At 47.4% G+C, this 135258-nt stretch overlaps 2 protein-coding genes and 1 non-coding gene across 11 annotated transcripts; 1 reads left to right on the forward strand and 2 right to left on the reverse strand.

The window, feature by feature from the left end:
* The first annotated feature begins 8670 nt into the window (after nucleotides 1-8670).
* On the forward strand, nucleotides 8671-14219 carry CCDC74B (coiled-coil domain containing 74B). Its single transcript, XM_010598885.3, has 8 exons — nucleotides 8671-8929; nucleotides 10461-10505; nucleotides 11477-11536; nucleotides 12558-12708; nucleotides 13437-13617; nucleotides 13685-13764; nucleotides 13839-13895; nucleotides 14010-14219. Exons 1-8 carry the CDS (start codon nucleotides 8671-8673, stop codon nucleotides 14146-14148), a joined length of 972 nt encoding a protein of 323 aa, XP_010597187.1. The 3' UTR covers nucleotides 14149-14219.
* An 870-nt stretch (nucleotides 14220-15089) lies between these two features.
* On the reverse strand, nucleotides 15090-88973 carry MED15 (mediator complex subunit 15). 9 transcript variants are annotated; one of them, XM_064272380.1, is made up of 18 exons: nucleotides 88802-88972; nucleotides 65702-65789; nucleotides 49748-49799; nucleotides 48046-48075; nucleotides 47026-47217; nucleotides 36132-36361; nucleotides 34304-34618; nucleotides 32626-32745; nucleotides 26989-27108; nucleotides 21814-21950; nucleotides 21610-21737; nucleotides 21294-21428; nucleotides 21155-21218; nucleotides 19985-20051; nucleotides 19556-19716; nucleotides 19322-19488; nucleotides 16672-16770; nucleotides 15090-16109 (listed from the first exon to the last, which is right to left on the reverse strand). In XM_064272380.1, exons 1-18 carry the CDS (start codon nucleotides 88867-88869, stop codon nucleotides 15973-15975), a joined length of 2310 nt encoding a protein of 769 aa, XP_064128450.1. In that variant the 5' UTR covers nucleotides 88870-88972; the 3' UTR covers nucleotides 15090-15972. The 9 variants fall into 9 exon arrangements, with proteins under 9 accessions (XP_064128450.1, XP_064128449.1, XP_064128451.1 ...); XM_064272379.1 differs by having other exon boundaries at nucleotides 16672-16785; XM_064272381.1 differs by lacking the exon at nucleotides 88802-88972 and adding an exon at nucleotides 88364-88735 and having other exon boundaries at nucleotides 16672-16785.
* Nucleotides 88974-102295: 13322 nt separating this feature from the next.
* On the reverse strand, nucleotides 102296-102402 carry LOC111753156 (U6 spliceosomal RNA). Its single transcript, XR_002788019.1, has one exon. It is a non-coding gene; the product is annotated as a U6 spliceosomal RNA (small nuclear RNA).
* Nucleotides 102403-135258: the final 32856 nt, after the last annotated feature.

Raw genomic sequence — 135258 nt, forward strand, 5'->3', positions numbered from 1 at the left:
CATCTTACATCTGGTTCTTGGGACTTGAGCTAGTGGCTAGGCTGCTGATCTTGGGATTCATCACTCCACAGCCTGTGAGCCAGAGGCCTGCTGTCTGACCTGCTGATCTTGGGTTCATCAGCCCCTCCAGCTACGTGAGTTAGGAGAAGCCTCCAGCCTGACTCACAGAGTTGGGACTTTCCAGCCTCTACAAATGCATAAGCCATTTCTTTGATACAAATCTCTCTTTGTATACATTTATATGCTTCACTGATTTTGCTTCTCCAGAGAATCCAGCCTAAGACCACAGCCCAGACCACACCAGCATCATTTTCAGCTAAGCAATGTTAGTGACTTGTGTTGGATGAGAAAATGCAACAAAGGACAACTTTTGAGAAGGTTGTGATGTGGCTTAACACTCATGGCATTTATGCTGGGGAAAAGGCCTCTATGTGTGTGTCAGGGAAAGAGGAGAGTGGTTTAATACATTTTTTAGCTGAATGATAAACAGTCTGTCACCTGAAATTACCAGAAGAGAAGAAATAACAGATCAGAGCAGAAATAAATCAGAAACAGAATAAGAACAAAACCAGAAGTTGGTTCTTTGAAAAGATCAATAAAATCAGCAAACTTTTAGCTAGACTGACAAAGAGAAAAAAAAATGCAAATAGCCAAAATAAGAAATGAAAGGGGACATTACAACTGACCTGATGGAAATAATTATGACAGACTATTGTAAATAACTGTATGGCAACAAACTGGATAACCTAGATAAAATCAACAAATTCTTAGAAGGACACAAGCTACCTAAACTGACTCAAAAGGAAATAGAAAATCTCGACAGACCCATAATAAGTGAAGAAGTTGAGTCAGTGATCAAAAACCTCCAAACAACAACAACAAAATATCCTGGACCAGATAGATGGCTTCACAGAATTATTCTACCAAACATTTAGAGAAGAATTGACACCAGTCCTGTTTAAACTCTTCCGAAAGATAGATAAGGAATAGTCCCTAATTCATTCTATGAAGCAAACATAACCCTTATACCTAATTTATTTTATGAAGCAAACATACCCTTATGCCAAAACCAGACAAAGACACAGGAAAGAAAACTACAAGCCAATATTATCAATATAGATGCAAAAATTCTCAACAAAAAATACTAGGTAACATAATCCAATGGCATATTAAAAGTCATACACCATGACCAAGTGAGATTAATTCCAGGAATGGAGGGACAGTTCAACATTAGAAAATCAATCATGTAATACACCACACGACTAGAACAAAGAAAAAGAACCATATGATCATCTCTGTGGATGCACAAAAAAGCAATAAAATCCAACACCCTTGCTTAATTAAAACTTTCAAGAAGACTGGAACAGAAGGGACGTTCCTTGATACAATTTAGGGCATATATGAAAAGCTGACAGTCAACATTATGTATTAATGGAGAAAGATTGAGAGCTTTTCCCTTGAAATCAGGAACAAGACAAGGGTACCCACTCTTACCTAGCCAGAGCAATAAAGAGAAGAAAAAGAAATAAAAGGTATTCAGATTGGAAAAGAAGTAAATTTATCTCTATTCACCAATGACATGATCCTATACATAGCAAATCCCAAAAAGCCCACAAGAAAGCTAGAGCTAATTGAGGAATTCAGCAAAGTTGCTGAGTACAAGGTCAACAAATGAAAATCAGTTGAGTTTCTATACACCAGCAATGAGAAATATGAAAAGGAAATTAGGGAAACAATTCCATTTACAATAGCATCTAAGAGAATAAATTAACTAGGAATAAATTTAACCAGGGATGTGAAAAACACAATGAAAATTATGTAAGACTTGAAAGATGTTCTGTGTTCTTGGAGTGCAAGTCAATATTGTTACTATGTCAGTACTACCCAAAGTGATCTGTAGATTCAATGACATCCTGATAAAAATTCCAACAACCTTCTTTACAAAATGGAAAAACCGATCCTCAACTTTATATGGAATGGCAAGAGGCCCTGAATAACTAAAGCAGTGTTGAAAAGAAGAATAAAATATGAGGACTCACTTCCTGGTTTTAAAACATACAGGTACAGTAATCCAAACAGCCTGGTATTGGTATGAGAATTGACACATAGATCAATGGAATAGAATTGGGGGTCCAGAAATAAACCCATATATATGGTCAACTGATTTTTTGACAAGGGTGCTAAGGCCATCCAATGGGGAAAGAAGAGTCTCTTCAAAAAGCAATCTATCGGACCATAACAATTTTCTGTGGTAATGTGTTCAAATTACATTAAAGAAGAAGGATCTCAAATCAGTAACTTTATACCATAAGAACTGGAAAAAGAAGAGCCAACTAAACTCAAAACTAGGAGAAAGAAGAAACAGATCAGAAAAGAGATAAATAGAGAAGAGAGAAATCAATGGAACCAAAAGCTGACTCTTTGAAAACTTCAACAAAGATGACAAACCTTTCCCTGAACCAAGAAGACTCAAATTGCTAAAATCAGAATTGAGTGTGGGGACATTACTACCAACCTCAAGAAAATTAATAATAGAAAAAGATTATAAAGGAATACTATGAACGTTATAAGCCAACAAAGTAGGCAACCTACATAAAATGGACAAATTCCTAGAAACACACAAATTACCGAAACTGATAAAAGAACAAATAATCTGAGCAGATCTACAACAGACTGAATCAGTAATCAGAAACCTCCCAACAAAAGTATAGCACCATATGACTTTCTTGGTGTATTCTACCAAACATTTAAAGAATTAACACCAATTTTTCTTGAATTCTTTCAAAAAATTGAGGAAACACTCTCTCTCATTCTATGAAGCCAGCATTACTCTGGTATCAAAGACACACCACAAGAAAACTACAGAGCAATATCCCTTATGAATATAGATGCAAAAATCCTCAACAGAATGCTAGCAGATGAAAACCAACACCATAGTAAAAGGATTATTTCTATACCATGACCAAGTGGGATTTATCCCAGGAATGCAAGGATGGTTCAACATAAGAAAATCAACATAATACACCAAGGTAATAGGTTGAAAACCAAAAACCAAACCCACTGCCGTCGAGTTGATTCCGACGCATAGCGACCCTATAGGACAGAGTAGAACTGCCTGATAGAGTTTCCAGGGAGCGCCTGGCGAATTCGAACTGCCGACCTCTTGGTTAGCAGCCATAGCACTTAACCACTACACCACCAGGGTTTCCTAATAGATTGGAGGATTTAAAAAAACACACGATCACCTCAATGGATACAGAAAAAGGATTTGACAAAATCCAACACCCTTTCATCAATGATGCCCACTTTCACTGCTATTCTATATTGTATGAGAAGCTCTAGCCAGAGCAGTCAGGCAAGAAAGAGAAATAAAAGGTATTGGATTGGAATGGAAGAAGTAAAACTATTCACAGATGACATGATCCTACATGTAGAAAAACCCAGAGAATCCACCAAAAAAACTACTTACAACTCCTAAATGCGCCTACTAAAAGGCGCAGGGAACAAGATCATCATACAGAAATCAGTTGGGTTTCTATCCACCAGTAATGAACAATGCAAAAAGAAAATTAAGAAAACAATTCCATTTACAGTAGCATCTAAAATAATAAAATACCTAGGAATAAATTTAACCGAGGATGTGAAAGAATTAAACACTCAAAACTACAAAATATTGCAAAAAGAAATCAGAGAAGACTTAAATAAATGGAAAGACATCTCATGTTCATAGACTGGAAGATTTAATATCGCTAAGATGGCAGAGCTACCCAAAGTGATCTATAGGCTCAACATAATCTCTCAAAATTCCAGTGACCAACAGCTCTGCCCCTCAAGCCACGTGAAACAGTATGTGTGTATGTGTTTGGAGGTTGCAGTCTCAGCCCTGGGAAGATGGTGGTGGTGACTGAGGCGGCACCAGGACTGGGATGTGACTTGGGCTGGGAGGCCAGTTCTGGGGACTGGGCTGTGCCTCCCGAGGCAACTGTTGCTGCCTCAGCTGCTTTGGCTCTTGCTCCCACCGCTGCTGCTGCTGCTGCCGCCCTGGGCAGCTGAGGCCTCAGCAAAGGCCAAGGCACGTGACCAGCCGTGTGTCAACAGCAGTTGCTGCAACCCTGGCACTGGCCAGAGCATCACTCCCCTGCTCCCCGAGCTGAGTGGGTGAACAATGCCAGTACTTCCGGACTGCTTCAGACTAACTGGATCTTCAAGGCTTGTAACAAACGGACCTGGAAATTATGAGTGCACATGGCTCACTGAAGGACAGCCAAACAGAATAATGATACTTCGTTTCAATCATTGTGCTACAGAAGGTTGTTGTTAGGTGTCCTCGAACTGGTTTTGACTCCTAGCGACCCCATGTACAACAACAACACTTCCTGGTCCTGCGCCATCCTCACAATCGTTATGCTTGAGTCCATTGTTGCAGCCACGGTATCAGTCCATCTTGTTGAGGGTCTTCCTGTCTTTCACTGACCCTCTACTTTACCAAGCATGATGTCCCTCTCCAGGAACTGGTCCCTCCTGATAACATGTCCAAAGTATGTGAGACGTAGTCTTGCCATCCTTGCTTCTAAAGAGTGTTCTGGCTGTGCTTCTTCCAAGATAGATTTGTTATTGGAGTGTAATTGGAATCATTTGTACATTTATCACGGGGACTCAACCTATGCACTATTGCTGCCTTTAGTGGCCTCATCGTTCTTGAGAGAGATGGCAATAAGACTGTCCCCAAGGTTGTTGCCACATCAGGTTATGCCCTGATGCATTTTCTTAGTGATACAGCTTATAATTTCACTGGATTTAATACCACTTACAATTTGACCATGTGTCCAAATAATTGCTCAGGCCAAGGAGAATGTAAAATCAGTAACAGTGGCAACATGGTTCAGTATGAATGTTATGAAAACCGGAAAGGTGAAGCATGTGATGCTCCTCCCTGTACAAATAACTGGGTTTCCTCACCGAGACATCTGCAATTCAAGTGGTGTCAGAGGGTGCTCTTGCCTGTCGGAGTGGCAGGGTCCTGCGTGTTCATTTCCTGTACCAGCTAACCAGTCATTTTGGACTCCAGAGGAATATGCTAACCTAAAGCGCCCCGGAGCATCTCACAAGCTGTGGTCAATGGAAACATAATGCGGGTTGTTAGAGAATATCTGGTCAACCACTCAGATTACAACATGGTTCTAGCATAAATTGTTTCACTTTTTTTTAAGAGAAGCTTAGTTCTCCATTTTGAAAATTCACAAAGTACAGGTAAACAAAAAGAAGTAATCACCTGCCATTCCACCACCTGAGGGAAATGCCCGTTAATATATTAGTTTTCATGTTCCAGATTTTTTATGACATTTGCTTAGCTATTAAAACGGAACCTCGAAGAATGCATTGTGATGGTGAGCAAAAATTTATCCTTTCCATGTATTGTCTCTGATGTTTTGATTTAGGTATGTATAGAGACCAAAAAAACCCAAACCCACTGCCGTCGAGTCAATTCTGACTCATAGCGACCCTATAGGACAGAGTAGAACTGCCCCACAGGGTTTCCAAGGAGCGCCTGGTGGATTCGAACTGCTGATCTTTTGGTTAGCAGCCATAGCACTTAACCACTATGCTACCAGGGTTTCCAATTTGAATCTACAGTTTCAGTATTGATCACCGTCACAGCTATGAATAGACTGTGCTAGTGGAGATTATGCCAGTGTCTACTCCTTCCCAGGATCAAGGGTCATTGCTGATCTCATGCTGCCCATGTTGAAGGGAGAATATACATTGTTACTGTGGAATTATCTATGGAAATTTAACTTTTAACAAAATTGCTGTTGAGACTATACACAGGAGAACATTCTCCAACTCAAGATTTTCTGCAGGTACAATTCATTGGCATTGATTACATTCTTCAAGTTGTACAACCGTTCTCACCCTCCTTTTCTGAGTGGTTCCTCTTCCATTAACATAAACTTACTGAATTTCCTACCTAATCTTTTGAGTTGCTGTTGTTAATTTAATCCCATATAGATAGCTTTTAAAAAGCATAATGCTTAAGGCAGATTTTTTTTTTTTTTACTAGTTAAGCTAAATTATGGTTTTAAGAAGACTTCAGGGTATATTTTTGGCTTAAGGTTTAAGGATTATCTCATGGCAGTAGTTTCAGGGGTTCATCCAGCCTTCATGGCTCCAGAAAGTCTGGATTCTATGAGAATTTGAAATTCTGTTCTGTATTTTCTCCCTTTTGATCAAGATTCTTCTATAGAATCTTTAAGCAAAATATTCAGTAATGGTAGCCGAGCACCATCCAGTTCTGGTCTCATGGCAAAGGAGGAGGTTGTTCTTGGAGGCAATGAGTCACACATTCCATTTCCTCTTCCTATTCCTGACTCTCCTTCCTCTGTTGCTCTGGTAGAATAACCAAAACCAAACCCACTGCCATCGAGTCGATTCCAACTCACAGCGACCCTATAGGACAGAGTAGAACTGCCCGATAGAGTTTCCAAGGAGTGCCTGGAAGATTCGAACTGCCAACCTCTTGGTTAGCAGCCATAGCACTTAACCACTATCCACCAGGGTTTCCTCTGGTAGAATAGAGACCGATTATTTGTGACTTGGACAGCCAGTTGCAAGCTTTTGAGACTGCAGGCACTATGCAATGAACTAGGAGGTAAGAACAGAAGCACTAAAAACGTTATTAGTCCAATTAACTGGGATATCTCATGAAACATGACCCTAAACCTCCAATTCAAGGAACCAAATCCCATGAAGTTGTATATAAGCAGCCTCAGTAGCCACTTTTTATTGCTGTTATTGTTGTAACTATATCACACAACTTTTGCCAATTCAACTTTTTACAGGTGTATAACTAATTGACAGCAATTACATTAATCAGCTCTGCTACTGTCTTAGGCTGGGTTCTCTAGAGAAGCAAAACCAGTAATGTGTATAAATACAGAGAGATTTGTGTTAAGGAAACAGCTCACGCGATTGTAGGGGATGGAACGTCCCAAGTCCTGGAATCACGATAGAGCCCTTTCCTAATTCATGGAGTCGCAGAAGCTGTTGAACTTAAGATGAGCAGGTTGGAGAGCAGGGATCTGGCTCACAGGTTGTGACGGCAGAGGAATCCCCAAGGTGGGCAGGCAAGACCACAAGGTTTCTCCTGAGTCACTTAGTTGCAGGGGCTGGCGAACCCAAGATAGGCAGATCGGCGAATCCCAGGATGGACAGGTAAGCTGCTAGCTCAAGTCCTGAGAGCCAGCAGTCAGACAAGAGACAGCTGCTGGATCCAGAATAAGCCAACAACCTTTGAATGGAGAGCAGGAAGGAAGTAGGTGGTGGAAGGCGGAGAGATGAAGGCTAAGGGGGTGGTGAGCTGCCACAGGCCCCCCCCCCCCGCCAGTACCACTCAGCAGATTCCATCATGGGGGTGATCACATATCACATTTCAACACAACTTTATACAGCTGCCAAAACACAGAATCACGGCCTAGCCAAGTTGACACACAATCTTAACCATCACAGCTATCCCACTGTTAATGTAATTTTTCCGTCACTGTAAACTAAAACTCGGTACTCCATAAGCAGTAAGCCCCTTTTTCCTCCTCCCTCCCGCCTCTAGTAACCACTAATAAACTTTGGTCTCAGGAGAAGTAGATGGTGCCTGGCTACCACCACGACTGTTCTGACAGGGGTCACAATAGTTGGTCCCAGATGGAATGGGAGAAAACTATGGAGCAGAACTCAAATTCTTAATTAAAAAAAAAAAAAAAAAAGTGAGACAAACTGGAACAGTAAAGGACAGAGGACTCCCTGCGACTATTGCCCTGAGACATTCTCTAAACCTAGAACTGAGCCTGCCCCGTGAGGTCACCTTCTAGCAAAATAGAGTGGCACACAAAATAAAGGATATTACCCATAAGATCGGTGCCCTGCAAAAAACCGTCAGTATGAGACCAAAAGGTCAACAACTACTCAAAAGCAAAGATGAGAAGGTAAGAGGGCAGGGAAACTAGAGCACTGGAGGGGGAAAAACCTGAAAATGATTAAAGAGAATGCTGACACATTGTAATAATTGTAACTAATGTCACTGAACAATTTGTGCAAAAATTCTCAAGTGGGAACCTAACTTGCTGTGTAAACTTTCACTTTAAACAAGGTAAAATATTATTAAAAAAAAAAAAAAAGACCTACTGGAAAGGTAGATGGCTCTCTGACCTTTAAGTTGGATGCATTATGTCAATGGGTGCTCACTCGGTTGGCTGAGAGGTGCGGGGCGCCTCTCGGCCCAGGTTAGGCAGGTCACGCCCCCCATATCCCAGCTCTGCTTTCTGTTGCTAACCCCGCCCCCGAACGCCAAGGCCCGCCCCCAGCTGCTAACCCCGCCCCCCGAACGCCAAGGCCCCGCCCCCAGCCGCTAACCCCGCCCCCGAACGCCAAGGCCCCCGCCCCTGTCGCTAACCCCACCCCTCGGTCACCAAGGCCTCGCCCCCACCGCCCGCCCCGCCTCTCAAGCCCTCGGGCCCAGGCCCCAGCCGTCAACCCGCCCCTGGAGCTCCCACGCCCCGCCCGCTCCGCCCCCGAACGCCCAGGCCCCGCCCCCAGCCTGCCGGTTTCCATGGGGATCAGGCGCCAGGCCTGGGCGGCCCGGCGACGGAGCGGGCGTGCTGCGGCGGAGGCGGCGGCGACATGAACGGGACGGGGGCGACGGCCGGGCCGCGGCCCACCAGCTCGGCGGCCCCGGGCTCCCGGGGCGCGATGCGCCCGCGCCAGCGCCTGCCCCCGGGCCTTGCGCACCCGGCGCCGCACAGCCAGCAGCTGGGGCTCAGCGAGGCGCAGAAGCGGGTCTTGGACCTTGAGAAGAGCCTGCAGTTCCTGCAGCAGCAGCACTCGGAGACGCTGGTCAAGCTCCACGAGGAGATCGACCACCTGAAGCGGGAGAACAAGGGTGGGTGAGTGGGTGCGGCTGCGGCCGGGCGGCGCCCTCTGGGGCTCGGCATGGAGGCGGCCCTGACCTCCCGGTGCTGGGGCTGGGGCGCCGGGGACATGAAACGCTCTGGGTCTTCGCCATGACAACACAACGCATGAACCCTCCAAAACGGCCAGGGCTTAGTTAGGGTGGATACAGGGCGGCAAACCTACCCTGGTCCTGTCACACGGGCTCTAGAAACCCCTCATGGTGGGCAGTGCCCTCTGCCCCATTGCCCACCCGCCGGGCCGGGTCTCCTGAGGGCTTCATCGGCGGGAAAACTCTCCGCCAGCCTCCCCTCGAGGCCAGGGCCAGGTCCACCTACTGTTTTACAACTTTTTGTAAAGTAAAACATACCAGAAAGTGTGGAGTGTACAGCTTGCTGAGTTGTCACAAACGGAACACGGGCAGCCATGGCCGGCCCAGGGATGCCTGCCCAGCTCACGGCCTGCACCCAGGGTGCACCTTCTGGACTTTACAGAGGGCTCTTGCCTGGCCGAAGAGAGGGGAGCTCACCTGACGTCCCATGCCTCAGCCTCTTAGCCTCCTTGGTGCTTCACTTTTCTACTACCTCATCTGCCCATTTAACTGGGTGCCAAGTAGCTGATCACTGGGTATCCATTACATCAGGACCCCATCCTGCCTTCTCCAGTGTCCTTCAGGCCTTGGGTCCAACAAGCAGTGAGCAGCCCCTGATGCTCAGGGACGCCTCGGGTGTCAGTTGATGCACTGCCTACATTGGCTCATCCAGGGGCTCCTGGCTGTCTGGGTCATCCTGACTTACCTCTGTGTTCCTGTCCTCTGTGTCACCTGGCAGGTGGGCCACCTGTAGACATCTGTTGAAGGGGTGGACAGAGAGCAAGGTTTCTACCAAAGGCGTCTGTCTCAGGGAACAGTCAAGGCATTGCTGGCCTAGGCCACTGTCTTAGTTACCTAGTGCTGCTATAACAGAAGGATGGCTTTGACAAACTGAATTTTATTTTCTCACGGTTTATGAGGCCAGAAGTCTGAATTTAGGGTGCTGGCTCTAGGGGTAGGCTTTCTTTCTCTCTTGGCTCTGGAGGAAGGTCCTTGACTCTTTGAGCTTCTGCTTCTGGGCCATCTTCATGTGAGTTGGCATCTCTCTCCCCCCATCTCTGCTTCTTTTGATTGCTTGTTTAATCTCTTTTTCTATCTCAAAAGAGATTTAAGACCCACCTTACACTCATCCTGTCTCACTAACATAGCAAAGACAACCCATTCCCAAATGAGATTATAACCACAGGAATAGAGGTTAGGATTCACAACACATTTTTTTGGGACACAATTCAACACATAACAGGTGCCCAAGGCAAAGGCTTGTTGTGGGGAGCTGCTGGGGCAGGTCCATTCAGCCCAGAATGTGAGCCAGGACAGGAGGGCTCTGGGGTGGGGGTGGAGGGGTCGGGGGGTGCAGGCAGAGCAAGCCAGGCTTCTCCTCTCAAAGTGGCCATAGCTTAAAAAAATGACAGGAACATGTGCTTGGTTTCAGATCTTCACTACAAGCTGATCATGAATCAGAAGCCGCCAAAGAAAGGTAAGACCGGGGTTCTTAGTGCCTGCTGGAGAGAGCAGCCCCTACAGACCTCTCTGCCCAGCCAGCCGCACTGGCTTTGCACACTGCCCCCAGACACCCAGGTGACATCTGTGCACTAGGGACAGTGGGCAGAGCAGTGGGAAGTCTCTGCTCAGGCCTCCTCCACCTTCGCAGAGGCTCCCAAAATGGAGGGGCCTTGGGGCCAGCCCCTGCCCTGCCAGCCTCACCATGCTGGTGGGTCCTTCACAGCAGCTTGGTGATGTGTGGGCTGAGCTCCCAGGAGGCCCGGTCCCCGGCCTCTGGCCCCACACCCTGGAGTGGCAGCTCTTGGGACAGTCCTCTGTGGAACTGTCCTGCCTGCCATTCTGGAGCAACCATGGGTGCTGGGTGGGGAAGGAAGCTGAAACTCAGCCCTGAACTGCTGGGTGGGCCCCAGCCTGAGCCCTGTGCTCCCTTGTGTGACGGTGGCCCCCTACCTTGCCTGTCCCACAGCCCAGCTCAGGGCTTGCCTGCCATCTGCATGGTGAATAGTGCCAGCCTGGAAATGCCTCCCACTAGCTGGGTAGGGGCAGAGACAACCCCTTTCTGTTGATCACAGGGAGAGCAGGTGGTGGGAGGGCACCCCCTGGTGAGCTGTTCTCAGAAGGGCCTGAGGACCTTGACAGGACATCAGGAGGGGCTGTCCTCGTGTCCAGTACCTGCTGCTTTGCTGCTCCCAGACCCCTGCTTTCTGGCCAAACCCTCAGGAAACAACCTTCCGGTGGCCATCTCCCCACCCCCCAACTCCCGCACTGGGGTGGGGCCGGGTCAGAGGGAAGGGGGTCCGTTAGATGGGGTGGCCGAGCCCTGCGATGGCAAGAAAGGCCAGAAGGTGGGCAAAAGTGGGTCGGCCCTGGCCGCGACCCGATGGGGGCGCTGGGGTGGAAGCCAAGCTGCTGCCATCTGGGGCTCACACCTGCGTTCTACCCCAGGCAGCTTCTCAACGTCCAGCATCCAGTCCAACAAGTCCGTATCCAATTCGACAGTGTCGGGTAGGGAGCCCCAGCGGAGTCTGGAGCCCTGATGGCTCTGTGCGGGGCAGACCTCGGGGAGCCCCCCTCTGTGCTGGCCCGTGGGTCGGGGCGAAGGAGCCTTTGAAAGAACCGAGGCGGGGGGCACCGACAGGCCCTGTGCGCTGGACCCACCTGGGGGGGTGCGGGAGGGGAGGGACAGGCCCGGACAGGCGGGGGAGGCCTTGAGGTGGGTGGGGCTGCGGGCGCGGGCGGGCGGGTTTCGAAGGCCTGAGTGCAGTCCGGGAAGCCCGGGATTCAGAGCAGGGCTAGCTCGCGGGTCACTAGCAGGAGACACGTGGGGCGGGGCGGGGCCGGCCGTGGGCGGGGCGGGGGGGGCCGGCCGTGGGCGAGATGGGCGGAGCCGACCGTGGGCGGGGCCGGCGGGGCGTGGCCCGTCGCCCTGTGCTCCCTATGCCCCAGGACGCAGGCAGACAGCAGAGCGAGGGCTGCGCAGCTAGCGGAGCGCACCTTCTCTCCGCTGCCTCCTCGGAGAAGGCGCCCCGCCCTTCCACGCAGGGCAGGCAGGCCGTGGGGCTCGCCCGAGGTCCCCGCGGGCTTTCTGGGTCTGGCAGTAAACCTACAGGCGGGGCACCCAGACCTCTCGTTCAGTTGCATTTTGACCAGAGTGGGGAACAGCATGCGCGGCAGCTCCCTCTCTCCACGTCCTTCGCCTGGGGGCTCGTGGAGATTGGCTGGTGGTACTTGAGGGTTGCGGGCCGCCAGCACCCTCAGACCCCGCCCGCACCCTCAGGCCCCGCCCCCGATCCCGCCCCCCCCCAGACCCCGCGCTTCCCAGCAGTCCACCGAGGAAGGCACTGCTACCTACAACCTCTCCTTACGGAGGCGGCCTTGCCCTCTGACCCGGCCCCACCCCAGCTTCGAGCCCCATCTGAGCAGGGGCAGGCACTCGGGCACACAGCCAGTCCCGGAGGGCGTGGCCGCAGCCGACCACTCACTCAGTGACGCTTCTGTCGGGTCTGACCCGCAGCCATCTCTCAAGGCAAGGCCAGGACCCAGGCCAGCTCCTCCAGGAAGCAGGACTCGAAAGCAGACGTCCCCCACAAGGCGGACTTGGACGAGGAGCCCTTGAGCCCGGGCCACAGCGGAAAGCCGGACAAAGTCCCTGGGGCAGGGGCGCAGGGCCAGGCCAGGTAAACGCCGGCACACAGGGCACAGGCCCCACTCTTGGGTTCAGCCCTGGAATCAGTACATGGCTCTGCCCCCTTGTTTGTGGGCTACTCTCAGCACTGAGGGCGGCCTGACAGCCAGCTGGTCTGCCTGCCTTTCCCTCCCCTGCTGCGCCAGAGCCCAGAAGCGGTCCAGCAGTAGCCCTGAAACCATTTTCTTAGAGAAAGAAACAGAGTAATTTGACCTCCAAATTAGTTTGCTTTTCCCCAAGAGAACAGAGTCATTTGTGAGAAGCCCTCTGGGAACCCATGTTTGGCCTGATTAGAACAGGGCAGGTTAAACAGCGGTGGTGCCGCTGCTCTCTGCCCCAGCCTGCCCCCTGGAAGGCCCTGACCCAGCAGGACAGAGCCAGCGGGCACACTAGCATTTCTGAACTTGTCTGGAAGGCAATGAGCTCTGGACTTTGCATTTCAAAAGGGGACCTTGTTCCCTAGGTATCACAACCAGCAGTACTGGCTCCTGCATAGCCCTGATTCCCCACTAGGCTGGTCACTGACTGCACACTCCCCGAGCCACATCTGACCTGGAGAGGGAGGAAGGGCCAGGGCCAGGTCACAGCTGGCCCCAGAGCACCCTGGTTGGCTGCAGAAGGGAGGCTATGTGGACACCGTCCTTCCCTACTGTCCCCACACGGGGGCGGGCACGGCCCTGGCTGTTAGACCGACTGAGGCTGCTGCAATGACTGTTTCAGAGAGGAAGATGCAGAGGCCTTTAGTGTGGGGGCTGCCCCCGGGGCAGGCAGCCAGTCTAAGGGGAGGCCGGCAGCCCCCTTGGTGAGCCTGCCCCCGCACCTGCGAAAGCCCACCACGCTGCAGCAATGTGAGGTGGTCATCCGCCAACTGTGGAACGCCAACCTCCTGCAGGCCCAAGAGGTGAGGCCTGGGGCGTGAGGGCGGGCTCCTGCCACCGCAGGCCCCATACATCCCTCCTGCCTTTCAGCTGCAGCACCTCAAGTCCCTGCTGGACAGGAACCAGCGGCCCAGGGCGGCCCTCGAGGAGCCAGGGCCCAGCTCACCCAAGTGAGTGTCCCTTGCCCACCACCCCTCACCGCTGGGCCTGGCTGTGGCTCATGGCCGACTCTCCCCTCCCCCAGGGACCAGGAGGCCACACAGTTCCCCAAGGTTGCCACCAAGGGCCTCTCTAAGAAATGGTGAGTCTCTGGCACCAGGAGGTCCTGGCAGGCAGAGGCAGATCAGGCCATCGCCAGTGGCAGAGGCTCGGTCAGGGCTGACCTGGCCCTGTGGTGACCCTCCTCTGCCCCCAGCCTGATCCTGAGCTCTGTACCTGTCGCGGAGAGGGCCATTCTGCCCGCCCTGAAGCAGAGCCTGAAGAGCAATTTCGCTGAGCGGCAGAAGCGGCTCCAGGTGGTACAGAGCCGGCGCCTGCACCGGTCAGTGCTTTGACCCCGGCCACCACTGAGGACCCAGCAGCGAGAAACCAGCCCCCCATAGTGCTCCAGAGAACCCCGATACTTTAAGGCAAGCTGAATTCTGAGATAAAACCCCTGACAGATAAAGTACTTGACCTCAGAGTTGAGAAACCGTTTATTTTCTTGCTCAGATTTTACTTATCTGCATTTACACAAGAGCTCACTATGAAATAACTTTGACCCAACCTGTTGGAGACAGAAAATAAACCTTGTTTCTTTAAATCACTTGTCTCATTCCTCACCGTCCTGGGTCTGCTCTCGGGAATTCATAAAGAGCCTGCTGGCGAGTTCAGTCCTGGCCTCATCCCGACTTCAGCCGACTCCAATGGCCCTGGAAGAGTGGTGCTCAGGCAAAGCCACTCTGTCCTCTGGGAGCCAGAAGCAGCCACATGGGACTGGAGTGCTGGGGGCTGCCTTCCAGGCCTTCCCTCTGGACTTCTGGCCTCTTGCTGTCCTGCTTTGGCCGGGAAGTGCTACTCAATGGCTCACCTGGCTGAGCCCCAACTGTCCCTTTGGAGGACCACTGTGCCAAGGGAGGCCCGTCCTCTCCAGGACCTGGGCTTTTCTGAAGCTGGGCTCTCCCACCCTGGGCATGTGTCCAAGGCTCACACCACCCCTCTCACTTGCCAGAATAGCCATCTTGGACAGCAGCTCCTTCTGCTCCCTGGGGCCAGCCAGTTTTGTACTGACCCTGCCCTGGCTGCTCCTCTCCACGCTGCCCACCACTCCTCAGTGTCCACTTCAGTGTCTCCTTCAAGGCAGGAGCTCTGCCTGGAAAGCAGGGTGTGATACCAGCATCAGATGGGCAGGAACTGGGGGCTGGGCGGCCAGGACCACACAGCATCCCCAACACTGATGCAACAGAACAGGAAGCCCAGACGTGTGGAGGGAGCATAGTAACGGATTCATGACAAGCACAGGAGTAATAAATTTATTATAAGAACCACAGATGACATAATAGTGCACATACAAAAGGACTCTTGTCCTGAGGCCGGCTGGCTGGCCAACACCCAGGGTGGCCCGGCAGCACGTGGAGGCGGTACACGGAAACGGTGTGCAGATCTGGGGCGGGTCCAGAGCACAGCGCCCGCCCAGCCCCAGCATGGCTTCATCCTGGAACAGGCTCTGGTGGGCGGCTGTGTCATGGTTGCCAGGCTGGTCACGCTCCATCCTTCACAGCTGGGCCTTGACGCCTGGACAGGGATGTGTGGGGACGGTGGTGTGGAGGGGAGTGCCCAGAGGTGAGGACAGGCCTTTCCTCCAAGGTGGAGCCTAGCCCCAGGATCCTCACTGCCCCTGTGATGTGTCCCACATCCCATATCCGATGTTGTCGGTCTAAATGCAGAGCTTTGAGCAGAGAACTCCGTGTGTGTTAAGGGTTTCCTATGCTCTCCGTGTTCTCCTGTAGAAGCAGGTGGAACCGTATCCTAGGATGCACACAACATTCAAACGAGATCCTGAGTTCTGCGCTCATGCGCTGAGTGGATATAGCACTGGTGAGGACCGGGGTGCGTGCCAGCTGAGCGCAGGAGGGGCAGCGTAGGGTGTGGTGGGTGCGAGGAGTGCTGGACCCCAGACGAAGTCTATGTGGAGAGCCTTCTTTAGGAAGACAGCCAGCCCTCCCTGGTTCAGTCAGCTCCACAGCCACCTGTCCAAGGACTGTCCGAGTGTGGGAGAAGGTCTGGCAGGTCCCAAGGCAGAAGATAAAAGCAGGAAAGCTAACTCAACCCAGGCTTTCTGAGGAACCAACAACACCTAGAAACGTCCAACACAAGGCCGCGTCTCCAGCAGGGTGTTGCTACGCGTCCGAGAGGCAGGCCTGGTGGACGCTCTGTGCCCAGGTGTTGAGCAGGGCCGTGACTGAGTGCTTGTCAGGGAGCTGCAGCAGCCGTGAGGTCATGCACCGGTGCACCGACTGCAGGAAGGGGTTGGCGTCTGCAAGAGAGCAGGGGGCTGTGAGCACAGCGCCCTCCTCAGGGCACCCAGCCTCTGCTCCTTGCCCCCAGAACCAGGATGTTGACTGCCCCACACTGAGGGGGTGGTGGTGAGGGGTGCCTATCGGCAGCCAGGCCAGGACCATGCCAGCAGTTTGGATCCCGTTCTGGAGCCCAGGGCTTTCCCTTAAACACCCTTGGGGTCTTTATCCTGGTCCCCAGTGTCCTGGCTCTGAGCCTCAAGGGAACCATCCCCCACCAATGGGATCCCTCCTCTGGCTGGGGGCCACATCACTCACTGGGGTCCCCATGAACCCAAGCTCCTGCAGCCAGAGGCCTCGTGTGTGCCTCACGTTGGCCTTGCAGAGGTCACAGCTACCCCCACACCCTTTGCTCGGTAGGGGGCAAAGGGACACTCTGGGGCAGAGCCACCCTCTCCACGCAGCTGCAGAGCAGCCACACCTCTGTGTGGGGGGTGTGGGGGATATGCAGGCCCGGCCCTGTGCACAGGAGACTCTGGCTCCTGAAGCTGTATGCCCGCCCTCGCCATGCACCCACCGTACCATACTGCCACTGCTGGTCGACCCAGAGCGGGCTCTGGGCAGGGTAGTCGGCGGGTACGCTGAGCTCCAGCGGTGGCACGCTCGGGAGGTCCTTGTCGTCTATAACACATGAGGCTGCACCTGTGATTGGCCCTCACCCACCTTCCCCAAGTCCCCCAACTGAGGTGCTGCGATCTCAGGTCTCCAAACACAGAGCTGGGGGTGCCCTACAGGGCCTGCTCCTGCCCCCGAGGCCAGCAGGACCACATCATTTCTGCCAGGTTAAGAATGTGTGTCAGCAGTAGTCAAAACAGCCTGGTACTGGGACAACAACGGATACACAGACCAATGGAACAGAACTGAGAATCCAGACATGAATCCATCTACAATGAGCAGCTGATATTTGACAAAGCCCCGAAGTCAGTTAAATGGGGAAAAGACAGTCTGTTTAGCAAATGGTGCTGGCATTGCTGGATATCCATCTGCAAAAAAATGAAACAAGACCCATACCTCACACCATGCACAAAAACTAACTCAAAATGGATCAAAGACCTAAATATTAAATCTAAAATGATAAAAATCATGGGAGAAAAAATAGGGACAATGCTAGGAGCCCTAATACATGGCATAAACAGTATACAAAACATTACTAACAATGTACGAACACCAGAAGAGAAACTAGGTAACTGGGAGCTCCTAAAAATCAAACGCCTACACTCATCCAAAGACTTCACAAAAAGAGTAAAAAGATTATCTACAGGCTGGGAAAAAGGTTTTAGCTATGACATTTCCGATCAGCATCTGATCTCTAAAATCTACATGATACTGCAAAAACTCAACTACAGAAAGACAAATAACCCTGTTAAAAAATGGGCAAAGGATATGAACAGGCACATCACTAAAGAAGACATTCAGGTAGCTAACAGATACATGAGGAAATGCTCACTATCATTAGCCATTAGAGAAATGCAAATCAAAACTACAATGAGATTCCATCCTACTGCAACAAGGCTGGCATTAATCCAAAAAACACAGAGTAATAAATGTTGAAGAGGTTGTGGAGAGACTGGAAACTTATACACTGCTGGTGGAAATGAAAAATGGTACAACCACTTTGGAAATAGATTTGGTGCTTCCTTAAAAAGCTAGAAATAGAACTACCATACGATCCAGCAATCCCACTGCTTGGAATATATCCTCGAGAAATAAGAGCCTTTACACGAACAGATATATGCACACCCATGTTCACTGCAGCACTGTTTACAATAGCAAAAAGATGGAAGCAACCAAGGTGCCCATCAACAGATGAATGGATAAATTATGGTATATTCACAGAATAGAATACTATGCACCGATAAAGAACGATGAATCTGTGAAACATTTCACAACATGGAGGAATCTGGAAGGCTGAGTGAAATCAGCAGTCGCAAAAGGACAAATATTGTATGAGACGACTGTTATAAGAACTCGAGAAACAGTTTAAACAGAGAAGAAAATATTCCTTGATGGTTACGAGGGGGGAGGGAGGGAGAGGGGGAGAGGGATATTCACTAGATAGTAGACAAGAACTACTTTAGGTGAAGGAGGAGACAACACACAATATAGGAGAGGTCAGCACAACTGGACTAAACCAAAAGCAAAGAAGTTTCCTGAATAAGCCGAATGCTTTGGAGGCCAGCGTAGCAGAGGTGGGGGTTTGGGAACCATGGTTCAGGAGACATCTAAGTCAACTGGCATAATAAAATCTATTAAGAAGACATCCTGAATCCTATTTTGGAGAGTAGCATCTGGGGTCTTAAATGGGTAGCAAGTGGCCATCTAAGATGTATCAATTTGTCTGATGGAGCAAAGGAAAATGAAGGACACCAGACACACAAGGTTATTATAAGCCCAAGAGACAGAAAGGGCCACATAAACCAGAGACTACATCAGCCTGAGACTAGAAGAACTAGATGGTACCCAGCTACAACAGATGACTGCCATGACAGGGAACACAACAGAGAATCCCTGAAGGAGCAGGAGAACAGTGGGAAGCAGACTTCAAATTCTCATAGAAAGACCAGACTTAATGGTCTGACTGAGACTAGAAGGACCCCAGAGATCATGGTCCCCAGACCTTCTGTAAGCCCAAGACAGGAACCATTCCCAAAGACAACTCTTCAGACAGGGATTGGACTGGAGTATAAGATAGAAAATGATACTGGTGAGGAGGGGGCCTCCTGGATCAAGTACACACATGAGACTATGTGGTCAGCTCCTGTCTAGAGGGGAGATGTGAAGTCCGAGGGGGAAAGAAGCTGGTTGAATGGACACAGAAATACAGGGTGGAGAGGAGTGTGCTGCCTCATTAGGGGGAGAGCAACTAGGAGTATATAGCAGGGTAGATATAACTTTTTGTATGAGAGACTGACTTGATTTGTAAGCTTTCACTTAAAGCACAATAAAAACAAACAAACAAAGTGTGCGTGTCAGGAACAAGGAGTCAGGGCAGAGCCAGGGCAGGGCGCCCTGAGTGCAGGGAGGCTCCTGGGAAGCATGCAGGTCTGGGGCCGGGCTGTAGAGTGCTGCATGAGTGCGGGGCCTGTGGGGGTGGGTGTCTGAGGGTGGCTAGCATGTGCTAGGCAGTGTGTGTGAGCAGCAGACTCCCGTGCCAGTCCCAGGCAATCCTCACCCAACTTGCAGATCAAGTGAACAGTGCCATTGTTGCTGCAGTGAGATGGGTCCAAGTTCACCAGGAACTTGGAGTCCAATCGGGCCACCTCCCCCTGGAGCACATTGGGGATGCTCTGTCGCTCGTCCTCCTCAAATTTACGCTTCCGGGTGCATACCGCAGGGACCCTGGAAGGAGGTACGTGGTGAGCAGAGGCCAAGCCAGGACCACCCCCTGAAGGCCAGGTCTACATACGTGATGGGTGGTCCATGGATGGCCGCCATGGGTGGCATGAACGTGCGGTACAGGGAGTGGTTGAAGACAGGTGAACGGATGTTTGCCAGGACAGCGTCCAGGAGGGGCTGGCACAAGTACTGCTGCTTGGTTGGCGGCACTGGGGGTGGCGGGGGTGTGGGCTGAGGACAGGGCAGGCGTGTCAGCTGGGGCTCATGGCCCCCCAGGAATGCTGTCCAGGCCCCAGGTCTCATCTTCCTCGCCCACAGAGCTTGGATCATGGGCCCCCTCCTCCTCACTGCCAATGTACTCCCCTGTCCACATCAGACCTGACCTGGGCTGAGGCCACCTCACCTACCCCTGACTGAAGGTCCCTCACAACTTCTGGTTCTGAGCCCTGCTGACCTCCCGATGGCGATGGCCCTGGCCCTCACAGGGTGTGCCACTCACCACGGCCATGTCATTCTTGAGCTTCTCCAGGGCGATCTCACACTTTTGCAGAGTTTTCAGGGGACACCTACAAGGGGAGGGCATGGCCATCTCTCAGTATGGGAGGGCTGGAGGGAGCTGGTTAGCAGGTACCTCCATAGGAAACACTCAGGAGTGGTCCATGCTAACCCCAGGCCCCCCAAGTCTGGGTGAGGCAGCCCTGCCTCCAAAAGCTGACCCTTTCTGGTCAGCAAAACCAGGCAGTGGAGTGGATCCAGGGAAGGGCAGAGGCCCTGGCCAGGGCCAGAACAACTGCTCTCATGTAGGCTGACCCTGGCCGTCCCTTGGCCCAATGGGTCAAATGAAGATCAACCCCAGAGATCCTGGAGGTCGTCCAGCTCTGAGGGTCCCAGTTTAGCACTGGCTTTCTGCTCAGAACAGTAGAAAAGGGAGAACCTTCTAGAAGGGGCACCCAGCCTGAGCCAAGTAATACAAAGGCTCACTCCATGCCCTGGGGCCAGCAGGGTGGGCCCCCACCCTATTTCCACAGAAAAGGAAATACTTAAGGTGGGGGGTGGGTGGAGGGGACTGAGCATGTGGTATCAAGAACCCGGCACTTCCCTGCGTTCCAAGTGTTTCATTTCACACTCAGCACGTGGGGGCTCCAGCTTTTGCTTTGCAGACAAGGTGACTGAGGCTCAGAAACATTGAGTCACTTGCCCAATGTCATTAGTAAGTCAAGGCAGAGCTAAAGGTCAGACAGACTCACCACAGGGACGGGTAAAATGGCACCAGCCAGACCTGGTGAGGGCCGTGGTGAGGGGCTGTGGGGTCCACAGCAGTGATCCAGAGGAGTGTGGAGGTGGGCACCAGTAAAGGTGCAGTCCAGGCTTTCAAAGGGGGTGGTGCTGCAGCCCCAGCAGATACACCCGTGGGAGCCAGAGGCAGGGGCCCAAGGAGCTGCCCTGGCCCCTTCTGTAAACCCGCGTTGAACCATGCACCTGTCCGAGGCTAAGGCCGCTGCCCTGTGGGTATCACTGCCTGACCACTGCAGGCATGCCCCACCTGAACAGGGCTGGTCATCCATGGAATACACGGCCAAGCCTGTGGTCCTGCCTGCAGCAGCCCCGCCCCATGGGCTGACCTCATCCCACACTCAGGGGCCCTCCGCAATGGTATGTGCAAGCTCACCGCTTGGAGGGGTCTGTCAGGATGTCCAGAAGACTCTTCATCTTACTCAGGTCCTTTTTTCTGTCTGGGACGAAGAGGGGACACTCAGACCCTACCCTGGGGCTTATGGCCCACACCCCTGACCCCACCCGGCCCGCACCTTCATTCTTGTCGATCTTGTTGATCATGCGGCGCAGGGGCTCGATGTACTTGGACAGCTGCTTCAGCTTGTCTAGGTACTGCTGTTCCTCGGCCTGGCTGGAGCCGGCGGGACTCATGACCGAGCTGGGGTTCACTGCGCGGACACAGCTGTGAGGGGAGGCTGGCCACCCGCCCGGCTCTGCAAACACTCAACGTCACGTGCTTGGGCGGTGAGAGGCTTGGCTTGGCACCTGCGACTTCATGCAGGGATGTGTATGGGGACGGCCCTCCCAGCCCTCAGAACTGGCTCCCTGTATGCCCCTGACCCTACTTACCTGGGGTGTTCAGAGGTCCAGGTGAAGGGACGCTGAAGTTCTGAGGGGTGCGTGCAGTGACTGGGCTCTGAGAAGGCTGAGGTGAGGGGCTAGGCAGGAAGCTACTGGGAGATGGGGCAGGGCCGGAGCTGTGGCAAAGAAGGAGGCGTGTCAGAGGGAGGGTGGAGGGCAGAGCACCCTGTGGGTGGGCGGCACCTGGCCTACCTGACGTTGGAGTTGGGCTGTGAGCTGGGCTGGCCGGGCTGTGGAGACGGCTGGGGAGGTGGGGGCATTGACTGGGGGGTTGGCACCTGCTGGCCCGGTGATGGCGAGGACAGCATGGGGAGGCTGCTCTGGCTGACCTGGGAGCAGAGGGCAGACTCAGCCACTCTGCTGATGCTTGCACCCACCCCACCCACCCACCTCAGCGTGTCCATCATTCAGGCTCGTTGCCCCACCCCCACTGCCCCCAGCCCACTCACGTGCTCACCCACACATTGTCGTCTCGAAAATACAAACGTATACACACTCCTCACAACACCGCTTTCCCTCTACCCCCACATGCAGATGCACACATACACACACACGGAGTGCACACACGCAGTGTGTGGCTCCTCACTGTCTACCCCTCCACCGCCATACCAGCCACTGGTCCCTCGCTGCCCCGGCACAAACCCTGCAGCTCACGCCAATCACCGCCCGAGGAAGGGCGCAGAGAAACCCCCCTGCTTCAACCAACCAAGGCAATGGCAGAAAGACCAGACCAGGCAGTCCTTGCTCCTCAGCGCCATCTGTCCCGTGTGGAGGAGGAGGAAGCCAGGGAATGCTCAGAGCCCCTGCTCTGTGGGCCAGGGGGGCCTGGCCTCATAAGGAAGTGGCCACCTCCTCCTCTTGTGCTGGCGGGCGGGCCCATCTTCCTGTATGGTTCCAGGAGCCCAGCCCACCCTACCTCTGAGCCACAGCTGCCCCGGTTCTGACTGCACCAAGGAGACACCCAGCTGGAAGGCCCGTCTGCCCGGCCTGACACCTGCAGGGGGCCCTGCCCCTGCTGACCAGATGCAGGGAAGTGGGGCCCCATCTTCACTGGGTCTCTGAGGGGCTGTGTGCACACTCGCCGGCAGCGCCAGCCCCAGGCTCTTCCAGCCACCCCCCTGCCCGTCTCGGGCTGGACTCTAGTCAGACACTGGACTCCGATCATGGTCCTGCCACTCATGATTCTCAACCTGAACTCTCTCAATGCCGTTTCCCTGTCTGGAAAACAGGGGCTGCTCTCTGTCCCCACAGTGCTTGTAGGTGCTGCACACCTAGTCACCTACACACCTGTCATCACCAGGGACACCACCACTCCTCATCCGTGAGCTCTATGGATGAAACCACACCACCCAAGAGTCAGGAACAAGTCTCTCTGAAATAACTGTGTCTCCCAAGTGCAGGCTGATGGTCCTGAGGGTCAGAACCGAGGACTGAGATCTGCCAGCCCTCCCACGGCCCTCTCCTAAGACAACCCACAGAACGCCATCTGCCCCCTCACCCACGTCCCTCCCCTGGCCGCCTAGGTTCTGCAGGCCGACTGAGGCGTGCATCCTCAGTGCTCTGACACTGCTCCCTCTGGGGAACACGCCTCCCGCCTCCCCACTCCCCCGACACAGCTTCTAGAGCACTGGGTCAGACTCGCTTTCGAGTGGTGCTGCTTTCTTGCCTTGGGAACCAGGGGACAGGAAGGGACATCCAGAAACAAGAGGCGCATCCTTGTGCCCACTCCCAGCCCACCAGCCCTTCTCAGAACCACCTTGCCCAAGCTCACAGATGACTTCTGCTCCTGCGCTTCTGTTCCACTCCCATCCCCTGCCACCCCCAATCCTGAATCTCCAGATGGAGCTGAAGAGCATGCTGGGGTGGGGGCTGCCAGGGGGTCACTCCCTGTGGAGGTGGCACCAATGCCTCCCACCATCAGGATGCTTCTCTCTGGGTAGCCCCTCCCTGCTGAGGTGGCCCTCCGGACATGGTCCAGGAGGCCCCATCTGCTGCTCTGACTTTGATCAGCACCTCATGGGGCTGACTGACCCAGAGGGAGCTCCAGCCCCTCCCAGTCTGATGGTAGTGCCCAGTGGTTCTCAGATACACCTCAGCACATGGGTCCACCTCGGCTCCCGGCTGTCCCAGCCATATGCCGAGAAGGCAGAGTAGGGCGCTGCGGCCAGCAGACCCCCAGAGGCTGGGAGGGAGGTTAGAGATTTCCAGTGGGAAAAAAAACAAACCAAGGCTTCCCTTTCATCTCCCAGAGGAGGAAACCATAACCCAGAAGGGCCGCACGGGCTCAGTACTGGGTGCCTGAAGCCATCGGGCCCCCCATTCCAAGTTGCTAAGACATGCTACAGGTCAGGAGGCAGCCACCAAAGGCCCATCTCAGGAAACAACTGGCCTAGCCAGGTGGGTCGAACAAGAAAAGCCTCCCATTCTTCCTTCAGGTGGACAGAAGATCTGGCCGGGCTTCTGCAGCACGGAAGAGCAAAGGTTTAATGGTTTCTTCAGCCTGTGAGAGTCTGCTGAGGGGCAGCTGTTCACAAGCACAAAGCACCTAATTAACACTGCTCCTCCTCCCGGGAGGGGCGTCCTGCCACCGGTCAGCACCGTCATCACACTTTGGAGGGGTAGACAGGAGCTCAGTGCGGGAGGGAGCTTATTCAAGGACACAAGGTTGTGGGGGAATGCCAGGTGGGCTCAATGCGAACTTCTCAGCAACTCCATCAACACTTGCTTTTCCTAGAAGCAAGGAGACTCCGCACCACAGCCCAGTGGGCCTTCCGAAGATCCCTGTATGGGCTGAGCCTGTGGGGAGGCTGCGGCAGCTGTGCAGAGGGTGGACTGAAGGTTCTACGAGGGCCCTGGGGAAGAGCAACTACACAAGGAGACAAAGTGAACGCAGACAACAAGCGGAAGGGCAGCAGGGGAGGGGAGATGGGACACTGGGGCCAGACTTGGCAGAAGGCCAGAGGCTGGTCTCAGGAGCACTTGTCTAAGCAGAAACCTCGTGGCACCACACACCCTGGCCCTCCCTGGGCCATCCGCCAGCCCAACACATCAGGAGCTACCCTGCACTTGTCCCCACCGCCACCCCGAGTCCAGCACCCTTGTGCCCCTGGCCCCTAGCTCCCCATGTCTCCTGCCTCCACTCGAGACCTCTGGTGCCCACCTCCAAAGTGCAGCACACACGGACCCACCTGCTTACACCCTCCAGGGAGTGCAGCCCACGCCATGCGCAAAGCCATGCAGCCCGGCCTGTGCTGACTCGGGCCATCTGTCTCACCACCCTCAACAGAGCACTCCCCTGTCACCTTGGCGCACTGCCCACACCCACCCAGGGCATCCGTGCTCTAGCGCAGTTGTCCCACCTCCCACAGCAGTGCCGGCTCCGAAGTGCGCACTGTGTAGTCTTGCTCCCCCAGCAGCCCTGCCCACCCACAGGAAGTGGGAACTTGATGCCACTCTGAGGTGGGCAATGAGATCATGGTGTTGGTGCGCAGCACCGAAGGTTCTTTCTGAGCACCCGTGTTTCTGGTCCAACATTAAGTCGGTAGACATGGGGCCCACCGGGTAAGCAAGACCTCTTGGCTCCAGCACCAGAGCGGGGACCCCAGGGTGTGAGGCAGGTGCAGAACATGAACAGGGAGCACGTGTTGATTTGGGAAGAGGGTGGGCCTGGGGTTCAAGGCCGGAGGAGAAAATGTCTGAGTCTGGCCAGGCCTTTGCCTGTGCGTGTGGGCGTGTGTATGTGTGCAGAGGTGGATAGGGGCAGAGAATGGAGCTCAGGTCCCAAACCTAAGACGGAAAAAACACTTGGTTTGTTCTGTTTTCTCATGAACTGAAATGTTGAGAAAAGCAAATTTAAAAAAATACATCACTGGTGAGCAGTATTGTGTAAAAACCACCCACACTGATGAGGAGGCAACTCTTACTGCTTCTCAGGGCCCATCTGACAGCCTCTTCCCTCATCACCCCTGTGCTGTGCACCTTTGGTCACGTCGGCGGGTCCGTGAGAGCCACCACCTCATGAAGGGGCAGCTGAGTGATGAGATACAGGAATCAAGGTTGAAGGAGCGGAGCAGGAGACCTTGGGGTGCAGGGGCCCCCCAGGGGCCTGGTGTGAGGAGGGAAGGGTACCAGGGCAGGGCCACAGTGGGAAGGTAGGGGCAGACCAGGGCTGCAGAGCGATGCCGCAAGCAGCAGAGCCCTCCACTCCAGAGCCCCTTTCCACCTGCTTTCTTCCTTCTCTGAACACTGTCTGGGTCTCCTCTCTCCTCAGCCAGCAAGCACGACTGAGCCTGCTTTAAAAAACAAATCTGGACAAAACCAGGGTCTCGCCCGAGTGCTGTCTGTCTTTGCAGAAATCCTCTGGCTTCAGTCTCCTGCTGGGACAAGGAAGAGTTCCCAAATGCTGCCACACTGTCCTGCACGTACCAGGCCTAAGCTCCAGGTGTACCTGGCACTGACAGTGGAATGTAGGGAACAAGCCCTTGCGCAGGGGGCTGGGCGCTTCTAGTGATGTTTCTGTCATACACCGCACAAAACGTGACTCTGGGTGACCCAATTTTCCGTAGCACGTATTTCAGCCACTAGCTTCACCTCACTTCCCCTCCCTCTACCTCCCTGGCTTGTACTTTTGTTACCATGGAGAGTAAGTAACACCTGTTTAGTCAGCACAGTCCACACAGCCTGGGCCGACTGGATGTGCAGGTGATGGGAGGCAGGAAGGAGAGGATGAGTGGTGGTGCTGGGTGTTTTCCCATCTCAGTCTGAGATGCCTGGGAGAACCCCAGGGGGGTGTGGGGGAAGGGAAGGGCACAGGAGAGTTGAGCAGCATAAGGCCCAGAACAGAGGCTGGGCGCCACGGGGGGGTGGGGAGGGGAACAGATACTGTGCCTGGTGGGCCACCAAGGAGTAGGGAGGGTTGGCCAGGAGGAAGAACAAGGTCATCAACACTGCAGGGAGAGTGAGTTTCCAAAAGGGCCCTGGGACTCAGGACCCTGCTGAGAGGCCAAGGTGGGGAGCAGAGATGGATGACCCTGGGTGAGGTTTGGGTGTAACTATCCAAAACACTAAAGTACTCGAAAAGATACGGAGCTCCCATCTTCTGCAGAAAATGGTAACATTAGAACTCTCCAAAATATTAAGCTGAAAAATAAAAAACATATTTTGCTTATATCCCCCCAAAAAACATACACTGGGTTTTGCCTCATGAGATAAAAGAAAGGTGAAGCCTGGCTGGCACCCTGCCGGCAGTTGTAAACGCATGTTCCTGTGATGACAGCGGTGTGTGGGAAGGAGGGTAAGTTACCCTTTGCTTCCTGGGGGCCTCGGTGTGTGCTGCCTGCAGGGGTGCAGTGTGCTGATGGTAAATACCTGAGCCGGGGGCTGTCCGCCCGTGGGAAGGGCGCCTGGTGGTGCGGCCGACACAGCGGTGGAGGGCGGGAACCGGGCTCTTACTTGCATCCCGCCTTGGGCCATGGCTGCGGTGATCATCTTTGGGGACAGAGGGACAACAGACAAAGTAATCGCAACACAGAAACGCAGTGCACGGGCAGGGTGAGGCGCAGCGCGTGCACTTTTGGGACCGAGTGCCCACAGCGAGGTGCCTCTGAAGGTGGCGGGATGTAGGCAGATGGGGGGAGGAAGTGAGGTGTGCCGCCTACATGTCCAAACCCTCAGCATCCACAGGCCTGTCTAGGCATCAGGAATGTAGAAGAGCCCCAAGAACGCTGCCTCCAGGCTGTTCTAGGGGCTCATGCCTTCGTGTGTCACCCTGAACAACCTCTGATCTGCTGGTGAGCCCACAGGAGCAGTGGTCAGAATCAAAGGTGGGTTTGTGGGAGAGCAGGCTACTGGGGTCAGACCTCAAAAACATGATGACATTTCACCAAATCTGCTACAAGGACAGTTCTCTGTGACTAACAGCCCACCTTCAGCGGCCCCTTGCAACACTGTTTCCTCTCCTCAGTCAGCCACCGGAGAACAGTTTTGGGGACCTGCACTCAGCCTGTCCCTCATCACCTCCGGGCCTCTCTCAGGCTCCTAGTTCTGGAATACACTCAGGAAATGGGTCTTTAAAAGCCAAACCAAGGGGGAAAGGTGGGAGGGAGAAGCATGGGACCTGCCTGGAGGATGTGGAGAGGGGTTTATGTGAAAGCTCCCTCCGAAAGAATGGGCAGATTTGTTCTTAAACACCCCAGATGATTGCAGGTTCCAGGCTCCACTGCGGGCTGGAACTGTGCTCCTACGAATGTGTGCTTCTTGAACTATAAAGGCAACGTGGTAAGCCTGGTGCAGCCATGGCTCCTGGCCTGGCTTGCACTCATAGGAACTCAAGCGGGGGGCTCCCAAGGCCCCACCACCCTCACTGTGGGCCCTGGGTCAGGGGGATGGAGGCCTCGTCTGGTCCCTTGAGGGCAGGGCCTGCACGCGCTCAGCACTAGTAACACGGCCAAGCTCGGAAGAAAAGCAGGACGGTGCCACAGAATAGCACACCAGCTCCGGGAGGCTGTAGCTGGTCTGCAGAGAATGGAGCCACTGGAGGAGAGCAGCCTGTGGGCAGTGCCCGCATCGCATGTGCCCCAATGCACACTGTGGGCCGCATGCAGCAGGCCCTACGAGCCAGGAGGCGTGAGCACAAGCAGGGGCCAGCCAGAGCTGCATGGCAGCAGCTGCGGGAGTGGGACTTTGGAGGGGACATTCCTGCAGCCAGCCCTGGACAAATGAACTTCCCTGGGGTGGGGGGCAGGGGCTGAGGAAGTTACCCCCCACCCCGGCTGTGTGCCAAAATGAGGGAATGATCCTGCTGGGCCCACCGTCCACTCCCCCGCATATCAGACACAGAAGTGGGATGGGGACTGGGGGTGCTCAAAGGCTCAGTGTCCTCAGGGCTTGAGGAGGGTCTATTCCTGCCAGAGGCCCTGCCCTGATGGTGCGGCCAGATATAGCTCTCCCGATCTCGGCTACAGAGCATGGGGGGCGTGCAGGCACTGGAGTAATGGTGCCACGCCATTTACAACTGGCCAGCTGCCCTCAGCGGAAGCCACCTGAGAGGGTGGTAGCAGCAACAGCACCCCTTCCAGAGAAGGAGAAGAGGCCTTGAAGTAAGGTTGGTGGCATGAGAAACGCACAAACTCTTTTCCCAGGAAAAAAAAAAGTACCATGGGAAGAAAAGCTTGAATCTAATTTGCTACTGACTGTTTCTCTTGTAACTGAGAAATCCTAATAAGGAAGCCTTATTTTCTTTGAACAGCGAGTTGCAATGAAAACACACCAGTCACATTACTGAGCTGGATGAGCAGGCCGCCAACCAACAGAATCTTCTTCTGAAGAGATGCTAGCTACACTGTACAACCTGCCAGCAGTTGTCCACCCAGAGAAAACATCATGCACCTGCCCACAGGTCGTGGGTCTGCCCTTCCCCTATGCAGCGGGCGCCGGCCTTGGAGGGCCTCTCTGCACCACCCAAGCTCCACCAGAGAGCAGCTGTACCACAGCTACATGAGCCCACCCATGACGGATGTCTGTCTGTGAAGACAATTCTCTATAACTCGTGCATTATAGTTTTCATACTGCCAAATATCATAGTTACTGAACAAAAAAAAAAAGTTAAAAAAACCCTCCAAAGCCCAGAGGGATTGTTTGCAAATGGAAATGTTCCTCTCAGCTTCTGTCCTGTGTGTGTGGTCACAGAGAGTTCAGGGAGGAACTGGAAGTCAGTGCAGCTAAGCTGGAGCTAAGGGCAGATCCCTGGAGCCCTGGTGGTGCAGTGGTTAAGAGCTTAGCTGCTAACCAAAAGGCTGGCAGTTCAAAGCCACCAGCCACTCCTCGGAAACCCTATGGGGCAGTTCTATGCTGTCCTATAGGGTCACTGTGAGTCAGAGCCAACTCAGAGGCACCAAACAACAACAAAGACCCTCCTCCCAGGGTGGTGTGGTTGTCCTCAGCCACCTGAGAAGCATCAGCTAGGAGACAGCCACGCACACACGCTGCAGGGCTGCCTGAGTTTCCTGGAGTACAAGACGCCTTGTGGCTACAGTCCCAGCTGAGGGCTCCCCAGTTCCCTCTAGCATGATCCAAAAGGGCGGCTGGTCAACGTTCTTGGACCAAGGCCACCGGAGGACCCCAAACCCAGTATGTGTTCGATGAAACAAGAAGCCTGCTCTGCAGGGTTCCTGTGACAGCTGGGTGGTCTCTGTGGAGCTGCAACAGGTGGTCACTGTGAACAAATGTCCACTGTGGACACCTCATAGGAAGCGCTGCATCTCTGGACCCTGGTTAAAATACTGGCTAACAGCATTCAAGGGCTCCAAACATGTTTTTGCCGTTTGACCCAGTAATTCACTTCAGGAGACAACCCAGAAGTCAGCCAAACGTCAAAATAGGAATCACGGTGTCACTTGTAGTAGAAAGAACTCAAGATTCTAGAACAAGAGAGTAATGAGGGACAGTGGCATATGTTCACAGGAGAAAAATCACTGCCATTCAAGTAACGTTTACCAGCAGGTCTTAATTCATGAGTATTTTACTTCCACATGTGAAAAAACCTGAATATAAAATCCTACATGCAGCATGGCTTCAAAATGGAAGAGAACTAGGAAGAAAAGACACCAAAACATTTCTCCTTTGCTTATTTATACTTTCTCAAGGAGCCCTGGTGGCGCAGTGTTTAAAGCACTTGGCTGCTAACCGAAAGGCTGGTGGTCCGAAACCACCAGCGACTCCGTGGAAGAAAGATCTTCCATGAAGATTTGTAGCCTTGGAAACCCTATGGGGCAGTTTTACTCTGTCCTACAGGGCTGCTATGAGTTGGAACTGACAACAGTGGGTTTTTTTTTTTTTTTTTTAAAGGCATCCTGGAGGCACAATGGTTAATGGTCTTAGCTGCTAACCGAAAGGTCAGTGACTTGCACCCACCAGTGGCTCTGCGGGAGAAAAGCTCTGGTGATCTCCTTTTGTAAAGGTTATAGCCTAAATCTTATGGGGTAGTTCTACTCTGTCCTATAGAAAGTCTATGAATTGGAACTGACTCAATGGCACACAACAGTAATACACATATTAATTTACACATCTCTCACTTTTCTAATCTTACACAGTCGCCGCATAAGAACTTCTGAATCACAGCATCTGCAGCCTTGTTTTGCCCACCGTTATCAACCCAGCTCTCCAAAGAAGGCTGTGAATCCAAAGATCCTGCCTCAGGAAGGTTGGCCACACCCAAGTCACTCGCGGGGACCCTGCTGTTGCTAGAACACTGAAGAGAGGTTGGCCACCCTCCACGAAGCTGCACTGGCTACGGAGGCAAGACCCAGAGCAGCAGCCAGAACCAGCAAAGCAAAAGATAAAGAAGCTTGAAGCGATGCGTCTGGTCTAAAAGCACACCACAGCTGCGAACTGCGCGTCCGCAGTCTTCTGCTCCTCCTTCCGCTGAGTGAACGCCATCCCTGTCTCTCCCACTGGAGCGCGTGCACAGGTGGCCCCGGTGATAGTTGAGGGGGCTCGAGAGTAGCCAAGGGCAATGGTTCCTGCCGGTGGCCAGTCACCCTGTGCCGCCCTGTGTGACTCTGAACATGCACCACCTCCTCTTAGGGCCTGAGAGGAGGGCCTTGCCATGAGACGGAGGACCCGGAGGGAGAGCCTGAGTGAGCAACTTGCCTCAGAGTACGCAGCTGGTGGCGGCAGAGACGGACTCCAACCTCGGCACACAGGGCTGCAGCCTCCCCCAACTACAAGCACAGAGTCTGCAGTACAGTTCCCGCAAGACCATGTTTGAGCCAGTGGGGATGAGGGGGCCCTGGGCTCCAGTTACTTAGTCCAGTGATGACGGCGGCTGCTTGATGGGCTCAGCAGTCAGTACCCAGACACTTTCGATTCCCTCAGATGGCATTCTCCTCCTCAGGCAGCTGCTCAGGGACTTGGACAATGTAGCTGGGACCAGAAGGGCTGTCACAGGTTGCCCCCCACACTGGGAACCGGTGTCTGATACAAACGTGAACACACCACCCCCCAGGCATACAACCTGAGGCGCCGAGCCACTGACACTGTAGCAGATACATGGTGAACAAGGGGGGCACAGGAATGGCACTGACACTGCTTGTCAGGCTGGGCCCAAAAACCTCGTCACACAAGCAAACACAGTCTGACTCCAAAACCAAGGCTCTGCTTCTGAATTGGGACTATCAGTGCTTCCACCACTGGATGGAGACAGGAAGAACAAGGAAGGTCCCAGTCTGGAAGATTCTCCCCTCACCACCAGCACAAGGGTGATGGGGACCTTCCAAGAAACCACATGGCCTGGCTCTCCAACCTCTAGACAGGAATGAGGATCAGGCCTCCTCATAAGCAGTCCCTATTCTGTCCCATCTATGCCTGATGCGACCCAGTAGAGCTGGCGTGCATACTCCTTGTCTCGCAAGGCCTATGGACCACACGCAGGCCAGGTCCTACGTGCAGGGCAAGCCTATTGACTGCGGGGAAGAATGGAGGCAGAGGCGCTCTTCCTGTACTCGCCAGAGCCAGCAAAGGTGAAGGCAGCCCTCTGGCCCACTGCGCAGCATCTCTGGGGCTGGCCCAGTCTCCAGGAGACACGGCTGCCCTCAGCCTCTCCCCGGCTTCTAGAACTGCTCTCCACCTCACGCATAGCCCTGACCTCGGAGACTGAGACCGAAGCTGAGGGTCAGATGGAATGCGCTGAACTCTCCCCTCTCAAATGCACGTTCTGTCACTCTGTGGGAAGGGAAGGGAAGATGAAGGAAGAAGCAAAAGAAAGGAGGAAATGCCTGTGCACGACACAGCTGCTGTGGATCAGGCCCTGCGTGAGGAGAGCTGGCCGGTCCAGGACCAGGGCCAGTTCCTGGAGGAGCTCTCGCCCTGAAGAGTACAAGAGGGGAGAGAGGCCTCAAAATCCGTCCAGGACCCCAGGCTGCAGTGCCACCTGCAATTCTACTCCGTGCGTGTGTGGGCATGCACCTGCTGGGGAACTACGAGACCCCGTGGCTCTAGGGCCCTCACCTGGACTCCGGAAGCTACCATCTGGGTGGCTTGAGGTGTCTGTACTGTTGTCTGCTGCTGTACCTGCGGCTGCACCTGCGGCTGTACCTGTGGCTGCTGTACCACCATCGGCGCTCGGACCTTGAGTGGGGGAAGAGGACTCATTGAGGAGCCACCCAGGGCAGAGGGCAGAGCACCCACTATCTCTGTGGAAGCTTTTAACTTCAAAGCTTTTCCGGAGATGGAGGACAGGATTCTCACGACATCACTGGCTATGATGTGGCTTCCTCTCTGACCCACAGCCCACAGGTTCATCAGAACATCCCACCCCAGCCTGCTTGAGATCACATGGCCCAGCCCCACTGCTCCCCACTGTGGCGAGAAGTAGCGCTGCTCCTGCTGGGACACCTGCATATGCCCATCACCACTGGTGACCACCGCAAGAAGCAAAAACTTCCCCAGTGGACAGCACAGCCCAGCTCGCTCAGCTCTGGACCAGCACAATGATAGCCACAAGCAACCGTACTGAGCCCCGGACTCCTGGAAGAAAGGTGAGCCTGGGCCACAGAGCCCAGAGGACAAGCAGGGCAGCTGTGGAACCAGTGGGTAGGCAAGCTGCAAAAAGTGTGGCTCCCTCCTTGGAAGTTTCCATCCATGCCACCAGATCCAACTGCAGCAGGGTGCATGGAGCTCAGGTCCTACAATTCCCAGAGGTCTGGGCGGTGGGCTGGCTTGTAGGTGACAGCTGTGTGATGGGACCTTCCCTAGCCTCCTGGCCTTCCTGTATGAGGCCTCTATCTACCCTACCAGTGTGGCCTCATCCACTCCACTCCACTCAATGAGTGGGAAACAGGAAAGGTCACGAGAACCAAGAAAGTAAACCAAAAATCAGGTAAAAGCGGCCCCTCAGCCAGGCTATCCCCACTCCGCTGGCTCTGCTTTTTGTTGTCTGTGTGTCACTGCTGTGATTTGTTTTGTACAGAGGATGCAACATGTACAGAAAACGGTATTTTATATAATAAAAACCACACACACACGAAAACAAACCCAGTTGCTGCTGAGTCTCCACAGGCTCACGGCGACCCCAGGTGTGCCAGAGTAAGACTGTGCTCCACAGGGTTCTCAGTGGCTGATTGGTCAGAAGTAGACCACCAGGCCTTTCTTCCGAGATGCCTCTGGGTAGACTCGAACCTCCAACCTTTCAGTTAGCAGACGAGTGAGTGTTCACTATTTGCACCACCCAGGGACTCTTTCATAGAATACCTCCCTCCGGGCTAAGAGATCTGTGCTCAGGCTGTAACTGCGCAGTTAGCAAACCATGGGTGACACCAAACGAAGGAGGCACACCCACCCCAAAAGCAAGAATATGCGCGGTGCCTTGTGGCTCTGATTACCCAAGATCTCAAGTTGTCCCTGGACACCGTTAAGGTCATCCACAAAGCTTGGAAAATAAGCAGCCGCCCCCAGAAGCAGTGAGCAGCACCGTGAACAGCAGCGTTCAGGCTGCAACACTCTCGGCCGAGCTGCGCTGGGGAATCAGCCTTAGGGTGGGTGTGGGAAAGGCTTGCTTGAGCTCCAATGCTTGAAAGAGGAGGAAGTGCCATGTGCACTTGAAAATCCTCAGGCACAGCTGCCAACAGAGTCAGTGGCCAACGCCCTTGCCCAGAGCTGTGCCCTGCCCTGCACTGTGGGTACTCACAAGTTTCAGCTGCTGCTGCGTGTACAGCATCTGTCCCGACAGGGCTGGCGCCTGGGATGGCACAGACTGTGGCGGCAGCTGCAGTGGTTGGTTCTGAGCAACTGGCGGCTGCTGGGGTGGCGGCGGCGGCGGCTGGTGGTGCTGCGGGTGATGCATCTGCTGCAGCTGCTGCGGTAGCGCCTGGGCGGACGGAGGCTGCGGCTGCTGCATTGGTGACTGCTGCATTGGGGGGGCCTGCAGAGCCTGCTGCTGCTGCTGCTGCTGTAGTTGCAGCTGTGCCATCCGCTGCAGCTGCTGCTGCTGCTGCTGCTGTATCTAGGGACAGAACAAGCAACGGTCAGCCCCCTCACCCCCGGGGGTGCCAGCTGCCCTGTGCTGGCCGTGCTCTCAGGAAGCCCGCGTGGGCAGTGGCACAACCTGCAATGATGGCTGCCTGGGCTGACTTCTCTAATGAGAAGGGAACGGGCTGCTCACAGAGGGGCTCTGGGCCCCTGAGGTCAACACTGCGGACACACAGTGTGCCTCTGTGCTCTGCCACCGAGCCCCTCCACCTCTGTGCCTGGAGAACATGAAAGAAGGGTAAAGGGAAGTATCTAGATGGTTAGGCATAGGGTACTAGAGGATAGGTGCAGCCCCCCAAGCAAGGACAAGTGCTGGGGTGACTGCTGATTCCTGAAGCCTTCTCCAGCGATGCCTGTCTGTGCCTCAGCAGTCAGCAGTACAAGCCTCACGAGGACAGTCGACGTCTGCTTTCCGGAAGTGACGGAAAGGTGGGGCCTGAAGGTCCACCATCAGTTCTGGGAGTCAAGACCTCCAAGACGCACAGGAGGGTGGCAGCTGGGGAGGGGGGACCGGCAAGCTAAGGCCTGGAGAAGCCGGGGGATGGAGGGGCCGTGTGACCTGACAGTAGGTGCTGAACGTGTCTGGACTGTGACTGCAAACCGTGTTCCTACAGAGCTTCCAAGGTGACACGCCACCCCCTGCAAACACCAGCTGGGAGTCGATGACACCGTGGCCAGCCGCCCGAGCGCTCAGAGGCCGAGCGGAGGCGCGCAGGTCCTCAGGAGGAGTGCCACCCCCGGCTGGGACCAGCATTCCGCACCTCGGAGTGTGTGGGCTTCTCACGTTTTGCGTTGGCTAACTCTCCCCTGAGTCTCTTCCGCCCAGAAGCCTCCGCTGACCCAGCACCTCAGCGCCTAGTAGGCCCGCGCCAGACACTGCGCCTGACCGAGGCCCCCCTCCGCACCCTGCCCCTAAGTCTCCTCCTCACCGTCCCCAGGCCACGAGGAGCCAAAGGAGGGGGCTGGCGGCGGGTGGGCTCTGGGCCCCCGCAGCCAGCACCGAGGCAGCGCGCCCAGGGCCCCCGCGGTCAGCACCGAGGCAGCGCGCCCAGGGCCCCCGCAGGCAGCACCGCGGCAGCGCGCCCAGGGCCCCCGCGGCCAGCACCGAGGCAGCGCGCCCAGGGCCCCCGCAGGCAGCACCGAGACAGCGCGCCCAGGGCCCCCGCGGCCAGCACCGCGGCAGCGCGCCCAGGGCCCCCGCAGGCAGCACCGAGGCAGCGCGCCCAGGGCCCCCGCGGCCAGCACCGAGGCAGCGCGCCCAGGGCCCCCGCAGGCAGCACCGCGGCAGCGCGCCCAGGGCCCCCGCGGCCAGCACCGAGGCAGCGCGCCCAGGGCCCCCGCGGCCAGCACCGCGGCAGCGCGCCCAGGGCCCCCGCGGCCAGCACCGCGGCAGCGCGCCCAGGGCCCCCGCGGCCAGCACCGAGGCAGCGCGCCCAGGGCTCGCGGGCGACAGGAGAACGCGGAGGGCGGGAAGGGGAGCCTGGTACCTGCTGCTGGTTCTGATGGTGCAGCTTGATCAGGTGCTGCTGCTGCTGCTGCTGCTGCTGCTGCTGCTGCTGGAGCTGCTGCTGCTGCTGCTGCACCGCCGCCTGGAACTGCTGCTGCATGGCGCTCTGCTGCGCCTGGAACTGCTGCTGCTGCTGCTGCAGCGCCGCCTGCTGCTGCTGGAACTGCTGCTGCTGCTGCTGCAGCGCCACCTGCTGGAGCTGCAGCTGGGCTGGAGATGGAGACCCGAAGTCAGCCACGGCGTTCTCCAGACCCCACAGGGCCGCACAGCAATAGATACGACAAGCAGCAAAGGGCCACGGCCATCACAGGCAGGAAGGACATTCAGACGGAGCCCACTGCCTGGACGACTGCAGGCCACAGGTTACGTTCACTAGTTTGAACACATCATTTACTACGGAGACACAGGTATGGTGGGAAGTAGCATTTGGGTTTATTATGGGACCTACTACGATGAATTACTCTGTAACAGCCAATGGGTAAAGAAAAATGTCAATTAATTGCGCTGGATGGACAAGAGGCCTGGTCGTAGGCTGTAAGTTTCCCAGTTACAGACACATCCTATGAATGGAATTATATACTATATGGTCCTTTGTGACTGGCTTCTTTCACTCAGCATGGTATCTTCAAGGTTCATCCACGTTGTAGCATGTATCGGTATTTCATTCCTTTCTACTGCTGATTAATAGTCTACTGTATGGATATACCACAACTGGATGGACACTTGGGTCATGGGTTTTGGTTTGGATGGACACTCGGGTCATTTCTATTTTTTGGTATTAAGAGTGCACAGTCATGTACAAGTTTTTGTGCAGTGGAGCTTCTTTCTGGGGTGATGAAATGTTCTATGATTGAGGCAATGACTGCACAACACTGAATATATTAAAAATCATGAATCGTGTACTTCTAAACGGGTGAATTGTATGGTATGCAAATTATATTCAATAAAGTGGTTTGAAATAGCCAAAACAATCTTGAAAAAGAACAAAGTAGGAGGACTTATACTTTCAATTTGAAAATGTACTTTAAACAGGATACAAACATAGAGACTAATAGAACAGAACTGAGAATCCTGAAATAAACCCATACATCTATGGACAAAAAGACTGTTCAATGGGGAAAGAACAGACTCTTCAGTAAATGGTTCTGGGACAACTACATCTCTACATGCAAAAGAATGAACCCGAACTCCTACCTCACACCGTATATGAAAATGAACTCAAAATGGATCAGTGACCTAAATATAAGGACTAAAACAAACTTTCAAAAGAAAACACAGGGGTAAAGCTTCAAGACCTTGCTTTTGACAACAGATTCTTAGATATGACACCAAGAACACAAGCAACAAAAGAAAACATATATTGGAAAAGATAAACTGAACTTCATCAAAACTAAAAAAGTTTTGTGCATCAAATGACAGTATCAAGAAAGTGAATGGGAGAAAGTATTTGGCAATCGTAACCTGATAAGGGTTTAATATCTACAACATATAAGGAACTCTTAAAATTCAATAACAAAAGGCATCCCAATTAAGAAATGAGCAAAGGACTTGCTTGGCTAGGACTTAATATATAAATGGCCAATAAGCCAAAAACCTGTTGCTGTTGGGTTGATTCTGACTCATAGTGACCCTACAGGACAGAGTAGAACTGCTCCATGGGGTCCCAAGGAGTGGCTGGTAGATTCTAACTGCCAACCTTTTGGTTAACAGTCCTAGCTTGCTGTAGCTCTTAACCACTGTGCTACCAGGGCTCCATTTAGGAAATGGACAAAGGACTTGGATAAGACTTAATATACAAATGGCCAATAAGCACATGAAAAGATGCTCAACATTATCATGAAAATGCAAATCAAAACAACGAGATACTACTTCATACCCACTAGGATGGATATTATCAGAAAAACAGAAAATAACAAGTACTGGAGGGGATGATGAAAAACTGGAACCCTCATCCACTGCTGGCGGAACTGTAAAATGGGGCAGCTGATGGAACTGTAAAACAGTTCAGTGATTCCTCAAAAAGTTAACCACGTTACCATGTGACCCAGCAATTCAACTCCAAGGTATACATCCCCAAGACACAAGCAGGGACACAAACGGATATGCATACACTAATGTTCACTGCAGCATTATTCACAATAGCCAAAAGGTGAAAACAACCCAAGTGTCTATCAACAGGATGGATAAACAAAACGTGGTATATCCACACAATGGAATTCTTTTTAAAAACAAAACAAAACCCATTGCTATCCAGTCGATTCTGACTCAGGGTGACTCTATGGGACGTAGTAGAACTGCTCCATAAGGTTTCCAAGGAGCGGCTGGTGGATTCGAACTGCTGACCTTTTCATTAGCAGCCAAGCTCTTAGCCACTGTGCCACCAGGGCTCCAAAAGAATACTACTCAACTATAAAGAGAAGAAAGTCCTGATACATGCCAAGACATGAGTCTTGACAACATTACACTGATTAAGTCAGACATAAAGGACAAATATTGTATAATCTCACTTCCATGAAATATCTAGAATAGGCAAATGCATAGACACAAAGTTTACAGTGGTTCCCAGGCACTGGGAGTTAGGGAGAATGGGGAGTGATTGCTTAAAGAGTACCGTTTCTGTTTGTGTTGATAAAAACTTCTGAAGATAGTGGTAATAGTTGCACACGTTGAATGGAATTAATGTCACTGAATAGTACTCTTAAAAATGCTTAAAATGGCAACTTTTTTGCCACATATATTCACAGTAAAATAATGCTCTTAAAAAAAATAAAGGAGAAATAATACAGAGATCCCTGTACACTTTGCTCAGTGTCCCCTAATGGTAACATTTTGTAAAATCATAGTATAAAATCACAGTTAGGATGTGTGCTCATGTGTGCATGCATTTATTTCTGCACGATTAGATCATCAGGGTATGACAGCATATCCCCCACAACATCAAGCCACTGAACAGTTCCCACGACACAAGGTGCTGCCGCCTCTCTACAGCAACGCCACCCCGCACCCCCGGCAACCACTCGTGTGTCCTCCATTTCTCAAATTTTGTCATTTCAAAAATGTAATGTAAGTGGAACCATACGAGATGCAAGTTTTTGGAATTAGCTTTTTTCACTCAGTATAGTTCTTTGGAGATGCATCCCGGTTGTATTGTATCGCAGCCTGTTCCTTTTTACTGCCAAGTATTTCACAGCACGGACATACCACTTTAACCAGTCACCTGTTGAAAGGTATCTAGTGTGGCCTCCAGTTCTGGGCTATTACAAACAAAGCTGTTACAAACATTCATGTACAGGTTTCTGTGTGAACAGTTTGCATTTCTCTGGGATGAACAGCCCAGAATGCAACACTGGGTCATATGGTAGTTGCATGCCCGGTTTTTAAAGAAACCGCTTAACTGTTTTCTAGAATGTACCATTTTACGTTCCCATCAGCAATGTATGAGAGATCCGGTTTCCCTGCATCCTCGCCAGCATTTGGTGTGGTCATTTTTTAGCCATTCTGATGGGCGTGAGAAAAAATTTCAATCTTCTTGTTACTTCTATAGTCAGAGAACACTGTATGACAATAATACGTTGAATGTTGTTGAGACTTGCTTTACGGTTTATTTTTATAAATGCATTTGTTCTATCTACATCCTTAGATTAAGCTTGCCCATTACGTTATTCAAATCTTCTCTATCAATAAATGAAAAAGGTAGCTGAAATAACGGCCAGATAAATTTTGTTCATCTTTTATTTTCAAAGTTTTCTAACATTTTATGTGTGTTTCCTGTATATAGCTGTATTGTTTTCTTTTATTTACATTCAATCCCACATTTCCTGTCTTTTAGTAAAAAAAAAAAAAAAAAAGCTTTTACTAGGAAAGCTTAATCCATTCACATTTATTGTGATTACTTGTATTTTTCCACTTGTTTCTATTTGCTTTCCTTTTTCTAAGCTTCTTCTTTTTAAATTGCATTTTTGCTGGATGGTTGAAATCAATTTTGTATATTGGCTGGATTTTTGTCTTTTTTTCCTCTTCCTCATTCCATTTTTTCCTGTTGGTTTGAAATTTACAAATCATTTCTATTGTTTCAGCAAATACTTTTTCAATTTTATCAAGCATATTTAACTTAACACAGTGTAAAGTTGATCACTATTTTAACCTCTTTCTCAAACAGTACAAGGACCTTAGAGCACTAATTACTTTTTAAATTAGGTTTACTATCTTTTTTTTTACTTTAATATTCGTGTCTTCAGTGAAGGTTCACAAAGCAGTTTAGGTTCCCGTTCAACAATTTTTGCACAAGTTGTTCAGCACCATTTGTTACATTCTTCACCAACCGCGAACATTCTCATTATTTCTGTTCTGGTTGTTCAGTTTCCATTAACCTAGTTTCCCTGCCCCTTACATTCTCACCTTTGTTTTAAATTAATTGTTGACCATTCGGTCTCATATATATATATATATATTTTTAGTGGTTTAAACAAATGGGTTCATTTTTTTCACATAATATGAAGTCTATGGGTAGGCCATTGCTGACATTGGTTCAGCTGCTCATCAGAGTCACTCTCCAAATCGGGTTTCATCCTCATGGTCACAACATGATGCCTAAAACACCATGCATCATGTCTTCCTTCAAAGGAAGAAGTAAGGCAAGTGGGAAGGGGTTCTGCCTCGCCAACTCTGTCTCTTTTAATTAAGAAAGCAGAACATATAGGTGATTTTTAAAATGAGCACAGTACTCACAGGTGATACTATTTTTTTTTTGAGCCAATTTGTTATTTAGCTACAAGATGACCCCAGGTTAGTCTGGGATCTGAAAAGTCTGAAGAATATCTCAGGGCAATAGTCTCAGGGATTCCTCCAGTCTCAACCAGTCCAGTAAGTCTGGTTTATTTTTAGGAACCTGAGGTTCTCTTCCACATTTTTCTCCCATTCTATCAAGGTCCCATCTATTACGGCCCTGATTAAAACGGTTGGTAGTGGTAGCTGGGCACCGTCTAGTTTTTCTGGTCTCACGGTAGATGAGGCCGTGGTTCATGTAAATTATTTGTCCTGTAGGCTAGTTTCTTCTTTGAGTCTTTGGTTTCCTTATTTGTTTTTTGTTCCAGATACTAATTAGTTTTTAAAGAGAATTTTTACATGAACACAATGTCCCTGGTATACATGCTATACCCCCTCCTGACTTAATGGTACCTACGTCATACACTGGTCGTTGTTGATGTTGTTGTGCGCCGAGTCGACTGTGACTCACAGTGACCCTATAGGATAGAAGAGAATGGCTCTGCACGGTTTCCTAGGTTGTCATCTTTATGGCAGCAGATTGCCAAGTCTTTTCTCCCATGGAGTGGCTGGTAGATTTGAACCACCCACCTTTCAGTTAGCAGCCAAGTGCTCAGCCATTGCGCCACCAGGACTCCTCACACACTGGAGTAGGAATTAAATAACGTTATAGATAAAACACTCAAGAGAGTGTTTGGAAGTCCATATGGAGGTTCGCTCTGAGCATGATGATTTTACGACCCACCACCTGTCTGTCATTCTGTGGTGGCTTGTAAGTTGCTGTGATGCTGGAAGCTATACCACTGGTATTTCAAATACCAGCAGGTTTTCAGTGGAACTTCCAGACTCAGATACAGTAGGAAGAAGAACCTAGAGATCTACTCCCCCGCCACAAAAAAAATTAGCCAGTAAAATTCTTATGGATAGCAGCAGAACACTGTCTGATACACTGCTGGAAAATGAGCCCCTCAGGTTAAAAAGCACTCAAACTATGACTTGGGAAGAGCTGCCTCCTCAAAGCGGAGTTGACTTTAATGGCATGGATGAAGCAAAGCTTTGGAGACTTTCATTTGTCGACATGGCACGACTCAAAATGAGGAGAAACAGCTGCAAACATCCATTAGTAACCAAAATGTGGAACATTTGGAGTATTGATCAAGGAAACCTGAAAGTTGTAAAAAATGAAATAGAATGCTTGAAGATTGATATCCTAGGCATTTGTGAGTGGAAATGGACTGGTATTAGCCCCTCTGAATCGAACAATCATATGGTCTACTACAATGGGAATGACAAATTGAAGAGGGAAGATGTCACATACACTGTCAAAATGAACATTGCAAGATCTATTCTGAAGTACAACACTGTCAGTGATAATATCCACACACCTACAAGGAAGATCAGTTAATACGACTATTGCTCAAATTAACACACTGATCAATAATGCCAAAGATGACGAAAATGAAGATTTTTACCAATGCCTGCAGTCTGAAATTGATCCAATATGCAATCAAGATGCATTGATAATTACTGGCGATTTGAATGCAAAAGCTAAAAACAAAGGATCAGCAGTTGGAAAATATGGTCTTGGCGACAGAAACGATGCCAGAGATCTCATGATAGAATTTTGCCAAGACCAACGACTTATTCATTGGAAATACCTTTTTCAACAACATAAACAACAACTATACACGTGGGCCTCACAGGATGGAATACACAGGAATCAATCGATTACATCTGTGGAAAGAGACGATGGAGAAGCTCCATGTCATCAGTCAGAACAAGGCCAGGAGCCAACTGTGGAACAGGCCATCAACTGTTCATATGCAAGTTCAAGACAAAGCTGAAGAAAATTAAAACAAGTCCAACAGAACCAAAGTACAACCCTGAATATATCCTGCTGAATTTAGAGAGTATCTAAAGCACAGACCTGACACACTGAACACTGATGACCAAAGACCAGATGAGCTGTGAGGTGACATCGACGTCACACATGAGGAAAACAAAAGGTTGTTAAAAAGACAGGAAAGAAAGAAAAGACCAAAATGGATTTCGGAAGAGACTCTGAAATTGCAGAGTAGCTAAAATGAATGGAAGAAATGATTAAATAAAAGAGTTGAACAGAAAATTACAAAGGGTGGCTTGAGAAGACAAAGTATTACAATGAAATGTGCAAAGACCTGGAGTTAGAAAACTGAAAGGGAAGAACACGCTTGGCAGTTCTCAAGCTGAAAGAACTGAAGGAAAAATTGAAGCCTCCAGTTGCAATACTGAAGAATTCTATGGGCAAACTACTGAACAACACAGGAAGCATCAAAAGAAGATGCAAGACTGTAACCAATGTCACAGAACAATTTGTATAAAAATGGTTAAATGGAAACCTAATTTGCTGTGCAAGTTTTCACCCAAAAAAAAAAAAAGATGGAAGAAATACAATCATTGTACAAAAAGAATTGGTCGCCGTTCAACCATTTCAGTAGGTAGCCTATAAGCAAGAACCTATGGTATTCGAGGAAGACACTGGTGAAAAACAAGGCTCCAGGAATTGACGAAATACCAATTGAGATGCTTTAACAATGGATGCAACAATGGAAGCACTCACTCGTCTATGCCAAGAAATTTGAGAGACAGTTACCTGGCCAACCAACTGCAAGAGATCCATATTCTTGCTCGTTCCAAAGAAACAGTAAAGCCAAGATGACTTCTGGAAACTGACCAGATCAGACGGACACCTGCAGCACATCTGAGTAGCTGGTACCTTACTAACCTTACCCTGAGGAGTTTTTGCATTACCGAAGGATATATATATTTTTACTGAGCTTTAGATGAAGGTTTTTTTTGAAGGTTTACAGAACCAGCTTCTCATTAAAACAATTAATACACATACTGTTTTGTGACACTGGTTGCCAACCCCATGACGTGTTAACACACTTCCTCTCTCAAACCTGGGCTCCTGATCTCCATTCATCCAGCTTTCCCATCCTCTCCCACCTTTTGTCCTTGCCCCTGGGCTGGTGTGCCCATTTAGTCTCATATACGCGGCTCAGCTACATTTATTACTGTTTGTTTTATGGGCCTGTCTAATCTTTGGCTAAAGGGTGAACCTGCGGAGTAACTTCAGCACTGAGTCAAAAGGGTATCTGGTGGCCATACTTTCAGGGTTGAAGGACTAATTGTTAATGATTTCGATAGGTAAAATGTATATGGAGAGGGCAGTAACCCTGCAAATGTCAAATATGTAGAATTCATAGCTAAAAAAACAAAACAAAACTGGGGTGGTCTGCAGGGCAATAGGTTTCTTGTGTTTATGACCATGGGTTTATAATTTTGCCAAAAATAATTGGTTGGGTGGCAGCCTGCCCTGCGATTAGTCTATTTTATGCACCTTGTAGGTCGGTCGTGGTCAGTCTATTATGCAAATAAGATACCTAAAACCATTGAACAGGATTGAGTGACGTGCTCATACAGTCAAACCTGCGAAACTCAGAATCTGTGGAAGGCAGAAACCTGTCAGAGAAGGAAAACTCAAATGAACAAACTATCGATATAAAAATGGTAAGATTGTATCCTGTCATAGGCTGAAAGCTTCTGCCACCCAAAAAAACAAGGCAGTCCCATTGAGTCTGGTTCTCACAGGTTTCACTATTTAAGCAGCCAACCTGACAGAGATTTTCAGAGAGAGACACAGAGAGTGAGAAGAAGCTGTAACACTGAAGACAGCAAGAAATGGCATGAGATGGTGAAAAGCAGCCAAGAGATGGCAGAGCCTGGTAGCAGCAACCCTGAGTGAATGGCCTGCCTGCAGGCATGGCTGAGGAGCTGAGAGCTGTCTTGGTTGGAAGCTGTCCTGACTGAAGAACCGTATCTTGTCTTCTGAGTTGTATCCAGTTATTTCCAAGGTGATTCTGATCCCGAGTTGTAGTCTGTTACCTCCCTAATAAACCACTTAGCTGTAAGTACAGTTGGTGAGTTCTGTAAGACACTGCAGTGAATTACTGAGCCCAAAGAAGGGAGGAATACTACTGAAGGGAGGGGAAGTAGTTGTGGTTAGAGATGGTGGAGTGGTACATCGGCTTGGAGAAATTGGAAATCTGGGGCATTTCTAACTTCTGCCTCATAGGAACCAGCTTGGCGCTGCTTCTTATTGAAGAACTTATTTGTTCATTTGCACATCCTTCCACAAACTGTCCCTGTGTCCATATCAGGCATGTTTATGAGAGAAGGGAGAAATGGGAGCTTGGGATGTGGAACCAAGCGAAGATTGTTTTAGAACGGAGAAGCTAGAATGTGCTATGAGACAGATGGCAAGAACTCAATAAGTGGAAGAGACTGAAGACATGAGAAGGGAGGAGATGGCTGGTGACGGGAGAAGGTCCCAGAGCAGGAGCGCATGGGAATGAGTGTATGCCAGCCTGGGAAGAGTGAGGCGACGCTCATACAGGAAGCCCGGCCCTGAATGGAGTGGGAGGGTTAAAAGCGGGTGTTCGGGGCAGATAGCCTGGGTTGGAGCCCAGCTCAGCAGGCCTGGCTGTGTGGCCCCACAGTTCTAGGCCTCAGCTGCCTCACTAGCAAAGTAGAGAGGGCAATGCTGCCTCTCTCAAAGGGATATCGTGGGGTACACACGGCAAAAATATACCAAAACACAAAATCCTGTACAAAACGTTCACAACAGCTTTATTTGTAATGCCCCAAACTGGAAGCAACCCAAATGTCCTTCTAGGGTGAAGGAATAAGCAAACTGTGGTGCATTCATACCATAAACACCACTGGGCACAGGAAGGCATAATTACTGATACAGCCACTAGGATGATCTCAAGGGCATCATCCTGAGGAAAAACAGCCAATCTCAAAACATCACATACTGCATGATTCTATTTATATGGAACTCACAAAGTGATGTAACCACAGAGCCGAGTCCAGGTCAGCAGTTGCTAGGGCTCTGGCTGAGGGAGGGCGTGTCATTAACGGGTAGTGTGAGACAGCTCCTTGTGGTGATAGAGCAGTTCTGTATGCTGTCTCGGATGGTGGTTACATGATTCTACATGTGATAAAATTTCACAGACACACACACACACACAAACATACACAAGAATGTACGAAAAAACCAGTGTGGTCTGAGTAAGGTCTCCACCTGAGTTAACACTACTGCCCCAATGTCCATTTCTTGGTTCTGACACTGTGCTAAGGATGATATTCTCATGGAAGAAGTGGAGTGAAGGGCGTGTGGGAACTCTCTGTACTATTCTGCAACTTCCTGTGAGTCTTAAGCTATTCCAAAAATTAAAAGTTACAAAAAGGAAAAGAAACATCACAGCACACTTAGGAGAATCTGAGGGTACATCAAGACAGGCCCTGGAGAAGAGGGAGATGGTTCTCTGCTTCCCCTTGAGAGAAGCTACGGGCCACCTGGAACACCAGCATTGCAGCCCTGCTCCTGGCCAGAGCAGCCATGTAGCTGGGACAAGGGGCCACCTACTGCAGGGAAGCGAACAAGAGGACAAAGCTCTTTCTCCAGGGAAGGGGAAGCTCCATGGAGATGTGGCTAAGCCACAAACTAGGGCTGACCAAAGGGCAAGAACAGTACTAGAAGGGATGGCTCCCAAGACCTGGGACAAATAAGGGGTCTTATAGCACTACTTCATGGCTGAGAACACCATGAACATAATTGTCTCTATCGTAGTTACAAAACACAACCCGGATAGAGTCTCAGGCCACCCCCAGCCTCCCACAAGTCTTCCTCTCTTGCCTAGGAGTAGAAGGGCCTTGATGTTACTTCACCCTTCTGGTAGCTCAATGAAGGCTTCAAACTTTGCTCTTTCTACACGCCAAAAACACCCGAAACCAAACCCGTTGCTGTCAAGTCGATTCTGACTCAAAGTGACCCTACACTACAGAGCAGAACAGCCCCCATAGGGTTTCTAAGGAGCGGCTGGTGGATTTGAACTGCTGACCTTTTGGTTAGCAGCCGAGCTCTTAAGTACCATGCCACAAAGTAAAAAATACAGAGCTATTCGGAACTTCTCCCTGATTTTCTCGACACCATTGGAAGCAAAGGAATACGACACGTTATCACTGCAAAGACAGTTGCAAGCTCTGTGGATCACGGTACTCACTCTGCGGAGTTGCTGTAGACACCACAGCCATGCCATGTGGGGTTATCCCGGAGGTTCCTGGAGGTGGCTGCCCCATGGCGCCCAGGCTGCCCATCCCGCCCATGGACTGCCCCGGGCCTCGAGCAGCCATGCTGATTCCAGTGGCTCCTGCGGCAGGGGTGCCAGTCAGGTTCTGCAGGGCATTCATAGGATCTGTGGGATACAAGGTATCTCAGAAAAACCCACTGACTGGGTGGGGCTCGAGGGTATAAGGCCTCAGGAGCATCAACCCCCTCTTCTTACAGGCTCCACTCCTCAAAGGTCCCAAGTGGTGGGGGCCCACAGAGTCCCAGGAGCCTCCCCAGGCCTAGGTCTGGCAACTCGCACACCAGGGGCCAGGACACAGGGTGTATACATCACCTGAGCCCCCAAAAGTAGGGAGGAAGCCCCATATCCCTTGCCTGGTCTGTGCCAGGGTCCTAATGTGAAGGGGCCTTGAGGGCTGGAGGCAGCACCCTGCCAGCATCCCCCTCTTGCTGTGGGCACACAGCTGGGAGGTCCCAAGACTCAACAAGGTATAATGGCATTACACCTTTCACAAAAAATGGCATACTTTTACTCACAAAGAAACTGTGTAACTAAAGAATGCGAATTTCTGCTGTTCTCTAAGAAATACTACCACAAGTAATTACATGGACCATGCTACAATAGTTCTCGCCCACAGAGCCCAAATTGTAGAAGATGTGGACAATTTTGTGGATTTGGATACTCCTTTTGCTGAGTGTTCAGTGAAGCTAGACAGGTGTGTCACCTGCCCTCACAGTCTGAGAGAAGGAAGGGAGGGAGGAAAGGCCAAGACCCTGCTCAGCAGTGTTCACACGGATGTCGGATGCTGGAGCTACCTGCTGGAGGTGTTCTTTTTGCAAATGTTCTCCTCTATTAACAGGTGAGGCTCAAGCATATACAGCACCCATTATCTCCTTCCTGTCACCCCAAACCTAAAGCTGGGAAAACTTTAATTTAAAAAGGAAAAACTCTTACCGCCCACAGAAGCTTGAGATTTCTTGTTATCTATACAGAAAAACAAAAACAAAAAAACACCAAAGTAAACAAAGTTTTACACAACCACAGCCCCCTGGGGTCAGTCAGTTTGGGAAGTCATTTGCTAAAGCTGAGCTGTCCTGCCTAGAAACTAGACAGAACACATGCAGAGCCTGGCAGCCTGAACCTCCAAGGAGCTCCCAAAGAGCTGGGAAACCTCCAGGGGATGGAACTGGCTCAGGGTCAGCCTGGGGCCCTGGAGAACTGCTCCAACGCTGGGGCCCGATGAGGGTGGTAGCGTCTCCCCTCTGGGTTCCCTTTCTTCTCAGGTCAAGGTCTCAGCCCAGGCCCCGAGAAACAAGAAGAGAGCTAAGGAGTCCATGATGGGCCTAGATGGTGCTGGGAACGCCACGTCACCTCCCGCCCAGTCTCCTCTGTCCTCAAGGTTCAGAAAGTACCTGTTCAGGGCTGGCTCAAAGCTCCATGCCTCCCTGTGAGCCCGAGGGACAGGGCCACGGGCCCAGCTGACTACCAACACCCCACCTCCCAGCAGCCTTGCCCTGATCCAGGCTCATGGTTCCTTCTCTCCTGCATCTCAGAGGACTTCCCCAGACATCGTAAGGAAGTGAAATCAAGCGGAGTTTACCTTGCCAGCTGCTGGGCTACAAAGTGTGGACAGAAGTCAAACCCGCTGGCCCCCCTGGAACTCCTAAGTTGTCAATGGTTCCCTTCACCCTGGGATCCTGGTTCTGTCAGCCAACAGGCGGCAGCCCTGGCTTTTCAGAAGTGAAGGGTGTCGCTGCACCCCGAGGTCCAGGGACCTTGGTGGTCTTCTGTGCGTTCAGTGTAAGTGTGTAGTTCTACTCCTGAACGGAAGCTGTCGTTGCCTCTACAACCAATATCCTGACTGTAGCCAGACCATGGGGGAGAGGCAGCAGGACCTGTCTGTGGGCACGCTCCCAGGATGGCAAGCATCAGGAGGCACCCCAGTCTCCAGTGATGAGACAACCGCGCTGGCAGGAAGTACTGCAGGCTGAGACCACAGAGCGCCCCGCCACCGCACTTTCCTTTGGGGAGACCATGACCATTCAGGAATGCTCAGTGTCTACCTGTGTTCCACACACTTACACAGAACACACGAAAGACCACCAAGATCCCAAGACCCCAGGGTGCAATACCACCATTCACTCCTGAAAAGCCAGGGCTGCTGTCTGGTCACTGACAGAACCAGAAGGATCCCCAAGCTGGAGGAGGTGGCATGTGGCAGGGGTCACCCAGCCTCCCTCCCAGGCGGTGACCCAATGGCAGAGAACTAGAGGAGAGGACTTTAGGAAGGCAACCTCAGAAGCTTGCTCCCCCAGCAAGAACACATATTTAGGTCAGGCCCCTGTGGGTTAATGAAACCTGGGAAAGGGAAGCTTCCGTTCCAGGGCAAACATTGTTTCTTTAAGAATTTGACAAGTAAAAACAGCAGTGCTTTAAAAAAGGAGATTAAACTGACCGCTCTGAGATCTACCTTCCCATTAAGCCAAAACGCACGTTTTTGAGGCTTAGACTTGGGGAGGTGGGGATACTGAATTGAATGAAGTGCAGTGAAGAGCTTTCTTAAAAGCAAGCCTGCTGGCAGTCAGGCGTGTTCAGACGCCACGACTCCTGCAGAGGCTGCAACCACAACAACACAGAAACAAACAACTTTACTCACGAATGTCTCGAAAGTGAATAATGAGCCTGGCCACAAGAGAGAGGTATTCGTCCTAAAAATAGAAACAGGAAGCAGATTAATCCCAGATAGAGCTGTGAAACCAATGACCTCTTCCCCCGTTGCTGGCACTGCTCCTGTCATGGAGCCGAATGAAACAGACAGTGATGACGCTGACGCGCCACCCAGGCTCTGGCCTCTCTGGAATCCATTGCTCAGAGGAGAGCTGTCAGCGTTCAGCTGTGCCGGCCAATAAACAACACAGAAACAAAAACAAGACTGTGCTGGGCCCTCTGGAGCTGAGCGAGCCAGAGACCCCTAAGCAGCACCTCCTCAGAGGAGACACCATCTGGCTGGTGAGGTCAGGCTAGTCTGTTAGGGCTTCTCTGAAGTGGATGAGGGTGGGCATTTTTTTGGGCAGCATTTGTATTGAAATGCTTTCACTTTTAATACCCCGCCTGCTCTTTTCCCTAGGGATGCAAATCTGGACTGGCTGCAGGCGGTGCTTTCCAGAGATGTGAGTCCGAATACCATGTCTCTGGCAGTGCTTAGCAGGGTGGCCTGCCCTGGAGTGTCATCTCTGCACCCACGGACACTCATTCCCAGGGATCCGGGTAAATCACTGCTCTGAGTTTGTCTGTTGTCCACAAAAGAACATCTCAGTTAAACTGCCACCAGAATGCAGAGCAAAGCCCCCATCCTCTGCCCCGTGCTGCTGCGATCCGAGTCTGTGCCCCAGAGAGCATGCCAACAAGGCAGCATCCATCCAGCCCCATCCTCAGCCCCAGCACTGGGGAGGTACATTCCAGGCACACACGCCTGTGAGCTCAGGGACAACCAGGAAAATGAATGTCACAAGACAACCCCTAGAGAAACGAGAAGTAAAATCAAAGTGGTTTTGGATGAATATAAAAAGATAAGGACATTTTCTGAATCTTTAATTTTCCTCATCTATCTCCAAACTCCACCCCACCGCCTTTTTCCAGCTGAGGAAATGAGCAGAGGATAACCCAAGGGGAAGGTGGCCCCAGGAAGGGAGGTGAAGCAGGGACGATGGCTGTAGGCAGAGGGGGCGGCACAGGAAGGGCAGTGAGATGCTGCTCAGCAGAGGGCACTCAGGAGGTCTCGGTGACACTCTCAGCTGCCGACACCCCCACCAATTCCTGGCGGGAAAGACAACGTCCTGGGGTGACAGCCCCACTCCATCGCCTGCCACAGGGCTGGTCCTTACGGGACAGCAGTTGGTGACTGGGGAGCAATGAAGGTATGGGGCCAAGGAAGTGCAGAACAGAAATGAGGTGGCCAAGCGCAAGAGGACAAGGCCCCAGGGAGAGCCAGACCAGTGGCTGACACAGCATTAGGACCCTGGGCCATCCTTCTCCATTTCCATAAAAGGCAGAACAAGAGGAGGTAGGTTTAGAAAGCAGCAACGTAGTACTTCCGCTCAGACATCTTATACGTGAAATGAGGCCCAGGAACATGTCCTCAGGCCCTCTCTGCACAGAACCAGGACTGAGTGAGACACACCTCCCGCCGACCACTGGAGTTGGGGACAGAGGTGCCCACGCTGCAGGGCCCAGTGCCACTCCTGCTCAGTCTGTGCTCGCCTGAAGCTGATTTACTACCATGGGGGAAAGGCTCAGGAGACCAGTGTGGGGGAGGAGAGGAGGAACAGGATTACCCGACAGGTGACACAGGGCACCTGGAGCAGTTATGTCACATTTCCAGCTGAGCAACTTTTCTGTGGGTTAAACCAAATAAAAAAACCAAATCCATTGCCGTTGAGTTGATTCTGACTCATAGCAACCCTAGACAGAGTAGAACTGTCCCACAGGGTTTCCAAGGAGCACCTGGTGGATTTGAACTGCCAGCCTTTTGGTTAGCAGTTGTAGCTCTTCACCACTACAGCACCAGGGTTTCCACATGTTTCCTAAATTCTTCTAAAGGCTGGGTCATCCTGGAACATCTTGGGGCTGAATGCTGGGAGTCAACTGCAAGAGTACCCCCACGTTCCTTCTCAACAGGAGAAAAACCCAGAATCTGAAATTGTGCCTCTGGGCCTCAACCACCCCCTCCCCCGGGGCCTGTGGTGTCACTGCTCCCCACACTTCCTCCCTTTGCAATGCTGGTGCCCAAACTGACCCTTCCCAGGCATGAGAACTTCTGTCCAGACAGACTGGTTATGGTACTCTCCTTTATACCAAAGCACCCCAAGCTTCCTGAGACAGTTCCAGGGAAATGAGCTGAAGAGGAGCACGTAACCTTCCCCTCAGTCAGTACCAGCTCCCCTGCTCGCTATGAAAACATCAAATGTCCAGATTGCTTGTTAGGCTGGTGTTACCAGGCCATAAACAGTAACCACCGGGACCAATAACAGCTCACACCTGAGCACGATGAAGGGCTGGGGCAGTTCTAACCACTTTACGTGCACTACTGCATTTTTATACAGATAACACATGCCTTCTATGTTTGTTTGCCAGCCGTGTCCTGCCGCCATGACGCAGTTAAGCATTCTGACCCATGGATCCAGAGAGCAGAGTGCCTTCGGGCAGGAGGCTTGCTGGCAGGGGTAGGGTGCCTCCAGGTACTTGCTGGCCAGGTTAAAGAGCTGTTAACACTTGTCCAAGCAGGGTAGGAAGGAGGTCAGAGGCCAGGCCCAAGTGGAGGCCAGGGGCTGAGGGCCAAGAAAGAGGCCTGTCCTGAGGGAGCTGGGAGGAGCCTGTCCTTCAGGGGCTGAGGGGAGGCCTGCAAGGTCAAGAGGAGCTGAGAAAACTGTCCTGCACTGAACAAGGCAGGGATGTGCTCCTCTCTTTGGGGGAAGTCTTCCAGACTCTGCCTACGTGCTTCCTGATCCCGATCCTCAATTGTAACTGTTACTTCCCTAACAAACCCCTAAATATGGTCTGTAGCTTCTGCGTGGCCACTTCAATTAATTATAGAACCCAGTAGGGAAGTAGAGAGTGCTGTGGGAGTGATGGCTGGTGTCACAATTGGTAAAAAGGGTTGGAGGAGGTATGTTTGACCTCTGCCTTACAGGAATCAGCTTTGGGCTGATCCTGATTCTCCCTTCTCCCGAAGTCAGAGGAGGTCTGACATCACATCTTTTTGACATAGACAGAAACAAATGAGCTGGATATCAAATTGGTGGGAGAATCATACAGGGAAAAGAATTCTTCTGAGTGACTTTAAAAAAGCTACCACTCACTAGTGACTATCCTATGGTATGATGGATTGCTTTTTATGTTTTTTTTTACTATGATCTTGTAACTCCCACCAAATGACAGGGTGGAACTATGCACATAAGGTGCTTGTGGCCGATTGAGGGACTGGACAACTTGCTAATAATGCAAATAAGGTACATGGCACCTTCGTGGAGGTGGGACCATGCAAATAAGATCTATAGAACCCTAACGAGGGGATTGGTTGGTTTTGCCATCCTGCTAGGCTTACTGGAGGTGACGGGGTGGGAGTGGTGAGAACCTCACCATCACTGAGATGGGAGCGGAGCACGTCCTTTGGACCTGGGATCCCTGCGCTGGGAAATTCCTGGACCCAGGAGACGGAGAACTGTAAAACTGGAGATGGCAAGAAGTAGAAGCAGCAGAGCAGGAGACTGGCAGGAGACAGTGTGGCAGGCTTCCTGACCCATGGAGTGAAGAGTGCTGAGTGCCTTCGGGCAGGAGGTTTTTGGGCAGAGTGCGGTGCCTCTGGGTACTTGGCAGAGGAGGCAGGCTCACTGACCCACGGACTGAGAAAGCTGAGCACCTTGGGCTGAGGCTTGGTAGTGGGGAAGGCAGAGCTTATTGGTAGAGCTCAAAAAGCTTTGTAACATTTGCCCGAGTAAGGCAGAGGCTGGGCCGGCCCAAGAGGCCCAAAGGGCTGAGGACCAGAGAGAATCCTGCCTCTGGGCATGGCTGGAAGGCTATCCTGACCAAGAACTGTATTCTGAATCATTTCTGCTCCTGAATTTATAACCAGTTACTTCTGTAATAAACCCCATCCTGAGTGTTGTCTGTGAGTTCCGTGCAGCCACTGCAACAAATTGTTGAATCCAGCAGAGAAGTGGAGAGTGCTATGGGAAGGACAGTTAGTGTCAAATTGGTAGAAAGATTGAAGAGAGGAGATGCGTCTCGCCTCTGTATTGTGGGAGTCAGCCTTGGTTCATTGATCTTGGTTCTCCTTCCCCCTTGTGAAGTTGGAGAAGGTCAGTGACCCCCGTCATGCCACTTGAACAGTTCTCATCAAGGCCACAACAGCTGGCTCCTCATACAATGGAAGAAAAATGTGGAATAGAACTCAAAGCTGAGACTAGAGGACTCCCCAAGACTACTGCCCTGAGTTACTCCAAAAACCCTGAACCAAAACTACCCCTTGATCAATTTAACTACAAAAAGACAAACAACCCAACCATAAAATGGATGAAGGATTTGAACAGACATCTTACCAAAGAACGTTCAAATAGTCACCAAACACATGAAAAAACGCTCAGGGTCATTAGCCATCAGAGAGATGCAAATCAAAACCACAATGAGATGCCATTTCACTTCCACTGGGCTGGCTAAGATAGAAAACAAAAAAACAAAACAGAAAACAACAAATCTTGGTGAGGATGTGGGGAAGTTGAAATCCTTACCCATTGCTTGGGAGAAAGATGTGGTGGTGTGCTCCTATGAAGATTACAGCCTTGGAAACCTTATCTAGCAGTTCTACTCTGCCCTGCAGGGCTGCTATTAGTTGGAACTGACTCAACAGCAACAGGTTTGGTTTGGGTTTTGTATACCCATTGCTGGTGGGAATCCAAAATAGTACAGTCGTTGTGGAAAAAAAGTGTGGCAGTTCCTCAAAAAATTAAAAATAGAACTACCACCAAAAAACCCAAACCCTTTGCTGTCGAGTCGATTCCGACTCATGGTGACCCTATAGGACAGAGTAGAACTGCCCCATTGGGTTTCCAAAGAGCAGCTGGTGGATTCAAACTGCCAACCTTTTGGTCAGCAGCCACAGCTCTTAACCAACTACCACATGGCCCAGCAATTCCACTCCTAGGTATATACCCCAAAAAACTTGAAAGCAGAGACTTGTACACCAATATTCACTGCAGTACTATTCACGACAACCAAAATGTGGAAACAACCTAAATGTCCATCAGTGGATGAATGGATAAACAAAATGGGGTACATGCATGCAATGGACTACTACTCAGCCAGTAGAAGAAATGAAGTCTTGATACATGCTACAATATGGATGAAGCTAGAATGCTGAGTGGAATAAGTCAATCACAAAAGGACAAATACGGTATGACTTCACTTGTACTGGAAACCTTGGTTATGCAAGGGGTTAACAGCTACCTACAGCTGCTAACTGAAAGGTCGGCAGTTAGAATCCAACAGGCACTCCTTGGAAACTCCATGGGGCAGTTCTACTCTGTCCTACAGGGTTGCTATGAGTCGGAATCAACTCAACAGCAACGGGTTTTCATTTATATCAAAGGACAAGAAAAGACAAATGCGCAGAGAAACAAAGTTTATTAGTGGTTAACCAGGGGCAGGAGGCAGGGGGGAGGGGGAGGGTTAATGGTGACGGAAGAAATCACATTGATTACGGGTAGGGTTGCACAGCTGATTACTGCAACTGCTGTAAAAAGTTGAATTGGCAAAAGTTGTGTGATAGATATACTTACAATGGGGAAAAAAAAGTTACAACTACCCCTTAGGTCACCTTTTAGCTAAATAACAGACTGGCTCATAAAGTAAAGACTATTACCAGTTAGTACTATGCAACTTCTAAAAAATCATCTATATGAGCCAAATGGTCAATAATTACTTTAAAACAAAGATGGAAGGGCAAGGGGACAGAGAAACCAGATTAATGAAATGTCCAAAATGGAACGAATGAAACCGTTAACACATTGTGAAAAATGTAACCAATGTCACTGAATAATATGTGGTATTGTTAGGTGCAGTTGAGTCAATTCTGACTCACGGCAACCCTATGTACAACAGAAGGAAACACTGCCCAGTCTTGTGTCATCCTCTCAATTGTTGTTTTGCTTGAGCCCATTGTTGTAGCCACTGTGTAGTAATTTTTAAATGGGAACCTAACTTGCTGCATAAACTTTCACAGAAAACTCAATGAAATATTACTACTTAAAAAAATACATATCCTTATTGGTTTGAACATATTGTAAAGACAAAGGTAACTGCAAAGAAATCTTAAACTTCATTCCACATTTTCTTATGAATGGTAATATTAGTCTAATTATTCTGAGATCGCTTTAGAGTATAAGTCATCATGCTAGTTGTATTAGAAATCAAGATATGCACAGTAACTGAAAAGATACACGTTTAAAATGAAAGGTGTTAAAAACTATGTAAGGTTAAATTTCAATCGGAAATTTCAGTGTGAAATTATGTGGGTTTGTTGTTGTTGTCATTGTTGTTCTTTCAAAAGCACCTATTTCTTAGCTCTGTTCATGGAAAGGCCCAGAAGCAACGAGAAGCCTGGCACTCATGCTGCACCCTCTAAATACCATTTGATCCTAGAAAAGGACCCAAACTCCTCAGAGGAAAGGACAATATTGGGTCGAAGAGCAAGCCAGCTGTGAGACTGAAGGGTCACGATGAGGGGTCCAAGAGGACACGAGGGTGCTTGGGAGCTTCCACAGAGCAAGGACGGGGCCAAGTGAGCATCCAAATGAACCACTGTACCTGACTGAACACACCAGTCACATAGTCGTCCCTTGGAGGCACGACCAAGGGTAGCAACTCCTTGTGTTAAAAGGTGCCATCCGCAGGAGAGCATTCTCCTGGCCATCCTAAATAAGCTGTTTGAAGTAACCAAGTAGCCCTAGTTGATGAGGGAAACCCTTCTTTATAGAAAAATTCCATCCAATAAATTTGGAAGAAAAGGCAGAATCAAGAACAATTGCCACTTTGCAATCCCTAATTAAATGATGGCACCATCATATGGAAGGTAGATGGGGAACTGTAAAAACGAAGAACCAAGCCATCACTCTGACCCCCTAACTGTGGACTCATAAGAAAAGCAAGACATTCAGAGAATACCCTCATAAATAAGGCACCACTGTGTCTACACTGTACACCAGAGACCCGTATTTTTGTGCAAAACATTTATGAACTATATTAAGTACAAAAGAAGGGGTTTAATATATATAATTTTCAAAAGATCCAGTAAGGTTAGTCTGCCCCAACTTCCAGCTGCTGCTGAAGACTGCTGACTGAGGCCTGCTGTGTGCTAGGAAGCAAGCATCTTGAGTAGACGCTGCACTCACAGCCAAAAATTTATGCGGGGGATGAGGGCGTGAGGGTGGGCGGGATAGCTCTGATAGCAATAAGGCAAACCTCCACGGGGATATGACTGGAGCTTGACACCCCTTCTCCCACCTGGTAACTGCTGGTTGCCAGGCTGTTTCAAACTGCTACAGAAGGCCCCTGTATGGAGTCTGCTCCCACAGTTAGCACTCTACCTGCCTTCCTGTATACCCCATAGCTCAGGTCTCTGAAAATCACAGGACAGATCTCCCCTGGGCTCAGTTTGGGTCTGTCTGCTGCTTCTTCCAGTCAGCACTGAGGACTACTGACTGGCGCTGCTGTGTGCTAGGAAAGGAGCAGCCTGAGTGGAGGCTGCATTCACAGACATCAATCTACCAGGGGGAAGGACTCTGAAAGCAACAAGGTGGGCCTTCCTGATGGTCTGTTCTGAGAGTGACAGGCCCTCCCCCACCCAGTAATTGTGGGCTGCCGCTCTGAGACAAACTTCTACTGAAGGTTCCCTACAGTGGAGCCAAGAGGTGGGTCACTTGAGCGATTTAAGTGGAATCTGTTTCTCCAACCACCACAGGGCCACTGGGGCTCTGAAAACAGTAAGACAGATCTCTCCAAGGTCCTTCTGGGGAATGCCAGCTTCTCATCCTCCTAAAATGGAGGCAAGTCTGCCTGTGTTTCCCTGTTAGCTCAGATATAAGCAGCTCCCACTGAGCAGGGAAAGAAGCCTCCGGCAAAACTGGAAGGCAACACCCGGCTCCAAAGGGGCCTCCCTGGGTAGGGGTTTTCCAACTGAAAATGTGGTTGCTGAAACAGAAGGGATGGTAGTAATAGCCAGAGAGAGAGGACTACATCGCCTGGTGGACAGATTGATTAGTGCACAGTATCTCGCCTGAGTGGCAGTGCCTGCTGGTAGACAGACTGACCCAGTGTGTTCTCTGGTGTTTCTGGGAGACACCGCAAGTTGATTATTGAGATCTGGAACTTTTGAATCCTAATTAAACCAAGGAGGGAGAAGGAACTATCACAAAGAGAGAGAGGAAATGTTACGTTCATTGTGTGGTGCCTAGGGTCTTGGGGACCTCCAGGCAGCCATCCAAGGCACAACAATTGGTCTCCATTCACCTGGGGTAACAGAGGAAGGAAAGTTAGGAATAGGAGGAAGAAATGGAATGTGTAGTAGCTAATTGCCTCCATGAAAAACTGCCTCCTTTGCCATGAAACCGGAAGAACTGGATGGTGCCCGGCTGCCATTACTGAACGTTTTGACCTAAGATTCTATAGAAGAATCTTGATCAAAAGAGGGAAAATGCAGAACGGAATTTCAAATTCTCATGGATTCCAGACTTTCTGGAGCCATGGAGACTGAACGAACCCCCGAAACTATTCCCCTGAGATAATCTTTAAGCCTTAAACCGAAAAATATCCCCTGAAGTCTTCTTAAAACCAAATAATAATCTAACTTAATTAGTAAAAAATGTCTGCCTTCAGCGTTATATTCTTTCAAGATCTATCTATATGGGACCAAAGTGACACCAGCAACTTGAAAGATTAGATAGGAACCCTAGGGGGCAGTGAGTTTATGTCAATGGGGGAACAACAGCTTAGAAAAGGAGATTAAGAATGGTTGTACAACTCAAAGAATGTAATCAATGTCACTGAAATGTACATGTAGAAAATGCTAAATTGGTGTAACTTTTGCTGTATATATTGTCAACAACTTAAAAAATAAAAATAAAAAAGACCTAGTAAGCCCAAGACAGGAACCATTCCCAAAGCCAACTCTTCAGACAGGGATTGGACTGGACTACAGGGTAGAAAGTGGTACTGGTGAAGAGTGAGCTTCTTGGGTCAAGCAGACACATAAGACTATGTGGGCATCTCCTGTCTGGAGGGGAAACGAGAAGGCAGAGGGGGTCAGAAGCTGGCCAAATAGACAGGAAAATAGAGAGTGGCGGGAAGGAATGCGTGGTCTCATTAGGGGGAGAGCAACTAGGAGTATACAGCAAGGTGTATATAAATTTTTGTATGAGAGACTAACTTGATTTGTAAACTTTCACTTAAATACAATAAAAATTAAGAAAGAAAAATAAAAAGACCCAGTAAGCACATGTTCAGAAATGCATCCAGTTCTAACAGCATCTCCTAGGACCCTGGCTGTGCTCTCACTGTGGATGCCAAGTCTTCCGGAGCCTTCAGAAAGCTGGTTCCAACGTCTGGAACTACCATTATTACGATCATCCACCCCGTTCCAGGCACAGTTCTTTTCGCTTCCCTCAGCCTCTTTTAGGCTGAGATTATCCCACCCTTAGGAATTAAGGTCTGGTGGTTTTGGGTGTCTTCTGCTTTGATAGATGGGAGGCAGTAGTGAGAAGTGGTGTGGGCTCTGGTACCAGGTGACCTGGGTTCAAGCCCCAGCTTTGCCTTTAACAAGCTGTGTAACATCCTCGGCAAGTTAAAGCACACTGTGGGACTAGGTTTCCTGTGTGTCAACTGGGAGGTGTGTACTGCACCCACTTCACAGGGTGATGTGGGGACAATAAATTCACACACATGAAGCATGTATACAGGGCCTTGCAAGGATATATCAGTTTAGGGCGAGCAGGTGAGGTCTGGCTGTTAGACCTGGAGCCTGCCAAAAGACAGAAGAAGGAGGGTTTTAGTTGGGAGGCTAACACATACACTGGCAGCCTGAGCCAACTCCAAGCAATCTGAGGAATTTCTTTAGACAAGAGCACCCAGAATGTTTCTTGCCTAGGTGTCCACTAGACAGTGCGAGGTGTCCACTAGTGTTCTGGGTTTTCTGCAGGGTAGGTGCCTCTGGACCTGCAGGACTGCCAGGATTTCTGAGGACAGCCCTTCTCCACAGCCTCCCAGCGCCTCCTGGAGTCCAGAAACAGAAATACTCACCCCCAAGGCCACACCTTTTAAATTCATCCACAATTGTTCTGACGGGTCTCAGGAGGGAGGGGCAGGTAACAAGTGCCCCTCCCTTAGGAAGGTCTTCACTATAGTCACGGGCATCTGCCTCCATGTAGAGTTTGTGCAGGAAGTAAAAGATGGACATCAGACAATAGTGCCCAAGTCAGGCTGTTTCTGGAAAAACCTCATAGACAGTTTCCAAGCATCTCTTCCAGTTAGTCAAGGCCTCCTCGTGGAGTCAGGAATTTAGAACACTTGATCAAAGGAAATGGTATAGGAGCTGTTTAGGCCCAGCCTGAGGTCAGCAGCATCACAGAAGCAGAGCGGACAGGAGGAGACTGCTGTGCTGTCAGATGCCTCCTTTGCGAGGAAAGCGTATTCCCCAGCTGCTGGGAGTTGTCTCTGTGGGAGCTAGTCTCCAAGATGCCCAAAAGTCACTGCCCACCCTATACACACAGGCTGCTGCTCATATCAAAAGGTGGAGACCACTTCCCCTTCCCTGAATCTGCACCGGACTCAAGGCTTGCCTTATTCAAGTGATGGCATAGGACTCCCAAGGACTGACAGCTCCCAATTCCTCCTTCTCGGGAGCCAGTCGCCATGCTGTGAGGCAGTCTGCGAAAGGCTGCTGGAGACACCACAAGGAAATCAATGCACAGACATGCAAGGGACACCCTACGGACGTTCCAGCCCAGCCTCCAACTACATGCAGCCACACGAGATCCCTAGTGAGACCAGCAGAAGAGCAGCCTAGCCAGGCAATTTCCATTGCCCCACTTCCTGACCCACAGACTCAGGAGAAAGGATAAATCATTGTTGCTTTAGGCTACTAAGTTTTGAGATGCTTTGCTACTAAGCAATAGATAACCATACCAAACCAGCATTCTACATTTCAAAAAGCTGAGATAGTTCGGTAAGCCCTCATCAAAGTTCTTTTAATTATTTTTTAAAATCCCAGTACTATGAGACGATTCTGACTCATGGTGACGCTATGTGTGTCAGAGTAGAACTTTGCTCCATAGGGTTTTCAGTGGCTTCTTTGTCAAAAGCAGAACACCAAGCCTTTCTTCCAAGGTGCCTCTGGGTGGATCTGAACCACTAACCCTTTAGTTAGCACCCAAGTGTGTTAACTGCATGACCCAGGGACTCCATAAAAATAGCCTCGTATTAGAACATAAGTAGTATGTTATAGAAAATACAAACTAACAAAATACAGTAACATTCAATCCTTGAAAATATTTGCAAATCATATACCTGACAAGAGACTTGTATCCAGAATACACAAAGAACTCCTACAATTCAACAATAAAAAATAAACTACCCAACTAAAAAATGGGCAAAGGATCTGAACAGACATTTCTGCCGAGAAGATGTACAAGAAGCACATGAAAAGATGATCCACGTCCATGGCCATCAGGGAATGCAAATCAAAAACACAATGAGATACCACCTCACGCCCAGTAGGATGGCTAGAATCACAAAGACAGATTATAACAAGTGCTGGTGAAAACCTGAAGAGATCACGGCCCACAGACACTGCTGCTAAGAACGTGCAATGGTGCAACTGCTTTGGAAAATAGGCTGGCAGTTCCTTAAAAGGCTAACTATTGCTACCATATGAACCAGCAACATCCACACAAAACCTTGTAGCCTATGTTCACAGCAGCAATACATGTAATAGCCAAAAAGTGAGCACAATCCAAATGATGAATGGATAAACAAGATGTGGTATATCCATATAATGGAACATTATTTAACAATAAAAAGGAATAATGTACTGAAAATGTCTTCAACAGGATTCACGGATGAACCTTAAAAGTATTCTGTTAAGTGAAAGGAGCCAGTCACAAAACCCCACATATTATATGATTTCCTTTATATGAAAAGTCTAGAACAGGCAAACCCATAGGGACAGAAAGTAGGTTAAGTGGATGCCTAGGGCTGGAGGAAATGGGGATGACTGCTAATGGATTTTGTCTACTTCTCTCCTTGCCTCTGAAAAGCCTCTGTGGGGTTGGCTGCTTATATGGACAAACTCCTTGTCAATTTCAAGGCATGGCCCTCCCAGGAAGACCACGAGCTGACAAAGGTTAACTTCTCAAAGTTCAGGGGAAAAATCTCCTAAGGCATTTTCCCAAAGAACCAAGATAAAAGGCCACACAAAGGAATGCATTTCACAACATATCTCCATAAAGCTGTTAATTTCTTTTTCTTAGTATTAAAAAATGTTTTACTTAAATATGTAATATAGGGAAACACGTTTTATACACTGGAACTGTAGAATATGTCATGTAAAGTTAAGGCTATTAAACTAATAAACAGACAAATGCTATACAGCATCTTCTGTGCAATAAGGTGACTTGTAGACGAGAATTACAGAAAAATTTTTAGAGCCTGATGACATTAGATAAGAAATGTGTAGATAGAAAGAAATTAGAAGGAAATACTAAGCTAATATTTTTAAAAGTCTTTGATGGTACACTCCAGTTGGATCTTCTTTCTCTTATATTTTGTTTTAAACAGTGCAAAGACAAGGCAGGCAGCTCTTGAAGGTATTAAAAATGCAATGTCTTCAAAAATGCTTTATGAATTTCTTGTGGAAAGAAGAATGACTTTAACTGATAGCATTAAACGCTGCCTGAAAAAAGGCAATGCCCTTGTTTTTGAGTCACAGGCACAGAACTTAAAAGGAATTTGCTACCTTCCCTGCAGTAACATTTGTTAATGCCACTACAGCACTGGCCTGCTCTTCTCTTTCAATTTTTATTGTGCTTTAAGTCAAAGTTTACAAATCAAGTCAGTCTCTCATACAAAATCTTATATATACCTTGCTACATACTCCTCATTGCTCTCCCCCTAATGAGACAGCATACTCTTCCTCTCCACTCTATTTTCGTGTCCATTCAGCCAGCTTCTGACCCCCTCTGCCCTCTCATCTCCCCTCCAGACAGGGGCTGCCCACATAGTCTCATGTGTCTGCTTGATCCAAGAAGCTCACTCCTCACCAGTATCATTTTCTACCCTATAGTCTAGTCCAATCCCTGTATGAAGAGTTGGCTTTGGGAAGAGTTCCTATCTTGGGCTAACAGAAGGTCTGGGGACCATGACCTCCAGGGTCCTTCTAGTCTCAGTCAGACCGTTAAGTCTGGTCTTTTTACGAGAATTTGAGGTCTGCATCCCACTGCTCTCCTGCTCCCACAGGAGTTCTCTGTTGTGTTCCCTGTCAGGGCAGTCTTCGGTTATAGCCAGGCACCATCTAGTTTTTCTGGTCTCAGGCTGAGGTAGTCCCTGGTTTATGTGGCCCTTTCTGTCTCTTGGAAACACTGGTGGTGTAGTGGTTAAGTGCTACAGCTGCTAACCAAGAGGTCAGCAGTTCGAATCCGCCAGGCGCTCCTTGGAAACTCTATCAGTCAGTTTTACTCTGTCCTATAGGGTCGCTATGAGTCGGAATCAACTCGATGGCAGTGGGTTTGGTTTGTTTTTTTCTGTCTCTTGGGCTCATAATTACCTTGTGTCTTTGGTGTTCTTCATTTTCCTTTGCTCCAGGTGGGTTGAGACCAATTAGATGGCAGCTTGCTAGCATTTAAGACCCCAGACACCACTCTCCAACGTGGGATACAGGATATTTTCTTAATAGATTTTATTATGCCAATTGACTTAGATGTCCCCTGAAACCATGGTCCCCAAACCCCTGCCCCTGCTACGCTGGTCTTTGAACTGTTCAGTTTATTCAGGAAACTTCTTTGCTTTTGGTTTAGTCCAGTTGTGCTGACCTCTCCTGTATTGTGTGTTGTCTTCCCCTTCACCTAAAATAGTTCTCGTCTACTATTTAATTAGTGAATGCCCCTCTCTCTCCCTCCCTACTCTAATAACCATCAAAGAATATTTTCTTCTCTCTTTAAACTATTTCTCAAGTTCTTATAATAGTGGTCTCATACAATATTTGTCCTTTTGCAGCTGACTAATTTCACTCAGCATAATGCCTTCCAGATTCCTCCATGTTATGAGATGTTTCACAGATTCATCACTGTACTTTATCATTGCGTAGTATTCCATTGTGTGAATATACCATAACTTATTTACCCATTCATCCACTGATGGGCACCTTGGTTGCTTCCATCTTTTTTGCTATTGTAAACAATGCTGCAATGAACATGGGTGTGCATATATCTGTTCATGTAAAGGCTCTTATTTCTCTAGGATATACTCCAAGAAGTGGCATTGCTGGATCATATGGTAGTTCTATTTCTAAAAGCTTTAAAGATTAATTCCTATCACATATATTCACTTAATTAAGAAAACCATTCCCCCTGCAGTGCAGAGCCCACTGCTGCCTGCGTCAGCTCAGTGCTCTCGAGCTCTTCCCTGTACATATATGTGCTTACTCACTCACACACTCACACACACACACACACACGTGCACTCCAGCCTCTAAGATTAGGCTGAGCAGACTATTTGCTGTCTTATAATCTGCCTGCTCTGGCCAATGACCTTTAGCTTTCCCTTTCAAAACAGTTTCGCCCATCTAAACACCCAGTCCACATTCACATTTCCCCAGCTGGCCCCTCTGTGACTTGACAGCTTGTCCAAACCAGTACTCAATCAGGGACCATAAACAGCATTTGCTTTGAATGCCAGACGCATGGCATGTCTTAGGGCTCTGACACCACCCTCAGGCATGAGGAGCTCAGAGCAGAGTTGATGCTATGAGGGCCCACGAGGCCTGCACGGCCCAGGACCTGGGGTGGGCAGCTCAGATGTAGTGCAGAACAAGAGGTTCACACTAGCGACCCCACTGAGAGCTGGGAACTTCAGGCAAGATGCTTAGCTTCTTGGTTCCTCATTTCTAATGAAACCCCCCCTGCCCCCACGCCCATGAGAGTCAAGGATGAGAGGGGCTGATGCACAGAGCATGTGGTTTGCTGCCAGCTGGTCGGAGCTCAGGAAGCCCTGTTCCTCCACCCACTTTGACTGTCCTACTCCCAGGCCTTTCTCATTGAGCATCATACTCCTTGTTTAACAATTGTTTTGTTGTGTATATGTTTTGCTGTATATATTTTTACCACAATTAAAAAAAAAGAAATACATCTTAAAAACACACTTGTGAAGCCATAAACCTATGAACGATCAGAGATGGAACCCTCACACAGGTTCTCCATCACAGTAATGCCCCGCTGTGATAAAGACCCACGCAGGAGCTAAGCCCGAGCTCCCTCTGAACTGCAGCACCCTGCTGCCAGGCTGTGCTCCCCAGAGACCGCTGCCCTGGTCTGTGCACACCCCACCTTGTTTAACAAAAGGAGATCCAGTCCCTTCTCAGTCCCCATGTCAGGCCTGTGGGGTTAGAGGGGAGAGGACCCCAGGGGGCTCATGCAGAAGGCAGGTTTAGTCTCAAAGTCGCTGAGGAAGAGGCCTTGAGCACTTCCCCTCTAGAAGAACAGCTAAATGGCCAAAGGAGGCCCCACAGGGCACACAGAAGTGACCATGGATAAATGGGGCCAGCAGTGAGTTATGGGGCAAGGCTGGGCCTGCATCCTGAGGTCTTTGTGGCACCAGGCTCCTCCTGTAACATGGACACACCAGAAGATACACAGGGTACTGCAGGTAAAGCCGATAAAGCTAGGTATCAAACAGTGAGTGGCCACCCCACCCCCTCCCAGCCGCCAACCAGGGTCCCGTCAGAGTCCAAATTGTACCACTCCCACCCCGCCAGGCCTCTCTGCCAAATGGCTCCATCCCTGCCAGGCCTTACCCGCGTCTTGGCCTTCAGGAACACATGGCTCTCCATGTCTTTGCTGGATTTACTGTGGGCCACACCAGCCTTCCTCATGGCATCCTCACTGAAACACAAAAGGGGGAGAGATGTTTACACACCTAGCACGTTCCTCCTGCAGGGGCCTCGCCAGCAGGCCCCACCTGGAAGCTGCCCTTGGGTAGCCATAGTGCTGCATAACAAGGGGTCCTCCAGTTTCCAACATACCTGCCCTGCCAAGTATAGGAGCCAGGCATTAAGGTGGACACTCAGCTGAGCAATGAGAGGCAGCTGGGTAGGGAAGAGGACATTCCTGGCAACAGCAGCCATGTACAACCAGCACAACATCAGAGCGTGCACCAGACTGCTGTGGAGCTGGCCAGCCTCCACTGCCTGCCTGGAGTGGCCTGGCCCCCACCAACTCTGCCAGACCCCTCCTCTGTAAAATGAAAGGGTCACACGAAGTTATATCTCAGTTCCTTCCAAGGCAAGAGACCCTATGGTGAATATGCAGGTTCTCCAAGTGAGATCAAACCCCAACTTCAACACCTTCTAGCTAGGGAACAGGAGGAGACACAGCATACATATGTAAAAAACAGCTTACAACATGGATGAACCTTGAAAACATTGTGCTGAATAAGTCAGTCACAAAAGGAAAAATACTGTATGACCTTACTTACATGAAACAGGTAAATACATGTTGCTGTTAGTTGCTGTCCAGCTTGGTCCCTGACTCATGGCAACCCCATGTGTTAGAACAGACTGTTCCACAGGGTTCTTTACAGAAGTGGAGCACCAGGCCTTTCTTCCACAGAGTCGCTGGTGGGTGGGTTCAAACTCACAACCTTTAGGTTAGTAGTCAATCTCACGCTGCTTGCACCATCTAGGCTCCTTAAGCAAATATATTGTTTTTGTTGTTAGCTGCTGTCAAATAGGTTCTGACTCATGGCAACCCCATGTGTGTAAGAGTAGAAAAGCTCCACAGGGCTTTCAAGGCGGTGATCTTTTGGAAACACATCACCAGGCCTGTCTTCTGAGGTGCCTCTGGATGGGTGCTAACCGCCAACCTTTCGGCTAGTAGTCGAACACTTGTTTGCACCACCCAGAGAGTTCTAAGCAAATATATAGAGACGAAAATTATTAGTGGTTACCTGGGGTGGAAGGGAGGGGAAAGGGGAAGTTTTTGCTTAGGGGGCACTGAGTTGACACTAACGATGGTAGAATAATTTGGGAGAGGATAGAGAATGGTGGTCAATTCCAAGAACGTAATCAATGTCAATGAATGATACATGCAGAAATTGTTTTGTTGTGTATATGTTTTGCTGTATATATTTTTACCACAATTAAAAAAAAAGAAATACATCTTAAAAACACACTTGTGAAGCCATAAACCTATGAACGATCAGAGATGGAACCCTCACACAGGTTCTCCATCACAGTAATGCCCCGCTGTGATAAAGACCCACGCAGGAGCTAAGCCCGAGCTCCCTCTGAACTGCAGCACCCTGCTGCCAGGCTGTGCTCTCCAGAGACCGCTGCCCTGGTCTGTGCACAGCCCACCTTCTCCCATAAAACCAGTTCCACCTGTGCCTGTCTCCCCAGCACCAGACTAGCTGAGAAACAAAGGAACGAGCAAGGAGTAAACTTACACAGGCCCAATCCAGCTGGTCCAAGAAAGCCAGCCTACAGCTGCCTGAAATTTTATGATTCCAACCCACCCTTGGCAATGAGGTGTCACCTGATAGGCTCTAGGAAGTCATTGAGCATTCTGGTTTCAGCAGACACCTCACCTGCACCCCCGCCAGGACCACAAATGTTCTCTTCACATCTTTTGACAAGAGCATTAAAATGAGACTGTGAGGCAAATCCTCCAAAACAGGAGACCTGCCAGGACAAACGGGGGGACCCAAAACGAGGGCAGCGGCTGGAGGGCCAGCAATGGCCAGCTGAGACAGCCTGGAGGCCAGCTGGGTGGGGAGAGGGGAAGCCACTGAGGGGAGGCAGAGGGAGACAGGAGCCAAGGCTTGAAAACAGAGCAAAGTGCCTTTGGGGCAGGGGGCAGGGGGAGTCTGAGGCTCAGATGGGTGGGTGCACAGGCCTCTGTGCTTTGAGAGCAGAGGTCACCGAGGGCTCAGCCAGGCTCCAGGGCCACAGACCCTGAGCCGGTGGCACACAGTTTCTGGCAGGATGCCCGTCATACCAGGCCCTGAGCATCCTCACCGCAGCAGAGCCCCTGGTGCATCGTAGGCAAGGCTATGAAGAAAATGGCTTAGTGTGAGGGCAGCCAGGCCCAAAGAAATGTGCTTGACAAGTCAATGGCAAAGTGTCACTGGAGGTCAGGGGATCTGCTGGGGAATGAGCCAGCCCACCCTGGTCATTATAACCTCACAGATGACTTGGACAAGTGTGGGCACCAACCGTTAGTGACACAAAGCCTAGAGAGCTGACGGCATTGGAGGCCAGAAAGAGGTATATCTTGACAGGCTACAAACACCCACCTGAACAACACAAAACTGAACTGGGCAAGTGTTCTATGCTATGAGAATCAGCTGAGACACCCCTCCTGCATGCCCCCGCCCCAGCCTGCATACCCACCAGCCTAAAAAAGCAGGCCTTCGCTTGTTTGCTGGCTGAGATATGAACAAAGCTAGTCTGAGCATGGTTTTCAGGTCTGTGAACAATATCTTTAAAAAATGTCTTTGTTTCTGTTTCTAGTCTGAAGATGAAAAAAAAAAAAAAAACTAGATGACGCTCCATAAAATAAAAAATGAGACAGAAACCATGCAGTTCCACTTTCTGTTGACAGCCTACATTTTCCCCTGTGAAGAGGCCTTGCCCTTTCCCTTTGTGTGGTCTCAATGAGCTTCCCATCCAGGCTAGTTATGGCCGCTGTGCTTCCTACCTGGGATCTGACAGCGCACCCCCGCGTGAGATCAAGGCCAGCATGCAACAAGGTCACCTGTGTGCCACGGTTAGAACAAGACCTCCACAAAACACACGACCAAGGCCAGGCGCTTGGGCCGGCGGTCCTCTGAAACCCACTGCCCATTCTCCCTGAGCTGAGCTTTGCTGGCTTACCCCACTCCCCGCCCCAGGATGACTTCCTGAGTGGCCTCCATCCACTGAGAACAAACTCGTCCAACGAACTGCCCTGTAAGGAGGGAGAGCTCAACATGGCATGAAGGTGAGAGCCTAGAGACAACCAGAGAACCAACGCAGTCGGGGGAGCTGCCTGTGTGGAGACAGAGTGCCCATCAGGGAGGCCAGGGGACAAAACCGACATCAGCTAATGAGAACGGCCCCTACTTGCCCCCCAGTCCCAGTCCCACTCATAGATGTTACAAGAAAGAGGGGACCACCACAGAACCCAAGCTGCGGGGGCATAAGTTATCAGCTAGTGCAAGGGCCTGGGCTGCTCCCTAGTGAGAAGACGGCTGTGGGGTGACACTGGTACAGAGCACACAGCTCCCTTCTGGCCACGACCTAGCTGCCTCCTGGTCACCAGAGTTCCTGGTATCTAGGGTAGACCGGTGCTGGGGCAGGGCGCAGGGAGGTGTGTGGAGAGGGGAGTGGGTGCTGCCACAGACCTGATCCATTTTTCTGGGTGTCTGAGCTTACCCACTAGGGTTTCTGAGGGTAAGTTTACTGTAGGCTCTCAGAGTCCAGGGCCAGACCCTAGAATGTGTCTTAAAGGCATTGCTCACGCTCTGCTTGAGCAGCCACCAGGTGATAAACCAAGAACGCATCTTTTCATCACCTCTCTGTACCATTAGTTCTGATGCTCACAATCACCCACCCCAGAAACCTGGGAATCATTCCAGAAATCACTTCCTGATTTCCATCTCACTCCCTAAAGTGCAACTCCTCACCCCATGTCTCATTGCAGCTGTGGCAATCGCTCCCAACAGGGATCCACAAGGGAAGGCCAGTTCCCGCCATGGCTCCCACGCTCTCCCCTGCATCCTGCTGCCTAGGACATGGCCCCATTGTCCCCCCAGCCGACTTGTCTGTTGGTGCCTCTGACCTTGCTCCCACCTGGCACCCCTACTCTACCTCCTGGAAACCCTATGGCCACAGCCCCAGGCACCTCCTGTCTCTCACTGACTGTGCTCTGAGCACCTTGAGAGCAGACTGTGTCATCCTCCTCTGCTCGCAGCACCAAATACCTGAATACTTTTCAAACCAGGAGTGGTAACAATGTGCCTTTTGGATGGGACTCAGTGTGCAGAGCTGGGAACTCGGGTGGCCACACAGAGGGGAACGAAAACCCGAGGAAGCAGTGCAGGCGGTGGAGGAGGACAGGGTGGCAGGAAAGGCAGTGCAGGGTTGGGCGGTGACAGCGGCAGCTGGGTCCAACAGGAAGGACAACAGAGGCAGGAGGGCCTGAGCTCCAGGGTCACATAGACCTGGGTGCAAACTCCACCCTGGCCACCTGCCAGCTCAGTCTTGGGAGAAGCACTCCACCTCTCTAAGTGCATTGTCCTTCCTAAGGGAGAGCTCAGAGGGGGTGTGGCCAGGATGACCTGAGAGGAGAACTCTCTGTGCTCTATGGACCTGGTCATCTGGACCAACCATATGGGTACAAGACAGGCCTTGCCTGCCCTTCCTCACCTCCTCCCTGTGCCAGCCGAAATGGGAAACACAGCTTGTCAACCAGAATCCAGTCCCAGTCCCCGTGAGTGGAATCAGTATAGACAAAGCAAAAAAGAAGGCAAACCGTGCGTCCTTGGGAAGTTACAGCTGGGCGTGAGCTAAGAGTGTGCCAAGACAGGGCGACGTGCAGTGGGTGAGCGAGTGCTGGGGGACCCTGGCAGTGCTCTGCCTCACATGCTTCATGTCCTCACCTGCAGGAGGAGGCCGAGTGACCTCACAGGGCTGTGCTGAGGGTTCCATTAGTCAGTATCATGAAGTACTCAGTCCTTGGGTGGTACGAACAGTTAAGTGCTCAGCTACTAACAAAAGGCTGGAAGTTTGAGTCTACCCTCATAAAAAAGTCCTGGCAATCTGCTTCTGAAAAACCAGCCATTTAAAACCCCATGGAGCACAGTTCTACTTTGACACAGAATTATCTAGAATAAGCACTTAGACACAGAAACACCAAGTGTATGTTAAACAAATTCAGTCAGAGAAGCAGTCTCCCTAACTCAGCAACAAGCAGCCCAGATGCCTTCCCTGGGCTTTGACGTTTGTGCACCTCCTTTCAAGGAGACAACAGAGCAACGAGCATGTGTGGCTCCCTTGGACAGAGCTGTCCACCTGGAACTCTGGGTTACCTGGACATGCCCCTCACCCAGCCCAGATCCAGTGGCCGCACAGTTCTCAGGAAGGGAGGTAACGCGGTGTGCTTGTGATAAGCATTAGTCAGCCTGCCTCGTCCTCCAGGCCACCCACTTCCTCCCTGCTCCCTTCCAAAGAGTCCTGGTTCACCGCCCAGTGCCACTCACCTCACTCAGGCCTCTCCCTTGTCAATTCTGCCACCCAGGCACTGCCAGGCCCCCCACCCTGGTCTAACCTTCTCTGATCGCTGAACAACACATGGAATCACAGGGGAGTGATTGCCCCTGGTCTTCTGCTGGTGTCTGAAGCTGGAAGGTTCCTTCCTCCCGGGGTCACACACTTACCCTCCTAACTTCAGGTGGAGAGGACACCACCCTCCCATCCATTTGTGTGACAGACTTAAGTTCTACCTAAAGGAAACCTCATGGCTTTCTCCTCCTAATTTTGAGAACCAAAATATCCATCAATCAACTGACCTCCTGTAGAGTGGGACCCAAACAAAGAATTGTACACCATGTTCATTGCAACACCATTCACAACAGTCAAAAGGTAGAAACAACCCAAACGTCCACTGACAGGTGACTGGATAAACAAAATGTGGTACATGCATACAATGGAATATTATTCAGTCATAAAGAGAAATGAAGTCTCGTTACATGCTATGAGGATGAACCTTGAAAACATGCTGACTGCAATAAGTCAGACACAAAAGGACAATCATTGTATGACCGCACTTAAATGAAATATCTGGAATAGGAAAATGCAGAAAGACAAAGTTTATCAGTGGTTACAGGGAGCTGGGAGAGGGAGAAATGGGGAGTTATTGCTTACGAGGTACTGAGTTTCTGTTTAGGGTCATGGAAAACTTACGGAAATAGTGGCGATGGTAGCACTACATGGTGAATGTAATGAACGTCACTGAGTTGTGCACCTAAAAACAGTTAAAATGGCAAATGTTTTGTTACATATATATTTTACCACATGTACACACATACATACACACTGCATCCATTTAACAGGAATAGGATGCATAAAAAGGGAAGAGTCAGATTTTTAAAAAAAGTTCTCAGAAATACAAACATGCTCACAGTGAAACATCAGAGAAAACAGAAAATCTTCCAGGAACGGAGCTAAAAGACAGGTGACAAAAGAAGACAAAAGATCCAGAACTGGAGAAGGCATGTATGTATACGGATCTGTGTGACTGTATGTACATATTCTCCTACATACCATACAGCACAGAGGGGGCACAGTTACGGGTTCTTCTTAGACAGAACCAAACACCTCTCGGGATTGGATTTCCGGGTTTGAAGGATTAGGACCATAGTCTCATGGATCATCTCGGTCAACTGGCAGAATATTGTTCATAAAGTTATGTTCTATATCCCAGTTTGGTGAGTAGCGTCTGGGGTCTTCAAAGCTTACGAGCAGTCATCTAAGATACAACTGTTGGTCTTTACTTGTCCGGAGAAAAAAGGAAAAAAAGAAACCAATGACTCAGACAAGAAACTAGTCTACAAAACCACGGCCTCATCTGCCCTGAGACCAGAAGAACTACGTCAAGCCCGGGTACTACTGACCATGCTAATCAGGGCCACGATAGAACGAGAGAAAAATGTGGAACAGAATCTCAAGTTCCTTAAAAACAAACAAAAAACCACAGACTTACTGGATTAGCTGAGACTGGAGGAATCCCAAGACTTGCCTTGAGATACTCATCAAACCTTGAACCAAAACTAACCCCCGAGGTTGCCTTGTAGCTAAATAACAGAGTGGCTCACAAAATAAAGAATATTACTGATAAGTACTGTGTTTCTTTAAAACAACAAAAAAAATCACCTATGAGGCCAACAATTATTTTAAATTATTTTAAAACAAAAATGAGAACATAAAGGGGCAGGGAAGCTAGATTAATGGAAACGGAACAACTAGAATTAAAATAGAGAATGTTCATACATAGTGAAGAACGTAACCAACGTCACTGAACAACTTGTATGGAAATTGCTGAATAGGAATCTAAGCTGCTATGTAAACCTTCACCGAAAACACAATATTACTAAAAAAGAACCAATGAAGAAGGCCCCAAAGGCCAACATGCATGAGCATGAAATTCCCAGGAAACATCTCCAAGGAACTTCCCCGAGCTGCAGGACATGAGTGTGGGGGGCAGAAGTGCTCCCACACAGTAGCACATGGGGTGAGACTCCGAGCCACGGTGCCAGAGCAGTGGAGGAGCAGGAGGCCATGACAGCAGCAACCTGAGGCCAAAAAATCAGCGGGGCCCACCTTCAAAATCCTTGAGAAAAACACTGCCAACCCGGAATGCTGCACGCATCCAAACTGACATGGTCTTCAAAAATGTACCCCCACTAGCCATTTCTCAGGAAGCTAGCGCAATGAGGAAGTGAATCAAAAAGAATGAGACGAGGATACAGAATGACAACCAGTCCTGAGACAAGCACTTGTGGGACAAGCATGCCAAGGGCTGTCACCACCATGCCTCAGGCCACCGCAACATGGGGGCTCCAGGAGGGAGAGGTCCAAGGAAAAAATCAGAACCCAAAGACAGCCTGAGAGCATTGAGCTCGGGGATAGCTGTGCCAAGAGGCAACTGGAAGGTATGGGAAGAATTAGCAACAGGGACCCAGGACACAGAGTACATTTTTAAAAGGCAGTTATTAAACTGCTAGGAAAAAAACAGGAAACCATCTCAGTAAGTGCCTATGCACAGCTGGAAATATCATGGATAGGCATTAAGCATTCATTACTGATTTACCCGAAAAGCAAAATACTGGAAAGATGGGAAGCAGGAATGATGGCAGTGTAAGGAGGCTATAAACCAAAACAAACTTCGTTGCTGTTAAGTTGGTTCTGACTCATGGTGATCCCATGTGCTTCAGAGTAGAACCTTCCATGGCATAATTTCATGGCTGTAAATTTTACGGCAGTGGACTGCCAAGCCTTTCTTCCCTGTTGCCACTGTCACCAACCTTTAAGTTAGTAGTCCAGTGCAAATCATTTCCAGCACCCAGGGAGCCAGGGGCGAGAAAGTCACTAGATGGTTCCTAAGACTGATGAATGGGGATGGCAGCGTGGGCACATTATTCAGACTCACAGGCACACGTCTGAGAAACTGCAGAATCAAAGTGGTCACCTCCAGGGAGGTGTGGATTGGCAGGAAGGGCAGGGTAGGGTGCCACGATATGTTCTTCAAGCCTTCGTTATTCCTTGACTTTTAAAGTTGTGTGCATGTAGTACTGTGGTAACATAAAAAGCGACCTAAAAATTAAACGATAAATGCACATAAAGAGAATGCCACAGAATCTGCCACAGAGAAACTCAGTAAATGCTGGATATTATTTTTTTTGAGGGTATACACAGTGTATTGTTTTATATAGATTTTTTTTTTTACATCATCAAATTACCTATGATGTGAAGGTTATTTTATTTTTATGTTTGGGGCAGTTCCCTGTCTTTCCTTCCCAAGCAGGCTTAATACCTCTAGGTTAAAAGGACAGCATGCTTTCCAAATAGTTCAAAAAAAAAGAGAAGGAAAAAATGTGGTTTCCTGCTGCCCTCTGGAGCGGCCCAGTGCTCACAGGCTCTGGGAAGTTGAGATTTGTCGTTCAATGGGTTTCACTCATTCATTCCACTCACAAGCACTGACTGAGCACCAGTGGGTGTCAGGGACCACTCTTAGCACTGAGGTTACAGCAGGGAGCAAAGCAGACCAAACCCCCACCCTCAGGAATGGGATTTCACATTAGTCCATTGGTCAGTCAGTCAAGAAATATAGTCACTGAGCACCTCTCTCTCTCTTTCTTAAATCCGATTTCAGATGATAAGGCTTATAGAACTTTTTTTTTTCTTTCTTTTAAAGGAATAGCTACCCATTCTCCTTTCCCCAGCTGCTGGCAATCACTCATCTACTTTGTCTCTACACACTTGCCTGTTTTGGATATTTCATATATATGGAATCATACAGTATTTGTCCTTTTGTGACTTATTTCACTCAGCATAATGTTTTCAAGGTCCACTCATTGTCATAGCATGGATTGGAACTTCACTTTTCTTTACGACTGAGTAACATTTCATTGCACAGGCTATACCACATTTTATCCGTTCATCTGTTGATGGACACTTGGGTTGTTTCTACCTTTTGTCCATTGTGAATAATGCTGCAATGAATACTGGAGTACACCTATCTGAGTCCCTACTTTTAAGTCTTTTGGGTCTATACCTAGGAGTGGAATTGCTGGGTCATATGGTAGTTTCCATGTTTAACTTTGTGAGGAATGTGCTAGCTATTATCTTAAAGCTTGTTTCCCTTTCTAAACCAGTCAACATCGAAACATGAAGCTTCCATCTCATCGGCAATTATGACCCTCAAGAGTGCCTACATGTCCCAAAAACCTGATGGAATGGCCCCATGGTCACAGAGTATGGGGTGGGGGGTGGTGAAGCCAACCTCCACTCGGCAAAGCAGCCCCTCAGAGCTGGCTTCCAGCAGCGGCTGAAGTGCCTCCCTATACCCCCTTTCCCTGGAGACTGTGCCCTCAAATAGTGCAGGCCTAGCTCTAATATAGTCTTCTAGCCTTTCCTAGGTTTCAGATAGCTAGACAGCAGCACCACAGAGCGCCTCCCTGGCCTCCTCTGTCCTTCCCATTCTTCAGCACTGGCTTACTTCCCCCATCCCCCAGGCTGTTTCACCTCTGTGTCAGGAAATGATGAGACCCCACTGCTTAATCACCAACAGAAACCAAAGCAAACACCTGGCCCAACAGAATGGAACCATCTGGACCCGACAAGTAACTGGAAGCACGTTGCCCTATGTTACCTAAAGCAGACTGCTGCTGCTTCTTCTTCTTTGTTAGCAAACGTCTGCATTCTGGCCTTTGGACTTTTTAAAGACACACACAAAAGTAGTTTTTAACAAGATAAAAATTGGTATTTCAGAATTTGGCCATCCACCTACTTGCAGGTGGATAGTCCTGCAGAAAAAAAAAACACACAAAACTTAAATACAAGAAACATTAAAAAAAAACAACCAACCAAGGAACCATCTTCACGTTTCCCTCTGCTTGCTTGATCAACCTTTACTACTGCTCTCACCATTTCTCAGTTCCCAAGGTACTCGATCAATGAAAGAACTACATCTAAAGACAATGCCACTGTGGCAGGTTGTTATTTGAGCTATTTCAGAAGAGCTTCCGTAATTGACTCCAATCTGTTAGTTTGAGCTCAGAAGAGCTGGGGGGAGCTGGAGAGGCTCAGAATCCCTGTCTAGACAGGAGGCAGCGGCTGGCCTCCCCAGGCTCCAGATCCCCAGGCTCCAGCCTGAGTGCTGCCTACACCCCACACAGGTAGCCCTGTGGTAAGGATGCCCTGTGCCACCCCAGGCCTCCATTAAAATGCTTCTCGCACATGACTTTGTGGTATTTGGGGAAAAAAGCCTTATCTTTTACAGCTCTGTACTCAAGTGCTCACAGTTGAAATCATATGATGTCTGCAATGTAATTTAAAATAATCAGGGGTAGCTGGGTAAAACATTGGCCATATGTTGCTAACACTTGAAATACCTGTGAGACCATTTTTCTATTATCTCTACTTCTGTCAGAGTTGGGAAAAGTCCACAATGAAACTTAATAAAAAATAATGAAGTACTTATCTCAAGAACATCGGATGCCTGGGCACAGGGCCTGGAGGAGGCTTATTCCCCGGGTAGCACACAGCAGGGACAACATACGCTAAGTCATCCCAGCTGCAGGGTCCCCTGGGCCTGGAGGATCTCGGGCCTCTGCAAGGCATTAACCTACGAAAATCTTAAATACCACCTGCTCCCACAACCAGAAGTTGGCCCAGCTTTTCACAGCGACACCACAGCTACCCAGACAGAGCATAACTCTCTGGAAGAGTCCCATATGTCAAAACACCTGCTGGGTGTGGTCTGCACATTCCCAGAACCTGGGCTGTGGGCAGAGAGCTGCTGGGTTCCAGATTCCAGCCAGAGCCCCCACAGAGTGACAGTGAAAAACACTGAATGCCAAACTGAACTCACAGAGCCTAATCTGACTTAAAAAATGCATGTGTGTGTAAACGTACATATATGGGTATGTGTGCACACAGATGTTGTTGTTGTTACGTGCCGTCGAGGTGTTTCCAACTCACAGCAACCACACATACAACAGAATGAAACACTGCCTGGTCCTGTGCCATCCTCACAATCGTTGCTATGTTTGAGCCCATCGCTGCAGACACCGTGTCAATCCATTTTGTTGAAGGTTTTCCTCTTGTGCACTGACCCTCTAATTTACCAAGTATGATGCCCTTCTCCAGGGACTGGTAACTCCTGATAACATGTCCAAAGTATGTGAGACAAAGTCTCGCCATCCTTGCTTTCAAGATGCATTCCACCTGTACTTCCAAGACAGGTTTGTTTGTCTGGCAGTCCATGGTAAACTCAATATTCTTAACCAACATCATAATTCAAAGGCATCAATTCTTCTCCGGTCTTCCTTATTCTTATTCGCTGTCCAGTTTTCACATGCAAAATGAGGTGACTGAAGATACCATGGCTTGGGTCAGGCACACCTTAGTCCTTAAAGTGACATCTTTGCTTTGTAATACTTTAAGGAGGTCTTTTGCAGCCGATATGTCTGATGCAATATGTTGTCTGATTTCTTGACTGCTGCATCCACGGGGCATAACTGCAGATCTAAGTCATTGACAGCTTCAGTCTCTTCACCATTTATCATGATCTTGTTTACTGGTCCAGTTGTGAGGATTTTTATTTTATGTTAAGGTGTTATCCATACTGAAGGCTGTAGTCTTTGATTTTCATCAGTAAGTGCTTCAAGTCTTCTTTGCTTTCAGCAAGCAATGTTATGTCATCTGCATACTGCAGGTTGTTAATGAGTCTTCCTCAATCCTGATGCCACATTCTTCTTCATATAGTCCAGCTTCTCGGATTATTTGCTCAGCGTACAGGCTGAATAAGTATGGTGAAAGGATACAACCCTCATGCACACCGGTCCTGACTTTAAACCATGTAGCATCCTCTTGTTCTGTTCCAACGACTGCCTCCTGGTCTATGTAGAGGTTTCACATGAGCACAATTAAAAAAACAAACAAAAACCATAAAAACAAACCCAAAATTAAAAAAAAAAAAAATTTTTGAAATTGGAAGTTAATTTACAAACCTAAAAAAAAAAAAAAAAACAAACCCATTGCCAATGAGATGATTCTGACTCACAGCGACCTACAAGATAGGGAAGAAATGCCCCATAGGGTTTCCAAAGAGCACGGCTGGTGGATTTGAACTGCTGACCTTTTGGTTAGCAGCGTAGCTCTTAACCACTATACCACCAGCGTTTCTGAGCACAATTAAGTGTTCTGGAATTCCCATTCTTCACAGTGTTAGCCATAATTTGTTACGATCCACACAGTCCAATGCACAGTCAATAAAACACAGGTAAACATCCTTCTGGTATTCTCTGCTTCCAGCCATGAGCCATCTGACATCAGCAATGATATCTCTCGTTTCACATCCTCTTCTGAAATTGGCCTGAACTGTGGCAGTTCCCTGTCAATGTACTGCTGCAACGGCCTTTGAATGATTTTCAGCATAGTTTTACTTGTGTGTGATATTAATGATACTGTTTGATAATTTCTGCATTCTGTTGGATTACTTTCTTTGGAATGGGCACAAATATGGATCTCTTCCAGTTGGTTGGCCAGCCAGCTGCCCTCCAAATTTCATGTACAAAGCTGTGCACGCATATACTTTTTTTTTTAAATAAATTATACATATATATTTGAAATACATATGTATAAAGTTACTCACAGAACAGGACTGGTGGAACTACATCAAGGTGTCAGTACTGACAACCTCTGGACAGAGAGACTGGGGAAAACACCTTCCTGTTTTTAAATTCTCTACGATGTCATCTGGAAAGGAATAAAGCACTACACCCACAAGGACTGAACACACTGACCAAAACAGGCACTGGAGACGGGGCAGAGGTGGCTGTGACTTTGTTGAGTAACTTCTTAGGAGCTGATGACCTGGCACTGCTGTGCCTGCATCCTCATCCCGAGGTTCTCCACATCTGCTCTGCCCTCCTCACTCATAGAAATGGGGAACCGGCGCTGCACCCCAGCCCAGAGGCCCCACGGGTGCATCACTGGGATGGCCCACCCACCTCACTCCTGCTGCTGATGCCTCTTCCAGATTTGCTTCCCACAGCACTTCTCCTTGGATGGTTTGACACGCCCACCAACTCCAGCCCCCACTTTGTTATTTGCAGTAGGCAAAAAGTGGAAACAACCCAAAGTGTCCACCCACAGATGAATGGATAAACAAAACATAGTATATCCTATACAATGGAACGTTAGTCAGTCATAGAAAAGAATGAAGTTCTGATACATGCTACACGCACAGTCACCAGATGCCCCAGCTGCTTTCCTTACATGCCCTCTCCCACCTAAATCACCCTTTCCACTCTGTCACTGGACCCAGTGGGTCTCAACTGTGGGAGTGCACTCAAAATCACCAAGTGTGCTTGTTAGAAATGCAGGCTCCTTTGCAACACCAAGTGTGGGCACGGATGTCTAGCAAGTGGAACTCTCCCACTTTGCTAGTGGGAGTATACATGGGTGCCACCGCTTAGGAAAACTGGCAGAATCTGCAAAGCTGAACTCCATGCCCCCTGGCCCAGCATCCCACTCCACTCCTGGGTGCCCACTCCAGAGACGAAGTACGTGTACCCCCCCTCCAGAAGACACTACCAAAACCACTGCTAGCAGCTGTATTCATAGAGCCAACTGGAACAAACCCAGGTGTCCACTGAGCATTGAACAGAACAGTAACGTGTGGCAGAGTCACACCATGGTGTAACACACAGTATACGTAACAACACCTGGCGCCCACAAGGGTGAACTTCACAGACACGAAGCTGAACGAAGGCACCAGGCACAAGGCTGCAGTGTGGGATTCCAATGATAGGGAGTTCAAAATTGTTAACCGTCTCTACATGTGCTGTGTCGTTTACCGTACTAGGTTTGTTATACTTCAGTATAAATATAAACACCCCATGGAGGAAACAGTGAGAAGGCCAGACCATCTTCCTCAATCATCCTCTCTGGAGAGAAGGACTGACAGACAGGAAGTTGCATTGGGAAGCAGGGAGAGCAGGACAGAGGGCACTGGGAACATGATGTCAGCCCTGTCTTTAACACTGCCTCCCCATCTACTGCTGCCCCAGGAGCACAAAGTTAGACCTGCAACCAGGCCACACCTCATCCTGTTCCCTTCCGGCACCCACTGCTCCAGCAGATTCCCAGGCAGAGAACTAGACAGGCTGAGGGGTCAAGGCCAATGCGGAATGAAGTTCTAAAGGATGAGGCCTCTCAGGAGCAGGACAGCAACCGGCTGCTGCCCATCAAGCCCGATGGTAACTCAGTAGATGAGAACCAGCATAAAGCTGATTCCCAGAAGGTGGAGATCAATCATATACCCGCTTTCCCACTTCGCCATCATTTCCAACACCAGCCACCAACGTGGCACATTCTCTCTGTCCCTAGCCACCTGGGACTAGATTAGACCTTACAAGTCAAGGGGACACTGTGCTTGGGTTTGTTAATTCACTAGAACTCACAGGAGATATTGTACGTACAGCTGCCAGTTTCACTATAGAAAAATGGTATAAATCAGGAGATCATCATAGGGATGAGATGCACCGGCGAGGTCTGGGAAAGTTCCCAATGTGGAGCTGCTGCTTCAGAGAGGACATCCTTGCTTTGCTGATCAGGAACCTCTCTGAGCCTTAGGGTTCCAGGCTTTTATCAGCCAGTCCTGCGTGGTTGGCTAAATCATGCCTCCTGAGCTAGCTGCTATTGGTCTGGCCAGCCCCCACCTGCCAGCACAAACCCTCAGGTGTGGTTTGGAAGTCCCAGACCAAGGCAGCCCAACTGACTCCAAGGGTTATTTCTCTAGAGCCAAGGACAAAGGCCGGCTTACTTGGGGTAAAAAGAGGTCCTTTACCCCACAATGCACATAGCCGTAAGTGGGCCAGTGTCAGCAAGCTGGGACCCCGGGGAGGGCATGTTGAGTGCTCTGGGTGCTCCTTGCAACTTCTCTGCACATGCAAAACATTCTCAATATGAAAAAGCTCAGAAAAAGAAGTGATTCAGCGTTTAAGAACCACCACCAGAGAAAGCCCTGCTAGGCTGTGAGCAGAGAAGCAACTGCCACTTTCTAGCATCCTATGTGTGCTTGTTAAGCACCTCATCTGTGCCAGAGAGCTGTGCTGGGAGCTAAACAAGACGCAGAGGTCTAAGGCCAGGTCCCACACTCAAGGAATTTATAATACTATTGGCGAGGCCATTACTTCTCAGTTAAAGATTAAAGGGTGGTTTGCTGTGGTGATTCAGCAAGCATTTATTTGCAACATGCAAAGTAACTATAAGCAACAGTGGCCTCTTCCTCTATGCCTCAGTTTTCTCATCTTAAAAATGGGCGTAATAACACACCCACTGACAGGCAAAGGTGATGAGTGAACACATGTCAACTCCCATGACAGGGCCTGGCACAAGCACACGCTCACACATTAGCACTGCTGTGCTGCAACTAGAAGCCCCAGATTCCGGAGCAGATGGCTGGGGTTCACATCCCCTCAGGTCACTGTCACTGCTGGTCTGCAGGGAGCAGGCCGTGGCTTAATACTTGGAAGTCAGTGGCTCAACAAACACTTCCTGGCTGCCCAGCAGGGGCAGGCACCACTGTGGGCACCGGGGACATGGCAGCAAGCAGACAAGACGAGCTCTGGTCTCAAGGAGCAGGCGTGCTAGCTTTAGGTTACACAGAAATCCCTGGCTCAGTGTGGCAATCACCAGGCTGAAGACGGCAGTGGGGCTCAGCAGCTTCCCGGCTGGAAACTGAGGGCACAAACAGCACCAGAAGAGCAGGGGATTCACAATTTACCACAGAAAACGCCCGGCCAGGAGCCTAGCACTATGTGAGCACTCCCTATCTCTCATCACCCACTCTCCTCGCCAATAACAAAGGAGAGGGGTCATGAGAATGAAACTGGTGAGGACTCACTGACCTCTGTCAGCCTGCGGGAGGGACCATGACACATGGGCAGCATGCAGACCTGCAGGTTTAAAGACACCTCCCTTTCAGATCCTTGGAAGTTCTGTGTTTTTGTTTCTTTGTGTTTGTTTTGTTCTATTTTGTTTCTGGCTAAAGGGCACTCTCCTTGCTCCTTCCAGACCAGGCTGAACTCTCTACCTCTTACTTCCCTACAGGGAATGAGTCTTAACCAGAAGAGGAACTGGCCAGTCCTCCACAGGTGACTTCCCTCCAAGCTCCCCACTGAGCTCCTCCTACGGGCAGGGGTGCCTTTCCCCACCTGGCCCCCCCCCCCGTCTTCCATTCAGTCCAATAAACCTGCTGCCGTTGAGTCGATTCCGACTCATAGTGACTATAGGACAGGATAAAACTGCCCCGTACAGTTTCCAAGGAGTGCCTGGTGGATTTGAACTGCCGACCTTTTGGTTAGCAGCTGTAGCTCTTAACCACTATGCCACCAGGGTTTCTACTCAATCCAACAGACATTTTATTTCATGCTCCTACGTGCAATATTTTGTACCGCGGAGCAGGAGGGATAAAAGCCTCAAGAATAAGGTGGCAGAAAAGTTAAAAAGAACTGCCAAGGAACAATCGACAAAGTGTTCCACTGATTAAAAATGTTACACGAACCTATTTTATGTCAGGCGCAGCGCTCATCAGTAATGACTCAGGCATGTTCCTGGGAGATGCAGACCAGTGGGCGTGCTCAACAGGGATAATCCAACAATCCCACAAGGAGACAGGCCCAGGGGCTCTCAGGGAGCCTTCTCCTGGGGTCTCTGTAGGAGAGTGGGGGCTCAATGACGGGCCAATCGGTACCTACCAACTGTCTCACTACTGACCCCCACCCCAGCTCCTTTAGGTCTGTCCCAAGGTCATTAATTCCCCACCCAGGCCTACAGGCATCATCCCCACCAGCCAGGGCTACAAGATCTCCTACTCCGTCAAGGAGCACAGGGAGGAGGCGTCAGGTGTGTGCAGTCTCCTCATTTCCCTCCCACCATCCCCCTGACACAGACCAAACTCCTGCCATTTCCTAGATGAGGGGTTAAGTGTCCTGCCGGTAGTCACTTAGCTAACACGTGGCGAAAGCAGAAGTTCCAGAGCTTTACACTACACATTAGCTCAGGCCACTGTGCCACGAGGGGGTCGCTCGCACAGACCCCCGGGGAAAACACTTCCTGTTGCATTCTTCACCAGGTGCTTCACATGTCAGGTACCCTGTTGCAAGGCCTGAGGTCTGACGAAGGAACTCAAAAGGGCTGAGGGAAGGCCTATCAGAGGGAGGACCTAGCTAGGCAGGGAAGGACCCTCTGACTGACTGATACATAAGCTGACAGCAAAACAAAAAGAGAAGGAGCTGGTTGTATAAATAGTAGGGGGAGTCTACTCATTTTTTAACACCTTAAATACTCGACCAAAAAAAAAAAAAATGTTTAAAAAGAGAGCAATCCAGACAGAGGGGCCAAGAGATACCCTCAAAATTGCTTGAAATGTTCAAGAAGCCGAGAGGCCAGAGAGGCTAGGCCAGGCTACGGAGAGGGCCTGGGAGGGTGGGCACTGGAGCTGCAGTCTGAGTGCTGATGGGCTGCAGCAGGGCAGCTGTGGACGCCCATCATGCCGGCTGCTGGAGCGGGGGAAGGCTGGGATGTGGAGGGGAGGCCACTACCCAGGACAGGTGGGAGGAGGGAGAGACAGTGCAGGACTAAGAGGCAGGACTAGAGTCCCACAAGGGCTAATCCTGGCTCTACTAACCAGCTCCATCACGAACGTGCTTCTTCTCAGTGGGGTGGCCTATGCTCCGAGCCACTGGCCTTTAGGCGCCTGATACACACTCAAGACCTGGGCGAAGAGAGTGAACTGTCAGGTGCCCCCCCACCAGGAGCACCCCAGTTCTTCTTTGCCACACTTCCTTTGTTTCCTCACTCAACTACAAATTCCACCCAAACCCACTGCCATCAAGTCAATTCTTTTCATTTTTATTGTGCTTTAAGTGAAAGTTTACAAATCAAGTCAGTCTCTCATACAAAAATTTATATATACCTTGCTATGTACTCCTAGTTGCTCTCCCCCTAATGAGACAGCACAGTCCTTCTCTCCACCCTGTATTCCCCATGTCCACTCATCCAGCTTCTGTCCCTCTCTGCCTTCTCATCTCCCCTCCAGACAGGAGCTGCCCACATAATCTCATGTGTCTACTTGAGCCAAGAAGCTCACTCCGTTGAGTCAATTATGACTCATAGCAACACTACACGACAGAATATAACTGCCCCTTATGGTTTCCAAGGCTGTAATCTTAAAAAAAAAAAAAGTTTTATTGTGCTTTAGGTGAAAGCTTACAGCTCAAGTTAGTTTCTCAATCCAGTCTGTATTCTTTTACGGAAGCAGCTTACCACATCTTTCTCCCTCAGAGTGGCTGGTGGGTGTGAACCGCTGACCTTTCGGTTAGCGGCCAAATGCTTAACTCCTCCTTAACTATAAACTAAAAAAAAAAAATAAACTACTCAGGTTCAAAACATTTCCCAAAATGGCTGACTTTAAGCAACAGCACAAACACCACAGGAAGTTAGAATCAAAGGTGTGTCAACTATCCTAAGGCAAATTCTCCTTCTAACCCTATGAACACAATAAATCAAGCCATCGAGAACTACAATTTTCTTTTAAAGTGAGATATGGAGAGGAAACAGATACATCTGAGAACTGAGAACACCAAAACCAAGCTAGGAAGACAACTTTTAAAACCATGTTAGGCGAAAGGAACCCGCCCCCAAATATCCATGCCCTAATCTCTGGAGGAATCCCTCGGTGGTGCAAACAGTTAATGCGCTCAGCTTCTAAGCGAAAGGTTGGAAGTTTGAGTCTACCCAGAGGTAGCTTGGAAGAAAGTCCTGGAGATCTACCGCCCCCAAATCAGCCATTAAAACCCCTATGGAGTCCCCCCACCCCAGCTTTGCACTCTCTAAATCCCACTGTCCTGAGTTAGCTGCTACAAATAAAAAATTTACTGTTAACATCTACCACGGTCTCTACCAGACTGAGTCCAGTACAACGAGATGGTGCCCAGCTACCACCACTGAGTGCCCCGACAGGGAGCACAACAGAGGGTCCCGGACAGAGCTAGAGAAAAATGTAGAACAAAATTCTAACTCACAAAAAAGGACCAGACTTGCTCGCCTGAGAGACAGTAGAAACCCAAGAGTATGGCCGCTGGACACCCTTTTAGCTCCATAATGAAGTCACTCTTGAGGTTCACCCTTCAGCCAAAGACTAGACTTAGACAAGCGCATAAAACAAAACGAGACTAAAGGGGCTCAAGAGCCCAGGGGCAAGGACTAGGAGGCCAGAAGGGATAGGAAGGCTGGTAATAGAAAATCTAAGGTCAAAAAGGGAGAGTGTTGACATGTTGTGGGGTTGTTAACCAACTCATAAAATATGTGTACTGTTTAATGAGAAACTACTTTGTTCTGTACACCTTCATCTAAAGTACAATAAAAAAAAAAATTAGTGTTAAATAAATGAAAAAAAAAATCCTATGAAGCACAGTTTTACTCTGACACACGTGGGGTCGCCATGAGTCAGAATCGACTCCACAGCAACTGGTTTTAGTCCTCGGAACCTCTGAATAGGCTACTTTATATGGCAAAAAAGACTGCAGATGTAACTAAGACTGCAGACTTTAACAGGGAGACTATCCTGGCTGTGCTAAGGAGGCCCAACCTGATCTGAGTCCTTAGACACAGAATTTTCTCTGGCTGGAGTTGGAGACATGCAGCAGCTCAGTCAGATTCTAAACCTGAGAGGAACTCTACCCGCCCTCCTGGAGGGGCCCCTAGAAAGCAGGAAAGAGAACGCAGGCAGCCTCTAGGAAGGAAATGACCCCCGGCTAGCAGCCAGCCAGGAAAGAGGATCTCAGTCCTACAACGGCGAGGAGCTGACCTTGGCCAACATCCTGAAGGAGCGTGGAAGCAGACCTTCCCCAGAGCCTCCACAAGGGAAAGCTGTGCGCCACACCTCGATGTGGGCCATTTAAAACCTTAAGCAGAGGACTCAGCTGAGCCTACCTGGAACTCTGACCTACAGAAACTATCAGATAAGAAATCTGTGTTGTTTTAAACCTGCAAGTTTATGGCAATTTGCTACAGCACCAATGTTGTCGTTGTCGTTGTTAGGTGCTGTCAACTTGGTTCCGACTCACAGCAACCCTATATACAACAGAACGACCTTGCAAAAAAACAGAAAGAGCCCAGTTTCCCTGGAAGCAAAACAAAGCTGAATTATGAATTATCTAGACAGCCTCAACATCCAGCAACTCTTCACCCTCCTAGCCCTCTGACCCTCCCCCACCCTCTCTTTGACGACAACTCCTCTTTCCTGTCTTTAAATTCTAGGCTTCCCCAAAGAGGAATCCTTGCCCCAGCTGCTTCTCTTGCAGAAGACAAAGTTTCACCCATAGACAACTTCCCAATCTACAAATGCTACTTTGAGTGTGGAGTCTCTGGGTGGTACAAAAAGGTTAAGCATGTGGCTGCTAACCAAAAGGTTGGTGGTTCAAGTCCACCCAGATGCACCTTGGAAGAAAGGTCTGGAGATCTACATCTGCAAAACCAGCCACTGAAAACCCTATAAAACACAGTTCTACTCTGACATTTACATGGGGGTGGAATGAGTTGGTGTCAACTCACTGAGAGCAGCAAAACACTGTTCACTGTTTCTGCAAGGCCTGCAGAACTGTCGGAGGCTGTTCCATGGCAATGCCCACATGGTCCATGCTCCTTCCACTGCACCAAGACGAGTCCCAGCCTTCAACCCACTTCCTTCCTTCCCCACTGATACACAGTCCCTGCCCCCCACCCCGCCCTCCACATCCAGTTAGTCATCAAGCACTGTTAAAGCCTCCCCTCTCTGGAATCTGTCTTCCTCTTTCAGTTTCTACCACTGTAGAACGCAGGCCTTTATCACCTGCTTAGGTCATTTCATAACCTTTTCATGTATCGCATTTTACACAACACACAATGATCTAGGATTGGGAATACACGGATGAAAAAGGACAGGTTCCCAGCCCTGAGTGCCCAAAACTCCTCACGATGGCCTCCTAACTGGGTTCTCTGAGTCATCTTCTCTCTGCCCTTGATCCGCCTCCAGGTACTTGGGGGGAACTTCCCAACTCTGGTATTTCACTCAGGACTTTGAACGAGTTCATTCCAGTTCAATCCCCTGATGAAATTTTCACTTCCACCCCAGATACACTGAATCAGAACCTACATTTTAATAAGATCTCCAGGTGATTCTTATGTATACATAAGAATTTCTGTATAAGAATCACCTGGGGACCTTGTTAACTCTTAAGTATACATAAAAAATCACTTGGGGGATCTTGTTAAAATGTAGATTCTGATTCAGTATATCTGGGTGGAAAGGCAAATTCTCAGCAGGGGGTTGACCAGGAATGAACCTCTTTGAAGCCCTGGTTCCACTACCACAAAGCAGGCTGTATGCCAAATACAGACTCAACTCCTTGGCAGGACTAACATGCCAGTGCCTGCTCACCCTCATTCCATTACCCTCTCCCAACTGCAGAACTCTAAGCCTGAAGGAAAGTCCTGCATACAGTGAATGACTGTCAGGCCTGTCAGTCTAGTGCTCACTTACTCATTATCCACTCCACAGGCTGCGTTGGGCCTAACCAAGCTACTTGCCCCAGCAGTGCCCCTAGTATTTTGGAGCAATATTAAAACCAAAAAGCCCCTTGCTGTCGAGTTGATTCCAACTCATAGCGACCCTACAGGACAGAGAAGAACTGCCCCATAGAGTTTCCAAGGAGCGCCTGTTGGATCTGAACTGCCGACCCTTTGGGTAGCAGCTGTAGCACTTAACCACGACGCCACCAGGGTTTCTGCAATGGTAAGAGCGCACAGTAATTGTCCCTTTACTGGCTGTGTGTTCCCTGAGGGCAGGGGCTGTGTCTCATGCAAATCTGAGGCTAGCACAACAGCTGGTAAGCTTGATAACAGACAGTCTCACAAATGTAAGGCGCAGACGGTGTGAGGGGCTGGATTTCACTGAGAGGCGCGGCCTGGGGACTCGCAGCCCCAGCATCAAGGAGTTGCAGCGGTAGAGACCGTGCGGAGGAGGCTCTAACCTAGCTCCTCACTCCGTCCTCCAGAACCGACAGAGGCTTCCTGCCACACCTCGTCACAGGGTCCCCACCGCCCACAGCCCAAACATCCACCCTCCCAACTGCATATTTCACTCACTCTTCTCCAATGCCTCTCTCTCTCCCTGATGCGCTTTTCTAGAAGAGGAGCCACGAAGCACTGAGACCTGTGAAACCCACTACGGGCTGCCTCCTTCCCTTTTCCTATTCACCGTGAAGAAAGCGGGGGAAGGCTGCATCCAAGGCACACCAGTGACGACAAATGAGCAAGCTCAGGACGATGACTCATAGCCGGGGCTCGCTGGTTTACAGAGTTCAGCCCCAGGAAACCCCAACAAGCAGACCATGTCGGCCAAGAGTGGAGGCGGGAGCCGGCGGTGGGCCGCGCGCTGGGACCCAGGCGAGTCCTGTGCGCCTTCGGTCTCCCGGTGCCCTCGTCTCCCGCAGGTCCGGCCCGGCCTCGCCCGCCGTGCCAGGGACACCTGAGGGGGAAAGGTCCCGGATCCCGCCTCTTCCCCCACCCCTCGCCCCTACTCACATTTGACTGACCAGCTTCTGCCGGAAGGCGGCGCTCCGCCAGTCGGTCTCCTGCCCCGAAACGTCCATGCTGGACCCTCGCTCCGCTCCGCTCCGCTCCGCTCCGCTCCGCTCTGCTCCCCCGCTGCTGCCGCCGCCTCAATCGCAGCGCCAGGCCTAAACCCGGAAGCCGTCGGGGGTACGGCGGCCGCTCCGGAAGTAGCAGGGGAATTGTGGGAAACGGAGTCGTGCCCGGAGGCTTGTGGGGAATGGAGTCCCCGACCTCTGGCTTCGCGCTGGGCCTCCTAGGCGATTCCCGGTTGCTGGAGTCTGGAGGTCCTCTCCCAGCTCGGCTGGTGGATACGCTTCGCTTAACCATATGACCCTCCCATTCAAAGCTTGCAATTCAATGTTTTTTCGTATACTCACATGTTCATGATGTGTGCAAGCATCACTTCTCTCTTGCACATTTTTAAGTTGACATCTAAAACTTTTCTCTGAAAATTGTTGGAAGGGTGCGATTGCTGGGACATCCTATATTGTGTATGGGCTTCAGATGCCTTTTGTTAGATCCTTAGCCTTGCAGATTCCGTTCATTGATTTGTGGAAAACACCAGCCTCATAACCTCATTGGCAAACCCAATCCTCACTATCAAACCCACCAGCAAATTCAGACTCCCCCAGGGCTTTTGAAAGAAAAGGGTGGACTTCACGTTCAACTTAAGTCAGCACATTAATAGGGTTCCGGAACAAGCCTCCGCCCTCTGCAGACTGATTGTATGGAAGGAGGATAGAGCAATAGACACATCGCCCAGTGTCGTCCAGTTGATTCCGACTCATAGCGACCCTATAGATAAAATTAAGTACTACTTCCTTCATTCTTTGGTCTGGAGCTCTTTTCCTTCCTTTGGGGCCCTGAGATGGTACCCAGGGCAGTGGTCTCTGCCTGGAGTCTGGATGGATGACTAGAGAAGGAGAGGTGGAGACGGGCACCAATCTCCTGGCCTCAGGGAGAGAGGGAGGCCACGGGAAGGCCGATTCTGAAACGGACCTGCACCATCCTGACACCTGAAGATGCCACGGTGGTCCCCAGTCTGAAAGCAGGGGATTTAGACCCTGAGGAGGAAATGATGGAGCAGTCCTGCATCCTACAAATCGCTATGGGGATGTCCACCCGAGGTGGGCCCAAGCTGGCCAAGTCTCCCAGCTGGTTCCTGCAGACTGTGGTGCTGTGACTAGCTAGAACTTTTGCAAGAACATCTATTGCTGTACTTAATTGCTACAACCATCTGTCACCCATACCCTTCTGTTTCCTCAGGTCAAGGATCCCAGGCCCTGAATTAAGGTTACACAGGAATTGGTTGCAGATCAAAAGTACAGGTTGTTTCATGATTTTTTATTTATTGTGGTAATATATAGAGAGAACATTTTACCATTTTAACTATTTTTGAAACCTTTTTTAATGTGTACAATTCTGTGACATTCATTATATTCACCATGTTGATTAACCATGAGAACTGTTTAAAATTTTTTCCATCACCATCAACAGAAACTAAGTGCCACCCTTAGGCCATGACTCTCCCTTTCCTGTCCCTCCTGCCACTGGTTACCATTAATAAACTTTGGTCTGTATGTATTTACCTGTTCTAGATATTTCATATATGTGGGATCATACAAGATTTGTCCTTTTGTGTCTGCCTTATTTCACTCAGCATAATGTTTTCAAGGTTCACCATGTGGTAGCATGAATCAGGACTTCATTTGTCTTTCTGGCTGAATAATATTCCATTGTTTATCCATTCATCTCTTAGTGGACATTGGGTTGACTCTACCTTTTGACTATTGTGAATAGTGTTGCAATGAACAGTGGTGTATAAATATCTGTTTAGGTCCCTGCTTTCAATTCTGTTAGGAATATACCTAAGAGTGGAATTGCTGCATCATATGGTAATTGTATGTTTAACTTTTTAAGGAAGTGCTAAAACTGTTTTCCACAGCAGCTGCACTATTTTACAATCCCACCAACAATGGATGAGAGTTCCGATTTTTCCATATCCCCAAAACACTTGTTGTTTTCCATTTTTCTAATCATAGTCATCCTACTGCGGATGAAGAGGTATCTCACTATGGTTTTGATTTGCATTCCCCTAATGACCCAGTGGCTCTGTGGGAGAAAGACCTGGTGATCTGCTCCTATAAAGATTATAGCCTAGAAACCCCTATGGGGCAATTCTACTCTGTCACGTTGGGCCACTATGAGTCGAAGTAGACTTGGCCATGCCAAACAACAATGACTAATGACATTGAGCATCTTTTCATGTGTTTGTTGGCCATTTGTATATCTTCCTTGGAAAAATATCTAGTCAAGTCCTCTGCCCGTTTTTGACTGAGTTGTCTATTTTATTTTGAGTTGTAGGAGTTCTTCATATATTATTGATATTAAACCCTTATCAGATATATGGTTTGCAAATATTTTCTCCCATTCTGTAAATTGACTCTTCACTTTGTTGATAATGTCCTTTGATGCACGAGAATTTTTAATTTTCATGAAGTTCAATTTATCTATTTTGTCTTAAGCTGTCTGTATTTTTCATGTCACATCTAAGAATCCATTACCACTATGTTTTGTTCTAAGAGTTTCATGGTTTTAATTCTTATATTTAGGTAGTTAAATCATGTTGAGTTAGTTTTCATATATGCTGTGAGTTATGGATCCAACGTCATTCTTTTGCATATGGAAATTTAGTTGTCCTAGGACCATGTACTAAAGAGATTATTCTTGTCCCCATTGGTTATGCCTAGCACTCCTGTAAAAAAAAATTCATTGCAAAAATTAATTGACCACAAGGTAATTATGAGCCCAAGAGACAGAAAGGGCCACATGAACTAGAAACTTACATCATCCTGTGACCAGAAGAACTAGATGGTCCCCAGCCACAACCAGTGACTGCCCTGACAGAGAGCACAACAGAGAACCCCTGAGGGAGCAGGAGGACAGTGGGATGCAGACTCCAAATTCTCATAAAAAGACCAGACTTAATGGTCTGACTGAGACTAGAAGAATCCCGGCGGTCATGGTCCCCAAACCTTCTGTTGGCACAGGACAGGAACCATTTCCAAAGACAACTGATCAGACATGGATTGGTCTGGACATTGGGTTGGAGAGAGATGCTGATGAGGAGTGAGCGATTTGTATCAGGTGGACACTTGAGACTATGTTGGCGTCTCCTGTCTAGAGGGGAGATAGGAGGGTAGAGGGGGTTAGAAACTGGCAAAACAGTCATGAAAGGAGAGACTGGAAGGAGGGAGCGGGCTGACTCATCAGGGGGAGAGTAAGTGGGAGTATGTACTAAGGTGTATATAAATTTATATGTGAGAGACTGACTTGATTTGTAAACTTTCACTTAAAGCACAATAAAAATTAAAAAAAAAATTAATTGACTGAAGATGTATGGGTTTATTTCTGGACTCTAAATTCTATCCCTTTGGTCTATATGTCTATCCTTAACCTGTACCAGTCTATTTTGATTACCATTGTTTTTTTTTTTTAATAATATTTTATTTTGTTTTTGGTGAAAGTTCACACAGCAAATTAGGTTTCCATTTGACAAATTCTATACATATTGTTCAGAGACATTGGTTACATTTTTCACATTGTGTCAACATTCTCATTATTTCTATTCTGATTGTTCTGTTTCCATTAATCAGCTTCCCTGTCCTCTCTTATCTTCTCATCTTTGCTTTAATGTAAATATTGACTGTTTGGTCTCACACAGGTGGTTTTTTAAAGGAGCACAGTACTCATGGATGATACCATACATTTTATGAGCCAATCTGTTACTTAGCTGAAAGGTGATCTCTGGGAGTGGTTTCAGTTCAAAGTTTAAAGGGTATCTCAGGGCAATAGTCCCAGGGATTCCTCTAGTCTTTACCAGTTCAGTAAGTCTGGCCTTCTTTAAGAATTTGAGTTTTGTTCTATATTTTTCTCCCATTTTGGAAAGGACCAGAGATTGTGTTACCTGTCAGAACAGGTGGTAGCGGTAACTGGACTTCATCTAGTTCTTCTGGTCTCAGGATAGATGAGACCGTGGTTTGTGTAGGTTATTAGTCTTGTAGACTAATTTCTTCTTTGAAGCTTCGGTTTCCTTATTTCTCTTTTGCTCCAGATATGTAAAGACCAAAGGTTGTATCTTAGATGGCCACTCATAAACTTTTGAGACCTCAGACACTAACCAAACTAGGATGTAGAACATAAACTTTATGGACTATATTGTGTTAATTGACTCAGTTGTCCCACAAGACTATGATCCTAAGCCTTCAAACCCAGTAAATCAATCCTGGGAGGTGTTTGGTTAAGTCCAGGAAGTATCTGTGACTGTGCCCCTTATGTGCATTATTATATATAAGAATACATATGCAGCACACACCAACATGTATATACACATGTTGTTGTTGTTAGGTACCATCGAGTCAGTTCCGACTCATAGCGACCCTATGCACAACAGAACGAAACACTGCTCTGTCCTGTGCCATCCTTATAATCCTTGTTATGCTTGAGCTCATTTTTGCACCCACTGTGTCAATCCACCTCGTTGAGGGTCTTCCTCTTTTCTGCTGACCCTGTACTTTGCCAAGCATGATGTCATTCTCCAGGGACTGATCCCTCCTGACAACATGTCCAAAGTATGTAAGACCCAGTCTCGCCATCCTTGCTTCTAAGGAGCATTCTGGTTGTACTTCTTCTAAGACAGATTTCTTCATTCTTTTGGCACTCCATGGTATAGTCAATATTCTTTGCCAACACCACAATTGAAAGGCGTCAACTCTTCTTCGGTCTTCCTCATTCATTGTCCAGCTTTCACATGCATATGATGTGATTGAAAATACTATGGCTTGGATCAGGCGCACCTTAGTCTTCAAGGTGACATCTTTGCTCTTCAACACTTTGAAGAGGTCCTTTGCAGCAGATTTGCCCAATGCAATGCGTCTTCTGATTTCTTGACTGCTGCTTCCATGGCTGTTGATTGTGGATCCAAGGAAAATGAAATCCTTGACAACTTCAATCTTTTCTCCGTTTATCATGATGTTGCTCACTGGTCCAGTTGTGAGGATTTTTGTTTTCTTTATGTTGAGGTGTAATCCATACTGAAGGCTGTGGTCTTTGATCTTCATTAGTAAGTGCTTCAAGTCCTTTTCACTTTCAGCAAGCAAGGTTGTGTCATGTGCATAACACAGGCTGTTAATGAGTCTTCCTCCAATCCTGATGACCCGTCCTTCTTCATATAGTCCAGCTTCTCAGATTATTTGCTAAGCATACAGATTAAATAGGTATGGTGAAAGAATACAACCTTGACACACACCTTTCCTGACTTTAAACCAATCAGTATCCGCTTGTTCTGTCCCAACAACTGCCTCTTGATCTATGTAAAGTTTCCTCATGAGCACAATTAAGTGTTCTGGAATTCCCATTCTGCACAATATTATCCATAATTTGTTATGATCCACACAGTCAAATGCCTTTGCATAGTCAATAAAACACAGGTAAACATCCTTCTGGTATTCTCAGCTTTCAGCCAGGATCCATCTGACATCAGCAATGATATTCCTGGTTCCAAGTCCTCTCCTGAAACCAGCTGAATTTCTGGCAGTTCCCTGTCGATATACTGCTGCAGCCGTTTTTGAATGATCTTCAGCAAAATTTTCCTTGCATGTGATATTAACGATATTGTTCTAGAATTTCCACATTCGGTTGGATCACCTTTCTTGGGAATAGGCATAAATATGGATCTCTTCCAGTCAGTTGACCAGGAAGCTCTCTTCCATATTTCTTGGCATAGACGAGTGAGCACCTCCAGCACTGCATGTTTGTTGAAACATCTCAATTGATATTCCATCAATTCCTGGAGCCTTGTTTTTCACCAATGCCTTCAGAGCAGCTTGGACTTCTTCCTTCAGTACCATCGGTTCCCGATCATATGCCACCTCTTGAAATGGTTGAATATCGACTAATTCTTTTTGGTATAATGACTCTGTGTATTCCTTCCATCTTCTTTTGATTCTTCCTGCATCGTTTAATATTTTCCCCATGGAATCCTTCACTATTGCAACTCGAGGGTTGAATCTTTTCTTCAGTTCTTTCAGCTTGTGAAACACTGAGCATGTTCTTCCCTCTTGGTTTTCCATCTCCAGGTCTTTGCACGTGTCACTATAATACTTTACTTTGTCTTCTCAAGCTGCCCTTTGAAATCTTCTGTTCAGTTCTTTTACTTCATCAATTCCTCCTTTTGCTTTAGCTGCTTGACGCTCAACAGCAAGTTTCAGAGTCTCCTCTGACATCCATCTTGGTCTTTTCTTTCTTTTCTGTGACCTCTTGCTTCCTTCATGTATGATGTCCTTGATGTCATTCCACAACTTGTCTGGTCTTCGGTCACTAGTGTTCAATGCGTCAAATCTATTCCTGAGTTGGTCTCTAAATTCAGGTGGGATATACTCAAGGTCATATTTTGGCTCTCGTGGACTTGCTCTGATTTTCTTCAGTTTCAGCTTGAACTTGTATATGAGCAATTGATGGTCTTTTCCATAGTCGGCTCCTGGCCTTGTTCTTACTGATGATATTGAGCTTTTCCACTGTCTCTTTCCACAGATGTAGTCAATTTGATTTCTGTGGGTTCCATCTGGTGAGGTCCATGTGTATAGTCGCCGTTTATGTTGGTGAAAGAAGGTATTTGCAATGAAGAAGTCGTTGGTCTTGCAAAATGCTATCATTTGATCTCCGGCATTGTTTCTATCACCAAGGCCATATTTTCCAACTACTGAGCCTTCTTCTTTGTTTCCAACTTTCGCATTCCTATCACCAGTAATTATCAATGCATCTTCATCAATTTCAGACTGTAGCAGCTGATAAAAATCTTCTATTTCTTCATCTTTGGCCCTAGTAGTTGGTGCATAAATTTGAATAATAGTCGTATTAACTGGTCTGCCTTGTAGGCATATGGACATTATCCTATCACTGACAGCATTGGACTTCAGGATAAATCTTGAAACGTTCTTTCTGACGATGAATGCAACACCATTCCTCTTCGAGTTGTCATTCCTAGCATAGTAGACTATATGATTGTCTGATTCAAAATGGCCAATACCAGTCCATTTCAGCTCACTAATGCCTAGGATATCGATGTTTATGCGTTCCATTTCATTTTTGATGATTTCCAATTTTCCTAGATTCATACTTCATACATTCCAGGTTCCAATTATAAATGGATATTTGCAGCTGTTTCTTCTCATTTTGAGTCGTGCCACATCAGCAAATGAAGGTCCTGAAAGCTTTACCCCATCCATGTCATTAAGGTCGACTCTACTTTGAGGAAGCATCTCTTCCCCAGTCATCTTTTGAGTACCTTCCAACCAGGGGAGCTCATCTTCCAGCACCATATCGGATAATGTTCCACTGCTATTCATAAGGTTTTCACTGGCTAATGTTTTTCAGCAGTAGACTGCCAGGTCCTTCTTCCTAGTCCGTCTTAGTCTAGAAGCTCAGCTGAAACCTGTCCTCCTTGGGTGACCCTGCTGGTATCTGAATACGGGTGGCATAGCTTCCAGCATCACAGCAACACACAAGCCCCTACAGCACGACAAACTGACAGACACGTATACATATGCCTACACATATACCTTCCCATACACGTATTTGTCTACTTACCTACCTATGTAAGCACTCACATATTTTTGGTTGTTATCACTGTTATTGCAGACTGACTACTGTAGCTTTATAGTATGTTTTCAAATCGGGAAGTATAATTCCTTCTACTTTGTTGTTCTTCTAAGATGGCTTTGACAAGGCACCCTTGCAATTTGATATAAATTGGAAGATGGGCTTTTCCTTTTCTGCAAAGAAGGTTGTTGGAATTTTGACAGGAATTGCGTTGAATCTGTAGATCACTTTGGGTAGTACTGGCATTTTAACAATAGTGAGTCTTCTAAACCGTGAACACAGAATATCCTTCCATTCATTTAGGTCTTCTTTATTTTCTTTCAGTAATGTTTTATAGTATTCAGTATACAAGTCTTTCACCTCCCTAGTTAGGTGAAGGCTAAATTTATTTCTAGGCATTTTATTCTTTTAGATGCTTTTGGAAATGGAATTGCATTTTAAAATTTCCTCTCAGCTTGCTCATTTCTGCTGTATAGAAACTCAACAGATTTTCGTGTGTTTACCTTGTACTATGCCACTCTCCTGAATTCATTTAATAACTCTCGTAGATTTCTAGTGGATTCTTTGAAATTTTCTATACACAAGGTTGTTTCATCTGTGAAAAGGGATAGTTTACTTCTTCCTTCCCAGTTTGGATACTTTTTATTTCTTTTTCTCGTCCAGTTGGTCTGGCTATGACTTCCAGTACAATATTGAGTAGCAGTGGTGAAATTAGGTATCCTTGTCTTTTTTTGGTCTTGTTCCTCTGCTTATGGAGAAGTTCTCAGTCTTTCTCCACTGAGTATGATGTTAGCTGTGGCATTTTCATAACTATCCTTTATCACATTAAGGAATTTCCCTTCAATTCCTCATTTGTTGAGTGTTTTTATGATGAAAGGCTGTTGGGTGTTATCAAATGCCTTTTTTGAGTCCATTGAGATGATAATGTGTTCTCTTCATTTGTTCTGTTAATATGGCGGATTATATTGATTGATTTTCTAATGTTGAACAATCTTTGCATTTCTGGGACAAATTTCACATGATCATGTATAATCCTTTAACATGGTGTTGAATTCTGTTTGTTAGCGTTTTGTCGAGGATTTTGCTTCATAATTTTTTTTGTTATCTGAAAATTTTTATTTGTTATTAATATTTTATTTTTGATGAAAATATACATAGCAAAACCCACTCCCATTCAACAGTTTCTAGGCATAATGATCATTGACATTGATTACATTCTTCACATTTTGTCAACATTTTTGGTATTTCTGTTCTAGTTGTTTCACTCCATTTGTTTTAAACTCTCTGCCCTCCAACCCTCTCGTCTATGCTTTAAAATAGCTGTTGTTCATTTGGTCTTATATAATTTTTTTAAAAGAATGCAATGTTCAAGGGTGACAATCTTTACTTTTTGAGCTAGACTGCTACTTAGTTTAAAGGTGACTTTAAGGGGTAGTTTTGACTCTAGATTTGAAGAGAAACTCAGGGCACTAGTCCCTGGGACACCTCTAGCCTCAATAGGTTCAGTAAGTCTAGATTCTTTAAGAACTTGAAGATCTGTTTCACATTTTTCTTCCTTTCTATCAGGATAAATCTATTGATCAGAACATTTGGTAGTAGTCATATTACAGTAAAGCACAGATTTGAGCCGCCTGCCGCAGAATCCAATAGTTAAACAGGGATGAGGTGAGCAGCAGGAGGGCCTTTATTGTATACCTGTATACAAGAGACAAAGGGGAATGGTCCTCCAAAATCTGTTTGTCTGCTGGAGCCCGACCAGAGGGTTTTATAGGGATGGGTTTTGGGTCTAAAGAACTCAAGGAATTTGTTAGTTGCCCCTTGAGGTGGGCATGATGACTGCATTCCAGACGTATTGACCTGCAAGTATTCTCAAAGATCTTCCGATGCCATCCTGGTTCCAGTCACAAGATTGCCCTTTTGTTTAGTCTTTCTCTCTTCTAGATTTATCACTTGTTGTTCTACCTCCGGAAGTGGAACAGAGGTTAATTTCAAACTTTATAGGATCATGGAAAAGACAAGTGTGGGGTGGCGGGGGGGAGGAGAAGGAAACAGCAAAATCACAAAATCACTGGGGTATGCAAAAGTTAACTATTCAAGCTAGGTAAAAACAACACCATAATGACCAGGATGTTAGCCATATATGCCCTATACACCCTCTTTCCCATGCTGCCCCTTTCTGGGTGCCATCTAGTTCTTCTGGTCTCAAGGTAGAGAAGGCCGTAGTTCATGGAGACAATTAGTCCTGTAGTTTAGTTCCTTCTCTGATTTTTAGGTTTTCTTCTCTCTGTTTTGTTCTAGATGTATAAACCAAAAAACCAAACCCATTGCCATTGGGTTGATTTCTACTCATAGTGACACTACAGGACAGAGTAGAACTGCCCCATATGATTTCCAAGGCTGTAAATCTTTACAGAAATAGAATGCCACATCTTTCTCTCAGGGAGCAACTGGTGAGTTCAAACTATCAATCTTTTGGTTAGCAGCCAAGTGCTTAACCACTGTACCACCAGGGCTCCTTCTAGACAGAAAGAGACCTAGAATTGTATCTTAGATGGCCTCTCATAAGCTTTCAAGACCTCACATACCACTCACCATACTGGGAGGTAGAACATAAACTTTAAGAACTGTATTATGTTAATTGACTGGACAGTCCCATAAGACCATGACCCTAAGCCTTCAAACCAAGAAAATTAATCCCATATGATGACTGGTTATGTCTAATTTGTATCAGCATCTGTAGCCCCCTTTTATGGTTGTTGTTATTGTTGCAAAATTATATATGACTTAGTATTTGTCAATTCATCCTTTTTCCTTAGTACAGCTTATTGACATGAAGCTCCATGACTTTGTAATTATTATTCAAGTAATACCTTTAGTCACAAAATTATATAAAAATGTGTTGTTGGGCGCTACCAAGTTAGTTCTGACTCATAGTGACCCTATGCACAACAGAATGAAACACTGCCCAGTCCTGGGCCATCCTCACACTGATTGCTATGTTTGAGCCCATTGTTGCAGCCACTGTATGAATCGATCTCATTGAGGGTCTTCCTCGTTTTCATAGACCCTCTACTTTACCAAGCATGATGTCCTTCTCCAAGGACCAGTCCCTGTTGATAACATGACCAAAGTACATGAGACCAGCTCTCACTATCCTTGCTTCTAAGGAGCATTCTGGTTGTACTTCTTCCAAGACAGATTTGTTCATTCTTTTTGCAGTCCATGGTATACTCAATATTCTTTGCCAACACTAAAATTCAAATGCATCAATTCTTATTTGGTCTTCCTTATTCATTGTAGAAAAATACAGAAAATTACAAATCAAGTAAGCTTATTATTCATAAAAAGCACCAATAACATTTTAGTGTACTGTGATCGTGTAAAAAATCTATAAAAAATTATAAAACATTTTTAATGTGTATTCGCAAATACATTAATTTTTAAAGTGACCGTAGACTTCTGATTGGACCAAGATGTGGTAGTCCGTATACATCTTATCTCTCTTGGGACAGAGCTTGCACTTAAGACTCTGAAAAGTATACAATAACAGGCAGATAGGGACTCAAGTTGGTTTTTGTATAATAACTCTAACGGAATGATTATGGTGGTTTTTGATCTCCTTTGCTCCCAGTTTACCCAAGGGCAGGTGTTGTCGTGGAGCTATGCAGAAGGCACCAAAAGTAAAAATTCTGAGATAAAATCTTTATTTTTAGCCAGACTATGGGGACATGGGGCCCCTGAATGTCAAAGAGTGAGGGGGATAACTCCAGTTTTATTGTTGTTTCTCAGACTTACCCCATTGACAGCCCATTATGAAGCTGTACTGCAGCCACAGTGGTGGTACAGGCACCTGAGAAATGACCTGTCTCTGTGGGCAAAAGAATAGGTAGAGAGATGCCTGTTGTCTGAAGAATGTAGGAGAAACTCCCATATTTTTTATTTCTTTTCACTTCCTGCATTGCTGGAAGGTTAACCTAGTCTCTTGGAGCTGCACAACTGCAGAGTGGGGCAAAACCCTGAGAGAAACATGTAAAGGTCCCTAAGAATGGGGGTTGAATCTGTTGCCTGATTAGGGTACATGCCCTGGGGCAGTCAAGCTAATGAAATGCACTCCAAGTCAGAAAGAGAAAAAGTTTATTTAGGAGGTGGCACCAACAGCAGGTCCCACAGCAACGCAGGTTGTCTTTATGGAGTCCCGAAAGGCAATTTTACATCAGAGGTTACGTATGACTGTTACAAGGGTTAGAAGTGTCTTCTTGGCATGTAGCCCACAGATGACCAGATGACTTACATATTACAAGATAACTACAAGAGACTCCTTATCATGCTAAAGTGATACATGCTGGACATCTCCTTATCAGGCCAAATATTTACACACTGGACTTCTGGGTTCTAATCTTTACATGGTGGGTCGTAAGTCACAGGTAGCCAGACAGAACAAAACAAAGTCCTTAACAAAAGTCTGTGGAAAGGAGAAGGCAGGCAGAAAAAAACTTGTAGTTTAATCATGTCATTAGTTATGTCAAGCTCTCATTCACCCATTTTGAAAAGGAGAAAACATGTTGTAGAGTATTGGGGTCACAAATCCTGAAGAAAGGCTAGAAGGGGATCACTTAAATCTTTGTATGGCCTGTGTCTTAGTTATCTAGGGCTACTATAACAGAAATACCAAAAGTGGGTGGCTTTAACCAAGAGAAATTTATCTCACAGTTTAGGAGGCTAGAAGTCCAAATTTAGAGTGCGAGCTCTAGGGGAAGGCTTTCTCTTTGCCAGTTCTGGGGGAAGGTCCTTGTCATCAATCTTCCCCTGATTTAGGAGCTTCTCAGCGCAGGAACCTCGGGTCCAAAGGGCGTGCTCTGCTCCTGGTGCTTCTTTCTTGGTGGTATAAAGTCCCCATGTCTCTCTGCTTTCTTGGTGGTATGAAGTCCCCATGTCTCTCTGCTCGCTTCTCTATTTTATATCTCAAAAGGGATTGATTTAAGGCACAACCTAATCTTGTAGATTAAGTCCTGCCTCATTAACACAACTGCCACTAATCTCATCTCATTAACATCATAGAGGCAGGATTTACAACACATAGGAAAGTCATATCAGATGACAAAACAGTGATCACACAATACAGGGAATCATGGACTAGCCACATTGACACAATTTTTGGGGGGGACACAATTCAATCCATAACAACCGGTTAAAGAAGAGATACTGAGGAGCAGAAAAACCAATGTGGAATATACCTGAGAACAAATAAACAGGAACAAAGGGGACATGGTGGAAACACAGTGACCTTAAAATCATGCAAACACCTTTCATAAGAAGATATTTGTTAACCATAAAGTAGCTCAGAGTTTATGCAGAGAATTTAACTTTAGGTAATTTCCCTTGCTTCCTGAGAGATAACTCTAAAACTTTAGAATTTTCTGAGTAGTTGAGGTGCCTCTGTTATTTTAAAACCTCCAGCCTACATCTGAAGATTTATGCAAATAAATGGAGATCCAGTCCAGCCACAGAGACCACCTACTAACCTGATGTCAGTGCTCTCAGAAGGGGTGGGGAATAATTCAATCAATCACATTAAGATTAGCCAGTGGTTAGTTTTCTACTCTATTTCCTCCTTAAACTAGCCTATGCGGAATCCTCCTATTTTTTCTTCTGAACTGAATAGTCTCCCCATATGCATACAAATTAACTGCTAAAATAAATCACGTATGCTTTAATTTCTTCCTGCTTTGATTATTTCTTTTTATTGTACTTTAGATGAAGGTTTACAGAACAAATTAATTTCTCATTAAACAATTAATACACATAAACAGTATGGAATGCTTCACGAAATTGTGTGTCATTCTTGCACATGGGACATGCTACTCTTCTCTGTATCATTCCAATTTTAATATATGTGCTGCTGAATCAAACACAGCACTTTGATTATTTTTGACAGACCTAATATAATCCTAGCTCACCCTGAACTACACATGCACCGAATAGACCCCAAAAAAGAACAAAGGCTTTGAGTGCTTAAATACAATACAGAGCACCACTCAACTCCCTGATTAACCACTGAGTGTGTGTGCACCATGTGGATGCAAACAGCGTAGCAATGCCCTGAAAACCGCACTGAGACTGAAACAACTGCTGGCAGAGGCGAGGAAAAAAACATGCGGTTTGACCTTAACTGTGTTGATTGCTTACTAAATTAACGAAACAAAAAGAGAAAAATCAACGTTCTCCAAAGGATTCTAATAGTCTCTCACAGCATAATAAGCAAAATGTACAGGATATCATCTGAAATCACACAAAGAACTAGGAAAATCTGACTAATTATCAAGGGAAAGGACCATCAACAGATTTAGCCCTGAAATGATTCATATGAAGGAATTATCACTCAAAGAAGCTATTATAACCGGGCTCAGTGTAGTAAAGGTAAACAACCTTGAAATTCATGGGAAGATACAACACTTCAGCAGACAAATAGAAACTATGAAAATGAAGCAAATGGAAATTTTGGAACTTCACATACAATATTAAAAATATTCACTAGGTAGATGCAGAAATGCAGAATGAGAAAAACAGAGGGCTGAGTTCATGAATTTGAAGACAAGTCACTAGAAATGATACAATTTGAAGAACAAAGATTATAAAGATTGAGAATTACCAGCACCGGGTAGACGGCCCAAGATGACAGCTTAGTCAGATACACCATGCCATCCCCTACAGCAAAAACCTGAGAAACTGAGTAAAACAGATACAGATGATAATCTTGGAGTCCTAAAAGAGCAAACAGAAGGATGAAGAAGTAGATCAAACACCAAATGGAAGGAGAGACTGAATGAAAACGTAAGCACCCTGCCAGCTAGCCTGGGGCATTACGGCCATCTTGAGACAAAGTGAGCCACACTCCTGAGTGAGGAGCATAGGAAGGCAACTTCACAGAATTCCCAATAGGAGACAGAGATACTGTGTAGGCAAACCTGGAGTGAAGCAAGGTGAGCAGAACATTAACAGAATCCAAGAAGGGAATGTGCAGGAAGGTGGGAGAAAGCTCCAGGAATCTAGATGACCACAGAGCAGGGAGGGAGCCAGAAACTAAGGATAGAACTACTCACCAGCAGCAGACCCTGATCACTTGAGTGGGTGGCACCTATAGAGTAATGGATCCACAGAGTGGCAGCTGGAGATTCCCCACCTGACCAGACTCCAAGCAGCCCCCTCGCATTTGGTCAAGGCCAGGTCTTGAGCATCAGTTGTAGCCTACAGGGAGCACCCCAGCACCCACGCTGGTGATCTGAGGAGTATGCTCCCCCCTTCCTCTTCTCAGTAACCAGAAGTGCACCCCCTACCCTGCCCCACCTGCCCAGTGACCGGCAGCACAAGCCATCCCTCCTGCCAACCACTGCAAGCAATGCACACACACCCCAACTTCCTAGAAACTGGTAGTGCCCCCTGCTGCTCCCCCCCATCTGGCAATTGGCAGTGCATACTCTCATGCTGCCAGACCAGCAGCTGGTGGCATGCATCTGCTCCCCCCACCCCCTCTCCCTACTGCTTGGCCTGTCTGTTGAGTGGCGGCATGCACCCGCAGTACCCATAACCTGGCGACCAGAGAGAATGCTCCCTGCACCCACGGCCTGTGACTGCCCAGACAGGTACAGCACCTCATCAACAGTGCCTGTCACGTCCCAACACGTGCCATCTGCACCTCTGCCAAACGACCAGCAGAAGATACTTGTGCCCCCATCCAAGGTCTGCCTTGCTGCAACATCGCACATCCCACACCCAGACAGTTTCTACGGCTGAATGCACATGCACTGAAACCCCTTGATGCCCCACCACCTACTAAGATGCCAATTCATGCATGCACAGAGGGCCTGTTCTGCCCATTTGGCTAGCACTCCCTCACAGTATCTATGAAGACATCTTACCCTGATCTCTAGAGGGTGAACTAACTGCTAGCACCAACCTGGAAGGACCCCCATGGTCCTACGAGTGCTGCAGAGAGACCCTGACCACCCAACACTTGTCACCCAATATCAGGAAAAGAACCTACTCTCCCACCGCCACTCAATCCTGTCGGAGAATATGTAAGCCTAACCACAGAGGTCTCACATGTGGACGTGACCCACTATACCCACTAGTGAGAAGAAATCACATGCAGTCAACCAATACCACCAAAGTTGCACAGAGACCAGTACCACCAAATAATAATAATTAAAATGATACAGAGGAAGAAAGACATTCTAAAGAGAAAGAGACGAAACAAAGCTCCTATACATATCAAAACAAAACAAAACAAAAAAATTAGGACAAAACAAACAAATATAGACTCAATAGAGAAATACGCTAATTAATTAATTAACACCTTAATGCCTCAGAGACAGTAGGCAATAAAAAATCATGTGAAGAAACACGATAAGATAGCTCTAAAAATTGAGCAAAATACAAGGGCAGAAAACCTTCCAGAAGAGGAAATGATGGTAAAATCACCTGATAAGGATTTCAAAAGATTTACGTTTAGGCTCCTCAAAGTGGTCAAAGAAAACACAGAAAAAAACCCTAGAAGAATTCAGGAAAACAATACAAGAACAAAATGACAAACTAAATAGACAATTAGAAACCATACAAAAAGAACAACTAGAATCCAGAAGATTAACAATAACATACTGGAAATAGATAACTCAATGGAAGGACACAGTAGAATTGAATCAATGGAAGAAAGAATCAGAGAAATAGAGGATAAATCCCTTGATAATAATTTGTTTGAGGAGCAACCAGAAAAAAAAAGAATGAAGAAAGCCTAAGAATTATGTGGGACACCATCAAGAGGAATTATTTACACATAATAAGAATTCCAGAAGAGAAGGAGAAAAAAAAGTACAGACAGAATTTTTGAAGATATATCCAAAACCAAAAACCAAACTCATTGCCGTTGAGTTGATTCTAGCTCATAGCGACTCTACAGGGGTTTCCAAGGAGCGACTGGTGGATTTAAACAGTTAACCTTTTGGTTAGCAGCCGAGTGCTTACCACTATACCACCAGGGCTCCTTTGAAGATACATTGGCAGAAAACTTCCCAAATATCATGACAGATGAGAAAGTTTCCATCCAAGAAGCTCAATATACCCCATACAGGATAGACCCCCAAAAGAAATTCACCAACACATATCATCATCAAACTTTCCAAAACCAGAGGCAAAGAATTCTGAGAGCAGCTTGTGAAAAACAAAATATCACTTACAAAGGAGCGCCAATAAGGCTAAGCACTGATTTCTTATCAGAAATCATGCAGACAAGAAGGCAATGGGATGACATATGTAAAATCCTGAAAGAAAAGAATTGCCAACCAAGAATCATATATATAGCAAAACTGCCTTTCAGAAATGATGATGAAACAGAGACATTATCAGAAAAGCAGAAGTTAAGGGAATTTGTTAAAATTAGACCAGCGTTACAAGAAATATTAAAGGGAGTTCTTCGGACAAAGAACCAACGGGATCAGACGACTATCTGAGATAAAGACGCATGATAGCATCACCCAGATACCAACCCAGATGAAGACTTCACAAAAGTAAAATAAAGGTGCAAAACTGATTATAGGGAACCAGAGATGTTAGGCTTTAAATAAGAACAACGTCAAAACAAAAATGAGGAATAAATGGTGTAGTTATAGAACGTCAATATGGAGAGGAAGTCAAGGCAATTTCAACATATAGCAGCCTGTTTTTAACTTAGGAAAATAAAGGTAAGTTTTAGAGTAACCACAAAGAAAATGAATAAATCTGCTCCCCAAAATAAAGATGAAGAAAATGAAAAAGACTCAGTAAACATAACAGCAACAACAAATACTCAGCAAAGAAAATTAAGAGGAACAAAGAAACCGTTAACACCACACAAAAAAAAGTATAACAAAATGGCAGCAGTGAATTAATACCTACAGATAATCAAACTGAATGTAAATGGACTAAAAACATTAGTCAAGAGGCAGAGAGGACAAAAAAAATGACCCATAATTATGCTGCCTATTTTTTATAAGAGACAAGACCCAGAAATCAAACTGACTACTTCTGTGGAAAGAGTCAATGGAAAAGCTCAATATCATCAGTCAGAACAAGGCCAGGGGCCGACTGTGGAACAGACCATCAATTGCTCATATGCACGTTCAAGATGAAAGTGAAGAAAATTACAGCAAGTCCATGAGAGCCAAAATAGGACCTTGAGTACATCCTATCTGAATTTAGAGACCATCTGAAGAACAGATTTGACACATTGAACACTAGTGACCAAAGACCAGGCGAGTTGTGGAATGACATCAAGGACATCATCCATGAAGAAAGCAAGAGGTCACTGAAAAGACAGGAAAGAAAGAAAAGACCAGGATGGAAGTCAGAGGAGACTCTGAAACTTGCTCTTGAACGTCAAGCAGCTAAAGCAAAAAGAAGAATTGATAAAGTAAAAGAACTGAACAGAAGATTTCAAAGGGCAGCTTGAGAAGACAAAGTATTATAATGACGTGTGCAAAGACCTGGAGATGGAAAACCAAAACAGAAGAAAATGCTCGGCATTTCTCAAGCTGAAAGAACTGAAGAAAAGATTCAACCCTCGAGTTGCAATACTGAAGGATTCTATGGGGAAAATATTAAACGACACCAGAAGCATCAAAAGAAGATGGAAGGAATACACAGAGTCATTATACCAAAAAGAATTAGTCGATATTCAACCATTTCAAGAGGTGGCATATGATCAGGAACCGGTGATACTGAAGGAAGAAGTCCAAGCTGCTCTGAAGGCATTGGTGAAAAACAAGGCTCCAGGAATTGATGGAATATCAATTGAGATGTTTCAACAAACAGATGCAGTGCTGGAGGTGCTCACTCATCTATGCCAAGAAATATGGAAGAGAGCTTCCTGGTCAACTGACTGGAAGAGATCCATATTTATGCCTATTCCCAAGAAAGGTGATCCAACCGAATGTGGAAATTCTAGAACAATATCGTTAATATCACATGCAAGGAAAATTTTGCTGAAGATCATTCAAAAACGGCTGCAGCAGTACATCGACAGGAAACTGCCATAAATTCAGGCCGGTTTCAGAAGAGGACTTGAACCAGGGATATCATTGCTGATGTCAGATGGATCCTGGCTGAAAGCTGAGAATACCAGAAGAATGTTTACCTGTGTTTTATTGACTATGCAAAGGCATTTGACTGTGTGGATCATAACAAATTATGGATAACATTGCGGAGAATGGGAATACCAGAACACTTAATTGTGCTCACAAGGAACTTTTATATAGGTCAAGAGGCAGTTGTTGGGACAGGACAAGGGAATACTGATTGGTTTAAAGTCAGGAAAGGTGTGTGTCAAGGTTGTATTCTTTCACCATACCTATTTAATCTGTATGCTGAGCAAACAATACGAGAAGCTGGACTATATGAAGAAGAACAGGGCATCAGGATTGGTGGAAGACTCATTAACAACCTGTGTTATGCAGATGACACAACCTTGCTTGTTGAAAGTGAAAAGGACTTGAAGCACTTACTAATGAAGATCAAAGACCACAGCCTTCAGTATGGATTACACTTCAACATAAAGAAAACAAAAATCCTTGCAACTGGACCAATGAGCAACATCATGATAAAAGGAGAAAAGATTGAAGTTGTCAAGGATTTCATTTTCCTTGGATCCACAATCAACAGCCATGGAAGCAGCAGTCAAGAAATCAAAAGATACATTGCATTGGGTAAATCTGCTGCAAAGGACTCCTTTAAAGTGTTGAAGAGCAAAGATGTCACCTTGAAGACTAATGCCTGACCCAAGCCATGGTATTTTCAATCGTATCATATGCATGTGAAAGCTGGACAATGAATAAGGAAGACCGAGGAAGAAACGATGCCTTTGAACTGTGTTGTTGGTAAAGAATATTGAATATACCATGGAGTGCCAAAAGAAAGAAGCAATCTGTCTTAGAAGAAGTACAACCAGAATGCTCCTTAGAAGCAAGGATGGCGAGGCTGCGTCTTACATGCTTTGGACATATCGTTAGGAGGGATCAGTCCCTGGAGAAGGACATCATGCTTGGCAAAGTACAGGGTCAGTGGAAAAGAGGAAGACCCTCAACAAGGTGGATTGACACAGTGGCTGCAACAATGAGCTCAAGCATAACAAAGATTGTAAGGATGGCGCAGGAGAGGGCAGTGTTTCATTCTGTTGTGCATAAGGTTGCTATGAGTTGGAACTGACTCGACGGCACCTAACAACAACAACTATGGTTTGACTGAGACCAGAAAGACCCCAGAGGTCATGGTCCCCAGACCTTCTATTAGTCCAAGACAGGAACCATTCCCAAAGGCAACTCTTCAGACAGGGATTAGACTGAACTATGGGATAGAAAATGATACTGGTGAGGAGTGAGCTTTTTGGATCAAGTAGACACATGAGACTATGTGGGCAGCCCCTGTCTGGAGGTGAGATGAGAAGGCAGAGAGGGTTAGAAGCTGGCTGAATGGACACGAAAATAAAGGGTGGAGGGAAGGATTGTGCTATCTCCTTAGGGGCAGAGCAACTACGAGTGTATATCAAGGTGTATAAATTTTTGTATGAGAGACTGTCTTGATTTGTAAACTTTCACTTAAAGCACAATAAAAACTAAAAAAAAAAAAAAAAAAGCTTTACAAATTCACGCAGACATTGGATACCTTCAATAGTGCCATCCAGGAAATATGAATAAAGCAGCTAAAAACATTCACATATGCTTTTTTGTGTGAACATAAATATTGCTCTCTCTTGGTTAACTGCCTAGAAGTGTGATCACTGGGATGTGTGGTAAGCCTGTCATTCCCAGCCTGACCTAGTTGCCACCAAACCCACAGCCCAGAAGGATCTGGGTGAACCCCCTCTTCTGTTCTTAGCAGGTCCCCCCTCCCAATATCCCCAGGGGAAATGACGGGGGTAGGGGGCGCACATTTACTGATCCCGAAGCTGCCATCCTGTGCAGGAGCTTCAGAGCCTGGAGCCTGGCTCCCAGGAGTTTCTCCTCTGCCTGGTCAGAGACCCATCCTGTCCAGTCCCTGACAGCTCTGGGTCGGCCAGGGTGAAAGGAGGCGGCTGCCCTGCCAAAAAGCTCACCTCACTCAAGTGAGACAGCTTCAGCCTCAGGGGAGATGCAGGCAAGTGCCAGAGGGTCCAGGGGATGAGCCACAACCTTTGCTGCTGAACCTGTTCCTCTAGGGTTCTTGTGCCTGCTCCTGCTCCTCGAGGTTCCTTTGCGCGGCCTCGTGTTCCCTGCCCACGCCTGCACCTGGAGCATGCTTTGCATGCATCTGTTCCCGGGTAGTCCTTTGCCCTTTCACTTGTTCCTCGAGATTCCTTTGAGCTGAAGCCCTTTACTCCAGAGTACTTACCACATGCACACACACCCCTGGCAATCTGTGCTCGCCCTTTCCTCGCCCGTGTGTCCTGTGTACACGCCCATTCATTGAAAACAGGTTCAAATGGCAAGTCCTGGCAACTGGCCTTACAGTGCGCACCCCACCTTTGCCCAAGTTGGCAGCTAGAGGAGAACTCTCAGCACTTGCCTATAATTCAAACCAAAAAACTGAACCCGTGCCTTCGAATCTGTCTCCACTCAAAAACCTGCACTGATGGGCAGTTCCCTGGGCAAGCTTGGCCCCTGGCCTGCATCCCCTGCACTGGGGGCCGAGGTCACCCCAGGAGGGCTCGTGTGCCTGCAGCCTGCAGCCCACTCCCGCCAAGTTCCCTGGGCTGTCTACCGCCCCGCAGCTACCCCTGTCTCTACCTGTGCAGGGACTTGCAGGCCAGCCTACAAGTCTCCGGGGACTTTACAATGGCGCTTTGTCCAAGCCTCCTGGAGACGAAACCCTGGGATCCTGCAGACCTTGTGGTCCATCCTGGGGGCCTTCACCTCCGTGTGCTGCCCTCACCATCAGAGGGAGCAAGAGTTGTCTGCACATCATTCCAAGGTGTCCGACAGCTCAGGGAGTGCAGGCAGAAAATGGATTCTTTCTTTGGTGCAAGAACAGGCAGTCACCTCTACAAGGCACACAACACCCAAGTGTGCTCAAGACTCTGGCACAGAAAAGGCTGTGTGGAGGGTCACTGGAGAGAGCGGGAAGGAGAAGGCGAAGGAGGACGAAGACCCCCCGGTCCTAGAGAGGCATGTCCATTAGAAAGGGGGCCCCAATGGTACTGGGAGGGCACAGCCTGCATTTAGGCCCCTGGGTGTCCACGGGGGTGAATCTTCCATTCTTCCCAGTCCTGGGCCCCTGAAGAAAAGCCTCCATTCTGAGAGCTCAGAAGACAATTCCATCAAGACATCCCAGACCCCCTTTCTAGGCTCATGCACCAAACGAATTGCCATCATGAGCTCATACAGCTCCACCCAAGGATTCCTGCCACTGAAGAGGAGGAGGGGTCCTGCCACATCTCAGTCCCAGCTGCCCTGCAGGTCCACAGAGGGAGTGAGCCAGGAGGCCCAGGGACCATGAACTTCAGATTCAACAATATTTCAGAAGAAGATCCACCGTTCAAAGGTTTCAGATGGGACCTCAGGGCAGAAACACAACGTGAGGGGCTGCTCTCCCACATCTGACAGCTCTAGGCCCCGGAAATGCAGGATTCCTCTGCTGTAACCTAGGTGAGGGAAACCTCTGGTGTTGCCGCCATCTCCCCAGCCAGGTTATCGAGTCACAGCTGAAGACATGGACTGGCAGAAGATAGCAGCGCTCCAGCATATCAACATCGCTTTGAGGGGTGAGATGGAGGCCAATTCTGGCTGCAGCGCCCCTCAGCATTCAGGTGCTTCCTCCTGCCTCCTCCAGTAGCTGCCCTACCACCTCCCAGCCTGAATCGTCAACAGTACACACAGAGGAAAAAGCAAGACTCCCTGGGCCCAGTAACTGTCCTGAAGCTTGCTGGAGTGGCCATCCCTAGCCATCCCATGTGTGGGAGGAAGCCCAACCCATCAGGCCCCCTTTTCTCCTCATTGCCACCACGCCTCGCAGCCACCTTGTTACACTTGCTGCCCTCAGCCCCTTTCACCTTGCAGGCCCCTGCTCCCACCCCATTATCAGACAGGTACAGGACTGACCTGTTCTCTGGGCCCCCAATCCCTTCCATGCCTGCTCCCTCCCCACCAGGCCTGGACTCTAAAATGGGAAGCCCACATCCTCACCTGCCTGCTCCTGCAGCTGCCCTCTCCCCTGCTCCCAGCACCTTCAGGATAGAGTCTCCTACACCCACAAGTGTAGATTCTCCTGTTTCCTTCTTGGGGAGCCCCTCTCTAGCCAGGGATCCTAGTGTCCCTGTTTCCTCAGGCCTGACAGTCGCTGGTTTTTCACTCAGCACTACCTCTTCAGGCAGCACATCTGCAAGCTTGGCCCCGTAGTCTGCTCCTGATGTTGGGGTCACCCCAGTGGACATCTCTCTGCCCTCTCAGACTCTCCCCCTGGGGCCATCCATGGACACCAGCAGACCCTTCCCATCTGCCCAGACTATGCAGACGCTCCCCAGTGGCAGCACTGTCTCAGCTACAGACACTAACAGGATCCTAGCAGCTCCAGGGCCAGCCTCAGGCTCAAGCTCCACTCCAGGTCAGCCAGCCTTGAACACCATCACAGGGTCAGCTTTTGGGGGTTCACGTCCCACTACTTCCACCTTGGGCACCCATGTTACCACACAGCTGGCCTCAGGTGTCCCCCCAGCACTTTTCACCTCTGGTGCCACCGCTACCTCTGGCTTTACCACCTCCATGCCCTGCACTGTTACCAATGGTAGGCCCAAAGGCAGGCAGCACCGCTCACCTGGTGCCAGCACAACCCCAGGTCTCTCCAAGTTGAAATCTTCAGCTACACCCACGGGCTTTGGAAGCAGAGACAGTGGCTCAGATCTCAGCTCCAAATTTGGCGCACTTGGCTTTGGAACAGGAATGAATGGGACCCCTAACACGCCACACCACAATAGGAGAAGATAAGTCCTGAACACCAGAGGCTTCATTAGCCAGAGCACCCCTACGGTGAAGATAGGACCCAGCAAGACTAAGAAAAATCCTCTGACTGGAGGCAGTAATGACCCTACTATAAGCCAGAAGCCCAGGAAATTGCCCAGGCAGAGTCCCTTTGTTGCAGGTGGAGGGCCTGGCACCCCTGAAAGCAAGGCTTCTTCTAGGTCCATGATCATCCCTCCCTTTTCTCAAAGTAACCAGGCTTCTGGCAAGGGCAAGGCAAAGAAGAGCCTTGCCTGTATGGCTCCCTCATCACCTACCCAAAGCTTTGCAGGAGATAGAAATTCCAGGCCGTTCACCAGTTTGTTTTCCTCTGGGTCACTACCCACGAAGCTGGAGACTAAGAAGAAGTAGCCAGCATCCACTTCTTCCAGGTGAGAATTTGTGTGTGCCCTGTGTCTCCAGGTGAGTTACACAAATCTAGAGCTGGAGTCTGGAATCCCAGAGTGAGCAGAGGTCCAGAGAGCCAAAATCAATAAAGATGCAGAGTATGGCCAGTCAGGGCAATGCAGCAGGGAGGAAGCAGGGAGATCATGAAAAGTAACTAAATTTATTACACATCGCATTTCCCAGAGGGTACACAAAACAGCACGCCACGCAGGGCCACATAGGAGCACAATCCAACATAGGGCAACCACAATCTGAATAGCATGAGAGAGGCAACTGCTTTATTGGGGTTTCAGGGTGGGGTTAAGCAGTTAGCTTGCCTGTGTGTGGTTGGGCAGTTATTATTTTAAAGTTTTCACCTGGTGGGGGAGTAACACCAGTTACCAATGGTGGATTATCAAATGGGACCGAAGGGTGTTTCCTTGACTTCTCCAGAGGGGGCCTGAGACTAGGGCAAAGGGCAAGAGCCTGGAGCTCAGAAATGGAAGCATCAAAAATTATGTAAATTGTTAGTGCAATGGGCCCTGCGATGCTTCCGCATTCTTGAGTGGTGTGGACTCCTTGGTTTTGTTTTCCTAGGTCTGGATAGGAGGAGGAACGTGAATAATGCTTGCCACCTGGGTAGTGGGCACATGAAAGGTGGGTAGTAGTGCCTGTGAGGACCAGTGAAAATGACCTTAAAGTTACTACTAGGGGGCAGATATATATTGTTTGAAAACCCATCTGAAACTGTGATGCCCAACTACTAGGGGCAAGGCAGGAGAACAGTTCAGAAACCAGTAGATTGAGTGATATTAATTCAAAGACTTTCGTAGCATTTGAAAAAAAAAGGTTTTATTCTACTTGTTGGAGAACAGCTTTTCGTAGTAGTCCATTATGTTCCTTTTTATTTCAGTTGGGTCTGTTGTAATGTCCCCATCTCATTTTTTATTTGGGTTATATGCTTCCTCTCTTGTTCTTCTTTTGTCAGTTTGGCTAGTGGTTTGTCAATTTTGTTGATTCTTTCAAATAACCAACTTTTGGTTTTGTTGATTCTTTGCCTTGTTTTCATTTCTCTATTTCATTTATATCTGCCCTGATCTTTATTATTTCCTTTCTTCTGGTGGCTATGAGCTTTTTTTGCTGTTCTCTTTCTACTTGTTGGAGTTGTAGGGCTAACATTTTTATTTTGTACCTGTCTTCTTTTTTGATGTGTGTGTCTATTGCTGTAAGTTGACCTCTGAGCACTCCCTTTGCTGTGTCCCAAAGGCTTTAGTATGAAGTGTTTTCATTCTCATTTGATTCTAGAAATTTTTTATCCTATCTTTGAGTTCTTCTATTACCTAGTGTTTTTTAAGCAAGGTGGTGTTCAGTTTCCATGTATTTGATTTTTTTCTTTCCTTGCTCTTCCTGTTTTCAGTCTCTATTTTTAGGACATTGTGAGTAAAGAAGATGCCTTGTATCATCTCAACATTTTGGATTTTGTGGAGGGTTGTTTCGTGGCCTAAAATTTGGTCTATTCTAGAGAATGTATACTTTGGTGGTGGTGGGTATAGTGCTCTACATATGTCTATGAGGTCAAGTTGATTGTGGCCTTTAGATCTTCTGTATCCTTGCTGAGTTTCTTTTTAGATGTTCTGTCCTTGACTGAGGATGACGTATTGAAGTATTCTACTATTATTGTGGAACTGTCAATTTGTCTTTTCAGTGCTGTTAGAGTTTGTTTTATAAATTTTGGATGCCTGTTGTTTGGTGCATAGATATTTATTATGGCTATGTCATCATGGCGGATTGTCCCTTTAATCATTATATAGCGTCCTTCCTTTTTTTGGATGGCAGATTTTGCTTTAGAGTCTATTTTATCTGAGATTAGTATCGCCACTTCTGCTCTTTTTTGGTTGCTATTTGCTTGATATATTTTTTCCCATCCTTTGATTTTTAATATATTTATGTCTTTGTGTCTAAGGAGTGTCTTTTGTAGACATAATATTGATAGGTCATTTTTTTAATCCATTTCTGTGTCTTTACTGGTGCGTGTAAGCCATTTATATTCAAAGTGATTATCAATAGGTGTGAGTTTATTGTTGTGATTTTGTAGTACTTTTTGGTGGCATTGAAGTTTTCTTTGTTCTTCTTATTCTTCTGTGCTGACTTTTTTTTGTTTCTGAAATTTCTTTTTGTTTCTTTTGTTATTATAGATTGTGTGTTTACTGAGACTTTGTGTTTTTCTTCTTTATTTTGATGAGCAGGTTTGTTAACTTTTTTGTGGTTACATTGATTTATCTTCTTAAGTTTCAACCAGTCTTTTATTACTTATCACCTTGACTTCCTTTCCATTTGAAAGTTTTATAACTGCAGCGTGTATTCCCCCTTTTATTGTTCTAAGGTTGTAGTCATTTATAGTTTGATGTCTCTAGTTCCCTGTTTTGAATCTTTTAGTTTTGCATTATCCATGAGAGCTTATTACCTAGGTCAGTATTTGGCCGATACTGTCCTATGTCCTAGATTCAGGTTGTCTGATGTTGTTTGTTCTCTAACCAAGGAACTCACTTAAATAACTCTTGTAGGTTTGGTTTAGTTTTTACATATTTCCTTAATTTCTGTTAATCTGGAAATGTGTTAATTTTGCCATCATATTTGATACAGAGCTTTGCAGGATATGTTATTTTTGGTTGGCAATTTTTTTTCTTTCAAGGTTTTATATGTATCCTCCCATTGCCTTCTTGCCTGCATGGTTTCTGCTGAGTAATCAGAGTTTAGCCTCATTGCTTCCTGTTTGAATGTGATGTTATATTTTTCTTGAGCTGATCTCATTGCTTCCCGTTTGAATGTGATGTTATGTTTTTCTTGAGCTGATCTCAAGATTCTTTCTTTGTCTTTGGTTTTGGCAAGTGTGATTATGATATGTCTTTTGGGGTCTATCATATATGGAATTCATTGGGCTTCTTGGATGGTCAGCTTTTCATCTTTCATGATATTAGTGAAGTTTCCTGTCAACAAATCTTCAATGATCTTCTCTGTGTTTTCCATTTTCTTTCCCTGTTCTTGAACTCCAATCATGCGCCAATTGTGCTCTTGATTGTATCCTACATAGTTCTTAGATTTTCTTCATTTTTCTTCATTCTTTTCTCCAGTTTCTCCTCAAACAAAGTGGCATCCATGAATCACCTTTAATTTCACTGCTTCTGTCTTCCATTGTTTTGCATTCGCTCCTAACACCTTCTACTGAGTTGTTCATTTCGGAAATTTTTTTGTTTATCTTTTGGATTTCTCACTACTGTTATTGTATGATTTCTAATTGCTTATTTATTTTGATGTTCTGTTCTTGTATTATTTTACTGAAACCTTCTATTGCTGTATCATGTTTTCCCTGATTTCGGCTTTGTTTTGGTTGATTTTGTCTGTGTCTTCCATCATCTTGTCTGCATTTTCCTAAATCATTTTCTTAATCCCTTGGTGAACCTTGAATATTACACTTTTGAATTCCTTCTTGGGTAGTTCCAGTGCCTTTTGTTCTGCTGCAAGGTCAACTGATGCTTTATTCTGGTTGCTTTTGGTATTGTTTGATATTGTCTGCTGTCTCTGAGACATTCATGTATTATTTTCTTTATTTATTGATTGTAGGCTTGTTGGTTTCATTCTGCTTTTTGTTTTCCTTGATTATGTCTGGGTGTTTGGGCTGGGTGTGCTTTGTTGCTTGCTCATCTATGGGCATGATAGTTCTCACCACCTTGTCTATGTGTGCAGGTCTAGTCACTCAGCGGGTGAGAGTCTCAGCTCCTACTTAAGTTGTAGCCAGCAAACGTGGCCATACTTAGCCCTGGGTGTCTGTGCTGTGCATCTGTCTTCTACTGGGAATCCGTAGAGGTGCCTTTCTGCACACAGGGTTGTTGATATTATTTCATGATGGCCACACTGAATCATGCCATTTGGCTGGAATCTCCATTCCATACCTCTATTTCTTCCCCATTTAATATCAGCTTCTTCTTCTCTTTAGTGACTTCCGATCCAATACTTTATCCCTTCATTTAAGGTTCAGGATTCCAGGATTGGTGTCTGTATCTTTTTTACCGTTTTTTCAGGTTTTTGTTGCAGTGAGATATCTTAGTGTGTCTGACTAGTCCACTATTTGGCTCAGTTTCTGCCTTAAACCAGTCAAACCCAGTTTACCAGCCTCAAAATTGTCCTTAGTAACTTAACCTTCTTTAAGACCTATTTGAATATTAAATCTCTGCCCAGGGCAGGACTTATCTACCATTTTCTATACATGCTACAGAAAAAAATGCGATTTGTCTTACTGCACCTGTGCGCCATGATAATCTATGTAGTCCATGATGTTTGTATGTACTTCCTTGTGAGGGACAACATAAAAGGTTCTGACTCTGTTTGTTCAGGGGTCTTGATTTGAGGTATACACCTCCTAGCTCCTTGCCTGCATGCTTGCAATAAATGCTCTTTCTCCATCCTCACCTTCGTGTGTCTTTATTGACAAGAAGCTGCACTAGACATGACCTGTTTGGATAACACATTCTGGAGAACCCAAATGGGACCAGCACTGCCTGTCTCCTGAGACTACCGCCAGCTGATAGGAACTAACTACTCCCATGTGCACAGCAGTAATAACCTTTCTCTGGAGGAGATTCATCTTCAGTCCTTGAGGTCAGAACCAACCTTGGACTACGTGGTGGCTGACTACGTGAGGAGGAGAGAGAACGGTGTAAGGTGCCCCAGGGAGAGGGAAAAGACTTCCTCGGTGAGTACAGAAATAAGTATTATGTTCAGAGAGCGGATAGACTGTAGATCTGGTAGTGCCTCCCCGGTGAAGTTTGGGTCAAAAACTTTCATTTTAAATAGGCGTTCTGTAGTTTCAAGTTTTGATACTATCAGAAATAATTTGATCATTCCGGAATGTAGTCCATTACTGTATATTTTAAAGAATTGGTCTTATTTTGGATATGACGCAATGCAAAAGTCTAAAACGAATTTTTTTTTTGTAACACTGCCTAGCCCCATTACATGCTCTGGGGTGGCAAACATTAGCCTGAGCATGGATCCTTAAATTATAACTCCTTACTGCAGTGAGCATTGTTCTGTACTTTTTTTTTTTTTGAGAAGTAAAGCGAGATGAGAATATGTATGCTGAAATTTTTATGTCATTGTGGCAAAATAAGAGTTTGCAGAAACAATGTAAATTCATGGTTCAAACTGAGGATAAAACACTTATTTTATCTAGTCCTCCAGGAGAGGACCCACTTTTAACTGGAGGTCATAAACTTCCCTTTATTCTGTAAACCCTCTGCCAGCCACTGAGGCCTCCGGTGCTGAGATGCTTTCCCTGGTGCACACTCACAGCAGTGCCTGATTTGTACAGAGGGCCCCAGAACCCTCAACAGGGCTATAGCCATTAAGGCAACTCCCTGCACCAGGTGGAGGCAAGGATAGAGCTATGGAAGCTCCAGCGATGGTCTGGGTACATAGCCCATTCACAACTTATGACTTACTCAATTGGAAAAACAATCTACCAGCATACTGAGAGAATCCTAAGTGAACGCGTCGTCTTTTTGCCTCTATTTTTAAAACCACTACCCAAATTGTACAGAGTATCAAGTCTTATGTGACATTTTATTCATTCCAGAGGCGGGGAGAATGGTTTTTTGAAAAGTCCAAGGAAGAAGCAGACAGGCTTCACCAGCAAAATACCGATGACCACCCCTCCTGTAGATTTGGCCATACTGATCACTGAACTGAGTTGGGACCCAAACACCCAGGCTGGCCGAACCATATTAAGTCAATGCTACGACTGCTTGCTCACTAGGCTCAAAAATGGGCACTCAAACCAAAGAACTTTAAGTGTATAAAGTCAAACAAAAACCTGAGGAAGACCCCTGCACCTGCCTTGAATGAGTTTTCATGGTTTTCAGGCAATTTACTGATCTAGATCCTGAGGTGCCTGAAAACGCTGGTATGGTGAATACGATATTCATAGGGCAAAGTGCCCCCAACGTAAGAAAGAAATTACAGGAAGTAAAGGCAGTGTGGGCGTGGGAATTTCACTGTTGGTAGAAATAGCCTTCAAAGTCTATTCTAACCGAGGACAAGTGCAGGAGAGATAGGAGACCAGTGTGCTAAGCAGCAAGTAGCAATGTTTGTAGTAGTCTTCCAGCTGAAAGGAGATTCCTGCTCCTGGCTGCTGGGGAAGTTTTCCTAAGCTGAGAACAGCCAATGAACATGGTGTAAACAATAAGGGCTTTGGAATAGAGATTGCCCTAAGAGACAGAGTGCCCTGAAGGAACCCGAAAGTGTTATGATACAACAACGGGAGGAGCTGGACTGAGAGCTGGGGACCAATATTATTCCAGTTTCCTGCAATGAGCCCCTGGTTAAAATAAAGGCTGGGGGGAGAAATGATTGACTTTTTATTGGATCCAGGAGCCACTCTTTAGGTTATTAACCATCTAAAGGGGCTCTTATCAAAGAAATCAATACTGGTGATAGGAGTTATGGGAGGAAAAGTTACTAGGAATTTTATCCATTTTATGGAGAAAAAAAAATTTTTTTTTTTTTTTTTTATGGAGCGTTCCGTCAGTGACTCTACTTTGTTTGGTACTGCTCTGACTAAAGACTTAAGACAGTTAACAGTCTAAAATGGAAGCAAGTTAAGACTGAAGAAGAATCAGGTTTAAACTCTATCATCACTCTTACCTTTCTGGCCTAGGCTGGGTACAGAGTATTCAGACCTAAGGCCCAGATTTCCCAAGCCAAATTTACCTTCCTGGGTTTCTGGCTGTCTCAGGGAAAAAGAGAATTGCTCCCAGAGAGAAAAGAAGCTATTTGCGTAACCCCACTTCCCTGGTCCGGAGGCAACTCTGAGGAGTCCTAGGAATGGCAGGTTTTTGCAGAATCTGAATTTCCAGCGTTGGACTAACAGCCAAACCTTTATATGAAGCAACTGAAGGAAAAGAGTCGGATGTCTTTATGTGGACTGATGAACAACAAAAAGCCTTCCAGACAATTAAAGAAAAACTCATATTGGGCCCCAGCACTAGGGCTCCCCAACCTAGCAATATTCTTTGAACTGTTTGTGCATGAGAATCAAGGAATAGTCCCAGACATGCTAACAAAATATTGAGGGACTGGTGACTAGATATAGCCTGAAGACCACAATCAAGTGGAAAAGTTGAAAAAAAATGAAGCACTTAAAAGACTCATAGCAAAGGTGGGTCAAGAGGCAAAATTAACATGGTTACAGGCTCTCCCCGTACCTTGCTTAGGGTTAGGGCGGCTCCCAGAAGCAGTCTTAGATTAAGCCGTTTTGAGCTAGTCCCTCCTGAAAAATCATGGGCTGATGAATAAAAAAATGACGAATAGTGACCCTTTAATCGTATTAGGTGAAAAACCTCTAGAAGAGTATTTGCGTTCTTTGTCTGCTGTCCTTTATTCTCTCCACAGATACGCCCTTGCCAAACAAGAACACCCTCCTGAGGTGACAGTCCACTCATTTCAAACTGGAGATTGAGCCCTGCTGTGTACCTGGAAAGACGAGCCTCTCCAGCCCAAGTGGAAAGGACCCTTCAAAGTGCTTCTCATCACCCACACCGTGGTCAGACTGAGAGGAGTCAAGCCTTGGATTCACCACACCTAGCTAAAGACTGGGCCAGATCCAGACCTCAATTCATCAACGACATCCTCGAAGGACAACTGGAACTGTGAGCCCTTACAGGACCTAAAATTTATGTTCAAAAGACTACAAAGTCTTTTTCATTTTTATCCTTGTTCCCACCCCTAGCCTTAGCCTGGCATACTCCATTGCCCGATTTAGAAGGTGTTCTCCACAACCAGCGGAATATGGTTTATCACCATATCCCCAAAGAGAAGGTGGCATTGGATAGCGAGTGCAGCCCACAGCTGCTCAGCCACTGTCAAGCAAGACCTGCTCCTCCTGTCCATTGTCAGCAAGTACTTAAATGATAGCTTTTGGGTCAGTTAGCAGCTGCTCAGCTGTTATTAAAGGAAACCTGCTGCCTCCTGTCCATTGTCCTCGAAGACCCTGAGCGCTGCGCACGGCTTAGTTTCTGCCTTAAACCAGTCAAACCCAGTTTGCCAGCCTCAAAAGTGTCCTAAAGTAACTTAAGACTCATTGAGACTTAATTGAACATTAAAATCTCCTCACAGGGCAGGACTTACCATCATTTTCTGTACATGGTAAAGAAAAAAATGCAATTTGTCTTCCTGTGTCTGCATGCCATGATAACCTATGTAGTCCATGATGTTCGTATGTTCTTCCTTGTGGGAGACGGTATAAAAGGTTCTGCCTTCACGTTCACGGAGCTATATTTGAGGTATACACCTTCTCGCTCTTTCCTGCACACTTGCGATAAAAGTTTTTCCTCCCTCCTCACCTCGGTGTGCCTTTGTGGATGCAAAGTCACACTGAGCAGGACCTGGTTCAGGTAACACTATAAAGGGGAGCTTAGCCCAGGCGTGTGGGTCGTTAGAGGCTTGTTGACATCACAGGCTCAGACAGACAAGCCTGGAGGGCAGAAATCACTATAAGCCAGATTTCTGTGGGTGCGGAACTTCCTGAGTAAATGAACAAGGAGCGGACAGACTCTGTTAAGCCGCATGTCTGCCAGTCACTGGACTGGGCGTTGCCACCTTCCCTTTTGGCATAAATTAAAGGGCAAATCCATGGGGAAAAATGGTTCCAGACTGCCTGGCATAGGTTATAATCTTTTTATGAAAGTGTTTGTAAAATCTGATAGGAAAAACACTCAGTGGATAAATGTGAAAAGCAGAACGCGAACAGAATTCTCAAAAGGAACAATGTAAGTGGAGACCAAACATGTCTGAGTAGATGTAAAGAGGTCAAATAAACTGGCATTCTCTATCAAAACCTAATCCGTCAGCTTTCCAGAACCTTAGAAGTGTTTATTATTTTTCACTTACTCTTTTACATACTAGGTACTTATTGTGCTTCTCCTACATGCAATTATGATTTATCCATAAAGTTATTATCAATTATACTTTACAACATTGGAACATTATTTACAATTGTTCAAAATTGGATCTATTACCACATCCAACTCTAAGAGAACAGTTATTATACTTATTCGATCTTAGCATATGCACCCAATAGGCTGCCATTAGAAATTGTATTTATGAAGAATATGAAATGATAGAAAATGTCTTGTAAGATGAGTTCAAAGATTGTACAATCCAGTCCTTGCCTGTCTCAGGCCTCGTCTCTGCCTTGCTCATTTGATTCCTGCCACATTTTTTCTTTCCCTGGAGCATCCTCATATCACGTATGATAACCTGGCATTGAATTACACACACACACACACACACACACACACACAGTTGGTGTTTGCTTATTTGATGTCTGTCTCCCAGACCAGCAGGAAACCTCATGAAGACGGACTCTTTGTTTACTTATTCCAGTGTTTGCAGTGCCTACAACTGTGCCTGGCACATAGTAGGAGCTTGGTAGATACTTTGTTTGATTTTTTATTATGCAATTGTAGGGGTTCTTCAAGCATTAAGAATATTAATCTTTTCTCATATTGTCCAGTTTATCGTTTTGCTTATGTTTTTTTACATGCTTGTTTTTGCTTAGCATGTATTTTAAAGTCCAGAGAGTCTTTTATTGAAGAAATTCCTATTTCACATAAAGATGATATAAGTATTTGCTTATACTTTTATGGTTTCCATTTTTATATTTAACTTTTCAATCTATATGGAGTTTGTTCTTATGGTGTCAGGTATGGAGTTTCCCCCCACAAATGTAACAATTTTTCATTCATTCTTTATTGCATAATGCTTCTTATCTATTTATCCATCCAGCCAAATTGGGTTCCATTTCTTAGCTCCCACTACCACTATCTTCTATTAATTGGAATACCACTATGAAAACCAGTTGCCGTTGAGCCAACTTCAACTTATGGAGACCCTATGTGTGTCAAGAGTAGAACTACAATTCAAAGATGTTTTCAATGGCTGATTTTTCAGAAGTAGATTGCCAGGCCTTTCTTCTGAGGTGCCTTGGGTAGACTCAAACCTCCAACCTTTTGATTAGCAGCTGAGAGCTTTGACCATTTGTACCACCCGGGGACTACTACTTTCTCATTAATTCTTCTAAATAAACTCTATAATCAAATTACTCATCATGATAAAAATATTCCTGCAATTCTTATTGGAATGGCTTTAAGTTTATATATTTAATCATGAATCCTTATAATTTTCCCACATGGAGTCTGCTCGTCTCATCCTCTTTCAATATTGTCAGTAAAGTTTTGTAGTTTTTTTTTTTTTTCTTAAATATATACAACTCATTCATGTTTTCTTAAGACTTTATTTCTTGTTGTGTTAGATTAAAGGTCACTCCTCCCATCAACACTCTTTCCCTTGCTCTAGTCCTGTGACTCATTTGACGGATAGAATGCAGTGGAAGTAGTGTTTTTGGACGTCTGAATTTAGATCTGCACATGTGGAACCACTTTACCAAAAAAAGAAATGTGGCCTTTTGATCCTGATTCCTAAACTCCATCCAGTAGTTTTCCTTTACTATAATTGGCTGGTGGGTCTCACACAGCCTGACCTTTACCAGGATTGGCTGGGGAGGCCTTGCCCACTAGTTAACCTGGAGATGGATTGGCTGGGGGACCAGCCCAATGACTGATAAAAGCCCTAAACCAAAAACTCAGTGCCATTGTTGGGTCGATTCCGACTCATAGCGACCCTATAGGACAGTGTAGAGCTGCCCCATAGAGTTTCCAAGGAGCACCTGGCAGATTTGAACTGCCAACCCTTTGTTTAGCAGCCGTAGCACTTAACCACTACACCACCAGGGTTTCTGATAAAAGCCCTAGACGTGGAAACTGAGATGAGGCTTCCTGATCAATGACAGCCAAGAGAGGAGCGTGTCATGGGGACCTGCGCTATGAACCTCCCAGGACAAATTAAACCTGTGATGGTGACAGAAGCAGTGGCTGCAATGGTCCCAGAAAAAGCGGAGACAAGGAGCAGACCCAGAAAGTGGCAGCAGAGTGTAAGGACTCAGACCTGAGAGCTGAAACTCAACGCTGACAGCTGAAAGGAGGGACAATAGCAGAGTACGCCAAGTGACCTCACTGAATTGCCTCTTTGAAAGTTTCCTGATGAGCAAGAATGGGCATTCCTTTTCTAGAAAGGTAGGCGGGTCCCCTTGAGACACTGAGGCCTCATGCTGTGACCCCTTCCAAACCTCACCCTTTGCATACCTTCGTTTCTGTTTATATCCTTCTCTGTGATGAAAGTTCTTATCGAAGTTATTGTTTCCATGAACTCTCTCTGACCATTCCAATGAATTATCGAAAGAGTGCTGTGGGAGAATGGCAGGGGTCAGAAATGCTGGAGAAGTGGGAGAAGGGGGTACATTTAACCTCTGCCCCATAGGAACCAGCACCAGCCTCGTGCTGATTCTTATGGTCAGGGTCGTTATTGCAGTTAGTGTTCCAGAAAGTTTTCCCCATCTGCAAGGTCGTTAGGAGACTTATAGATGAGCCTCTTGAAATATTCACTCTTTGGTTCTCCCTCTCGGAACCCAGTCATTGTGTTGTGAGAAGCCAGTGCCTCATGGAGTGGCTTTGAGTAGGCGCTCTGGTCAACAGCCCCAGCTGAACCCCCAGGTATGTGAAAGCACCATCTTGGATGTTCTAGTTCAGCCGAGCACCCACCCCTACCTCAGGTGATGCAGCTGACACCATGTAGGGCAGAAAACTGCCCAGTCAACCTGTAGATATGTAAGAAATAATAAATTGTTGCCCTGTTCCACTGAGTTTGGGGTGGTTTGTTGCACAGTAAAAGGCTACTGAAATGCTTGGTATTTTATATTTTTGGTGCTATTGCGAATAGAAACTTTTCTACAATATTTTACAACTGGCATTGCTGGAACATAGGAAAATTGTTTTTCATATTTCTTTACTAACTGGAAAACTCAATGACTTATTTAACTATAATCGTTTTAACTTTATCCTTTTGGTTTTTCTAGTTAGACTATCACTTATCTGAAACCTGTACTGTTGTTCCTTCTTTTCCAGTATTATATCTTGTTGTGTTTGGAATTTTTTGGTGGAATCTTGACATTTCCAAATAATGACAGATAGTAATGATTGTAATGCAGAATCTTTGTCTCCTTCATGGCATTTATGGAAATTTCTCTAGTGTTTAACATAGATATTCTTTTTCATGTTCAGGAAGTATTCTCCAATGCCTGATTTACTAAGAGTTTGTATTTTAAAATCATAAATGGATGTTCAACTTTATAAACTGTTTTCTAGAATTTATTGACATGATTTAGAAATCAAAACAGAGAAAGCAGGACACCAAACTGTGCTGTACTGTTTTGTCTATTGATTGCAGTGTAACCACCCACCCCCAAAACTTAGTACATGGAAACAACTACCTTTTTTTTTTTTCTCTCCTGTGATTCTGTGGATCAGAAATGAGATCAGGGCTTAGCAGGGACAGGTTTTCTACTCCATGTGGCATCAGTTCAGTCCACTCACATGGCTGCTGGGTAGGGTTGGAAGGTCCAAGATGGGCCCATTCACATACTAGAGCCTCGGTACTGGCTGTAGACTGGGGCCCTTGGTTCTACTCCATGTAGATCTCTCTCCATTGCTCTCTTCTATATATATGTGGTCTCTCTCTCTCTAGCAGGATACCCTGGACTTATTTACCTGTAAGCTGAACATTCTGTTGGTCAAAGCAAGTCACAAGACCAGCCCAGGTTCAATGGAATGGGACATAGACTCCACCTATGTGGCAGTTAAAAAATGTGTGCACATTCTTTGACACTCCTCCCATTGAGATATGGAGTTCACCAAGATCAGCAGGTCAGAGAGCAGGGCTCTTGCTCACAGGCTGTGAATGAAGGTCAACATATCCCAAAATCGGCAGGCAAGGCTGCAGGTAAGCTGCTAGCTCAAGTCCCAAGAATCAGAGGTCAGATGAACAAGAGCCAGCTGCAGGATCCAGAATGAGCAGAAGTCCACAAGCCTTGCCAGAATATCCACGTATGTTCAATGCAGGCCACACACTCAAGGAAACTCCCTTTCGACTGATGGGCTGCTCACAGCAGATCCCATCATAGAAGTGACCATATAATATCAAATCTCATCATGGAAGTGATTACAGCATCATATGACTATCAAAACACTGAGAATCATGGCCCAGCCAAATTGAAACATAACCTTAACCATCACAGACCACCACTTGTCAACTTGGCACTTGTATACATCTCCTCATACCATACATAATCTCTGAATGAAGACAAGTAGAAAATCATACTTGCCCCTAACATGATGCAATGAACACACATACAAAGCACAAATATTCATAACAATTACAGTCCTTGTTTCTGCAACTGGTCAAGTGGTCATAACTGGTATTTAGAACTGCCTTGTTTCACCATTCGCTTTGTATTCCCTTTGCACTCTCAACCAGCGCCTCAGCTGGTCATGGTTCTTTGCCTGCAGGGTGACCCAAACCTTCATTTCTGAAGGGTCTGGGCCATTAGTAGTCACGTCAAAATTGGGTTGCTGTAGTTTTCCATGGGCTTTAATCACAGGGCATGGTAGAACTAAGAGAAGCCTTAAGGGATCTCCTGCATTCTAGACATACTCTTCTTTACCTCTATTGTGTAATATCAATCCAGTTTTCTCTTGATAGTCAGGATCAATCACAACAACCAGTATGGTAACTCCCTTCTTTGCTTTTTGATCCAGAGGCCCAAAGGGCTGAAAGTGGCCAGGTAGCATTCTTAGCTTCCAGTTCAATGGAATCAGTGATGTGTCAGAGAGATCCTTAAACCAAGCCTCCAACTCAGTCCTCTGGCACTGCCTCAAAAGTCATAAATGTGCAAGATAGGATAGTACCAAAGAAATCTCTTTAGTCATAGTAACCTCCAAGCATCCACCAGTGTTAACCTAGACAAATGGAGAAGGGTCAGCCACAAGATACCCTCATATGATAGTGTACAATGCAGCCAAAGTGGCCTTCAAAAACAAAAAACAAGGCACAAGTGGAAACGTTAAAGTTGTTTATGGAGCAGTCGAACTTTGACTCTGAAGCTCTGAGCGCATCTCTTTCTTTCAGCAGTTTGTCTAGCCAAAGTAGGACCAACCAACCAGCTTCCTTATACTTCTCATTATGACAAAATTGTAGAAAAGTATCACACCTGCAATTACCCAGAGCCTTGCCTTTCACCAATACCTGACCTATTGGTGGTGATATTTTGTGTATTTAGATTGCCACCTCATGCCATGGATTAGCAGTGCCCTCTTTACTACTGGAAGCAGAGTCATCAACATCTTTAAGACTAACCAGAATTGAGAACCAATTTAGAAAACTCGTCCTTATAATTTTTTCTCTAGAACCACTCTTGGTACCAAATGTGTTAGACTGGGTTCTCTAGGGAAGCAAAACCAGTAAAGCGTATAAATATATAGAGAGAGATTTGTGTCAAGGAAATGGCTCGTGCAGGCTGGAACCTTCCAAGTCTGTAGGTCAGGATAGAGGTTTCTTCTGGTTCACGTAGCCACAGAGGCTGGTGAATCCAAGATCAGCACGTCGAAGCACAGGGCTCTTGCTCACAGGCTATGAATGAAGATAAACGAATCCCAAGATTAGCAGGCAAGACCACGGGTAAACTGCTAGCTCAAGTCCCAAGAACCAGAGGTCAGATGAACAGGAGCCAGCTGCAGGATCCAGGATAGGTAAAAGCCCACAAACCTTGTCAGAATATCCACTTATATTCAATGCAGGCTACACGCCCAAGGAAACTCCCTTTCAACTGATTGGCTACTCACCGCAGATCCCATCATGGAGGTGACCACGCATAATATCAAATCTCATCATGGAAGTGATCACAACATCATACGATTATCAAACTACTGAGAATCATGGCCCAGCCAAGTTGGCACACAACCTTAACCATCACAGCCATCTTGAATGTTCCAGTCCAATTGAGCCTCCCCACCCCCAGGTGATGCAGCTGACACCATGTGGAGCAGAGAACTGCCCAGTCAACCTGTAATGCAGCTGACACCATGTGGAGCAGAGAACTGCCCAGTCAGCCTGTATATTTGAAAGAAATGTAAATTGTTGACCTGATCCACTGAGTTTGGGGTGGTTTGTTATGCAGTAATAGGTTACCGAAATGCTAAGTATATTATATTTTTGGTGCTATTGTGAATAGGAAATTTTCTGTAATATTTTACAACTGGCTTTGCGGGAATGTAAGAAAGTTGTTTTGTTTTTTATATTTCTGGAAATGTAAAAACTCAATGATTTTTTTTAACTATATGTAATCATTTTAAGGTTATCCTTTTGGCTTTTCTAATTAGACAATCAGTTATCTAAAAGTTATAATTTTGTTCCTGCCATTACAATATTATATCTTATTATATTGTGAATTTCTTGGTTGGAACATGAAATTTCCAGATAATGACAAATAGTAATGATTCTATCCAGTATCATTCTCATTATTCTTCACGGCATTAATGCAAATTCCGCTGGTGTTTAACATAGATATTCTTTTTCATGGCTAAGAAGCAACCTTCAATGCCTGATTTACTAAGAGTTTGTATTTTAAAATCAGAAATGGATTTTCAATTTTATCAAACTGTATTCTATAATTTATTGAGATGATTTAGAAATCAAAATAGTGAAAGCAGGACACCAAATTGTGCCGACTATTTCGGTTATCTATTGCAGTGTGACCATCCACCCCCAAAATTAGTGCCTGGAAACAGCAACCCCCCCCCCCCCTTTTTTCTTTCTCCTGTGATTCTATGGTTCAGAAATGAGAGCAAGGCTCAGCAGGGATGGTTTGTCTCCGCTCCACGTGGCAACAGCTGAGTTCATTCATATGGCTCCTGGGTAGCGTTGGAAGGTCCAGGGTGGGCTCATTCACATACTAGAGCCTTGGTACTGGCTGTAGACTGGGGCTCTTGGTCCTACTCCATGCTGATCTCTCTCCATTGATCTCAGCTCTATATATGTGGTCTTCTTCTCTCTCTAGCGGGATACCGTAGACTTATTTACCTGTCAACGGAACATCTGTTGGTCGAAGCAAGTCACAAGACCAGCCCAGATTCAATGGAATACAACATAGACTCCACCTATGTGGCAGTTAAAAAATGTGTGCACATTCTTTGACACTCCTCCCATTGAGATATGGAGTCTCTGTCCCCTCCTTTTTAGTCTAGGGTGCTTCAGTAGAAAGATTACGGCCAAAGGGATGCAATGTGATTTCTGAAGCTAGATTATAATTAGGCCATCATAAGTAGGCCTTGGTTCTAAGGAAGAATCCTGAGATACAGTGAGTGTTCCAAAGTGCCAGGCAGAATCTGCATAGCCTTTTATGATCTAGTCTTAGAAGTCACATAGATTCGTTTCTGCTCTGACCAACAGAGTGGCTCTCTCCACTTGGTTCTCTCAGAAGACACTCTCTTGAGATGTTTCCTATCAAGTTGTACCCTGTTAGAACAGGCTGCCATGCTGTGAGAAGCCCAGGCCCATGGAAAGGCCATGTGCAAGTTCTCAAATTGACAAAATCAGCTGATCCTAGCCTTTGAGTCCTTTCAGCTCAAGCTCCAGATATGTGAGTAAAGAAGTCTCCAGATGATTTCATCCCAGAGCTGTTAGAGTCACCCCAATCATTTGAGTCTTCCTTACTGAGGCTTCAAAAGTCATGGGCAGAGACAGGCACTGTCCAAATTCCCGATCCACAGAATGTATGAGTATCATTCAATGGTGGTTCTGCACCAGTGAGTTTGGGGTGGAATATTATGCAGCACGGATAACCAGAAGAGGATTTGGTACCTGGATGTGGGTGCTGCCATAACAAAAACCTAAAACATGTGGCATTGAGTTGGGGACTGAGTAGCAGGCAGAAGCATGATGGGCCTTGAGGAGGATGCCAGTCAGGAATTGAAGGAAAGCAAAACATGTTATTGGATGCTGGAGGAAAAGGGACCCTTGTTATGTAGTTGTAGGAAATGTAGCAAAATTTTCTCATCTGTGGTAAACTGGGAAACAGAAAATCTGTCTAATAAACTACTGAATCTGTCTAAGGAGATTTCCAGGCAGAGTGTTGAAGGTACCAGCAGTTTGTTTCTATCTGCCTACAATAAAATGAGAGGAGAAAGAGACGTAATGAAAAAAGGGCTCTAATGGATTGAATTGTGTCCCCAAGATGATATTTTGAAGCCCTAACCCCAGGTCCTGGAAACCCTGGTGGCATGGTGTTAAGTGCTATGGCTGCTAACTAAAGGGTCAGCAGATCAAATCCACCAGGAGCTCCTTGGAAACTCTGTGGGGCAGTTCTGCTCCGTCCTATAGGGTCGCTATGAGTCGGAATCAGCTCGACGGCACTGGGTTTGGTTTTTTTTTTTTTGGTTTAACCCCAGGCTTCTGTGAATATGACTATCTTAGGGTTGGGTCTCTAGAGAAGCAAAACCAGGAAGTTTCTATATGTATATATAGAGAAAGATTTATATCAAGGAAATGGCTCACAGGGTTGTAGAGGCTGGAAAGTCCCAAGTCCGTGGGTCAGGCTGGAGGCTTCTCTTGACTCATATAGCTGCAGGGGCTGGAAAACCCAAGATCGGCAGGTCAGCTGCTAGCTCCAGTCCCAACAACTGGAGGTCAGATGAACAGGAGCCAGCTGCAGGATCCAGAGAGCAAAAGCCTGCAAGCCTTGCCAGAAAGCCCAACTGTACTGGATATAGGTCACACCCTCAAAGAAACTGCCTTTCAACTGATTGGCTACTCACAGCAGATCCCATCATGGAAGTGATTACATTATTATATGACTGTCAAAGTATATCATAATTACCAAACCACTGAGAATTATGACCCAGCCAAGATGATGACGAACAACCTTAACAATCACAATGACCTTGCTCAGAAATAAGGTCTTTGAAGATGTTATCAGTTAGGTTAACAGGAGGTTATACTGGAGTAGGGTGAGTCCTAATCTAATATGAGTGGTCTCCTTATAAAAGAGGAGAAGAGACACAGAGACAGGGAGGAAGAATGCCATGTGAGGCCATAGCTGCGTACCAAGGAATGCCTGGAGCTGCCAGAAGCTAGGAAAGAGGAACAAAACAGACTCTCTCTCAGAGCCCTCAGAAGGATGGCTGATACCTCAATTTGTACTCCTGGCCTCTAGAACTGTGAGACAATAAGTTTCTGTTTTTATAAGCCACCCAGTGTGTGGTTTATAGTTACAGCAGCCCCAGGAAACTAAGGCAGAAGCTATTCTGCTTTCAGCAGAACTGGGAGGAAATGTAAAAGGTCTGTATACCTTTTCCAGCCAGGAAGGAGTTCTCAAAGGAATAAAGGGCCACAGATCAAACACAGGTGCTGTCAGGAGCACATGACTGCAGGCTAAAGTCGAAGCCAAGCTGTGACTGTCAAGGCTTTTGTTAAGTCCGAAGAAAGATTTAAGTTGCTGTCTCATAGAAGGCTTCCCTAAGGATGTGTTCACACTGCTCCATAGAATTTGTGGAGGGGCAGATGTGGAAAGCAAGGCTTGTGGCTGCAGACCTACCTTCCCCTAACCATTCCAGCCTGGCCCCGACTGGAGAGGGGCTGTGATGAAGAAAACAAAATATGCTTCTTGCCATACTCAATCAACTTAACTTGTCCTTGGTCACTAAAGTGAGAGCCTGAGCTGAACATTTTTGGATGACGTGGCCCTTTCTGCCCAGGATGGCACAGGCATGCCTGGCCCCTTCCTGCCAGCTGAAGCAGCCTCTTCCCACCTGGGGCCTGGTCTGTGAAGTGGAGGACGCAGCGTCTTGCCTTGTGGAGTGACGAAGTGTGGATGAGCGTGAAGAGGCATTGACCAGCCTCCTCCTGGATCAGATGTCTTTGCCCTGCAGGCCTGGCTCCTGCCACAAGCTGGGGTCTGCCACAGGCGGCTGTCCTGTGGTCACCATGCAGAGCTGCCCTGACCATCGCCCTGCCACAGGATGGGGGTGTCTAGGGGGTAGGCGGCCTCTGATAGAACAGAGCCACCACGGAGAGGGGCAGCATCCACCCATCAAGACCGTACCAACTCAGATCCTTCCGAGGTTTTAACAAATAATTTTACGTCATCTTTAAGAAAAAAAAGTTAACTTTATTAAGATGTAGTTCACGTAGCATACAATTCACCCATTTAAAGGGTACAGTTCAATTGTGGTTAGTAGATTTGCAAGTTGTACGGTGGCACCACAATCAATTTTAGAGCATTTTCATTACTCTAAAAAGAAACCTTACCCCCTTCAGACGTCATCCTCCCACCCCTCAGCACACCAACCCTGGGAAACAGCTAGTCTACTTTCTGTTTCTATAGTTTTGCCTCTTCTGCCCATTTCATATAAATGGAATCATAGAATATGTTTTCTTTTGTAACTGGTGTCTTTCACTTAGCATGATGTTTTCAAGGTTCATTCACGTTGTAGCATGTATCAACACTTCATTCTTTTTTATTAGCAATGAGTATTCTACATGACGGATTACCACATTTTATTTATCCATTCATCAGTGGATGGTCACTGGGTTGTGTCTACTTTTTGGCTATTGTGAATTACACTGCTATACATATTTGTGCACAGGAAACTCTGGTGGTGTAGCGGTTAAGTGCTATGGCTGCTAACCAAAAGGTCGGCAGTTCGAATCCACCAGACGCTCCTTGGAAGATCTATGGGGCAGTTCTACTCTGTCCTATAGGGTCTCTATGAGTCGGAATTGACTCAACCGCGCAATGGGTTGTTTTTGTGCGGACATACGTTTTCGTTTCTCTTGGAATGGAATAGTTGCCTCATACAGGAACGCTATGTTTAAAAGTTTGCAGAACTGCAGACTGTTTTCCAATGTGGCTCCATCGTTTACATTTCAGCAGCAGTGCGTGAAGGTTCCAATTTCTCCACATCCTAACTGACACTTATTATTATTGGTCTTTCATTTTCCCCCATACTGTCCTAGTGTGGTGTGAAGTGGTATCGCATTGGAGTTTTGTGCACTTCTCTGACAACTAATGATCTTTAGCATCTTTTCATGCCATTTAATCTTTATATTAGGTTTTCCTTACTGTTCCTAGATTTGATCTTTCACCTGAAGGCCATTTCTTAATTTTCTCATTACTTGCTATCTGGAGAGGGCAAGAATTTTCAAGCCTAGCAATTCCTGGCTGTTTTTTGTTTAATAGTCTTTCTTTAATGTATTTCTCTCCTCTTCTATATTACTACCACTAGCAAGAAGAAGCCCGGCAGCACTTTCAATAATACTCGGATTGGAAATCTCTTTAGTTAGATCACCCAGTTCATTTGGTACATTTCCATATTACCTCAGGTGACAGTGTTACTAAACTTCCTGCCACTAGGTAACAATGAGCCCCTTTTCTTAATATCCCAAAATATTTTCCTCACTTTCCTTTATTTTTAAGGAAAACTAGTAATTGATCCTTCCAAGGCATTTAGACTTTCACTAATACTCTTCTTAAAGTGTCCTGGCTCTGCCCATTGTTGATTCCAAAGCTTCTCCTGTATTTCCGTTTTTCTCATGACGGCACCTGTCTTAGTCATCTAGTCCTGCTATAACAGAAATACCAAAAGTGGATGGCTTTAACAAAGAGAAATTTATTCTCTTATAGTCCTGTAGGCTAGAAGCCCAAATTCAGGGCGCCGGCTCCAGGGGAAGGTTTCTCTCTCTCTCTCAGGTCTGGAGGAAGGTCCTTGGGATGCATCAGCCCTCACTTGGTCTGGGAGCATCTCAGCACAGGAACCTCAGGTCCAAAGGACGTGCTCTCCTCCAGGCACTGTTTTCTTGGTGGTATTAGCACCCCCCTGTCTCTCTGCTCTCCCCTCTCCTTTACATCTCAAAGAGGTTGGCTCAAGACACTATCCAGTCTTGTCCATCTCATCAATACAACTGCCACTAATCCATCTCATTTCATCATAGTGATAGGATTTACAACACATAGTGAAGTCACATAGAATGGTGGACAATCACACAATGCTGGGACTTAGAGCCCAGCTAAGTTGAGAGATATTTGGGGGGGGACATGATTCAATCCATGATAGCACCCTATTTCCAAATACTAAAATCTGTATTAGTTATCTATTGCTGTGCAACAAATTACTCCCCAAATTAGTAGCTTAAAACAACAATAAACATTTTATGATCAGACACCATATGTGGCTATCCTGTGTTGTTCTGATCTGTGGTCTCTCATGAGGCTGCAGTCAAGATGTCTGCCAGGGCTGGAGGATCCATATCCAAGATCAGTCCCTCATGTGGGTCACAAATTGGTGCTGGCTGTAGGTAAGAGGCCTCAGTTTCTTCCCATGTAGACTTTTCCTTAGGATTTGGTGTTGGCTTCCCCTAGAATGAGTGATCCAAGTAAAGCAAGGCAGAAAGTGCAATATCTTTTATGACGTAGTTCATCAACCACACGTTGGCATTTGTACAACATTCCTTTGGTTACACAGGCCAGCCCTATTCAGGGTGATAAGTGTGACTATCAAGAGAAGAGTTACTGGGGCCATGCTGGAGGCTGGCCAGCACAGCAGGGGAGGCCAGGGTACTGTGGCTAAAGCTGAACCTGAGGTCAAGTTGTGGGGGGGGAGAGGGTTATAGGCACTTCCAGCTTCCCAAGCCGGTCCTTCCATAACTTGGTAATGAACTTTGGTTCTGGAGTTACTCAGCCCTGGATTCAAACTCTGACTCCATCACCTTCTAGCTGTGTGGCCTGGGGACAAGTCACCTAGTCTCTCTGCAGTCCAGTTTTCTCATTTCTAAAATGGGAATACTAATAGTTACTACACCTCCCTGGGCTGTTGTGAGCATTTTTCCCGATAATACATGTCAAGTTCTTGGAAACCTGCTTGGCAGGTGGTCAGTACTCAATAAATACTGGCTGTTATTGTTAGCATTATTGCTGTTATCCTAGTGAAGTCACTGGACCAACACTGTAATTTGATATTAAAAACAAAATTTATTGAAGGAGTGAACCTCAGGAAAGCATGTGTTCAGTCTCGCTGGAAAGGCATGCTCTGCCTTACAGGCAAAACAAAGAGATATTTTAACAAGTGAGTACAGATAACAGTTGCACATCAAAGCAATGGCAGGAAATGAGGTGAGATTTACAAAGCTGGCAATTAACTGTAAAACTTTTTTTTTTTTACATCAGTTTCTAGTCTAACAAATCTCTTTCTTGATACAGTTTAAGGCAATATTTCTAAAATGAAAAGCATAAACAATTTTGACATGAAAGTTTAGTGATAATGGAAGTTTAGTGATATATTTGCAGCTGGGCCAACTTAATTGGAATCTCTGGATACAGAACTGACCGTTAGG

Source organism: Loxodonta africana, chromosome 19, assembly GCF_030014295.1.
Source record: "Loxodonta africana isolate mLoxAfr1 chromosome 19, mLoxAfr1.hap2, whole genome shotgun sequence".
Taxonomy (NCBI): Eukaryota; Metazoa; Chordata; class Mammalia; order Proboscidea; family Elephantidae; genus Loxodonta; species Loxodonta africana.

Excerpts from the sequence above, each read along its gene's own strand:
- CCDC74B (XM_010598885.3), top strand. The coding sequence starts at position 8,671 with ATGAACGGGACGGGGGCGACGGCCGGGCCGCGGCCCACCAGCTCGGCG. Across the intron at positions 8,930-10,460 it reads CCTGAAGCGGGAGAACAAGG|ATCTTCACTACAAGCTGATC; the intron begins GTGGGTGAGTGG and ends GCTTGGTTTCAG. Across the intron at positions 10,506-11,476 it reads TCAGAAGCCGCCAAAGAAAG|GCAGCTTCTCAACGTCCAGC; the intron begins GTAAGACCGGGG and ends GTTCTACCCCAG.
- MED15 (XM_064272379.1), bottom strand. The coding sequence starts at position 88,869 with ATGGACGTTTCGGGGCAGGAGACCGACTGGCGGAGCGCCGCCTTCCGG. Across the intron at positions 34,619-36,131 it reads ACCATCAGAACCAGCAGCAG|ATACAGCAGCAGCAGCAGCA; the intron begins GTACCAGGCTCC and ends TTCTGTCCCTAG. Across the intron at positions 21,951-26,988 it reads GCGGACAGCCCCCGGCTCAG|GTCAGCCAGAGCAGCCTCCC; the intron begins GTATTTACCATC and ends CTCTGCTCCCAG.